This window comes from Lycium ferocissimum, chromosome 7, assembly GCF_029784015.1.
Source record: "Lycium ferocissimum isolate CSIRO_LF1 chromosome 7, AGI_CSIRO_Lferr_CH_V1, whole genome shotgun sequence".
Lineage (NCBI taxonomy): Eukaryota > Viridiplantae > Streptophyta > Magnoliopsida > Solanales > Solanaceae > Lycium > Lycium ferocissimum.
In genome coordinates this window covers 36,330,031-36,468,068 of record NC_081348.1, presented here as the reverse complement: position 1 = coordinate 36,468,068, position 138,038 = coordinate 36,330,031, and the positions used below count along the sequence as shown (strand labels likewise).

At 34.2% G+C, this 138,038-nt stretch overlaps 10 protein-coding genes, 1 non-coding gene and 3 pseudogenes across 13 annotated transcripts; 3 read left to right on the top strand and 11 right to left on the bottom strand.

The window, feature by feature from the left end:
* Positions 1 to 16,853: 16,853 nt before the first annotated feature.
* LOC132062174 (uncharacterized) lies at positions 16,854 to 18,065 on the bottom strand. Its single transcript, XM_059454796.1, has one exon. The coding sequence runs from the start codon at positions 18,063 to 18,065 to the stop codon at positions 16,854 to 16,856; it is 1,212 nt and encodes a 403-aa protein (XP_059310779.1).
* Positions 18,066 to 31,506: 13,441 nt separating this feature from the next.
* LOC132064718 (peptidyl-prolyl cis-trans isomerase FKBP12) lies at positions 31,507 to 34,439 on the top strand. The gene is made up of 5 exons (XM_059457807.1): positions 31,507 to 31,655; positions 32,099 to 32,132; positions 32,216 to 32,277; positions 33,179 to 33,231; positions 34,136 to 34,439. The coding sequence occupies exons 1-5, from the start codon at positions 31,568 to 31,570 to the stop codon at positions 34,235 to 34,237; spliced, it is 339 nt and encodes a 112-aa protein (XP_059313790.1). The 5' UTR covers positions 31,507 to 31,567; the 3' UTR covers positions 34,238 to 34,439.
* Positions 34,440 to 40,447: 6,008 nt separating this feature from the next.
* LOC132064717 (transcription factor bHLH143-like) lies at positions 40,448 to 43,163 on the top strand. Its single transcript, XM_059457806.1, has 3 exons — positions 40,448 to 40,704; positions 40,817 to 40,961; positions 41,056 to 43,163. Exon 3 carries the CDS (start codon positions 41,073 to 41,075, stop codon positions 42,156 to 42,158), a length of 1,086 nt encoding a protein of 361 aa, XP_059313789.1. The 5' UTR covers positions 40,448 to 40,704; positions 40,817 to 40,961; positions 41,056 to 41,072; the 3' UTR covers positions 42,159 to 43,163.
* A 5,731-nt stretch (positions 43,164 to 48,894) lies between these two features.
* On the bottom strand, positions 48,895 to 51,948 carry LOC132064716 (root phototropism protein 3-like). The gene is made up of 4 exons (XM_059457805.1): positions 51,816 to 51,948; positions 51,599 to 51,668; positions 50,213 to 51,496; positions 48,895 to 49,693 (listed from the first exon to the last, which is right to left on the bottom strand). Exons 1-4 carry the CDS (start codon positions 51,926 to 51,928, stop codon positions 49,145 to 49,147), a joined length of 2,016 nt encoding a protein of 671 aa, XP_059313788.1. The 5' UTR covers positions 51,929 to 51,948; the 3' UTR covers positions 48,895 to 49,144.
* Positions 51,949 to 55,046: 3,098 nt separating this feature from the next.
* LOC132064715 (serine/threonine-protein kinase PEPKR2-like) lies at positions 55,047 to 59,866 on the bottom strand. Its single transcript, XM_059457804.1, has 5 exons — positions 59,726 to 59,866; positions 59,355 to 59,458; positions 58,316 to 59,267; positions 56,296 to 56,592; positions 55,047 to 55,782 (listed from the first exon to the last, which is right to left on the bottom strand). Exons 3-5 carry the CDS (start codon positions 59,055 to 59,057, stop codon positions 55,448 to 55,450), a joined length of 1,374 nt encoding a protein of 457 aa, XP_059313787.1. The 5' UTR covers positions 59,058 to 59,267; positions 59,355 to 59,458; positions 59,726 to 59,866; the 3' UTR covers positions 55,047 to 55,447.
* A 1,410-nt stretch (positions 59,867 to 61,276) lies between these two features.
* On the bottom strand, positions 61,277 to 61,360 carry TRNAL-CAA (transfer RNA leucine (anticodon CAA)). Its single transcript has one exon. It is a non-coding gene; the product is annotated as a tRNA-Leu (tRNA).
* Positions 61,361 to 62,614: 1,254 nt separating this feature from the next.
* Positions 62,615 to 66,068, bottom strand: LOC132064714 (2-oxoglutarate-dependent dioxygenase 19-like; annotated as a pseudogene).
* A 134-nt stretch (positions 66,069 to 66,202) lies between these two features.
* LOC132064713 (2-oxoglutarate-dependent dioxygenase 19-like) lies at positions 66,203 to 69,552 on the bottom strand. Of its 2 annotated transcripts, none has more exons than XM_059457802.1 (4): positions 69,167 to 69,552; positions 68,598 to 68,833; positions 67,136 to 67,463; positions 66,203 to 66,619 (listed from the first exon to the last, which is right to left on the bottom strand). In XM_059457802.1, the coding sequence occupies exons 1-4, from the start codon at positions 69,407 to 69,409 to the stop codon at positions 66,371 to 66,373; spliced, it is 1,056 nt and encodes a 351-aa protein (XP_059313785.1). In that variant the 5' UTR covers positions 69,410 to 69,552; the 3' UTR covers positions 66,203 to 66,370. The 2 variants fall into 2 exon arrangements, with proteins under 2 accessions (XP_059313785.1, XP_059313786.1); XM_059457803.1 differs by having other exon boundaries at positions 69,176 to 69,551.
* A 1,209-nt stretch (positions 69,553 to 70,761) lies between these two features.
* On the bottom strand, positions 70,762 to 75,491 carry LOC132062792 (2-oxoglutarate-dependent dioxygenase 19-like). 2 transcript variants are annotated; one of them, XM_059455286.1, is made up of 4 exons: positions 75,202 to 75,491; positions 74,243 to 74,481; positions 72,452 to 72,581; positions 70,762 to 71,254 (listed from the first exon to the last, which is right to left on the bottom strand). In XM_059455286.1, the coding sequence occupies exons 1-4, from the start codon at positions 75,436 to 75,438 to the stop codon at positions 70,994 to 70,996; spliced, it is 867 nt and encodes a 288-aa protein (XP_059311269.1). In that variant the 5' UTR covers positions 75,439 to 75,491; the 3' UTR covers positions 70,762 to 70,993. The 2 variants fall into 2 exon arrangements, with proteins under 2 accessions (XP_059311269.1, XP_059311268.1); XM_059455285.1 differs by having other exon boundaries at positions 72,254 to 72,581; positions 75,202 to 75,490.
* Positions 75,492 to 116,706: 41,215 nt separating this feature from the next.
* Positions 116,707 to 118,029, bottom strand: LOC132062791 (calmodulin-like). The gene is made up of 4 exons (XM_059455284.1): positions 117,760 to 118,029; positions 117,443 to 117,600; positions 117,198 to 117,275; positions 116,707 to 117,027 (listed from the first exon to the last, which is right to left on the bottom strand). The coding sequence occupies exons 1-4, from the start codon at positions 117,833 to 117,835 to the stop codon at positions 116,896 to 116,898; spliced, it is 444 nt and encodes a 147-aa protein (XP_059311267.1). The 5' UTR covers positions 117,836 to 118,029; the 3' UTR covers positions 116,707 to 116,895.
* Positions 118,030 to 120,188: 2,159 nt separating this feature from the next.
* LOC132062172 (RING-H2 finger protein ATL54-like) lies at positions 120,189 to 121,674 on the bottom strand (annotated as a pseudogene).
* Positions 121,675 to 125,543: 3,869 nt separating this feature from the next.
* Positions 125,544 to 126,516, bottom strand: LOC132062171 (RING-H2 finger protein ATL54-like; annotated as a pseudogene).
* A 4,027-nt stretch (positions 126,517 to 130,543) lies between these two features.
* LOC132062170 (RING-H2 finger protein ATL54-like) lies at positions 130,544 to 131,558 on the bottom strand. Its single transcript, XM_059454795.1, has one exon. It carries the CDS (start codon positions 131,129 to 131,131, stop codon positions 130,544 to 130,546), a length of 588 nt encoding a protein of 195 aa, XP_059310778.1. The 5' UTR covers positions 131,132 to 131,558.
* A 751-nt stretch (positions 131,559 to 132,309) lies between these two features.
* LOC132062790 (uncharacterized) lies at positions 132,310 to 135,278 on the top strand. Its single transcript, XM_059455283.1, has 5 exons — positions 132,310 to 132,765; positions 132,873 to 132,941; positions 133,100 to 133,182; positions 134,495 to 134,697; positions 135,089 to 135,278. Exons 1-5 carry the CDS (start codon positions 132,554 to 132,556, stop codon positions 135,179 to 135,181), a joined length of 660 nt encoding a protein of 219 aa, XP_059311266.1. The 5' UTR covers positions 132,310 to 132,553; the 3' UTR covers positions 135,182 to 135,278.
* The last annotated feature ends 2,760 nt before the right edge of the window (positions 135,279 to 138,038 follow it).

Genomic DNA, 138,038 nt, shown 5'->3' with positions numbered 1-138,038 from the left:
AAAAAGAAAATATTTTGAAAGAAATACAAGGCCTAAAAAAAGAAACATACTTATGTTCTCACCTATTTCTTGCTACTTCTCTCTAGTTTTTGAAGTAAAGAAGAAAGTTAAACGTTAAAATTTACTTCACTTAATTTGTCAAAATGGTGGAATTTGTGTTTCTAGTAGCATTCTGGTTATTACAAAATTGTGTAATCACACCCGGTTATCTCATCGTCATGAGAGGCTAGTTTTGAAAATCATTCACTATGAATGTTTGTCAACTCACCTTTTTACAATCCAAATTTCACACTGATGATCGGGTGAAAAGAATGAATGAAAGATCGGAAGACTCGTATTTCGGATCTAATGGGCATCTCAAATTATCTGAAAAAAGATGCCGATACCTCCCGAGTTTCTTGTTCCATTAAAGATTGGTACGCCTCATGACGAACAACTTCTTACCATGGATACTGGTAGTTTCTTACTTTGGGTCCACTGTGGCTATACCATTGGTGGTGAACTCTCGCAAGCTCCATTATACGACAACGCAAAATCTTCAATGTCACGACCTGGGCTACGGGCCGCGACAGAAGTGGTATCAGAGCGGTTCAGTCCTAGGAAGTGTCTACGAGCCGTGTCTAGTAGAGTCTTGTTTATAGTGTGTTGCGCGTCATGCTAATAAACAGAATGCTACAGGGCATTTAGCAAAATGACCATCTTTCTTCATATGAGATCGTGCGATAGAGCCGAATATGAGATTTACTCCTCCCTAATAAGTGTGTTGTGATTTCAGAAATGCCGCCAAAAGGAAAAGCTAAAGCTGCCCAGAAGGGCAAGACTACGACAAAAAGGCGAGCCGAAAGAGAGCTGCCCATGAATATAGATGAGAGAGAGTCACATCATGAGGCTTTATCTAATGCCTCCCGCTCTCACTTTATTACGGAAGAGCAAGAAGGGAACACATTCCGTTCAACTATGCCTCCGTTCCTCCCGCGACTACTTCGGGTCACAAGTGACCGAGGCTGTCAATTTATTGACACGGTTGGTTGCCGCCCGAGCCCCTAGCGGCAAAATGCGGGCCGATCGTTCGGCTAGTACTAGGAGCCCGAGACTTCATGAGTTTAAATCCGCCGGGAATTCTTTGGGTCAAAGCTAGGATGAAGACCAGCGAGAGCTTTATCGATGAAATGTTGAGAACGTTGCGGATTATTCATGCCTCGAGACCGAATCCGTAGAGTTGGCATCATATAGACTCGGACGTGGCGGTTTATGGTATAATAATTGGATAGCATCGAGGCAAAGAGAATGCGCCTCTCTGGAGTGTGGCAAGAATTAGTAGATGCTTTCATTACCATGCATTATTTGCCACCGAGGTTTGACGCTAGGGTGGATAGGTTCTAAATTTGAAGCAAGGGAATATGAGTGCTGAGAATATAGTCTTCAATTTAATTCTTTGGCTAGATATGCCCCGACAATGGTGGCCAACATGGGCGATATGGTGCATAGATTTGTGAGTGCCCTAGGGCCACATTTGTTTAAAGATTGCTTAACGGCTTCACTACAAGATGGGATGGACATATCCCGCATTCAAGCTCATGCCCAAAATTTAGAAGGGCAACAACCTCCGTAAAGGGGTGATCATGATGTTGATAGAGGGCAAGGCAAACGGGCCAGATCTATGGGCACAGGCCGTGATTATAGAGGGGGATCGAGGCAGACATTTTCTAGGCACTCAGGTCAGTCAGCGACGAGTGCACCTCCCCAAGTTGCGAACGAAGATTTGATCGCTCCCAGATTCCGGGGGGACGGAGGCCGGAGTTCAAGGGCCCCGTGGCCACGGTTGGGGAGATTACGGTCGGAGGGAGACCTCTGTGCCGCGATGCGACCGGTGCGGTGATTGTAATCACGGACAATGCCGCCGGAGCTTAGATGCTTGTTATCTTTGTGGTCGGGGTGGGGCATATGATGAGGAATTGCCCGTCGATGAGCGACGAGTATGACCTGACCAACGGGATCGATCGGTCGGTTCTTCATCGATGGTCCCTACGGGGGCGAGGTTCCCAAGATTCCGACGGGCCGAGGTAGGCGGGGAGTATCTGCGGGAGCACACGGCCCCGCTTGTATGCTTTCGCCAGGACGGCAAGATCTTGGTCCTCCCCGGATGTGGTTACGGTACATTGGCTTGTGTTTTCTCGTGATGTGTATGCATTGATAGGTCCAGGGATCTACGTTGTCTTATATTACTCACGTATGTTGCAAATCGTATTGGGGTGAAACTTAGAAACCAATCAAACTTTTGGGGGTATGTCTGCAGGTTAGTGATCCGTAATAGCTAAGCAAGTGTATAAGAAGTGTATAGTTGTGATATGTGATCGCCAAACCAGTGATTTACTTGAGCTAGAAATGCCGGACTTTGATGTTATAATGGGTATGGATTTGTTGGCCTGTATCTTCTAATGTTGATTCTTGGTAAAATTAGTTCGATTCGATTTTGGGAGAGCATACTTGAATGGAAAGGTAATACGGCATCTACGAGGTAGGTTTATTTCTATTAAGGCAAGAAAAATGATAGCTAAAGGGCTATATTTACCATTTAGTACGAGTTCGTGATACGGAAGCAAAATTTCCGACTTTCAATCCGTTCGGTAGTAAATGAGTTCCGGATGTATTTCTAGATGAACTTCCGGGCCTTTCTCGAAAAATTGATTTCGCCATTGATGTGTTCTTTGGATACTAAGCCTATTTCTATTCCTCATTATCGATAAACAAAGCAATTAAAAAAGTTAAAGGCCCGGTTGAAAGATTTGTGAAAAGGGGTTTATTCGACGAGTTCATCACCGTGGGAGCGCGGTCCCTATTGTGAGAAAGAAGGATGGTTATCTACGAATGTGCATTGATTACAGGAAGCTAAATAAGGTGACAATAAAGAATAGGTATCCTATTCCGAGGATTGATGATTTATTTGATCAGCTACAGGGTGCCAAGTGGTTTTCCAAAATAGATTTGAGGTCGGTTTATCATCAAGTGAGAGTTAGAGAGAAAGAAGATATTCAGACAACATTAACGAGATATGGCCATTACGAATTTCGAGTAATGTCGTTTTAACTAATGCCCCGGCGTGTTCATGAATTTAATGAATAATGTATTGGACCTCTCTTGGATCTGTTCGTGATAGTATTTATTGATGATATTCTGGTGTATTCTTGCACAGAATCAGAACATGCAGATTATTTGCGTATTGTCCTTGGAATTCTTCGAACTCGGGAATTGTATGCAAAATTTTCAAAGTGCGAACTTTGGCTAAATTCGGTGACATTCTTGGGGCGTATTATTTTGGATGATGGCATTCGAGTCGGACACTCGAAAAATTGAAGGCTTGTGAAGACTTGGCCAAGGCCTACGACACTACGGAAGTTCGTAGTTTTCGGGGTTGGCGAGGTTATTATAGAAGATTTGTGAGGGCTTTTCATCTGTTACGTACATCACGCCGAACCATGGCACAGGCGAAACACGGCGCTCGGTGCCGTCATCTTGCATGTGTTAGAAGCGAACCCTGGCCTTTGGCAATCATCATGGGAGGCATACGTGAGCGGAAATATAGCATGAACGTGATGAGCTTTTATAAAATATGAGATGTCATAATAATTTAATGAAATACTTGGTTTAAATCATGAATGCGGAAATAACATGAGTTGAAGCCAAAGATGGTGATACATCCTTGCATGTCATAACATAATCGACTTGTTCAGTCTATGAAACCTCTATCATGAATCTGACCGGAAAACCATACTTGGGACAGGACAAGGCCCCCAAAAGATACCTTTAGATGCAAAACTAATTAAAGAATGACAATGTACTAAACCCCGAATGAGATGGGGCTCACCCAGCCTCGATGGGCCGAGGTACGTGCGGATCCCATCGAGGCGTCGTCTGTGTCCGTGCACACGCGTCGTCAGAAATGCGAGTGCCCAGGAACAATAAAAGGGGACGTCGGACATTGAACGTCTTGGTAATAAAAACAGAACGAAAAAATAACATGGACATGGAATAACGTGATAAAAAGAACCGAAAACACGGACATAAACATGAGCATGAGCGTGGATACATATATAGATATAACATACGTAAAAACGTGATAAGTAGGGAGAGCATTTCATAAACCGACCATGTGAAATCACCGCGTGGGTACGTGGGGTACCGGTACCTCGCCGGACCGGCGGAGCCCTACCTTGCCGCAGTATAAGGTAGTAAATAAGGTGGTAACGTGTATGATGGTATCGATGGATCCGTTCAGTGTAAAATTAAGGTATCGTTTTATCAGGGCGGAGCGATCCTTGTCCTACGGTGGCTACGTAGTTTCGAGGTTATACTCGAGCCTTCTGGTAATTTGTGCAACTCCCAAAACATTAACATAATATAGTTGGCTAAGAAAGCCCATGATTTTCGTGAATTAACTTGTACTTGTCTTGTAATCGTGATTTCACGAAAATAACTTGTAAACATGGTTTCATGAAATAACTTGTAAATATGGTTTCATAAAATAACTTGTATTTAGCATGTATGTATCTTGAGTCATGGTATGAACATAGTTATAAAATACAATTGCATGAAAACTTGTAGACATATAGGATATTCATGAAATAAACATTTTTATTCAAAAACATGCATGCAAGAACCCATGGAATACAAGATATGGGTTTTCGCATAGATTACGGACGGATTCTCAATAATCATAAAGAAATATTAAGAACACAATGATGGAATTATAACAATTCATACATAATATAATCACGGACATGGACCTAGGGTTATCATGAGCATGGTATTAAACCCTAGTTTTGTACAAAACCCTAGTTTTGTAAAATCATACTTTATGGATTTGAGGCGTGGGAAGAACAATGATGTTCCCACACGTAGATAGTAACTCTACATACCTTAATTGCTCCAAAACTTGAATTAAATACTTGAGCTTTGAAAAGATTTCCAAAATCTTGAATTCTTGATCCTTGAGATGGGTTTTCTTGAAAACCCTAGTTTTAGAATGATAATTTCTTGTTTAGATTACAAGGATAGATGTTAGAATTGAGTTGGAATAATTAGAATAGGCTTACCTTGGTGTTCTTGATGATGGAGAGGGTAGGAAGTCGTTCTAGGTCTTGAAGGAATGAAAATAATGATTAGAATTGATATGGACGAATATATACTGTTCGGGAAAATAAATTTTTCGCCCAGTTAAATACGCCGTATTTCAAAATACGGGCCGTATTTTGAAATACTGGCCGTATTTTGAAATATGGACAGCACTGCCTCTGTTCAGTAAAATGGCCATAACTTCTTGCACAGATGTCCGTTTGACCCCCGTAAGATACCGTTGGAAAGGTATTTCAATGCTCTACAACTTTCATCAAGGAAGTTTTCCCAAATTCCAAACACGTTTTGAAATACGGGCCGTAAAGTGAAATACGTCCGTATTTAACCATATGACCTCAAAATGTCAAATTCGAATGTTCGAGAAATTCTTGGTTTTAGTTTACGGCACCTTGTTCATGGCGTAAATTGGAATACGACCCTTGTTCATGGGCGTAAACCACCATATCTGGTTGAACGGAAAAATCTCAATTCCCACATTCTTTATCGATTTTCTAAGTCTAGGATCGTGGTTAAAGCTTAGGTCAAAAGATACGGGGTGTTACAATGTGCGGCTCGAATGAGGCATGGTAAGAACAACCGAGGTAAGGCTCGACAAAAGAAAACATGACATGCAAGGTCGCGGGTTCGAAGCTCTGCAGAGACAGTGTGAGCGGCTAAGCACCCTTTCACATACAATGTCCAAGTATGCCAAGTCACGCATGCTCAACGATGGGGCAACCCGACCGAGCAGGGGTCGGATCCTCGCACATAGCATGAAAGTAATTATATAATATAGTTGCATGAAAACTTGTAGACATGTAGGATATTCATGAAATAATCATTTTAGCTAAAACATGCATGCAAGAACCCATGGAATACAAGATATGGGTTTCATGAATTACGATCGATTCTCAATAATCATAAAGAAATATTAAGAACTCAATGATGGAATTACAACAATTCATACGTAATATAATCATGGACATGGACCTAGGGTTATCATGAGAATGGTATAGAAACCTAGTTTTAGTATAGAATCATAATTTATGGATTATGAGGCGTGGGGAAGAAACAATGATGTTCCCACACGTAGATAGTAACTTACATACCTTAGTCGCTCCAAAACTTGAATTAAAGACTTGAGCTTTGAAGAAGATTCCCAAAATCTTGAATTCTTGAACCTTGAGATGGGTTTTCTTGAAAACCCTAGTTTTTGAATGATAATTTCTTGTTTAGATTATAAGGATAGGTGTTAGAATTGATTTGGAATAATTAGAGTAGGCTTACCTTGGTGTTCTTGATGATGGAAGAGGGTAGGAAGTCGTTCTAGGGCTTGAAGGAATGAAAAATAATGATTAGAACTGATATGAACGAATATATACTGTTCTGAAAAAATTAGATTTTTGCCCGGCTTAAATCTGGCCGTATTTTGAAATACGGGCCGTATTTTGACATATGATCGCCTTGCGTCTCTTCGGTAAAATGGCCCTAACTCTTTGCACAGATGTCCGTTTGACCCTATAATATACCGTTGGAAAGGTATTTCAATGCTCTACAACTTTCATCAATGAAGTTTTCCCAAATTCCAAATATATTTTGAAATACGGGTCGTAAAACGAAGTACGGTCCGTATTTAACCATGTGACATCAAAATGTCAAATTCCGGAATGTTCTAAATTCTTGGTTTCGGGCCATTTATTCGATATACGGGCCGTATACTGAAATACGGTCCATATTTAATAATATAACATCCAAGTGTCAAATTACGTAATGTTCGTAAACCCTTGGTACCAGCTTTACGACTTGCTTTACGGACGTATATCCGAAATACGATCCATCGTTCATGGGCGTAAACCCCCATATTATAACTGAACAGGGAAATTTCAATTCTCACATCCTTTATCTGATTTTCTAAGTCTAAGATCAAGGTCAAAGCTTAGGTCAAAGATACGAGGTGTTACACCAAGGCCCAACGAAATATCATCCCCCCCCTCTGTCCGATCAATCCGCAGCAACAAAATTAAAAAAAGGGAACTTTCTGGGCCAAAGCCCAAAAGCCAACAGTGAGGTGCAAAGAATAGCTTCTGCAAAATGGTCGAGCCCATTAATTATATTTTCCTCCCTCTTTTATTTTACTTTGTGTGTTTAACTTGTATTACGCAACTAACATTTTACTTTGTTTTGGTTTTCTTAGCTAGAATGAACCTTAATAGAACTAGTGGCTTAGTGTTAGTATAATGGATAGTTAGTCTAAAAGCTACCAAGAATTAATTCCATAAATTTCATTTTCTTCTTTTATATTAAATTATTTATAATACTCCCAATAGTTATCTTTTAGAACAATTGACTTTTTTTAAATAGCGTAGAATATATCTTTAGGTTAAAAGAATCATGATTCGCTCTTACTATCTTAGGAATTTAAAGCTACTAATACACGAGTATGAACTATCTTATAAACAAATTTTTCAAAGTTATTTGATTATACATATTTTTTAGCCGAAATTGGTTAAATAAAGAAAGAGAAAGAAACTCACCTCTTTGGCATCCTATTTATAAAGATAAGTTTAGATTCTCTACGTCATCATATCCATATGACATAATTTTATCAAAAGGTTCAAATCAAGTCTCTCCCAAAGGCTATTACTTACATGCAAACTATTATATTTTCTACAAGTCTTATTTTAAATAACATTATTATGTTTTATAACTTTAACAACACTTATAAAGTTATTTTCTTTTCTATAACACTATATTTACACTTAGCCTAACTAAGTAATCGGTCGGATTAACCATTATTAATGGAACTTAGAGGATGCCTAATACCTTCCCTCTAGGTTAGTTGAACCCGTACCTAGAATCATTTGGTTGCGTAGATTTTAAATAAAATTAACTTTAGACAATTACTCTAATTACCTTAGGTGCCCTAATTCACCATAAATAATTAGGTGACGACTCCTTAACTCCGGAATTACCCGGATGTTGTAAACTATTTTGACTCCGGTTGAAATAGGGTATGACAGACGGGATATTTGTAGCTAACGGAGCCTGACGGGCTATATCGTCAGGCTCATCTAATGGACCTCTGCCAACCTGACCACCTCTGCCAGCCCAACCACCTCTATCAGCCCTACCATCCTCTGGAACACCCTCTCACAAGCTTCTGATGTGCTCGGAACATCCCATCGACACGATGCCACTCATGTGCCGTTGTCATACCCTATTTTAACCGGGGTCAAAATAGTTTACAACATCCGGGTAATTCGTGGTTAATTAAAGTTAAGAGTCGCCACCTAATTATTTTACGGTGAATTAGAGCACCTAAGGTTAATTAAAGTTATTATCTAAAGTTGATTTGTTTTAAAGTCTACGAAACCAAAATTCGAGTAAGTGGTTCAACTAACCTAGAGGGAAGGTATTAGGCATCCTCTAAGTTCCATTAATAATGGTTAATCCGACCGGACTTATAATTAATTAGGCTAAGTATAACATTTTTAATGTTCTTTGGAAAATATCTTATAAACAATGCTAAAGTTTTAAAATGTGATAAAGTAATAATGTTAGTAAAGATAAGATTTGTAGAAAATATAATGGTTTGTATAAAAGGAGAACTTTAACGAAAATATGACTTACAAAAGTCGTTAGAGTTTGAAGAAAGAATATAATAATGCTGATTAGATAATATTTATAAATATTGTTAAGGTTTTGAATAATAATGCCATTCCAACTAAAATCTGCAAAATATAATGATTTGTATCCAAATAAAAACCTTTAAATAAAAGGCTTAACAAATTTAAATTTAGAATAAAATTATATTATATAAACATAGTGATGTAAAAATTTAGACTTTTTTTTCTCCAAATAGGATATATGACGAGGCGAGTTTTCTTTCTTTGTTATTAACTATATTTGATTAAATATTCATATGTTGGCGATGTTTAAGTTTCTAAGATAGTAATAAAATATAATTCCTTTGATTCAAAGCATACTCTTTAAAGATCAATTATTTTGAAAATACTTATTAAGGCATTATAAATAGCTCTAATATGTAAAAAGAAGAAAATAAAGCTTATTAATTAATTGTTAATTCTTCCTACCCGGAGCTAACCCAACTAAATTCACTAAAGTTCACCTAATCTAAACAAATGAAACAGTAAAATACTAGTCATGTAACTACAAATTAAATGCACAAACAAAATAAAACGGAAGAGTAAATAAGTTAATGGGCTCAGCCCGTTTAAGGATGGCTGCTGCTCATTGTCATTGTTATGCTATTGGGCTTTCGCCCAATAGGTCCTTTTTAATTTTGTTGCTGCGGGCTGATCGGACACGAGAGGAAAAAATTTCGTTGGGCTTTGGCCCAACACCGAATGCGGAAGATGATAAGTCTCGAATTAGGACTCCATTTTTCTCCGATGTGTACATGTAAAGAAAAAGATAAAGATTAGCATAGAGTTCAACGAAAACACCGCAACAAAATGAAGCATCAAGGCAACAGCTTTTAGAAGGGTTAAGTCTAATAACTTAGCGAGACGTTCAACTAATCATTAATGCTCAAATGGTTCACTGTTTTAGTGATTATTCCCTCTAGAGGTGTACCAGCCAAACTTCCGAGATTCACAGTCATATAAGTCCAAAATGGCAACTAAGTAGCAATAAAAAGAAAACTCAAAGTGCAATAAAAGAGCAGCTGTATTCAAGCCCAAAACAGCAGTAGAGACATGGCAGATTGCAGCAGCAAGCTTAACACGCAGCAGTAGTTTTGACCCCAAAATGCAACAGCAAAATAACTAACTTGCACCAACAGTTCCAGAACATCATCAAACATCTAAAAGAATATCTAAATATAGTCTAGACACGGAACGACGTTTTAATCTTACTTAACAACATGACAGAGGTTTGATTCATTAGACTCGCAGCAAAAATTCGACTCAAAATGCAGTGGTCTATGGCCTAAAGTACAACAACAAAAGTGGCTAAACTACGATAGTTTAAGGGAGGGGGGCAGAAGACAGCAATCAATACTCCCCAAAATATTTATTAAAGTATGGCAATCTGTTAACAACTTGGTAACTTTTACTCAAAGGGACCGCCTGTTTAACATGGGCTCCAAACAAAAGAAGAAAACTTCAATGAATGCAGCAGTCCTTTGGTTCGTTTTAAAATCCGGAACAATCATCAAATAACAAACTTCACACGTAGGACAAGACTAAAACAATAAAGAGGAACGATTGTCCCTTCCATTTTAAGAAAAACAGATTTTCAGCCTAGTGATACCAATTTTAGCTCCATCTTAAGTACATATTCAGCACATGCTAGAACACAACATCAAACAAGAATAAGACTATGCTAGATTAACACATGAATACACAATACCATAGGATAAGCTAAACTAACAAAATAGTAATGGATTACAAACTAATAATTCGGAGTCTATATAAATGATATACCTGATACATACTTTGATATACAAATTCTTGTAGATCAAAGATCTACAGTACCCATATACATCTAGTATACCTAGGAATATCTCCCATACTTCTCAAACAGAAAATCAATACTTACCCAAATAAAGACATGTTTAAACATTATTACTACCAGCAAACGTCTTCTGTTATACTAACATACCCGATTACCGCAATCAGGAGAATACACCAAATTACACACAAAACCCCTTGTTAAGACTACTAATTAACATGCTCTAATACCAACTAACACATAATAACTCTAGCAAGACAAATAAATAAACAATACAAAGATGAAATTAAATGAAAGGGCAAACTACACACCTTTTTCCCAAGGAATGGGTATGAATCGGGATCGACACTCGACTTCAAAGTAAAACCGAATTGATAAGAATGAATAATTTACGAGTGTTTTCCGGTATAGTATTAAAGTGTGAATGCTTTTAGAGAAGAAAAGTAAAAAGAATACTCGTCTCCTTCGATTCCTCCCCCCTTCGGCTGAGCCATAACGATGCATATATATAGGAAAAGGTTAGGGTTTTCGATTTGAAATTTTTAGCACCACCCAGAGAGTCACGGGTGTAGAATCGTTTGAAATTTTGAATCAAAATCTGAAAAAAGTATCATTTTGCTCAGATTTCTGATGAAGAACCTTTGTCCTCTTTCGAATTCAACTTTGACTTAGTTGAAAAAGGAGAGGGTGAGAGAGGGTGATATCATTTCTTGCACAAAAACAACAAGGCAAGATCATTTTATGGTGAAAGAGGGACCGAAGTTTGGTTGAAAAGGAAGGGTGATGACGAGGAGAGAGAGTAGAGAGAAAGAGAAAGAGAGAGAAACTCGAAAGTGGTTGAAGAAGAAAGAAGATTAGGTTTTGTTTGGGAAATGTTTCAATTGAAAGAAAAATAATTGGTGTTATTCTTTGGGCTGGTGAGTTAAAAATATCTTGATAACGGGAAAATATGGTACAACAGATTGGTCCGAAACGTGGCCCTCTTCTTCCTTCAATTAATTTATTTTGGGTTTCTAATTTAATATCTAGTACAATATATATACTATGATAATTAGTGATTAATATGTGGAAAGTAAAGGGTTTAATAAAGTAAAATTAATTTAACGAGTACAAATCCCAAAAATGAAACGACGACGAACTATTTAAAATTTGTGATAAAGTAATGAAAGTAACGAGGTTAACAGTAATAAAAATAGTAGTGAAAATAAAGTATTTAGCTCGTTAAAAAGCCCAAGAAAATAAATTGGAATAACGGAGGGACAAAATTGGGTGTCAACACCCGTGTCATACCAGTGTCGGTAAGCTGAACTATCCGTGCTGCATATGCCGCTATCTCGGGGTCGATGGGCTCCGTAAGGGGAATCTTTGTCATGGCGTATCATCAGAGTTATCCGTAACTGCATATATTTGCAATTTTTAAGAATTGAATAAATTCGTAAAGTAATACATAATAAGACGATGGATTAAGTTTAAGACTAATAAAACTTACCAGCGCCTCATACGCTCCTGAGAGTGATGCATATCCTCGGCCATCAGGACGAGGCGTCGAGGGGTTGGCAATCAAGGAGCGAGTGATATGCATGTACCACGTCATGTACTCATGGATCGGAGTGTCATGTCCGACCGCCGCTAGAGTCGTCATCCTCGCGTTCCATGCATCGACTTCCTGCTGCATACGCGCCCGCCATGCCGCATTGTCGATCAAACGCTCGTCCCTAGTATAGTGGGTGTGCTCCCAACGTGTAGCCGTGGGTATGTTCTGTACATGCCCAAACTGCCGTAACACGCGATCGGGCACGTGTTGCTCAATGATGTCCATATGGATCAATGGACATCGTGCTATCCACATGTGCTCACCAGCCCTATAAAACGCCGACAACTGACCCAAAATCTGATCATACGACGTCAATATGAAAGCCTATAAAAAGAATTCAATTAGTTAACAATAAAAGACTAACAAAAATAACAAACTAATGTTAAATCAAAAAAACTTACCTCAGGCGCCGTCATACGGTCTAACTGATCCCTAAATGGGAGAATGACATGGTGCGTCTCCACACCTCTGGTACGGCCTCGTGACCATCCGCGCGTATGGCATATCCTCAGCAACGTAGTCATAGGAAGGGTGAGCAGCTATGGGCTGAAAAGGTCTCAACCTAGTCCACACCCATATCTGTCATAGTCATCAAAAAAATCATTTGTCAGTCGTCGTTTCAAAAAAATATATTTAGTGTTTTATTACACACACTTAAATATATTACCTGAAGAAGAGGGCTAAATGCAGCGACCTCAAGCCTCTCGCCCATAGGGGCTCAATCAAATCCTCTCGTACATGTAAGCCGGAGACGCGGCGCCCAACAAGAACATCCCGGTATGTCAGATCATCAATAAAGGCATACCTCTACGCTCATATATGCACCCGACATGTTCAGGAACATGATGCCCTCGAATATGATGAGAAGATATAAGCGAGCACGTCGGTCAACATTAGCCTGAGGTATCGCCTCGCCAATCGGATGCTGCAGATGTACGAGGCGCAAGTGAGCATGGAGGGAGGATCGGGACAACCGACTCCGTCCACACATATCCCTCTGATGAGGCACGAAACCAATGAGCCTAGTTAACTCCTGAGGATACGACAGTTGCGGAGGCTCTACTCTATACAATGCCTGTCCATCAATATATAGACCATAAATCACCTTGACATCCTACGGGGTGATGGTAGTCTCGCCAGTGCGGAGATGAAATGTATAGGTCTCCGGTCGCCAGCGCTCAATCATGGTCGTCATTAGAGCCCTATCGTGCACAAGCCGACCAACCTCGATGCACCGGTAGATACCGCTCCGACGTAGTATATCTATGACACGAGGATGTGGGGGAATAGCCTCTAGAATATCCCGCCGACTCCGCTCGAACGGGTACGGACCACTCCAGAGGATACCGGCATCCCATACATACTCGGGACCTATGCTCTGCGTCGTAGATAAAGTACGCCTCGTTGTCGAAGGGCCCGTGCTCTCCGCTTTGAGGTGTCCTATCTATTTTAGGAATTTTAAATCAATCATTAATACATGAAGTAAGGATTAAAGTGGTATATTTTTTACACATTTTAAATTAATCATTATTTTTTGGGAGAAGTATTCAAAACACACTCCAACTTTGGCCAAAATTGCTCGTTGTCGAATGAGTCCTATGACCCCCCGGACTATTTTTTTTTTGTGTATTATTGAGGGTATTATTGGGTGACGTGGACTGAGTCTCAATTTGGGTATTAGAGTCCACGTCACCAATAATATCAATAATACACAAAAAATACATGGGGTAAGGACTCCCGCAAAAGTGGAGTGGTTATATTTTTTAGAGTGTGTTTTGAACACTTTTCCCTTATTTTTTTAATTAATCTCTAATACGTAGTATTAGTTATGTAATCTTTTACCGAGAAATTATACAAAGACTTGAATCCTAAACTAAGGATTTTCAATTTCTAGTTAGCAAATAAATAAATTAACAATTAAAGATATAAAGATTAATAATTAACAAATCAAAAAATTAACAATTAGCTAGCAAACTATAAGCATATAATTAATAAATAAACAATTAACTAACTAATCAAACAATTAATAAATTATTAGCATATAATAATAAATAAACAATTAACTAACTAATCAAACAATTAACAAATTATTAGCATATAATTAATAAATAAACAATTAACTAACTAATCAAATAATTACCAAATAAACAATTGGCTTAACAAAAACTAAATAAATGATTAGCTAGTCTAACAATTAACAAATACTAAATAAACAATTAACAAATTAACAACAAATAAACAAATAAAAAAAATTTAAAAAAAAAACAAATAAAAGGGGCCGAAACAATCCCATTTTGCGCACAAAAAAAGTGCGAAAAGTTTTTTTTTGTCCATATCCGCAAATAATACACAATAGTAATGCTTAGGTTAATAATGTAATAGAAAAATCGTAGTAAAATACCTAGATTGAAGCTTTGATCTTGAGTTTTTGAATTGAATTATACGCCATTTTATTGCGAAGAAAAACTTTCTGTACTTCAATATACCAAAAATATTGACTTTTGGGTTGGAAATCAATAAGAAAACGATGTTTTTAATCGTGTGGGGCCTCGAAAATGCACCTTTAATGGCTGTTTTTTTTTTTCTTTTGATCGTGGGGGACCAGTGGTGGGGAAGATGGAGCTGGTATATTTAAGAGCTTTTACGCACGTAACTGCGTGCGTAAAGGACTAAGTGTAAAACTACACTTTGGTCCTTTTACACGTATTCCGTGCGTAAAGCCTATTTTGGTTTTTTTTTTTTTAATGGGTTATTTTGGTTCCAGAAATTTATTTTTGGGTTATAAAAGCCTTGGACCCTGAATTTTATAATACTCATAAGTTGTTACTTGATAGTAAATACTAAATATATAAACTTAAGTAATACATATAACTTAAACATATATATATATATATATATACAAACATAACTTAAGTAATGCATATATATATAGTTATATACTTATAGTAACATAACATATATAAATATGCTTAAGTTAAAAATATACAATCTTGAGTTTCTTAATACTTATAACCTGGATATATATATATATATATATATACACACACACAAAAGCTAATAAACTATAGTGTTAATTTATGTGTAAAAATACGTAATTTAGCAAAAAAACAATAAAATAAAAAAAATAAAAAAACACGTTTTTGGGCTAACCAGTTACCGATTTGGTAAAAGGGTAACGGTTCCGGGCCGGTCAGAGCCAAACCGACTAGCTATCCGGTAATCGTTAGTCTTTACCAGTTCGGAAACCGGTAACCGGTCGGTTGGCTAACCGGTTCCGGGTCAACCGATTGACAGGCTTACTATTTTTCCACTGAATTTTTCTTGAAAAATGTTCAGTGGTTGTTTCCACTGAATGTTGGTGAGATCTAATGCCATATGCTCATGACTCATGATTGATTTAAAACTCTTGCCATTCTAAAATTACTAAGACTATGACAGTCGAGACTAAAGGACAAGTACTACTTTGAAATTTCTACACGTGAAGCTCTAATACATTGGAGTATTACTGTATCTTATGGTCACAAAATTTTCAGGTCGTCCTATTCTGCTCTGTCTTGGCAATTAAAAAAAGGTTGCAAAATCATGTAGTAACATATTCGATCTGATTCTCAATCAGTATGAAGTGTCAATTGGGAGTGCTATTACTGACTGCATTATTGCATATTTGCATGTGCTATTACTGACTGCATTATTGCATTTGTTTTTGTATATGACAAATGATAAGTATCTAGTCGGCTGCAACAGAATTTTGAAATACAAGCCACAAATTTTCTATATTCATTTCTTGATGTGTTTCTCAATTAAATACAGCAGGCCTCGAGAAACAATGTGTAGAAGGAAACCAGGTTGAAGCTTCTAAGTGCAACATACTACTTTGATCCCAGTTTTCTCCTGCTATAAAAATGTTGCGCACAGAGTAGCTGTCGAAAGAAAGAGGAACCATGGAAGAGCAAGTAGTAGGCGAGGAAAATAAGTCGTAATTGTTTCACTTGATCACACTGCTAGAATTTCACTTGCAAAAGTTTGGAACTTCACCATATTGATTTTTTGCTGCATTTTAGCTAGCTAGGAATATTTTTGTCTAAAACTTCTATTTTCACACTAAAAATTTGTTATTCTTCACTTACATTACCCAAGTGAAAAGGTCAACCCACTTTAACCCCTTTTTCCACAGGGCCTACTTTAATCTCGATTATTCTTTAAACATGCATAAATTAAGCACGAGTTTTCTTTTCATTTGAATCATCATTCTATCAGGACTAAGAGATTAAAAAACAGTTGTTATAATTGGTTAAATTACATCAATAGTTCTTATCATCCTATTATATAACTCTAACCTGTTAATCATTCCCTTCCTTTATTCTATTAGACGTAGCAATAGGAACATGAATATTCCAAAGATCCCAAATAGTAACAAGTACCTAAACAGAATCAAAAGAAGGGCAGAAGATGAAAACATTAAATAAATCACACAACAATCTTTATTCCAGCATTGTCAACATACACATACTAAAAGCAAGCAACAATGGGTCAAACAGGAAAGCCCAAGCAACAATGGGTCAAACAGGAAAGCCAAGCCATTGATGACCACATGATAAATGAAATGAAACATGAAATGACTAACAATAACAAGTGATTGAGAAAATACAAAGCTAAACCAAGTGTCTTAGATTCAACTCCACCATTGGTGCACAGCAACCCCTTCATCTATCAACTTCCCATACAATGTCAAACATTGCCAATAAGCCCTCTTCTGGCTTCCATTTTCCTCTTCATCATCATCATCATTATCAACTTCCAATTGGTTTTTGCAGTGCAAGAACAACTCATCCACCAAACATATTGTCTTCTTCTTGATCATCTCCTCCACCACTTCTGCTTCTGCTTTCATTACAACATAGTCCTCTTCCTTCACATTTTTGCTCAACCATTCTGCCGCCCCAAGTAAGGCCACCCCTTTCTCCGATTCATCTGACTCATGGATGTTGACATCCAAGTTGTAAATCTCAAAATCTTGATCATTTGCAGGGTAATTCCTCTTAAACCATTCTGCTACACCATTTTTCTCATCAGAAACGAAAACTCTTCGTGGGTAACTCTCAAGCGAATCACCTAACAACTCAGGAAGAAACTTCATCTTCCTTGAAAACGATTTCAACATTGCCCTTTTTGGTGGCTCCAACAACACATCCTCCAATCCTTTCAATGCAACTTTCTTAGCCTCAGGCGTGGTTCCACAAAGAATGTCCTTTTTTCGCGAATTCAGCTCATCATTTAGTATCCCAATCTTCCTTATTCCCACCATTGTCTTGTCAAATCGTCGAATATACACAATTCTATAGTTTGCTAGAGCTTTAAGCTCAGCTAAAGGATCATTGCTCAATTGAGTTACAACAATGCCACCAATTTTAAGCACGCGATCAACAAACTTACTGTTCCATTCAGTCGATGCAATTACAAAGTCGAACGTCTCATTTGGAATTGAATTCTCATTATCCATATCCGGATCAACCACATTGACATTCAACGAATCCAAATCTTTCACCAAATGATCATTCTCAGAACTCAAAAAGAGCCCTTTGTGGCTCTTTTTAACAAGGCCTTCATCAGCCAAATCGCGAAAAAGATTATGCAACATGTTAAAGTCCCTCTCATCACAATTCACGTCAATTACATCGATTGAGCCTCTTAGTATGGACCCAATTGAAGGCAATATGAGAAGAACCATTGCCAAGAACAACGACCGAGACATAATCCTTAAAGCCCTCGAATCAGGTAACTTAATAATCAAAAGGGCATCTTGATTCAACCCAATTTTAACACCAGGGAAATGATTCCCCTTGTTTTTTCCCCTTTTGGGGCAATACCCACCACCAAAATCCATCACTTGAATTGCTTCTACAACTTTTGAATCTGTAAAAACTGATTGTACTTTGTGCTCCTATAGTTATGCGTCAAGAACTCAACTATAAGAACAAAGAGAGGAAAATCCAACGGCTGAAGAAAAGTGAATTTAGCGTGTACAAAATCTGGAAGCGGTGTGGTTTCCACCCACAAGAGCAACACGGGTAGATTTAATTCTGCTCCATAGGAGCAATAATTCCCTAATTCTAGCTACCTCCATGATGTTTTACGTTTGAGGTACTCAATGAAAGATTAATTTTTTCAAGAAAACCCCATGGAAACAATTGAGTTTCTCTAGGTGTACCAAGAAATGGAATTAGATGATCTGAAACTCAACTAACATCAACAAATGAGGGGGGAAATTTTAACTTTTTTTTGAAGAGAAAAATGGGGAAGATGAGGATGAAGAGGAGATCTTGGAAATGGATGGATTTAATAGGTACTTTTGCATGCGTGTGGGGACCTTGAGGCCGTTGGATTTTATTTCTGCTACTTTTTCGGTTTACCTTAATTCCAATTTTTCATCTTATGCGTAAAACACGGTGTAAAAAGCTTTACACGGATTGTGTAATTTCTGTTGTATATGATCTCTATCACTTCAATGAATTTGATCTTATCATATTAACGTATTCTAATTGAATGCCATTTGATTGACTATAAATTACTTGGCAAGGGGGGAAAGCAGTAAATATACCCCTCAATTTTGCTATATAGAACAAATACACCTCTCGTTAAAAAAAGTAGTGCAAATATTCCTTCGCTGTTATACCATTTTTATTAACAGAGACCTATTTTTCGAATTAAAATTCATTTACTCTTTTTTTTTTTTTTTTTTTTAAAAAAACTATCTTTTTTCTTTAAAAAATTACTGACCCATAACCTTTTAACCTTGACCCGACCCAGACAGAAAATGTAATGACAGGGGTAGCCGAGAAACTGCCGGAAAATAGTATACTCAAAGAAGCAGTTGTAGCAGTGGAACATGCATTTGCTGTGGTTGCTAAAGATGCTCAGCTTACTTCTAATTTCATTCACAACGTCAGCAAAAAGTGGGTTTTATCATAGATCGCTTCCATACTTTTAGTCTATATCATGTGATGTAAATTACTTTTAGTCTATATCATGTGATGTAAATCTCTTCGTCTTAATTTGTATCCACTAAAGATAATTAAAAGGGTATCCATTAAAGATAATGGGTAAGTGATTTTTTAAAGGAAACTGTACATGATATATCTAACTCTAAGAGGTATTCATGGTTAATAACTACTTACTATTAAGTTAATTACATTTCGTAGCTATATGCAGTTGTATATATGTATTTGAATGTATTTGGTTTACGTACTGCAAAAGCTAAATACAATTGTATGTGTATTTATATACATATGTATATGGCTGAATATATATTTTGATTGTATTATGCCTGCATGTTTGCCAAATGAATTGAATTTTTGATTTTATGTGTTGTTTGTTTCATTTATATACGTATGTATATGACTGAGTAGTGTATTTAAATACACACAGAGATATCTAAAACCTAGCTACGAATACAACTGAAAAGTGTATTCAAATACACTCAAATACACGCGGGGATAGCTAAAACCTAGCTATGAATACAACTAAAAAGTGTATTCAAATACACTCAAATACGCCTAAAAACCAGCTACGAAATGTAAATATACAAAACATAGCTAGGTTATCAACAGCTCTAACTATATAGTCATTTCTGTGAGTTTCTCTTTTTTCAAAGGAAAAAAAGTAGTTTTTAATTTTAAAAAAGGAGTAAATGAATTTTAATATGAAAAGTAGGTCTATGTAAATGAAAAGGGTATATATGCACCCTTTGTGTAACAACAAGGATATATTTACATCACTTTTTAAAGGAGGGTATATCTGCTCTATATCGCAAAGTTAAGGGGTATATTTGCCACTTTTCCCTTTCTAAAATAACCATGTTGTTCTGAATGCCGTACTGGTGTACAGGAAACCAATTTATAGTGTGTATAGAGTAGACAATTTATAATGTGAGTAAAATTTACCCCTATCGGCACTTATATTAAATGAAATGCATGTTATGTGTTTGGATTTAAATTCTTATTACTTAATTATGATGTTATGTGTTTGCATTTAATTTTTTATTAATTGATATTGATTAATTAATGTATATTCTTATTTCATTTAATTATTAACAATGATAAGTTAATATGATTTGATGTAAACATCGATGCAGGTAAATAAATACATACAGGGGCGGAGCCGGCTACTGTGTCGAAACATCGATTTTTGTCCGAACCGTATATTTGTATTAGAATTTTTGTCAAATATGTATAAATTATTAATTATACATATAGTGTAGTGTGTGGGAGATTCGATCAACAGAAAATATCGATCCAGTTTTAACGAAGTAGTTGATGGTTTTTTAATGAAAGTATTGGCTCAGGTTTCTTTTTCAAATTCATCCATTGTACATATTTATGACGAGCTTGTTCATTTTCCGTCTCGTGTAGTCGTAAAGATAGAGAAATGAAAAGCACAAGAAATACAAACTTAATATTATTTCCTCTCTTATTTCTCCCGTTGTTTTCTTTCTACCTTTAACTATATAACCCTCTAATTGGACAATGATGATAGGAAAAAGACATAATGTTTGTTCACACTGAACAAAGAGGTTAGTCATAAAACTTGGGAGTCAATTATATTAGGCATGCATGCTAACCAATCAATCAACCCATTCAAGAACCACTCTTGCTTTTACGTTTGGCAGTACTTGAGTTTCTTATTACAAACGTCGCTCCATCCAAAATGGTTTTATTAAAGGTGGGGAATGCTTAATAACATTGAATCTCCCTATCCCTCAATCCCAACAATAATTAATATAAAAATGTGTTATACCCCTCGTATTACGCGCGTGCGCCTATATGACATGGAAAAATAGACCTTGACATGGATACATTAATAAAAATATATGTCGAAAAAAAAATTAATTTAAGAAAAATTAATTTTAAAATCTAATTAAATAATTTTAAAAAATATCATCTTATCCTTAGTATTAAATATTCTTGAAAATCTATTTAAATAATTTAAAAAATGGTGTCGTTTTTTGTCGGAGATTTATTTTAGATTTTGAAGCGGCGGTGACGGGGGCGACGGAAGCTGCGGCAACGGTGGTAAAAGAAATCGTTGAGGATGGGTTGGTTTTTTAATTTTTTTTAATTATTTAAATAGATTTTAAAATAGAGTTTTTGTTAAAATTAATTTTTAATGATTAAAAATTTAAAAAAAAAAAAAAAAAAAAATTTGGTAACTTACGCTCGTTTAATAAAGTTCACGCGTGTGGAATAGAAGGGTTATGAATTTTATCTTAATGTTTATGCCTATTTATGGTCACGTTTCGGTTAAGGGTCTAAATGAAAAAAACAAATTCGGGGTTCATCTACTGAATAAGTTTTTATTAAGGTGAGGAATGCTTAATAACATTGAATCTCCCTATCCCTCAATCCAACAATAATTAATATAACAATATTTATATTATTATTCCCTCCGTCCCATATTTAATTAGCCACGTTATTGAAAATATATGTTTCAAATTACTTATTCATTTATAAAATCAAGATCAAATTAATTAAATCTTTCTATCTTACCCTTAGTATTAAATGTTCGAAAATAGTCAATATTGATTAGAATGTGTTTATTGGAGAGAAATATGAATAAAATTTAGTAAAAATACGTATTTATGATGTACGAGACGTGCAAAAAAAAAAAAAAACGATCAAGTAATATGAGACCGAGGGAGTAAAAGCTATGAATTGTTCAACTATCTTTATGCCTATTTATTCACGGGCAGTCTCTCCACACCTCTCCATGATTGCCATTGTCATTTCAAAGGTTTGTCGTTATCTAAAAGCTTCTAGAACAAAGTGATGGATTCCACTGAAAAAAATGGAGCGGAAGGAAGTAATTTCCTAAATTCAAATTGCATTTTCCGTTAGAAATACATTGCATTAACCAAAATAATTGTTGCCATCCAAATCAAATCAGCAGTGAATAGGGAGTGAGTCTTAAGAGCTCATTTGTTTTGATTAAGATTAAAAATGTAAAAACAGGTATTCGAAGTTTTTTAAATTCTAAAAAATTAGAAATAACAATTCTATATCCAAACATAATTATTATGACCAAATGGGCACTAAAATTAAGACTTCATTAAGTGCAAATAAATGAGGCTCAGTGTCTTACTGACTCTTTGATGAGCACCTTCTTTAACAGTGTCGGTGGATAAAGTGTAGGTATCACATGATTGAGGGAAGGTACAAACAGATGGAGCGTGATAAGATTACTATAATGGGCCCGGGCCCGGAGATAGAGATGCTTCAGCCCGCTTTGTATGCTCCACCTGGCACAGGCCCACTAGGCCCATTTCCATTTGGCATTGTCTTTGCATGAAAATGGAAACTTAGAATATGACAACTTAATCCTCACACTTCAATTATTTCAACCTTGGGTTCTAACTGGGGAAGGAGTGTGCTTCAATTCAAGTCATGCTTGAATTATTTGAAAAAAGAAATACAGGTTTAATTATTTGTTTTGGACGAGTTTTAATCGGCATGGCTGCATGCACGAAAATTAAAGGAAAATATTTCATTGATAAATTTTATGAATCTCTAAACGTTTTCTATAATCTCCACAATCTCTCTTATTTTCTCTTGTTATAAAAGTAGCTAGCAGCATCCCTATTTATAATCATATAAAACCTACTTTAACTCAAAATAGGAAAATCTATTCCTATATTAATTTGACTATAAATCCTAAGTAGACATGGATTAAAATATCAAATCATAACCAATTTTGATTTCCTACAATTTTGAATTATTATTTCCAACATTCTCTCGTAATTTAAAATTGTATATCTAATTCTTGATCCACTTGTCACCATCTTCAAATTGTTTGAGGCACTTGTTTCTAGCCCATCAATTGTTGAAGCCGAAAGGCAATTGTCGTAAATTTTGAATTCGCGTGAACAACGCGGTACATTTCGAAAAACGATATATTATGTATAATTCGAAAAAAAAATATCTAATATTAAAAGAACAATGCGTCCAAAAATAATTTGAGTGGGATTTAATCGGGTAGAGCATGTTTTTGCTATTATTGCATCAATGACTTTCTTTCCTTTATTTCTAATTGTACCAAGTCCCAAAAAGAAAAAAAAAAAAAAAAAAAAAACTCCATGGGATAATCTACAACGAAAAGTCGATGTCACTATAAAATTTTATAGGAATTTTTACGCGTTATAGCAACTTCTAATATCTTTTATTTTAATTACTAATAATAATTAAATACTTTTCTAATTTAACTATTATAGTTGAAAGTACAAGAGGGGGGGGGGGTGAATTGTAAGCCTTTATTAAAAATCTAGTCGACTCTTTGTTTTGGTTCCGTTGGTGATAGCGAGACCGCACAAAATTATTAGTCCTTCGATTTGCACAAGTGTAAACCACAACAAATAGTAAAGGTGCAGAATATAATATGAAAGCAATAAAATAAATGACACCAGGTATACTGGTTCGGAACCAATGTGGTATCCTAATTCAGTCCTCTTGGGTTGCAAGGAGGTTATCTCTTTAAATTCTTAGTAGTTTGAGTTGAGTACAACCTTTATGGTTTTCCTCGTTCACCACCAACGTTCACAAGTTTGGTTTTCACTCGCTCACCAACAACGAACAAGGGTTGGTTTTGACACGCTCACCAACAACGCACAAGGTTGGTTTTTCACTCGCTCACCAACAACGACTCTTTCTTTGGTTTCACTCGCTCACCAAAGAAACGAACAATGACAAAACCTCTCAATACAAAGCCTCACCAACTATACTATATCTCTCCTCTCTTTTTTTGTTTACACGATAGTCACTCGGGATTACGATGCTTTATGAAAAGTAGAGCAAAGAACTTGAGAAGGTTGAGACGAAAGTATAAGTGGCTGCGTGAATTAAATTGTTGCACTTGCTTTGTCTTTTATACTTGGTCTTGAATAGTCTAGCCGTTGAACTGGTCTTCTAATTTTGGAAAAGAATTTCCTTTGCTGTTGACTTGATGTGTGACTTGATTCATGCTTCCAGATTCATTATTGGTAAGGAAAGAAATCCTCATTCCAAAAAGACTTTTCCTTTTGTAGTAAAATGTTAATGCTCCATCAATATAGTAAGTGCTCCCAATTTTAATGCTTCTACACGTGAGGTCCAATCAAAACAGATCCTTTATATTTACTTCCTTGATGGCCTCTTTGCTTCAAACTTCTATTCCATTTAAGTATTAATTCAATCAAAAGTCTTCCTTCCAAATATAAAAATCAATCATCACAACTTCCTTTAAGTCTATATATGAAGATCTCTTATATTACGAAATGAATATTTACATCCCTGGCTGATGCAATAATATTCCTTTCCATTTGTGCCAATCTTCTACATAATAATTTATTCCATAAGTGCTTTCCTTCCATGCATAGATCTTGGAAGTATAATTTATTTCCATAATTTATTTCCATAAAGAAACTTGTAGCAATTTACCAAATAATCTAAATAGTCTTTCCTCAATATTGTAGTAAAATCCATCCACCCTCCTTCCAAGCTTGCGGTAGATATATTCAAATTTGAATATCTTCTTCCCAAAATAACTAATATTCTTCCCATTAGTTTCTCTCGCACTCTTCTTCCGATTTTTATAAATATGAGCTTTTATTTAGGCAACCAAGAGAATTTCAAGATCCTCTTCATTCAACGTGAATCTTGATTAGAATGTAATCACATTCGGCTTCTTGAATTTGGACTTTAATCACTATGAATATGGACTCCTTGTAAACTTGAGACTTCTTGTATATCTTGATACTATATACATTTTGGATCTTCCTTAAGTACCAAATCAATCTTGATCTTTTCCTTTTGTAGAATATTTTCCTTCCATAGGATCGCAATAAATATTCTTCCCATAATTCCTGCACCTTGGTTTGAGTAAGCCTTTCTTCCATAATTCCATCTTGTAATATCTTCTTTTCCATATTTGCTTGTATCTTCACGGGATCCGTCTTCATCAAACAAACCTATACCAAAAATAAATTTACCACAAGTAAATGTTCTTTTATTAAAACTTATGTTGGTTTGTTATCATCAAAATTAATAGGTGAAACCTTGGACCTAACAATAACTACACAGTAACTTTCAATTACCATTTCACAAATACACCTAAAAATTAGCACCCCCAATCCCATATCCCCTTTTAATGGTAACAGTATTAATCACTTAACATACATTACCATTCTCTCTCCTTTCTCATAAATTCTTACCTTTTTAAAAAAGGAAGAATCTGTGAATGCCCAGTTAAATAGTCGTCTTCTTCCTCTCTTCACCCTTCTGCAAAAAATTCACTTCCATTCTCACCAATCAAGAAGATTCGTCGTATTCTTTCCTTTTTTTCAAAAAAAAAAAAAGCTCTTAAATTACTATAGTCGCCATTGATTACTTTACCAAATAGGTGGAAGCACCGTCACACAAATCAGTGACGAAAAAAGTAGTGGCCGATTTTGTGCGAAATAATATAATATATCGATTCGGTATAGCTGAGGCCATCATAACTGATAATGGAGAAAATTTGAATAGCCATTTGACGAAAGATATCTGTGAGCAATTCAAGATCACTCACCGAAACTCAACAGCTTACCGGCCACAGATGAATGGAGCCGTAAAAGTAGCCAACAAGAATATCAAAAGTATATTGAGGAAAGTGACAGACAACTACAAAGGTTGGCACGAGCAATTGCCTTATGCTTTATTGGGATACCGTACCACGGCCAGAACTTCAACAGGAGCAACTCCATATCTACTGGTGTATGGTACTGAAGCGGTCATACCCGCCGAGGTTGAGATACCTTCGCTGAGAATTATCCAAGAAGCAGAATTGGACAATGCGAAATGGGTCCGAGCTCTATATAAGCAGCTCGCTTTATTTGATGAAAAGAGGATGGTTGTTGTATGCCATTATCAATTATACCAACAAAGGATAGTGAGAGCCTTCAACAAACGAGTCAGGACTCGACTTTTCAAATTGGCCAAATGGTGCTCAAAAGAATTTTCGCACACCAGGACGAGTTCAAAGGGAAATTCGCTCCCAACTGGCAAGGCCCTCTGTAGTTCGCAAAGTACTCTCCGAAGGAGCAATAGTACTGGCAGAAATGGACGGACAAGAGTGGCCCAAGCCGATCAACTCAGACGCAATCAAGTGCTACTATGCATAAAAACAAGTTTCTTAGTTTGTAACAGTACCTTTTGCTTGTAATCGTTATGTTATTTTCTTGTATTAGCTATTTCCTTCTACTTGTAATCGTTTTGTAATAAATAGGAAAAATAAAACAACTGTTGTAATATGAACTATCCTACTTAAATAAAGGGTTGGGTTGGGGGGCTGCGCGCAAGTGTAGCCACGCCCATATTTCCCTTCGCGTATAGCGTAACCAATCTATAGTGTGTATAGAGTAGACAATCTATAGTGTGGGTAAAAATTTACCCCTATCAGCACATATATTAAATCAAATGCATGTTATGTGTTTGGATTTAAATTCTTATGACTTCATTATGATGTTATGTGTTTGCATTTAATTTTTTATTAATTAATTTTGATTAATAAATGTATATTCTTATTTCATTTAATTATTTACAATGATAAGTTAATATGATTTGATGTATACATATAATGTGTGGGAGATTCGATCAACAGAAAATATCGATCCAGTTTTAACGAAGTAGTTGATGTTTTTTTAATGAAAGTATTGGCTCAGGTTTCTTTTTCAAATTCTTCCATTGTACATATTTATGCCGAGGTTGTTCATTTTCCGTCTCGTGTTGCCGTAAAGATAGAGAAATGAAATGCACAAGATATACAAACTTAATTTTTTTTTCCTCTCTTTATTTCTCCCGTTGTTTTCTACCTACTATATAACCCTCGAATTGGACAATAATGATAGGAAAAAGACATAAAAGTTTGTTCACACTGAACAAGAGTCAAGAGGTTAGTCATAAAACTTGGGAGTCAATTATAATTAGGCCATGCATGCTAACCAATCAATCAACCCATTCAAGAACCGCTCTTGCTTTTACGTTTGGCAGTATTTGAGTTTCATATTACAAACGTCGCTCCATCCAGAATGGTTTTATTAAGGTGGGGAATGCTTAATAACATTGAATCTCCCTATCCCTCAATCCAACAATAATTAATATAAAAATATTATATTATTACTCCCTCCGTCTTATATTACTAAAAATATATGTCCCAATTTACTTATTCATTTACAAAATCAACAACAACAACATACCCAAATCATGATGTGAATGCGGATTTACACAATCAAGATAAAATTAATTAAATTTTTCTATCTTACCCTTAGTATTAAATGTTCTTAAAAATAGTCAATATTGATTAGAATGTGTTTATTGGAGAGAGATATGAGTAAACTAGTAAAATACATCTATTTATGATTTCTTAAGAGGCGTACAAAAGAGAAAGTGATCAAGTAATATGAAACCGAGGGAGTAGAAGCTATGAATTGTTCAACTAACTTTATGCCTATTTATTCACCGTCAGTCTCTCCACCCCTCTCCAAAATAATTGTTGCCATCCAAATCAAATCAGCAGTGAACGGGGAGTGGGTCTTAAGACATCATTTGTTTTCATTAAGATTAAAAATGTAAAAATAGGCATTTGAAGTTTTTTAAATTCTGAAAAATTATAAGTAACAATTCTATATCCAAACATGATTCTGAAAAAAATTTCCGGGAAAACGTGAAAATTATTATAACCAAACGGGCACTAAAATTAAGACTTCATTAGTGCAGATAAATGAGGCTGAGTGTCTTACTGACTCTTTGATGAGCACCTTCTTTAACAGTGTCGGTGGATAAAATGTAGGTATCGCATGATTGAGGGAAGGTACAAACAGATGGAGCGTGATAAGTTTCCTTACATGACTCTACTATAATGGGCCCGGGCCCCGAGATAGAGATGCTTCAGCCCGTTTTGTATGCTCCACCTGGCACAGGCCCACTAGGCCCATTTCCATTTGGCGTTTGTCTTTGCATGAAAATGGAAACTTAATAGAACATGACAACTTAATCCTCACGCTTCAATTATTTCAACCTTGGATTCTAACTGGGGAAGGAGTGTGCTTCAATTCATGCTTGAATTATTTGAACAAAGAAATACAGGTTTAATTATTTGTTTTAGACGAGTTTTAATCGGCATGGCTGCATGCACGAAAATTAAAGGAAAATATTTTATTAATAAATTTTATGAATCTCTAAACGCTCTCTACAATCTCTCTTATTTTCTCTTGTTATAAAAGTAGCTAACAACATCCTTATTTATAATCATATAAAACTTACTTTAACTCAAAACTGGAAAACCTATTCTTATATTAATTTGACTATAAATCCTAACTAAACATGGATTAAAATATCAAATTCAAAATTGTATATCTAATTCTTGATCCACTTGTCAATAGGGTGTTCGGTTTGGTTAAAAACCGATCTGAACCGGAAACCAAACCAAACCGATAGTTATTTGGGTTTGGTTTCAAATTTTACAAAACCGATAATATTTGGTTTGGTTTTATTAAAAACAAACCGAAGAAAAAATCGAACCTAACCGATAGAATAAGACACACAATTTTATAATTATATATGTATAGTATATTATTTTTTATAAACAATTTTAAATACTTTATTTACTTTTTCGTCAAAATTTTCTTTTACTCTATTAGACTAATGAACTTTACATTTTAAGTGCATTTCTTAAAAGAATAATTCATGAATTCAAACTCATTTCTTAAAAGAAAAAACTATGAGATTTACTTAAAAAAGTTGTATTTCTTATAAACTTTGTTCACTTGATTAAAACTTATAGATCTTAAGACATTCTCTCCATAATCAAAGAAAATTATAACGCCCGCATAAAAGGATAATAACGAATTATAAGTTGAAAAAGGATGAAAAAGTCTTTTCTAATAGTAGAAAAAATGAAAGAGAGAAATGCCATTAGATTTCTTAAAAACCGAAAAACTGAATCACATCGAACCAAACCGACAACAACCAAACCGATGGTTATGTATTATGTTTGGTTTGGTTTGGTTTTAATAATTAAAAAACCGACTAAATTGATTTGATTTTGGTTTTAACCAAAAATCGACCCATGAACACCCCTACTTGTCACCATCTTCAAATTGTTGAGGCACTTGTTTCCAACCCATCAATCACAAGACTTTCTCTTCAACCATCACTCACCATCTTCCAATTTTGTTGAAGCACTTGTCTTCAACCCCGCGTTGATGCACTTGTCTCCAACCCCATTGATGCACTTCTCATCAACATTCAATTTTTGTTGATTCACTTGTAATCAACTTCCATTTTTTTTTTTTGCTCACTTCTGTCCAGCTTATAGAGAAGAATTTCTTCCGGTTGTGCATATTTGTTTGCACCTATTGAAACATGCAATATATTTTTTTCAATCATTCTCAGCATGATTTTTCTTCATGCTATAATATTGGCCCAACGTTTGCCTACATAATTCTTGCCCAGGCGGGTGGCATCTATGAGTTATTGCTGCCCGCCGGCAGCGAAAACTCTTTGATTCTCGACCAGGATCGTAGAAGCTCTGATACCAATTTGAAGCAAAATAATTTATTGATAAATTTTATGAATCTCTAAACGCTCTCTACAATTTCCACAATCTCTTTTGTTTTCTCTTGTTATAAAAATAATAAAGATCCCTATTTATAATAGTATAAAACCTACTTTAACTCAAAACAAGAAAATCTATTCCTATATTAATTTGACTATAAATCCTAACTAGACATGAATTAAAATATCAAATCCTAATCAATTTTGATTTCCTATAATTTTGAATTATTATTTCAAACAAAAATGATGAAAATCCAACATTGTTTGTCTTTGGACAATAATTGAAAATATGTCAAAAGTTTTAGTAAGACTTAAGAGATACTTAATGGAGTATAAAGAAGCACATCATGATTCATGACTCAGTTCATGAAAATAAATAAATTAATGAGACGAATTTATTGATTTTTTTGGGGGTAAATATTGGCAAATTGGTTATGGGTAATATTCACTCGATCACAAATGGGGTTTGGGGAAAGTAGAGTGTGCACGGACCTTAACCCTACCTTGGAAGGTAGGGACGCTGAATCTCAACCTACATATACTTGATGTCAACAATTAAATGCCTTCGTTTCATGTGCCGTCCAAATTCATATCAGACAAGACGTACTTCAAAGAATACGATTTCATCATTTTAGACCGCATATAGTGTAGGGATCTAGACATATAAGAAGAAAATTTCGTAAAATTTGTGGACAAAGAGAAATTCACTTTAATTATATCTAGCGTTACTTGTTTGTTGGTGAGGGTTCAAATGTTGTAATCCCCTTGGAAGATTTTATTTTATGTAATTAAAAAAAAAAAGCTTTAAAAAAAAAGACCGTATATAGCAACAAATAAAATTTGGACATACCACGAAGATAAGAAGAAAATGAAATAGTGTAAAATTGTTAAGAGTTGTGTCAATGACAAAGAGAAAGGTCACTTTAATTAGTTTTTAGCGTTACTCGTTTAGGACACTTGGGTAAAAGATAATCAAAGTAATTGTTTTAAACAATAACAACAATTTCATCGAACCATAAAATGGAATGCCCTATTTTATTTTATTTTGTCTTTAACAGATTTAAAGATAATCCTTATGAATTGATAAATTTTATATTACTGTCAATCTGCCAGAATTCTTCTCCTTTATTCGGGTTTGAATCCACAATGTGAGCAAGTTAAAATATTTATTTTTCAAAAATAAAATTAGTCATTGTTTTAGGTACACACAAATCTTGATACTCCTTGTTTTGAACTACTATGCTCCCTTTTACCTATCCAAATTTTATTTTGCACTTTCTCAAAACATTAATTTAATATTTATTTCATTAAATTAATCTTGTTAATGGTTCAAAATCTGAATTAGACCAATAGCACTAGACAAATAAAAAGAAAAAGTTACTAGATTAGTGATGCTATCCCATCTGTCCCGATTTATATGACACAGTTCAAATTTCGAGACTCAATTTTTTTTATTTTGATCGTAAATTCGATCATATAATCTTTAAGGTTTTTTTTTTTTAAAAAATTACATATTTAAAAACTATATAAAAAGTACTATAGTTAATAATTTAAAATATTTAAAGAAGATATGAATTAATCATGTAAAAGAATTTGTTTGTTTGATCGCCTGAAATTGAATGTGTCAAATTAATTGGGATTTGGGACAAAGGAAATGGTAACAAAATGACATCCTCCCCCTTCACGCGAGAATCACGTGACATTGAACCCTTGAAATTCCCAGGGCACGGCACACTAGCGTTTCAGTCATCAAACCCTAAAACAGTAAAAAATGGGAGTAGAGAAGGAAGTGGTCAGAGCCGGAAATGGACCCAAACCACAACCTGGTCAAACTGTCACCGTCCACTGCACTGGTTACGGTTAGTCTCTATCTTTCATTTTGTTTGATTCTTTATTATACTACACTTTTCACTAGGATCTATGGTAGCTAATCTAGTCAGTTCTATTTTCGAGGGATGAATAAATTTAGTCTGTTTTTTTTTTCTTTTTTTCTTAAGAGATGAGTTGGGAGCTTAAAGGTTGAATCTTTGATTCTTTATTTTTAGTAGGGTTTTGGTTTATATTGTTTTTCTTCTCCAGGGAAAAAAGGGATAATTAAACTCTAATTTATTCAGTTCTGTTTTCAAGGGATGAATCGAAGCGATAAAGGGTTTAGTAAACTCTAATTAGTCTGTTTTTTTTTTCTTAAGAGATGAATTGGAGCTTAAAGGCTAAATCTTTAATTTAGTTTGATTCGTTATTAAGTACTATCAGTTTTTGGTAGGGTTTTGGTTTATATGTTTTTCTTGTTTTATGCCTGCAGGGAAAAATAGAGACCTGAGTCAAAAGTTCTGGAGGTAAGGTTACGTTTTTTTTTTTTCCTAAAGTTTGATGCAGGATTTTTTGTGGTGTATATTTACTGAATTTGTAAGTGTAACAGCACTAAGGATCCAGGCCAGCAGCCTTTCTCTTTCCAGATTGGTCAAGGAAAAGTTATCAAAGGTAGTCCTGATTCCTGTGTATCTCTATTAATAGTGCTTTTTTCTGGTTTATACATTAGAAAATGCTGCCTTTGTTATAAATAAATGCCCGACAATGTTCTTCAATTGGAAAACCTAGTAGTCTTTTACTGACTAACCATGAATGGAACTTATCATAGTGATACCATATTCTTTAAAAATCTCAATCATCATTTCAAATTTTTATCTCTAAATCTTCTTTTTTAGCATGGAAATGGACCAGACTCTTAGCAGATCAGATTTTAGTGCCAGAATATTACATTTTGTATAAAGCAAAGTACAAAGTATCAACTATTCCAGAACATGAAGTATTCTTTCAGGTTCTTGGCTAATATGATGAGGGTTGAGTTTGACATGAGAAACTTTAGAGTATTGTTTTTGTGATTAAAGTGGTGTAAAGGTTTTGTTTCAAGAATTACTTGTTGATTCAAATATGAAAATCTCGTGAGTTTGGTGCTCAAAGAGGTCAATACTCTGTTGGCAAGTATGGGTCCTAAATGTAAGACAGCTGTCTTGCTATTGTACTAAAAAAAGACATCAATGGCAGGAGCAAAGACAGTTTTCCCCTCTGGCAGAAGTATACGCCTAATTCAGCTGATTATTCAGTGTCTAATTCATCAGTTTAATGTTGGATAAACTAACACTTTTTAGCAACTCAAAAGCTCATATCTGATTTACAAAGTGAAATTTTGCCATGAATAAACTTTTGCACTAGCATAATGGTGCACCATATTTGGATCCTTCTTTGTTAGACGTGCATACTTTTTTAGCAAAACCCCTCCTCCTTCTGGGTCTTTAAGGGAGAATCTAGTACCACACTGGACCATTATGACAAAGTTCTCTCCGGTTGCAGTTCTTTTAGTCTTAAATCTCCTCATTTACAGGATGGGATGAAGGAGTACTGGGCATGCAATTGGGAGAAGTTGCTCGATTAACGGTAAATACATTCTCTTTTCTTTTGATTTTTCTCAATTGAGTAAAACGAATTATGGATTTAGTTATCATGTTATGAAGACTTCCATTGAGTTATGGTTTTATAGTCAGAAAACTAAGGGGTAATTGGAAAAGAAGCATCTTGATATCCCCTTGGTGGTTTTAGATGATTGAATTTCAAAATTGAATTTCACTTTACCAATATCCCCATCCTTTCGGCTCACTGGTATATAAGAAGGCATTATGAAGTTTTCTATAATTTCCAATCTAAAACAAATTGCTCGTTTTTAGATCACACCCCCTAAATGTCTTTTTTCAATTTTGGCCTCGTTATTACTGCCCATTTCACGGTCACATCATCTTCATTTTTTTGATGGGATTGGGTGAAAAGCTAAGTTACTCGGACTCGGGTGCGGGTGTCCGATACGGGTGCGGATCTAGATGTCGGATCCCTCATGATCTAAATTTTAAGATTCGGGGATACGGATCCAGTTATGGATACAGGTGCGGGGATTCGTTTAAAAAAAATCAAATAGCTAAAAATAGAGTTATAAAACCTAAATCATGGAATATTATGTGGAAAACTTGAGGAAAAAATATTGATCAAGAGGAGAGTACCCGAAGGGGATAAAAGGAAACAAAGTGACATAGAAATTTTTATATTCAAGGTATTCCATTTTCTTCAATTTCACCTTAGCTTTAGTTTTGATTAAAGAAATCATTGAATCTGTCCAGAATTTCTATGTCGATTTTGGTCAAAGTATCCAAAATCAGTTGACCAGATCGGGTACGGATCCCACACCCACACCCACACCCACACCCACACCCACGTTAAATAAAGTTTCTAGGCTTTATGTATTAAAGATCTTCTATAAGGAGAGGTAAAACTGATGTCTTAAATTTTGCAGTGCACCCCTGATTATGCTTATGGTGCTGGTGGATTTCCAGCATGGGGTATTCAGCCCAACTCAGTTCTGGTTTTTGAGATTGAAGTCCTAGGTGCACAGTGAGCATTTTCCCAACATTTGGGCAATTCTCAGGGAGCTGTTGTACTCTTTGCAGTAGACCGTTTGGTGATTGTTAGAAATAATATTTTGGCACTTGCTATGAGAGCTTGAGGGTATCTTTACTGCCCATGTACTCTTTGCATTATGCAACTTATTGAAACAGGTTGAGGCATTAATAAATGCTTTCTAGCTTTTCTCTGGATAATAGTCATAGTTAGAGACCACTGATTTTTACATTAAAATATAACAGAATGGAATAGATATAAGAGGATTCATATGGTCAACTCCAACTAATATGGGATACTGTTTTCCTCACCTACTTTACATGCTTGTTGCCTTCTGTAAATACTCCCTCTGTCCCAATTTATGTGGCATTATTTCCTTTTTGGTCTGTCTCAAAAAGAATGTCACCTTTCTATATTTAGGAACAATTTAACTTTATGAGATGATTTACAGTCACACATTTATATAAGGTTTGTTTTGGACCACACATTTCAAAATTCAAGTCAAAGGGTGCCACATAAATTGGGACGGAGGGAGTAACTAACATTTCTTCACAGAACTTGACAGCTTAATAGAATTGGTGGGAACTTTCAATTTGGCAAACTAGGAGGAAAAGATGGGAATGGGATAATACGAGTAATGGTCTTTTGTGGTGTACATTTGTGTATCGGCCGAGTTCTTATCTTTTTAAGGGGAACCACCCAGTTCCAGACTCAGATGCTGGGTGGGATCTTATCAAATAAAAATAAACAGTACATTTGGGGAGGGGATAAAACCCTACTCCCAATAAATATGTGAGCTAGACAATCCCAACTCTTATGCATGAGTAGACTGAAATATGTCTACTATTTACAAGTACACCATCCGAAACTGTGAAGTACCTATATGATGAGAGAACTATGTGAGGAAAGGACTCCATTTCTCTATACATTGTAGTGTTGTGTAGCATATAATGGTGCATGAAGTGCATGCCTAATGAAAGAGGACTATCTCATTTTCATTTTATTAGAGATACATAGTCCTCTTTTTATACATTGAAAGTACTAAAGAATGAAAATAGCCTATGTCTAAGCATACCTGCCTTACCACCTGCATCAGGCCTCAAGGAGGTTCAAAGTAGAAACTTGAATCTCTTTTTTAATTTTTTACTCTTAGGGTTGGCATGTTCCATCTGTCAAGATTCAAAAGACTTCTAATTATCTGAGGCAACTCGTGATGTTTATATAAATTGGGGAATTTTCCAGTTTGTAGCTTGTGCTTGTCAACTTGTCTGCCACTTGATTGGCTTCTTGCAGGCAGTGTTTGATGACAATATCATACTGTAATACCAGGTTCTTAATCCAATTCACTGATTGTGTCATCTTCCAAGGAATGTCAGCCTTCCCATTACTTGCATTTACCAGCATCAATGAATATGTTTCAGCTATGATGTTTGTTAGCCCATTGATGACACACCATTCTAGTCTGTATGACATTGCCTGAGCTTTAGCCTAGTTGCTTTCGTCTTTATGCAGTTTCAGGCTGTAAGCTGCAATTGAATGACCTTCAGGTGTCTTTACCATCCCTCTGCCCAACAATTCTCTCCTCTACCGCTACCATAACTATTTAGTTTCACATATGGAGAGAAGGGTTTGAGCCGTTTAACCACATCTATTCTTTCCCTATCACGAGGTTTGGTTAAAAGCGCAGAAATATCATCGTAGTAATAACTGCACTTGATTATTGGCAACTGCTGCTGAATGATTTGAGCAATATGGAATTCTCTCAGAGGGGCCTACCAGAATGACCTCATTAGTCATTACCATGCTTTTGGCCACACCTAGATTTCCAGATCTTCAGGCAATAGGTTGAGGAATAATGTTTCGACAAGTCTAGTGACAGGATTAACTGCTTTAAGAGTCCAACCGTTAATTAATAATTGTTTCCATGGTAGTATATCATAAACTTTGATTTCTAGTGGGGCACGGAAGAAGCCCCCGTCTTTGAGCCATGTGATTGTGGTCAAATAGGTGCTCCACAATCTCATTTGAACATGTTCTACAGCATGAACACCTTAAGGGGCCTACCGCACCAAACATAGCTACCTTATTATCATTCATCAGTAGGTAGACTCACCACAGTAAGAAACTCATCTTGAAAGGTACTTTGTTGTTGTGACATACTTTGCTGTCAAACCAAATACCCTCTTTTTTAGATACTGAGAACTTACCATTTAGAGAGGGTGATCAAATTGGTCTCTCTGGTGAGCCCTCAGTCATGTTAATTTGGTATTGTTCCACTACTCTATTGACAGTGTCAGGTTCAGTGATCTCTGCTTTGTGCCATTGCCAACCTCATTGTTATAAGCATCACAGAGTAGAACCTTGCTAGGTTTGCCTCCTTCATTAAGTAGTCCTACTAATGATCGTTCTCCAATTCAGTTATCATGGCAGAAATGAAATCATTCTGATTTCTTGGTTTACGTGCTTTCGGTATCGACCGTCTCCTAGTTCGGAAGTGGTGGAGACGAGTGAAAAATGTAAGACAAACATTTTACTCTTCTTTTCTTTCCCCCAAGAACTTGCTAGTAATTTTGGATAACCAGAATCTGATTTTGTATTTCATGTGACTAGGTGTAGAATACAATTTCACCCACTACTCCTTGATTGTAATGGTTACGATCCATACTTATAGCCTGTTTGGCTAAGTTTATTTTCCCCCCTAAAAGTACTTATTTTTTCAATAAGTGCTTATTTTTTAAAAAGTGAAGTGTTTGGCTAAGCTTTTGGGAGAAAATAAGTGTCATTGGGAGTAGCAGAAACAGTTTTTCAGAAGCTAAAAAGGACAGCTTTTGCCCAAAAATACTTTTTTGATAAGTATTTTTGAGAAAAATACACTTAGAAGCACTTTTTAAAAATTTGGCCAAACATTAATTCTTTTTCAAAAAATACTTTTTAAATTAATTGGTAAATATAAATTTCACCGAAAAAAGTACTTTTTTTAAAATAATTTTTGAAAAAAATACTTTGTAAAATAAATTGATTTTAGAAAGTTGACTAAATAGGCTATTAAGATAGATTCCAACTTTTTACAGAGTTTTCAACGACATAATTTCAATTTAGGACAATTTGTATGTCCTGAACAAGCTACTTTTCAGGGAGTGGACCTAGCATAAAAGTGGATTTATTAGCTAAAAAAAAATTAAATAAGTACAAATAGTACATTTCGGATCCAGTAAATCAAATTGGTTGTCGTAAAATTTCAACTCGAACGCGTAAAATTCAAATTTCGGACTCCCTTCCTCTGACTGTTTTCATGCTTGAGATGGATGGAAAAAAAGCAAGAAACGATACTAACATGCGGGCTTGGGGTTCAACATAGTAATACGAAGAATTTGCAGTAAGTCATGATGTATAAAAGATTGTAAATTTTTCTGTGGCATTCATTTAGCTCTCTGGTCTTCAACTAGAAATTCAGGCAATACTAAATCAATTATTTTTTTTTTTGAAGAAAAAAAGTTTATTTGAAAGGTCGGTATCAAAAGGGAATACAAAAGTCTAAATATACTCAGCAAGAAACTAACAAATCCCTCCAATTGATTTTAATGGTTGCTTTGTGTCTTGAAAAGTGCAGACCCTAAATATTGGTTTATTTTAGCTAAAGTGCCACGAGTTTACTCTATGATTATTCACTATTTGAAAATTTGTTATTTATATGAAGTGGTTGTCTATTATTATAGAGTATATTGAGTCATATAATATATAATTTATGGTGAGTGGTTGAACCTGCTTTGGTTGAAAGTTCTATTTCAGACCATGGTGTTAATCATTTTATTTTGGAGTCATGTGGAGTAGTAATTGAACTTTTGGAATTACAATGATGGTTTCTGCTCAACTTTCTAATAATGTTTTGGTGGACCTTAAACATCCATTGCCTCCTAAAGGCACGGCGTGAGTGCTTAAAGTTAATTAGTACTATCATGCTCCTCATAAATATCAAAGGCACGAGTGATTAAATTCTCTCACAAGGATTGTATTTTTTCCCCTAATAATTTATTTCATGTGATTTGAGAAATTAAGTTATGCACTGTGTTGAATATAATGATTATTACTAGTTATTCTTGATCGCAAATCATCATTTTTGTTGATTTTGTTGCACGTTTTTTAAGAGGAGTTCAATAACAGTTGCTTTTTAGTACTCAATTCGTTCATTTTATGTGGACAATTGGCTTGGATCTTGAGTTTAAAATATTAATATTTCTTGTATAGGTATTAGATAAAAAGAATAGGAAGAAAGTATTTAAAAAGTTAGCTTGACGAGAAAAATATCATGCCGAAATTTCATTCCAATTAATTGAATTATTTGAATTCTTGAGACTTGAGTAAGTCCTAACTGAAAAGGTCACTCGGTTATTAGTTGGCGCTTCCATAATGTAGAATCTCGGGTTAAAACTTCCCCGCCTACAACAAGAGGATTTGCGCAGGTCGAAGCTCGTCGCACGGAATTCTTACTAATGCGGGTGCGAGTTATCTCTTATGTGTGATTTGCGAAATATGTGTACGCGGGGTTTGCTGTTTACCCCGCGTATTTCAAGAAAGAGTAGTAGCTATGAGTTCCTTGTCCTAAAAAAAAAAAAAAAAAAAAAGTTCTATTAAATGACATAATAATAACGTCAGAGGAAAATATAAAAGAGAAAAAAAGCAAAAAAAGGATAATATTGTACTTATGATTGTGATGAAGGGTAATATTGTCATTGGAATGCATATATAAGACTATCATCCCAAAACAGCAGCACTCCTTTCATCACATATTCTTCTACTATCAAAAAACAATCTGTTCACATTCAGCCTCTTTTCTCTCACTCTCTCTTGACATCATTTGTGAAGCTTTCTGCATATTGCTTTGCTAATCAATTATACTTGCCTTGGATCTCTTTCGCTGTAAGTTTTACACTAGCATTTTACTGAATCTGCTCACTTTTTATGTTTCTTTAGATAATCTTGATACTTTTAAAGGCATTCTAGCTCCTTTGATATATCTGGTTTGCTGAAAGTTATGATCTTTGGGATATTTTTAACTAATTTGGGAAAACCCCTTAAATAAGTTTGTCATGTTTAGATTTTTCTGGATGTTTTTCTGAGTTCTTGTTTTTTTCTCTCTCTGTGTGTGTGTGCTTTGCCTCTGCAAAAGATTTTCAGAAGCGTTTGATTGATGGGTTTTCTTGCAAGATTTGGCCTTTCACTTATCAGTATCATTAGTATAATTCTATTTGCTATCTTATTCTTCAAATTGTATTACTAATCTTGTTTCTTTACTTGGGTTACCCTTGTGATTTTTGTTGTCAGTACTTCTCTTTTCTACAGTATTGTCACCATAGCTTCTACTTTTTTATTGGTCAAACCTGTTTGCATTTGAAAACACTTTTTTTGAGCCGGTGGTCTACTGGAAACAGCCTCTCTACCCCCGCAAGGTAGGGGTAAGGTCTGCGTATACTCCACCCCAGACCCCACCATGAGGGATCATACTGTGTATATTTTTGTTGTGTTGTTGTTGAGAACACCAGCTGTGCTTCTTTTTAATTTACATTTTATAGCATAAAATATGTGGGTTTAGTTCAAATTTTCAGATTGGATTTTGGTGTTTAAGGTCATAAGAACTCAAAAAGAGCTGTACAGTAACGTGATATAGGAGCCTGCCTTGATTAGGTTCTTGAGGTTGATTGTGGCTAGGGACTAGGTTACTGCACATGCCTTCAACTTTTTTTAACCATGTTTTCATTTTCTTTGAATTTTATTCGTATGAAATTAAGAGATGTTCATCGTCCGGTAATTCCACTTTTTTACTCTTAAAAATATTTTGGTGATATTACATTGCAAACTGCTTAGTTGTTCTGGTTATGACTCTGATGCATTTGTTGTCTAATGTTTCAGGTAAACTAAATTCCTATTGACATCATATCACAATTGTGGCAAATACTGTAGTGTAAAGAAGTAACAATATGCGGTGGCTGAGCCTGTCAATTGATGTTTTTTGTTGTGTCATCCCCTTAAACTTATATTGCCGGGTGATCCTTTAAGTCATTTCTCCAATTAAACCATTGTTTTAATCTCACCATTCTCTTCATCTGCCTATCAACTGGAACCAGTTAATTTTTTCTTTTTGCTTGTTAAGGATTAGCTGAAAGATAGACAACCGCGAAGCAAATTAAATCCTCTTAGTCCTGATTTGCTTTTCTCATACTGCAATTTCCTCAAGCAACCTTTCTTGTAATCTCCATTTTCCTCCGAAAGCTAGTATCCTATCTTGGGCTTCAGATATTGTCTTTTGTCATAGATTTGAATTTCATTGGAAGATTGAAAGTAGTTATGGTGTGCCAAGCCGCAAGCCAAACAAGATTTCGGGCCTTAAAGCATGAGAATGGAGTTATGGGGAGAGCAACCATCATAGTTAGGGTTATAGCATGCTTTCAACCATTGCAGAATTGCCAGGTTCGTTGTATATTCTTGCCTCACTTATAGATAATTACAGTAATATTTATCTGTTTGTTTTTCAGTTGTGGGTGAAAAACTGCCAAACTTACAATCTGTTTTTGCTTACCAGGCTGAATACTTCCGTCAGTTGTTGAAGCCTGTGACGTAGATGCTCTGAGTTCACGCCTTTGTTTTAAATCCAGCTTTATAGTATTTTCTTGTTATTTGCGTCCTTAAAATAATTTGAGGTGGAATTTGTTCAATCCATATCACTGGTATGTGTCTGATTCTCTGAGCTACTATCTTTGTTAAACTTCTCTTGATTTTTGTTGTGGATTTCTATCTAAGTCATTACATTATGCATGCTAGGTTTCTTTTCTGTCTAGATGGTTACAACCAGCAAGCTCCAACATTACCAGCAGGATCCTGCATGGACTTCACCGAATTTGAATTACGCCACTACACTCTTACAACCTGGACATCACCTTGGTGTTCCATCTCTGTATACCCCTGCCATATGTGCTGCAAATGCAGTTTCTCCTAGGCATTCATGTTTTGTCCCTTGTTTGCCTAATTCTAAGGCAGCCCATCAGAATGGATTCAATTGGCTGCCAAGCTTAGCTCCCACCAAAAGTGAGTATCCAAGTGATACTGAACGTTTTCTTCCGCACTTGGTTGGATTAGAGTCCCCATCAACTGATCCGTCGATAAATTCTCAGAAAAGGTTCCTCATTTGTGATCAATCTGGGAATCAAACTAGATTCTTCTTTAGTCAAGGTCATCCTCCTGAAAATGAAATTATTACACAGAAAGAACTGTTTGGTGCTTATGGTTTGTATCAAAACGAGAACCTGAATGCTGTAGTAGAGCAAAGATCTCATGTGATGCCCGTTATTGAAGAGAAATTGGATGAAAGTTATGTAAATGGTGAAGAAAGTAATACGTATGAAGAAGACACAGACGAAATCAATGCCTTGCTTTACTCTTCTGATGACATTGATGGGGACGAAGACGAAGACGAAGATGACTATGTTTATGGTGAGGATGATGAAGTAACTAGCACAGATCGCTCTCCTTGTGAGGTTGAACAACATTCTGCGGAACTTACAGAAGAAGTTGCCAGTTCTGATGGCCCTTGCAAAAGGCAAAGATTGCTAGATGGTAGTTACAAGAAATCACCATACACAGAATCTAGATGGCCTAATGATGACAATGATGATGTGGAAGAAAGATGTGTTAGTGGCTCTCTTCCTCCTAGTGCGAAGGATAAGGATTCCGATTTGAGCACTAGGGAAAGGAAAGTTAAAATTCGCGAGACATTGAGAATTCTTGAGAGCTTGATTCCTGGGATAAAGAATAAGGACCCATTGTTGGTTATTGATGAAGCGATCGATTACTTGAAGTCTTTGAGGGGTAAAGCTAAAGCCTTAGGAGTTGAGCCCTCTCAAGAATACCCCCCAGCCTCTTGTTAAAGATCAAAGTATCCAACCCCTACAATAGTAGAATTATGGATTTTAGGGGTATAGTTGATTGGATAGTATAGAAAAGTCATATATCATTATTTGGTTGAAATAGTTAAGTTGTGAGGCATTTGCCATCCTAATCAGTCCTATAGTGCAACAAGTATTATGATCCACCAAAGGAAAGGATTTAGTGGGATGTCTTTTGATCTTTTAGTTGCAAGGGGTAGGAAAAAATTGGCATGTTTATCGTTGACGAGGAATGATTATTTTTAGCTTTTGTGGTTAAGAAAGTAGAATTTCAAAGTTCAAAGGCATGAGTGGTGTAAATGAGGGACCCTTTAAAATCTTGAGAAAACCATGGATTCGATGCATGCTCATTTGGTGATATGGGGTCCCACCATCCACCCCATTATGTTTCTTGAATTGAATTATTGTATGACGGTTTTCTTTTTGTGATTGGTTATGTCAGGGTCAGTTTGTGCGACATTTTACTGGGTAATTGTTATCTCCCACCTGTATAGATCAGAATGACTTGCTATCTCCCACCAAAATAGGCCAGAACGACTTGGTATGAGGTTTTATCTTTTTGTTGATCCCACAAAAGATAGTGATGGCATTGGTGTTGAAGAAGGCGCATGGAAAAAGAGGAGGTGGGGGTGGGGGGGCGCTGCCCTCTAAAGCTAATCATGAAAAGGCTGATAGGGATACATGATCAAATCTTGTCTTAAAGTTTGGTTTGTTTCCACTTGTGAGCTTTGGATGGTGAGTTGTAGTTGGAGACTTGTGAGTCTTTTCAGCGTGGTGTCTTTTTATGAGCCTGATGGACCCTGTGTGTTTCTTGCTATTATTGCTATGTGTGTTGTCTTTATGCTTTTTCAACTTAAAAACTACTAAAAAATTATAGTGTGCTACGATATTTTTATTTCTTTTTCTGTTTTCTTGTGATGTTTTTACCTTTTGTTGAGTACTTGCGTATGTAATTCTAATGGATACCGGTGGCTATGTTGATCATTGTGCTTTTTCGTCTATTTATGTAAACGTTAGAACTACTTGATAAAGAAAGTTCTCAATGGAGAAAAAATTGGGATAATTTGTTGTTTAGAAGTAGAATGAGAGTTTTCACTCAATTGGCCGATGATGCCTATGGGAGAGACCATGAGAGGGAATCTATTTGAAGTTAATCATTACCTACAAAAAAGGTTTACTATCAAAATGGGTTATTATTCCCATGAGATGAGGAGAAAATTTGAAGTTTTAAGAAGTTAACTTCGACACGCGAAAGTAATAAAAAGTTTTTATACCATCGGATTTAACTATATGTATGTAAGTATTCATAATTAAGTGGGTAATGTGAAAGTTAAGTAATTGTGTAATAGGAAGTTAAATTGGATTGATGGCTTAAAAAAATTAGTTTACCATCCGTGAATGTAATTTAAATCCTCGTTGTATTAGCACTACTATGAGAAGGGGCGCCATGTCAACATGCACTTGTTTTTCAAAAAGTCGCCATGGCTCTGCTGGCCATATTCTTTGAAGGTATTCCAAGCTATGATTGAGATTTTGAAATCAATGAAAAGGATGCAAAGTTGTGCAATCGGAAAAAGTATCATTTTCATTTATTACAGGGAAAAGGGTCAAAAATATCCTTCTACTTTGTTTTAATGGCTAAAAAATATCCGTTATAATTTTTCATTTATCTTTGTTATTTAACAAATATCACCCTTTATTTGACGGAAATTTTATTGAAAATATCGATTTCGCAAAAATAACCTCTTATATTTTTTAAGTTTCCTTCTCTCTCATATTTTTGCAACTTGGCTCTCAAGCCCACCGCTCCAGCGAACTATATCTACTATTATGAAAGTCACATACTAACAAATAAACCTTACTAACTTAAATCAATGGTGTTTTTGTTTTGCTTACATACTACTACAAAGCAATAAAAAGCTTGCTAATTGAAATCAATGGTGTTTTTGTTTTGCTTTTTCAAATGGAGATGTTCGAAAGCGGTGGTGGGAAAATAAGTGGTTGGTCCCGAGCGGTGGGCCAGAGCCAAGTTACGGAGTAAAAAGAGAGAGAGAAGACTTGGGCGGGTCGGAGTGGGTCATTTTTTGCGAAATTGGATTTGAATCAATTTAGGAATTTCCGTCAAATAAAGGGTATATTTGTTAACTTTTATAACAACAGGGGCATAAATGACCCAAAATTATAACGGAAGATATTTTTAGCCATTAAAACAAAGTAAAAGGATATTTTTTACCCTTTTCCGTTTATTATAATTCTTTAGAAAGAAAACGAGTGGTATAGTTATTTTCGGACTTGACACCGGATAATTATGCTTAATGCATAGGTTATCGGCTTTTAAATGTACTAATCCGCTAGCCAACCGATAAGATATCAATTGGTTCGGTATCGGGTTAACAATTATCGGGTGGTTATCGGGCGGTGTATCGGCTAAAAATAAGAAAAAATGAAATTTAAGATCACATGAAGTCCAACTTCCACGGTGATTTTGTATTCCGGTGTTCTAAGAATTCAGGATCTACAAATGTTGTAATTAATAAACTGAGGAATTAACGAGAGTTTCCTGCTGAAGAGCACTTTCCTATTCATCAACTTTTCTTTACAAAAGTAAGTATTTCGAAACATAAAGCGAATTTCCGAAACATAACAAATTTATGATTATGAGCAAACTGTAAACATCAAACTAATTTAGGTTGTTTTTGTTTTGTTTACAATACATATTATATATACCTATTACCTTGGGGTAAAAATATAAATATGATAATTTTTAGGGAAAAGGGCCTGATTTACCCCTCTACTATTGGAAATAGTGCATTATCTTTCGGCACAAATTTGCCTACCGTTACCTAAGTAGCAATATTTGCTCCTATTTTTTAACAGGTCATCTGTGGCAATTGTAATATTTTTTTTAAGGGAAAAGGGCCTGATTTACCCCTCTACTATTGGAAATAGTCCACATTTACCCCCCGTTATACTTTCGGCACAAATTTGCCCCTACCGTTACCAATAATAATTACCAACTAATGTAAACTTATCACAAATACAAATTCACGAGAATTCAATAGTTTTTTTTTTATCAAACTTATATTTTTAATTAAAAAAAATCATTGAATAACTAACTTTTTCATCGAGAGACCAATTATTATTGTATGCCATATGAATTTGATGTAACTATAAGAACTCACAAATTCTAAATTAAATATGGTACGGGATAAATAGTTAAAAGGTCATGAATTAGAGAGTAATTTTTATATGTGTGTTATTAGACTTGGCAAGTGGGTTTGGGGAAACTGTGTTATTAGGACAAAGAGTCAAAAGTCAGCGTGAGCATTAAAGAATAAAGCGGCTAACATCTTTACTTTGGTGTGGGAACTTCAGAAAGCACGCCAAAATCGAACTTAAGAGACTAGAAGAGCAGTGTTGTCCGTCGACATGCTTCCTTGTTCACAAAGGGTTATTTTTGGTATTCTGTAATTTAACGCTTTAAGAATATTGTACCATCTTGCTGCATGAATGTCATTTTCCCACAGCTAACTAAGAAAACGGGAATTTGGCACAGTGTATCAACAGAGAAATACAGTTGGCATAGAATAATCATGTTTCAAAATATTGGTATGGAATGGCCTATTCACACATTTTAGGCTATTTTTCTTTGTACCCCACAACCCATAAATCATGCCATTACTATAGCTTCACATACAGTTTGAATTTCATTTTCTGTCCAACCAAATTTCCCCTCTTTTATTTCATCTCCTAAAATATTTCAATTAACAATTGTTTTTTTTTTTTTTTTTTTGTCTGTATCTGAAACCCTTTGCCTTGTAAACTTATATCACCTCCGTATAAAAAATAAAAATACATCTAGTGTATTCATATAATGTATACATCTTCTATAAAGCTATTGATCATTTGTATACATCTATTGTAGTCATATAATGTATACGAATATTTATATACATTTACTATAGTAACATACTGTGTCAATGTGGCTATACACATGTTGATTTGTATACATAGACTGGTGTCGAAATATTCCATAAGTTTCAAATTCTATGTATGCAATACATAAATATTAATTTATTTATTTTTAGATACATGGTGTTTTTTTTTAAATTAATAATGTGTGTTTGATGTATATCAAATATGAAATTTGATTTGGTATACGCATAATGTGTATAAAACTTGTTTGTTGATCATTTGTATACACCTATTGTATTCATATAATGTATATCAAGTGAAAGAAGGGATAAAAAAAAATCATCCCTATTATATAGTTAGGTTAATAGGGATAAGGCATCCCTATTATTTAGCTGCCGCTTACTTAGTTGGTTAAGTTGAGCTCATATTTTTAGGCCTATAATTTGCTAAAACTTTTTAGGTTAAAAGATGCCAATAATATTCGCAAGTATAACGGGGGGTTTGTGCCGAAAGTATAACGGGGGTAAATGTGGACTATTTCCAATAGTATAGGGGTGTCTCTTTTCCCTTAAAAAAAATATTACAATTGCCACGGTATTGTGTTAAAAATAGGGGCAAATATTGCTACTTAGGTAGCAGGGGCAAACCGAAAGTATAATTGCAAAAGGTAAATGTGGACTATTTAAAAGAGAAATCAGGCCCTTTTCCCTAATTTTTAATGGGTTAACTTTTCTTGAGTTGTCAGGCATTAACTACCTGAAAATATCAAAAGCTAATTTTGCGGTTGGGGTAGAGTTGATTTTGAACAGCCCTACTTGACACCAATATCTCCTCCGTCTGTGCATTCTCAGCTTCAATCATTTTTCAACCTACTTTAACTGAAGCTGACGGTTTAAACTCAAGCACCTCCAGCAGGGGCAAACATACTATTCAACCAAAGAATAATTGCAAAAAGGTAAAAAGAAACGTATCTTAAAAAAGATATGCCTGGTCTTTACAGTATTTGTAATTTCAAGCCGAACAGGAAATCTTTTATCTTGAGTTGTCAGGCACTACCCGAAAATATCAAAAGTCTTCCGGTGGTAGAGTCCACCCAGAACTTAGAGAGGCTGTTTCCAGTAGACTCTCGACACAAAAATCTTCCAGTGGCTAGAAATTAAAAAAGTGACTCTTTTGTGAGGTAACAAAAGGGAAGAAAAAAAAAAGAAACGGAGAACATGGTAGTCTTATCATAACACAATGGAATTTTAATATAACAATTCTTGTATTGGACTGGACTGCTTTGTGTTTACTATTCTACATTGTGTCTCATTCTTTTTGCACATTTTGAAATTTCCTCTCGTGTATCCTCATGAGAAGAGTAAAACTCCAAGGATGCGGTTTGTTAGTGAGTAATGAGTTGGTCTTTCGGAGCCATGTTTGTGAAATAATCTGAACGTCCAAATGTAATAGATGGATAATTGAAGATCTTATAAACCCCTTTATATGCTCTTGTATACTTAATTAACAGGGAACTTTATATACCTCATAAGGATCAATCAGGTTTGCATACCTTCAAAAAGTGGTAAGGAGTACATTTAATGAGTAATCATTGGAAATTAAGGAGTACAACATATATATTAATCACCTGTAAATGAACCGCCTTGTTTGTTATCTAATGAGTGTCATGGAGAGAGTAGTTCCCTAGTCGTTGTCCCTAACTTTTCATGTTACATGGATTTTGTACATACAAGGGTGAAGGAGTCAATTCCTAACTACTTCTATTATTCACACATCTGTCTGAAGTTTCAAGTATTGGACAGACAAGTCCACCAAGACGATGTACTTATCTTGTACTGTTGGTCCCTAAAGAGGAAAGTGAAAGAAGGTAAAAGTAGAAGAGACAGAGAGAGAGAGAGCTTCTAAAAAGTTCGTTCCTGCTGTCATGTTTAGCTTGTGGGATTTGGCAAATTATTCTGAGACATGACATAAACTTGTATGTTACTTAAGTCATTCAGCAATCAAAAGCCTTCTAATTGATATTTTGTACTTTGTGTTTGCTTGTTTCTTTATTAGTCCACAATTGTCATTTCAATTTTCATTGGTTGATACTTCCTTTCTTCTGCTTACATGACCATTCATTAGATTTAATATTGCAACCAGAAAGCGTGAAGGTCAATCAAGTAACTGTTTTTTGAAATTCGGTACAATAATGTTGATAAGCATTACTTGACAGCGGTGCTGGTGAGAGGTTGCAGGTACCCAGTGGCTAGTCGAACTGCGCACAAGCTGACTTGGACACCATCGTTATCCAAAGAGTTTACCGTATTAATCAAAGTGATAAAATGCTTTATGTAATGAGTTGAATTTAGACCTCTTATGTTTTGTTTCATAATCTAATTGTTTCACTTGTTTGGAAGTTTTAAAATATCTAATCGACATGTTATGTCGCCTTGTTTATTGTTTTGGTTAAGACGTGGCTTGATGCAAAAAGCTATGTTATGCTTCTGATTTTCAATTTTACCACAATTTTCTAAATTTAGGATCACCTTTGGTGGTAATCAAATATTGCTGCAATTGCTTGAATGGTCTATTCCTTGAAAGTTAACAACCTCACTATGTTTTTTGCTCTGATGAAAGTACTACTATTGAATGACCCGATACAGAGCTGTCGTTTTATCCACTTAATGAGGCTTTTTCGACTTACAATGAGTACTATCGTTAGTTCTGAATCACACTTCAAGTTAGTCTTTATGTTTATGTAATTCTTTACTGATAGTCAGAGAAAATAATAATAAGCTAACCACATGTCGGAGAAACCTGCTTTACTGGACCTTCGAATGCATATCATTCTTAAGATGGTAATATCATTACAGATAAACTAGTCATCAGTAAACGAGAGAATCTATAATAAATTATGCCATTATCTCACATAATTTCTATCTATAACAAAAATGAACATTTTAACTACTCTTATTATAGGACTTCGCTTGATAATTTTGAACAGGAGGAAACACAATGAGTTATTGTGGTAATCTTATAACTGGTAGTCTTCTATCATCGCCTTTTCCTTCTCAAGAAATGGAATTTCTCCACCTTCTAGGTGTCTTTGTGGAAATCTGTTCAGCATTTGGAACCTGACTGTTGATGTCATGTGTTTCTGTGTTTGTCGTCTTGGTAAGCTTGCTTAACTTTTTCCATCCTGAGCTCCATGCTGAGACTTGTTTTGGTTTTGCAATTTTATCGAACTGTCTCTGTAAGTTATCCATGTCATTTTGGAGTTCTAGGTACTTAGCTTTCACAGTCTCTAGTTCAAACTTAAGAGTGTTGATGTCCTTCTTGGCTCCTGTCCACCCCTCTTGAAATGATTGTGGCGTTGCTTCAAGCAATGACTTACGGTTTGATACAAGAGGCTGATAATGAGATTCCGCTGCTTCTTTGAGAGAGATATTGGCTATTGCATTGCTTATCTTCACCTGCTCAGAGAAGAGAACTTGCACCACGACTCGTAGTGGGAGCCTTTCATTCTGAGCAGCGTGCATGCAAGCATCCACAGAGAGTTTCTGGCAATCCATCACCCTGCAGAGCCTCTTTCTTTCGTGTTCTGAGAGCGTGGGATGGGCCTGTCGTGTTGTATATCAATGAGCTTCTGTTATAAGGAAAAACATGTTGGGCTGGAATTCTATAATGCAACAACAGCAACAACATACCCAGTGCAATTCGACAAGTGGGGTCTGGAGAGGGTAGGATGTACGCAGACCTTATCCCTACCTTCGTGGGGTAGAGAGGCTGTTTCCGGTAGACCCTCGACTAAAAAGAGAAGTTTCTGAAGCAGGGTTGCAAGGATTTCTATAATGCTGACAATATAATTTCAAAGGCATGGTATTTGCAGATGATTTACTTCTACATGATCAATTAGATATTTAGCATATATAGCATGTAAGAACTCTGAAGCATATGTCAGTTTTACTTGAGCAGGCTAATATTGTTGATTTTTGAAACATTAAGTAAGAACAGAAAAGAGAATTATATTCATGATTAATCAAGAACTACAAGCTCAAGGCAATATAATCAACGGCAATGGCTTTAAGGATATAAATGATGCACCCAACAATAAAATTGACAGGATTGGATTAAAATACCTTAAGATAGGAATCAATTGCCCGATAAAGTCCATCATCACATGTTCTTGCCGTATCAGGCAAAGCCTCAGCCAAGACCTGAAATTTTGTCAAGGAAAGATTTCTATCTCTGGATACTTCTGTTAGGTAACTGTCTACAAGCCTTGCCACCCTCATCTTAGCATTTAGATTTGTACCCCGTTGACTTCCATCGTGCATATGTTTATCGGAGAATGGATATCTACTAGGACTTGAACCTTCTGTCTGCTCTTGAACTATGAAATGTTCCAAAAGCCTCTGCACAAGATCAATGTCGTACATGGTTTCACTTTTATTGTAACACGGTATGAGAAGATCAGCCAAAGTAGCCTGCTCAAATTGCATTCCTACTCGTTTCTCCAGTTCAGTTATTAAAGCTGAAGCGACTTTCAGCATGTTTGCCATCCTCAATAGTCGAAGAAGGAAGCTACATGAGACACTGTCCTTCTGTTGTGGGAGTATGCTTATTAGGCTTTCAACAATCATCCTTTGATCTTTGGTCTGGACACTCGGTACTTCGTCTCCTGATACTGATACTATCATATGTAGGCCCCCTCTCCAACTAATGCTGCCATTGCTATTACTACTGTTGCTTCCCTCATCTGACAATCCGGAACCTTCTTTGGTTAAACCTGGCAGCCATTTAGCTGCATACTGCATAATGGAAGAACCTATGAGTTCATGTCTCATGCCTTTTACCTTGATAGCAGTAATCACTCTCACAAAGTGATCGATCCTGAGAATCGAAACATCTTCAAACCACCAATCAGGTGGTACTAGCTGGTTTTGACTGGGGCTGGAATCCTTCGTTTGGTTCCAACTGGGGCTGGAAACTTTTGTGGGCTTGCCTGTGTATTGCCATTTTATTCCTTTTGGATTAGCACAAGCTTTCCATGCGATGGACTCGCTACATCTTCGAACGATTTGTAGGTTTTCTGCCCACGGTGATAACTTCTCACAGCTCTTTAGCACCAGTATGGAGTCTCTCCATGAAGATAAAACCACATAGCTGAGAAAAGCTTCAGTCTTGAATATAAGGTTGCCTTCCTCCAAATCCTCAGTCATTTCAAGATACTCTGCTGCACATCTTAGGCCAGAAATATTGGTTGCAGACAGATCAATAGCAATACCATAACAGAACTTTGCTGCTAGCTCAAATGCCTCAGGTCCACCTGGTAACTCATCTAAACATATCCTGCTCAATTCTGCATCTCTTGATTCATATATGATTCTGTTCATTTTTCCACTTCTAGATAGCAAAGGATACTTTTTTGATATGTAAACAAAGAGGAACTAGTTAGTCATCTTATTTTCCACAAGACTAAGATATGAGAAAGAAATTAAATTGTTTTGAGCTCAAGGAATCACCTTGTGTAAATGGAAAGTTACTTCTTGAATTTGAACTAAAAGGTCACTGGGGATATCAGTTGCTACAAACCTATTCAAAGAAACATATAAGCCATTGACTATTTCAGTCATTTACTTTTGAAATAAAATCAGGTATTCCAATATCATGGTATTGACAAAAGCACAAATTACCATATTATTGAACCATTTTAAAGAAATAAAATTAGTTAGTACATACCAAGACTGTCCTTTTTGCTCAAAACTATCAGTCTTGACTCCATGCTTGCTGGTACTTTGAACTCCATTGCCATTATCTCTTCCACTAAAAGACTCAGTTTCTGATTCCCACATGGTCAGAAACTTGAAGACTGAGAGAATTTTCTCAAGAAAGTTATACTAAGTTGAAGGGGGAAGCAGAGAACTAGAGCAAGATTAGAGCAGAACAAGAAGAGAAGCTGGAGTGGTGAATAAAAGAGGAAATATCCCACATGGAAATGCTTGGATTTTTTTATCTTTTTTTTTTGGAATTATCATATACTTGTCGGTTTCTCAAGAATTTTTAAGGCCTCCTACAGGCTGTTCAGTAATGGGCACAGTACTACTGTGTTGTTTTGTGAAACAATTCACTGCTAATTCTTTTTTCTAATCATTGAAATATTAAAATTTCTCAATAGGTGCGAGTCTTGAGGAATAAAAGGGGTTAATCTTCATTTTCTCATTAACCTTTTTTGGTAAAAAGTATTTTAAGCTCTTCCTCACTTCTAAATTTTCTAGTTTGTTTTAACTAGTTGGAAACATTCTTTCTCATGAGAGAAGGACTAATCAAGCTTTTAAAAAATATATATTGAGTAGGTGTAGCATTTCTACAAAATGTAGACATCAAATTTGTTCTCTAATGAAGGAGTATATGGACCACTTTTTTCCTTTCAGTGCATGTGTAAATAATATAGGGTAATGTATTTCTGGTAAGTCTCATTTCTTCCTTTCATTTCTTGTCCTCTTCTTTTGAATGGCCATTTATATATCAAGATAGTTAGGTCTAGGCATAGAAACTTCTAGTGAGGTGGTGAAAGTAACACTCCATGCCTGCCATTACCGACTTAAAATTTATACATAAAAATAATAGATATATAGTGATGCTTCTGCATACTAATTTAAAATTCTGGATTCATCTCTAAATTTTTTTTTTGACGTCGACACTAATATATCAAACACCCCCCCCCCCCCCCCCCATGGAGCCTGTAATTAATCTATTTTACAGGTTTATATTAGATAATTTATGAAAGGTATCTCCTTTATGTTTTTATACTTTTAGTAAAAGTAAATCTAAGAAATTTTGACCGAGAGACCAGGCCTTTTTGCTGAAAAGATAGCTTAGTGCTAAATGTAGCATGTAGTACACTCTTTATTGAATAGTGAGAACAAATGATATGGGTCGGGGTCCTGAATGTTTGATGAATTGTTCTTGTAATGACTGTAACAGTAGAAGCTAGTAGCCAAATTGAATTTTGGAATCATGAATAATTATATCACAGTGAGATTTCGCTAAGGGGGTCATTTTCAGCCACTCAGGTTTATGACCACCCATGTCTCTTTAATTTACTGCAGCTTTTTTAATTTAATACATATACATGATACATATTGTCCGTTAAAGCTTACTTTTTGAAATATTTGTTGTTCCCAGGTATACTCATCATAGTAATTTGAGATATTATTTGATGTAATTACCTATTCAAAAAGATCCTTCTTTTAATTGTTAGGACAAAAAAACAAGTGGTGAATTTTCAGTATTACTTATTTCCTTAATAGGGAGACAAAACATACAAATTGAAATAACAATGATTAAAGAGATACTTAGATTCGCTCATGACATTGTCATTCGAATTATGACATCTTAACTATTAGATTGTTCATTAATTAAGAACTAAATCTCCAATAAATTAATAGTCTTCCCCTCTAACAGTAGGCCAAAAGCCTCATCGTCAGATTGATAAGAAAGATGGTCAAACCAGTAGCTAAAATTATCTTTATTTGTTTAAGGAGTTGAAAAAGAAGACATTTTTCATAATTCAAATATTTCATATAATATAGGTAACACATGAATTATCATTCATACATATGCGTACAAATTCTATAAACTAGTCTAGCCATTCTCAAGCATGTGGTATGTTATTTATCATATCATGGTAGTATCCAGAAACAGACAACTACTATCATATAGCTGGACAAAACCAATACATCCCTCATCATCAAAATTTCAGCGGTCAATACAATTATAGTTTGAAAATTTTGTAAGGAAAAGTATATACCTAACATTTCAATGAGATTTATAGAACAACTCTTGGAATATTGGATAGAAAACATTAACTCCACTTTTACAAAATTAAAGCAATCGAAAAGATGATCGAACAAAATAAAACGCACAAAGTGAATTATAAAACAGTGATTTCTTCTCTTAGAAAACATCCGAAGTTACCTGCAAAGTAACAATAATTTAGTATATATGAAATTTCTGAGTATGGCTAAACAATAAATTAAAAGAAGATCAAACAATGACAAAGTCGCCAACTTTTTTAAGATATTGATCGATCAGCAAACAATAAAACTTATGTCCAGTTGCATCACATTGTTTTGGTCTAGTACTGTGTGGCAAAAAAGAAAATGATATGTGGGGAATGAATTGTGGTGACTGGTGAGAGTGGTGCCACGCTAAACTAGAGTATATATGAACTTATTGAGTGTGCAAAATATACAAACAATTTACTGGAGACTGGTGTGACAAGATATCTTGCGCCAAGTGAGGAGCCATCAAATAATACTTCTATAAATTAAAGATGATAGTGACAGAATTCTAATATTAATTTTTCACTTGCGTAATCGAAAAGGTCTGCTAATAAAAGGGGAAAAAAGACTACTATAATATATTTGGAGTTTTCAAACCTAACTTTCAAAAGAATACGATGAATGCCATGGGTCCAGCTAGGTCTTCCAACATGATAATACACATATTCATTGCCTATACCCCACTTCGTTCCATATTTTCCATTTTATTTGACTTATTTTTCACTTTTATTCATATACGGGGTAAAATTTAATATTCCTATATGCGTAGTAGTGGATCTTGAATAATTTTCATAGTCGGACAACGTAAAATTTAACATAAATCGCTTTTTGATGCTCTTCTTTTCAATTACAGGGTCTATCAAGTTCTAACTAAACCAATTAGACGTTAGGCAATATTTGAGTCGGCAGTTAAAAAAGAACAAAAAGAGAATTGATAATGAACTTCAATTAGTATTATTTCTTTGTGAGAATTGAATATTTTTAAGTGACAACCAAGATTTCACTTAAAAACAATTTACAATGTTTCATTCACATTTGAATATTAATCACCTCAGTATTTCCTCAGCATTTGCCTATTTGGGACTACCAAAGTTCATTATTTCAAATACTGAAATAATATTTCAGGTAACAGCTTAAACCTTTGATGAGGTTACACAAGATTGATTCAAAATGTATCTCTTATCACCATCGAAGATGGTTTTTACAATGGGCTTAATAGAAATCAGTCATAAAACACACCTTATTTACACAATAAACACACACACACACTCTCTCTAACTTACATGTTAGATATGTAAATTCACATGACAGAAGCAACTCCAAACTAGTCCAGTATTGTCGGACAGGCTTGTTTATTAATGATTTATTCTACAGCCACAGGTCAAATGAAATTGGTTTTGCCAGTTACCACTTCATGTAGTTGAGAAGTCAATCAATGGTTGATGCAACATGCTGTGCTCCGCCTTTTCTTCAAAGTGATACCACCTTTACAAGGGGAACAGTACATGGTGCTGCAGGTCATAGACGTCAGAATGCTGTACAGAGGTGGTTAGCTTGTATATTAGAGGAACATTCTTGGTCGATTGTTCTGGCCGGGCTGCATATTCTGCTTCTCTTTGGCTCCGATATATTCATGTGGGAGACGGCTACTGTGAGAGCATCGATAAAACCTGAGTCATTACCTTCAGGCATCTTAGACGAACTACCAGATGTTAAAGTTGAACCAAAGTCATCACTGAGAGAGCTAAAGGTTAAGTTTCTTCTCTCCCGTTCTATCCTAGTAGTAGCAGTCAGCTGGCTTTTAATTGGCCTTGCATAGTTCTTCAATGTGGGTTCTGTGTAAAATAAAATCCATGGATGCCCTGTAAGAAAAGCCCGACATCACAAAGATGTAATTAGTGAAATGTGATCATTCTGGACATGCAATTCCATCACCACAGCTTATAGCTTGTTCACATGGGATAAAATTAATAGACCTATTCCAATTCGTGAGATGAGGCTAGTTGTCTTCAGCTGAAGATTCATACATTTATAGATTCTATAGTGTTTGTGGCGCTTAAGCACAAATCTGCCCCAAGGTGGGCTGAGGCATAGGCATAGACTTGCTAAAGAAAATATTCAGCTTCGTCATTTAACAGAGTAGACGATCAATCAGTCATCTTTCATATTCTACTTGAAAGGCAACAGACAGATAGCCTAAAAAATGCTCCAGAGGTAGATCCAAACTATTTCATTCAATCTTGGTTTTCTCTGATGAATACATTTCATTCAAAAAAATAAGAGAAATAAAAAAAAAAGATAGAAGATTATAAGCTTAAAGTCAACAGTCATCAAAGCAACAGCTGAGAAAGGGAAGAGATCTGAAGGCTACTCACTTAGTACTTCATCGGCACTGTACCTTGCTGAAACATCCCTTGTCATCATACAAGAAAGCAGATCACGGGCTGGTTGTGATACAGATTCCCAGGCTCCACCACTGAAATCAAGGTTCTCCTCCTTAATCGAACTGAATATAGATTCCAAAGAATCACCTTGAAATGGGAGCAAGCCCACCAAAAGTGCATGTAGGAGGACACCTACACTCCATATGTCCACTTTCTCCGTGTAATCACCTAGCAGAACCTCAGGAGCAACATAAGCTGGACTTCCAACTACACCAGTCAAGCTCTGACCTACGAGCACAATAAAGAATGAAGCATTTCAGATACATCATTGATGTACAAAAGAAACACACACACACTCTGCTTCACCCAGTTTGGAGCAATGAATTCTCCAAGAAAAACTAAAATGACTAGAAATAGATATCTAATGATGGGCTCACACGAGACATCATGAACAAAGTTAACATCCTATGTGAGTTGAGACTTCCATGAGAAAACTCATCATTCAACATTGCATTAGATTTCAAGATGTTCAATTCTAGTCATTCATGTGCATACACTCGGGTAAAAACCACCGAAATTACACTCGTAAGTTAACCAAGCAAGGTAGGGATTAGGTCAAAGTCAAGGGTTTAAGATAAGAAACTATCCTTTTTCTAAAGTTGAGAAGTCGTTTGATTATATACCTGATTGGCCACGGAGCAAAACGTGAAGATATACATGAATTTTTCATGGATTAGTACATTTTTGTGACAGGTAAAGTTTAAATTCTAGCAAAAACGGGATAACCTCGCATACAAGGAGTATACTGGAAAAGACAAAGCTCTACATACATATATATTATTCAGCAAAAAATTCATCCACTCATTAGTAAACTAATGCTATCTGACATTCATATCATTCCACTAAGAATTTTAACTTCTCACAGGTTTTTATGCAGTTTCTTTCTAGTGCTTGATTTTTGTATAACGGAATTAATCTTTCTACAGATATATGCGGTATTGTCTGCCTGTTGACTGCTTACACATAAATATAATATGTGCCAAAGCAGTGATAAATAACGTATGATAGGTGCAAAAATACATTTATGAATTGGCAAGGATAGAAAGGATGAAATATGTCATTGTCTGAGCTGTAATACTGAAACGCATGTGCTACGTTATTTTTTCCATTTTCTTTATTCTGTATAGAGAAAGCCCTCGGGTACCATTTTGGCACTTTTATAACTTACCTATGCGGTTTCAGCAGTAACTTTGCATGGTTGTCTTTGAGCAAGTTAGAGCTCAGTTTAATATGTCCCGTTGCACAACAAATAAGTCAGATGACATCCAAATGGATCCCATCTGCGCCTCAACACTGACCAGTCGCGTAACAATATCTTGGTATCTACTGTTGTCAGTGGTTACTATAAACTAGCTTTGCACCACATGCAGTCAGCTCAACTTTACTTATGATAGCACCAAAAGTAACTATACATCAGGATCATTAGTAAACCAGGGGAATATGAAGGAAATCATTGAACTGAATTATCATAGACTGAGGGCTATGAGACTCTCCCTCCTCCCAAAAAGAACCTAATTCAAAGTCCAAAGATCAGAAAAATCAGTTTTCATTCTCAACTTGGTAGTGATCAATCTATTTCTGCAAATAAGATTCAGCGACTTGGAAAATAACAAGTGATTTCAATTTTCTGTAAGAACATACTTGAATTGAAAAATAAAAGCAAATAATTGAAAATAACGGCGGTCAAACAAAGATGTTTCTGAATCCACATAGGGGTCATCTTTGTTGGGCGCAAGGAGTGATGTAGATCACTAAGAAGCAGCTAACTTGAGAAGGACAAATTTAAAAATTTCAGCTTTATATTACAATCAGCATGTCAGACAACAACTTGTAAATATGTAGACACATAAAAAGGAGGGTGTGTCTTCAGGTTTACGCACACTAAACATAATTAAATTAACAGTACCACTCCGGTGAATCAAATTCAAATGAGGGAGGCATCTTGAATTACCATCTGAAATTCTCACAGCTAGCCCAAAGTCTGAAACCTTAACTTGTCCAGAGGTTGTAAGGAGGACATTTTCGGGCTTTATGTCCCTGTGCACAACGCCCATCTCATGGCAATATCTGATAACCAACATGAGATCTTTGATCACATTAGCAGCTTGTTGCTCAGGATACCGCCCAACCCTAGCCATTTGGTCAAGCAACCTTCCTCCCGAGCAAAGTTCCATAACAAGATAAAAAGATTCAGCATCCTCATACACAGCCTTTAATGTCACAACACCTGGATGCCCAGAGAGATGCTGCATTATCTCCACTTCCCGGTGAATGATCTCTTCTCCCTTATGCAGAGTCTTGCAAGCATGTTTTTCCCCGCTCAACTTTCTCCGACATAATAACACAGACCCAAATTTCCCTCGTCCAATAACTTCTCCCATCTCGTAATCCTGCTCAATCTTCTTCTTCCGCCCCAATCGAGTGGCTGAATCAAGGCAACCTATTTTCCTTTTAAGACCTCGTCCAGGTGAGCGTGAACGTGCAGTCCCACAAGGCGGGGCAGTAGCTACTCCAGTGATAACATTCTTCCTACAAAAGTCTGCATCTTTAACCACAATTTCCCTAGATTTCTTTTTCCTTCGAGAATAATCCTCCAACGATAAATGTGACCTGACTACTGTCAATTCACTCGCGTCTTTTTGACAAATCACTGAAATATCTACCCCTTTTCTCTTCTTACCCAAGTTCTCCATGTCAAAGATTAAAGTAACTAAGCTTCCTATAAATCATAAGCGGTACTCCAAACTATATCTAACCAAAAGGCACATAAATTGTCAAATTCACTATCTTGTCAAAACTATAAATTCACTACTTTAGTTCTAACAGCCCAACCAGATACAAGATCTAACGTCCATATGATGACAAAAACCGGTGCATAAAAAGTTCCAACTTTTTGTTACATTCTGCAATTTCAGTAAAAGGGTATTAAACAAAACCCACAAAAATCATCACAATAACAAAACAAACAAGAAAAGGAAAGGGCTAAAAACCTCTTAATGCGAAATGCCTCTTACTCCTTTTCCTGCGACCCATTTGAGCATACAGTTCCAAGGTAAAACACATAGTTATGCTCCTTTCACAGTAAATAATCAATCTGAAAGGGTAAAAACTAAACACCAGTTATGCTATCATCAACAAGTTCAAGGGCGTCTCAATAAAATTAGTAGTCTAAGGCCAAATTTTAATATGAGGTCTTAAATATATGCACATGCATCTAAATTGACAAGCAAAAACAAACATATCAACATTGAAACCCTAAATCCCTAAAAATAGTTCGATTAACAGGGCATATAGCCTAAAAATCAGGGAAACAGGGATGATAGACGTAAAAGAGAGAAATATTCTAAGTGGATTATTTTACCTTCATACAGAACAAATGTAGTGATGTGAGGAAGGAGTGAATAAGGGCTTTTGGTGAGACGAAAAAAAGGTGAACACTTTCGGGTACAGACACACGTGATTTCTGAAACTGCCACTTCACTATTCGCGCCGATCTGCCTTTTTTTTTTTTGACGTGCCATGTAACGCCACGTCAGTGATCTGACGGTGGAGATAAATTCAATGTGGGTTCCACTATGAAAGTTGCCACTAAAGTTGTACTACTGTGATACTCCCTCAGTGCCAAAAAAATTATTTTCTTTTCTTTTTAATTCGTCTTAAACGGGTTGTTCTTTTTCTATATTTAGAAATATTTTAATTTTATGAATTGATTTACAGCCACATAAATATTTAAGGCTTATTTTAAATCACACATTTTAAAAAAAATTCTTTATTTTTTAAACTTTATGCTAAGTCAGGACAATCTTTTTTAGACGGAGGGAGTACTTATTTTTCAGGGTGGTAAATAATTAAAATGAAAGTTGTTATTGTTTTGGTAAATAAATACTAATTAAGTTTAGTTCATCAATTCTCCTCTCAGCACTTCTTTTTTTCCACTTTATGAAAAGAAGTTTGGGGTCAAATGATGTCTTTTCTCAAGATTTAACTATATCTTTCAACCAATAGTCCGCATATACCTTCTTTTTTCTTTTACCCATTTTTTTTTCTCTCTTCAATGGGAGGGATAAGAATTAATAATTTTACAATTAGTGTTTTAAAAGGCGGAGATAAAATGTAAGTTCTGAGACATGGATCTTTAAAATTTTAATTTATAAATTAATTAATTGCGCAATGACACAAAAATATATAGAAAATACATTAAAAATTTAAGAAAATTAAAGAAATTTAGAGAAACAAAATATCAAACATGTTTTATCAATACAAACAATACAAGAGTGCTGAAAGATGTTATCAAACTACATATTTTTCTCCCTAAATTAAATAAACAATAAAAAAGATTCTTGTTATTTGTTATGGCTCGTTATTTGAGTTGCTCTCAACCTTCATATTTCTACAGATGAATAGAACTTTTATCATTCATTTGTTGAAGAATTTTGAAGGTCAACAGTGCTAATTGAGAAATCAACACCTAATTTTCGTAAGAATTGTTGGGCGGTACCGAACGCTGAGCGTTAGGCAAGCCTGTTTAGGACGTATAATCGGACATTTGAAGCGTAAGCCTCACACGTGAGACTCAGGATGTTCTGCAAATGTCCCACCCAAGGCGAACCCGGGCAAATCTAAAAAAAAAAAAAAAAAATACTTTTCAAATACTGCAATGAACAACTTTAACTTTGTGGAAGCACGAAAGATTAGATGAGAAGCAAAAAAAAGGAAGGGTTGTTCTAAAAGGAAAGGCCTATTCATCATCATATAGTGGCGTGAGGAAGTGGTATTGCAGCAATCATCATTAGATGTTAGCTGCCTTCTTTAACGTCACAAATACTTTTGAAGTTTTTAACTTTCTACTCAGATGGGCAGAGAGAGGGGGGGAAAAAAACGAAAAGAAACAGGCTGTGTTATTCGAAAAAATTGTCAGAAGTGGGATTTGAACCCACGCCCTCTCACGAGGACCAGAACTTGAGTCTGGCGCCTTAGACCACTCGGCCATCCTGACTTGTTTGATGAGACCGGCTAGCCACATATTCTAATTACTTCTTAATCGTAACTAGAATACTCTGTCCAATTTAGGTGCCGTTTGGCCATAAATACCAAAAACAACTTCACTTTTTTTGGAATTTTTGAAGTTGGAGTTGTGTTTGACCATAGTTTTTGAAATTGTAGTTTTTGGTGAAATATAGTTGTAAAAAAGTGATTTTTTTTTTTAAAAACAAGTTTTTTGAGTTTTTGGTATTCTGAAGTTGTATTCGGAATATTTATGGCCAAACGCCCAAAAGTGAAAAAAAATTCAGGAAAAAAGTAAATAATTTTTATGGCCAAACGGCACCTTAAACTTCAATGTTTGATGGCAATTGGCAAAGTAGAAATGGCAATTGAATGCAAGATATCTCTCCTTTATATACACATTATTATCACTTAATTATGATTAAATGACATTCATTCTCATTTTAAGTTTTTAATTGCTAAGTTTAAATTATTTGGTTTAATATAAATATTAGGAGCAGGTAAGTATTTACCAAGACCACTATCATACCTTTTTTGAAAAATTGTGACGCAAAGTATGGATATCATTTCTTTTATTGATTTCCTACATGCCAAACTAAATTGCAGTCTTAATACTCCCTCCGTTCGATAATAAGTGGTGTTTTAGGTTTTTCATTTTGTTTCAAAATAATGGTATTTTAGAATTTCAAGAAAAAATTGATCTTGTTGTTTCAAACTTACCCTTATTTATCATCAAGAATTATTAAGTAGTTTTTTTTTTCTAGGCATTAATTAGGGGTATGTTAGTAAAAAAACTTATAATTTTTTAGGAGTCATGACAATTTCTTAAGAGGTGTGCATAAATTAAAAACACCACTTATTATGGAACGGAGGGAGTACTTTTCAAGGTAATATTATGAGTACTATAACTATAACAAAATATGGCCCAAAATATTAGAAACTAAGTTTGTTGAAAAAAACATTACATCATGGAGCGGATTTTTTTTATTTTTTTTTATTTTTAAAAGTAACTTCCCGACTTATTGCTACTAGTTTCCGACTTATCAAAATTAAATGGAGTGGATTTTATGTTTTTCAATTACTAATTCTTCTATTGATCGAGTTAAGAATCTAAGTAAGATTTATTTGAATATAGAGATAACAGCGCGTCTTTGAATTGAATGACGACAAGTACTCCTTTTGTTCAAATTGATGTGAAATACTTTTTTCGTCCACCTAAAAAAGAATGACATATTTTTAAATTTGAAAACAATTAACTTTACACTTCCCATTACACAATTAATGAAAAACTTTTTTAACCACACAAATGTCATGACATGTTTAAGGCCACAAATTTCGAAAGTCTTCATTTTTTTCTTAAATAACGTGTGGTTCAAATTATATCACATAAATTGGAACGGAATGAAGGGACTTGAAGACCCCAAATTGTGATATATCACAAACACTCGGAAAAAAAAAAAAAAAAAAGAGAGACAAGAAACACTCAGTTCTTTGTAATTTTGATTCTTTCCAGGCAGGATTTTCCATCAAGTTGGTTACTCTGGTGCAATTCCAAGTAATCCCTGTACTTCATTGGACCATAAGCTGCTGGGCTGTTGTCACCATCAAGCAGTGGAGAAGCTGGGCTCACAATTGTTTCCAGTAATGGCCCATGAAAGGTAACAATTGATATCCTTGTTATTTTGTTGTTCACCACTGCTCTATGTACATTGCTCTTGTACTTTCCATTGCTAAAAATCTTATGTAAAAGAAAAATAAACCACATCAATAATATATTATTAGCAAGTTATTATTGCAAAACAATTCCACCATCCAAAATTTGAGCCTTCAAATAAAGGTGATTGTATACATTTTAATGTGTTAATCACTATGTATACTCCTGACTAACCTACACACATTACATGTGTTAAGCTGCCCCTATTGATTTCGACTTGAACTATGTATGCATATGTAAAAAGTTGAAACAGTGTACGTGTAACATAGCATAAGGTGAGCAATCGGATGATTATTCAGAAAATTTACCTCTAGATGATCGGCGGTGTTAACCAAGAGAGAGTTGGGAAGGCCATTGACATGAATCCATTTGCCCTGATGCTGAAGTTGGAGACCTTCAACTTGGTTATTGATGAGAATGGTTAAAAGGCCTTGATCTGAATGGGCTGGCAACCCCATTGCTAGTTCAGGCTGAGGACAACGTGGATAGTAATTTGCAACAAAAGTTTGAAGGCCCAATTTCAAGTCCAAGGCTTTGTCCAAGAAACTTTCTTCAAGTCCTAGACTTTCTGATATGCCTGCTAGTAACTTTCTTGCCACATTTCGGCTCCTCTCACAATACTTCGACACTATATCACTATTAAAAATGAGATTAAGTTATATACGATGATAGTGTAAATTAGTTTTTTATATGACTGCACTTGTATATAAGTTAAATATCATATGGACGGATTACCTGTAGGCTTGGGGTTTGTTGGGAATGTGAAAATTAGGATGGACAAGGACCTTGAGATAGTCCCTCCAGCAGTAAACATTTTCTTTAGAGGCATTGAAGCTTGTTCCACATCTTATAGGATCTAATACATGCTTCCCAGCAAACTCCCTTTTTACTTCCATCTGTTAAGTTGAAAAATTCATGGGTTCCATCAATCACTGCCTTTATCAAACTTTTTGATATGCCATGGTTCACTACCTGCATTTTGCACTCCAATTTGATATTTTCTTGGAAGAATATTACAATGGTGGATATAGAATTTTCTTCAAGCGGGTTCAAATAAATATTGAAATTACAATGGTAGTTGACAGTAGGGATTACTATGTTTTTGTATATTTCCGTAATACCCCTGAAAAATATTGTATTGAGGTGTCATTATTTCTAAAAGTAAATACTACTGGTATAAAACCACAAATTTCCGTCAAAATTTACTCATCGAAAACATTTTCAACAAACTTTTCATCGAAAATCCCAAATATCGAGGGGAGAATTCGTTGAAAATTCGCGTTCTTTTAGTAGTAAAATAAATAGTTAGATCAATTAAACAACAGTATTTTGTACTATATAAATTCCATATATACGTTACACGCATACACACACATACAAAATTTTTAAATATCTATATATCAGACTCAAATTTTCTCTTCAATTTAAATTTCTATGTTTTACTCTTATAACTAGTTAATAACAAAAACAATATAGAAATGTTGAAAAGACCATAAGAAGATAAACACGCAATTAACTAAAACAGTAAAGATATAAAAATAAACTAACCTAACCTTCATGGATGTCGAAGAAGAAGAACAAAGATGTAACTTCATGTATTACAGAAGCATTAAACTAAATGAAATAAGAAGTAGTATTATTTACATGAAGTTAATTCTCAAATATTAAATTTAAAAGAAAAACAATAAATGGAAGAAACTAGTAATAAGTTAAACAGAACATTATGGGGATATACTAGAATTGTGTAATGAGTAATATTTGACCAAAAAAAAAGACTAATGAGCAATGAATTAATGGACCCTTGATGACTTAAAAAAACTAAAAGCAAATAATGTGAATTCACTGCTATGGCAATTCTAGATCTCAGAACTATCTGCAACAAAATGAACCCGCTGAACCATTGAGCTGCGTTTCATGTTTGTGTCAAGTGGATTCGTCTATATTATATACAACAGTTTCTTGAATAATTTATATATGAATTTTTTTCCGACAAAGCGGGTTCAATTGAATCCTCTTGCACCAATGTAGGGCCGCCCCCGAAGAATAATATAAGGATGACATGATCGGTGGATATCGGTTCAGCACAACCTCGATAAACACCTAGATCTTATATTTGTATTAAGAAATATATTAAATATGTATAAAAATTAAATTCAAAATCCATTTACTAGCTTATAATTTAGAACCTATAAAATTAAATCTTGAATTTGCCTCTTTAACACGATTCAATTGTACTATCATACTACGCACCATGAATAAGCCCCAATCTTGACAAGCTTTGTTGAGGTCGTGGATGGTTTTGGCACGTTGATGAGGATCATCGGAGATGAGTAGAGAAAAATCAACGATGGGGATTGACTTTGAGTCATCAAGGTCCGTGGTAGACGAATTGTTATAAGAAGAATGAACATAAGTAGAAGGTATGAAGTGAAGATCAGGCGATTCAGCTAGTTTTTTCACATTGACTAGTTGAATTGGACTTGTCATGGAGATCTTATAGAAATAAAAACAAAAACAGGCCTTTGTGGTAGTGATGATTGTTATTCAATCGGTTTATTGAAAATCCTTGCAATTGAAGGACAATGTATGCTCGCAATTCGTTGTAATCTATTGATATAAAAAGACCACTAACTCATATCGAGTCAAATAAAGATTCTTTTAGGAGCTATAATATTAAAGTGAACCAAAGGCAACTTGCTACAAGAATCTGCATTATGTATTACATTTTGTTCGACTACAACAAAAATATAGTAGTACATTAAACAGGCTACAATATTTCTGAGATAATAGCTAACCATTATGAGTCATCAACATGGACACATATGAGAACATGGAGATATGGTATGGTCCACTTTACTAGCATCAGTCCTATCCGATAATGACTTTTGGACATATATTCATTTTGGTTATCAAACACGTAGCAAAGCCCCCGTCTTTTTTATATAAAATCTCATCAAAAGTGGTAAGACTGATTGATTTATAGTTTATAGTCAACATGGGTGTACATATTTAATTTGTTACGTACTTATATATAGTCCGAGTTGAAAGCCATAAAAGCCATATATTCAGTTCGAGTCCGCTGCCAACAAATTAATGTATCCACCCCGCTAAAACGTTCACTGATTAAAAGATCACAATTTAAACTATAGTACATCAGTTTGAATTTATAACATTATTGTTCCATTATACCACCTCTGTTCTCCATAATCAATATGAGAAAATAATCTCATCTTTTACGTGGAAAGAAGAGGTCAGTTCCCAGGAAAAGAAAGGGTAAAAAAAGAACACTCAATTATTTGGAATCTTGACTCTTTCCAAAGAGGACTTCCCATCAAGTATGTTGCTCTGTTGGAGCTCCAAGTAATCCCTGTACTTCATTGGAATATAAGCTGCTGGGTCTTTATCTACCAGTGGGGAAGCTGGGCTCACAACTGTTTCCAGTGATGGACCATGGGTTGTAACTATTGATATCCTTGTTTCTTTGTTGTTCACCACTGCTCTATGTACATTGCTCTTGTACTTCCCATTACTGAATATCTACCATATGACCAAAGAAACATGTTAAACCATACCATTAACGGTAAGGTACTTGTTATTTTATACCACTATAAATTCTCTTGACTAGCCTAGACATTGACAAACCATAAATAGTACTCCCTCCGTTCCATATTAGTTGTTCTGTTTCGCTTTCCGAGAGTCAAGTCGAATAATCTTCTGAACTAAATTTGATTAGATTAGTTCAATATTTTAAAATTATAATTTAGATATTCAAAAACTACATGAAAAGTACTACAAGTTGCAAGTGAACAAATAGATCTCAAAATATAGGTCAAAGTTTTTATAGTTTGACTTTTAAAAAAAGGAAAGTGCACAAGTAATATGGTACGGAGGGAGTAGTATTAGTAAAATATATTCTTAAACTAAGTGGTGTTGTACACTTAATTTTCTAGGCTTGTAGTTCAATTGATCAAAGCACCGCCTTAACAATGCGGAAGCTGCACAGATTTAATAAATATATCAATTCATCTCTCAGGGAAGGAATCATGAATTTACCTCAAGATGGTCGCCGGTGTTAACCAAGAGAGAGTTGGGAAGGGCTTTAACATGAAGCCATTTGCCTTGATGCTGAAGTTGGAGACCTTCAACTTGGTTATTGATGAGAATGGTTAAAAGGCCATGATCTGAATGGGCTGGCAACCCCATTGTAAGTTCAGGTTGAGGGCAACCTGGATAGTAATTTCCAACAAATATTTGAAGGCCTGATTCCAAATCTGGTGCTCTGTCCAGGAAACTTTCTTCAAGCCCTAAACTTTCAGATATACCTGATAGTAACTTTCTTGCCACTTCCCGGATTTTCTGAGTATATTCCGATGTAATATCCCTATTCAGTTAACATTATTGAGTCACTAACAAATAACTAAAGTAGGTAGATTACAATAGACCATTGTGGTCCGGCCCTTTCCCGAACTCCGCGCATAGCAGGAGCATAGTGCACCGGACTGCCCTTTTTAACAAATAACTAAAGTAATAGTCCATAAATAGTTGAATTAGTAACCGGTAAATTAGGTAGATTACTTGCTACACTACACTAATAACAGTGTATACTTTTTAGTTGTCTATTTATATAAGTTAAATTTGATTGACAAACACTATTAAGAGCCCGTTTGGGTTATTTGTAAATAGTTGATAAGCACTCCTGAGTGCTGAAATTGATTTTATAAATAAGAACCTGTTTGAATAGAAGTGTTAAAACTGATAATAAACAGTTGAAGTGTTTGGTGAAAAAAATGTTGATAAACAGTTTTTTTAATAAAATGAGTAAAATATGCTTCTTCTTTTTTTAATAAAATGTTATAAATTTAAAAAGTATTTTTGTAAGAAAAGGAATAAACACCAAATATGGAATGGAAAGGAAGTTAGTGATTTTGTTTTATAAAAGATATTTTGGGAATTAGAAAAAATCTTAATGATAAAATAGTAATTTTCTTTTTTATCAGTGCTTAAAACCAACTTATGATTTTTTTGGCTGATTTTGGTGTATAAATACTTCACTTATAAACACTTTAAATATTTACCACACATATTGAAAGATCAAAATGTGTTGATTTATAAGGTTAATCAAACACTTAGCTTCCAGATAAGGTAAGAGCCTCTAGCATTATACTCCCTCCGTCCCATATTAGGTGTCCACATTATTATAAATATTCGTTCCAAAATACTTATCCAATTACAAAAATCAAGATAGAATTAATTAAGTTTTTTCTACTCTGCCCTTAACATTAATTATTTTTTAAAGTAACCAATATTGCTTAGAGTGCAATTAACTAGCGAGAGATAAGAATAATATAATAAAAATACACTTTTATTTATGAATTCTTAAAGGGCGTGTTGGAGAAAGTGGACAAATAATATGGGATGGAGGGAGTATTCTCTTTTATTATAACTTTGGGCAATTCAAAAAGCAATCTCTGATTTTTGAAAACTCCACACAGATGATTAGCAATAGACGAATTACCTGTAGCCTTGGGGTTTGGTAGGGGAGTGAAAATGAGGATGAACAAAGACCTTGAGATAGTCTCTCCAGAAGAAGACAATTTCTTTAGAAGCATTAAAGCTAGTCCCATATCTTATTGGATCCAACACATGCTTCCCAGCAAACTCCTGTTTTTCTTCCTCAGGCAAGTTGAAAAATTCATGAGTGCAATCAATCACTGCCTTCATCAATTTTTCTGGTATGCCATGGTTCACTACCTGCACTAAATTAAATATTAGTAATTCTTTCTCTTTGCACAAAACAAATCAAAAAACACTAAGTACACAAGTTATACCCTGTTTGACCAAACTTTTGGGGGCGAAAAGAACTTGTTTTAAAAAAGTGAAGTGTTTGGCTAAGCTTTTAAGAGAAAATAAGTGTTTTCGGCTAGTAGAAAAAATAGGTGTATTTTGTATAGAAGCACCTTCCTAAAGCTTGACGAATGCTTAAAAGTGCCTTTTAAATTGATTAGTCAAACACAAACTGCTTTGTCGCCAAAAATATTTTTGAAAAATTTAAAAGCTTGACCAAACAGGCTATAATCTCTTAACTGATACAACCATGAAGAAGCCCCAATCTTGGCAAGCTTTGCCGAGTTGGTGGATGGCTGTGGAGCGTTGATGAGGATCATGGGAAGTGAGTAGAGAAAAATCAACGATGGGGATTGAGTTTGAAACATCATCAGGGTCAGTGGCAGAGGAATTGTTGTTATAAGAAGAGTGAACATAGTTAGAAGGAATTAAAGGAAATTCAGAAAGTTGTTTGATATTGGCTGGTTGAACTATGTTCTCCATCTCTGTTACTGAAGCTTGAAACCGGTGTTTGATAATTTGTGCTGTTCTTATCTTTGATTGACATTTATCGAGAAACTTTGTTATGTTTCAAGTACAGCTAGCAACAAAACTTATGCCAGATATTTTATTGAATGACAAGTGCATTTGTGGATTTCATTATTTAAATAGAGAAAGCTATCATATTTTATATAAACAGAACTGAATTTACAAATTCAAATGTCAAACAAATAAAATGTTTTCACGTGTACTTAAAGGATGTAGTTCAATGATCAATAAGGTAGGCTGAAAATTATGGGAGATAAAAATTGGAGTGAATCCCACTTTACTCCCCTAATATTTAAGGGTTGGGAAATAATATCTCCTTCACATATTAAATGAGAACGATAACCCCTTTATGTAATACTTTCCGGTAAGAGTTTTCTTTTTTTGAATAAAGATCTTTTTTTTCTTTCTAGAATTAAAATATAAAAACGGAAAAGGGTCAAATATTACCCTGTATATCAGAAAAGGGTCAAATATCCCTCGTTATACTTTCGGTCCAAATATATCCCTGTCATTATACTTTCGGTCCAAATATACCCCTCCCATTACACTTTGACACAAATTTGATTTGAATTTTAACGGAAAGACACTTGTCAAGTTCATAATCAAATTAATAACCCACCTTAATTTTAAATACCCGATTTCTTTAGAAAACCAAACGTTTAACCGACCCAACCCATTTATCTTTTTATTTTTTGAAGTTTTTCTTCATTTTAAAATAATGTGCTATATACAAAAAAATAAAAAATCCACTCTCTTAATTCTCTTAATTACACCTCTTAATTACACTTTTTCCTCTCCTCTATAACTGTTGGCTATTTTCATTGAGATTTAACAAGACATTGTTCAAAGGCTGGATTGTGCATTTTCTTTCGTTTTGGGTTGTCTGAATTTGTCCTCCTTATTATTTTTCGTCACTAGCCCTTAAAACATTTTCTACTTTCCTTGTTCATGAAATCTTATTAGTTCCTTATAGATATTTCTTAGAATTTCTCAAGATGTGTTGAGTGATATTTTTATTAAGTACACATTCTGCACATCCTCTTGTAATTTTTATGAAGTACAAAAGAGGGTGTATAACTAATATTTACATAGTTATACATAGGTTAAAAAAGTGTAGCAAACAAGAAATTAGTAATATCAAAAACTAATACATGTATTATTTTCTCTAATCCATCCTACCCGACGACCCCTTAATCATAAGCTTGAAACGGGCTTTTCCCAATTACAGTAACTTAAATAAGAAAGTCAGCCTAGCCTCATTGAAAGACCCAAAGTTATTTAAAAAAAAAAAAAAAAAAAAAAACAGAAGGTTTCAGAGATTGCTTACACCTCAATACTTTTTTTTTAATTGCAACATCGGTATTAAATGACGATTAAATTTAAAGAGTACATATTTCTAGAGACAAGTTTAGTGAACTTGGTCCCTATTGAGCTTTCGTACTAAATGTAATAAAAAATTCAGATTTCGACCACCCTATAAACACTTTATGTGTTAAACTAAATGAAATAACTAATGTGTGGTCGACAAGGTCTTATTTTTCAGGTTTGTTTTAATTTAATCTTGATTTCATCCAAGCTGGACTTTCCGTCTAGTGGCTTAGTTTGTTGCATCTCCACATATTCACTGAATTTCATGGGAAGATAGAGTGGTGGCAACCTTTCATTTTGGATCAAAGGTGAAGCAGCTGGTCTCACTGTGGCATTCATAGCTGGACAATTAGCAATGCCTATTGATATCCTTGGCACCTTTTTCACTACTGCTCTGTGCAAAACGCTCTTGTATTTCCCATTGGTAAATATCTGTCAAGAAAAAAGAAGATATCACATTGCACATAGTAAATGAAGGCATGTTTAACATTTCTAGATAAGCGGCTAAAAAAGTTTTACCCGCCTAGCCGTAATAGTTTGTAGCTGTAGCCAGTGTATAATAAACTGGCTAAAAAAATTTCACCCACCTAGCCGTAATAGTTTGTAGTTGTAGCCGGTATACTCAGTGTATAACAAGGTGTATAATCAACTGGCTAAAAAAAATTCACCCGCCTAGTTGTAATAGTTTGTAAAGGTGGCCAGTACAAACTCAGTGTATAACAAATGTGTAATCATTATGTACAGTGGATGTTCATTTTTAGACAGCCAGCTAAAAAAATTAACCCACCTAGCTGTAATAGTTTGTAGTCATTGTCGGTGCATATTCAATGTATAACAAGGACAACAAGTGTATAATTCCATGATTATCATTAATTATAGATTGCATACCGATTAAAATTGTTAAAAATAAAGATTCAGGTTATTTTCTTATGTGGGCTTTGTTGGGCCACTATGTAGTGTAAAAATGGGCAATTTGCAGGATTGTCCTTCGCTGGGGGTGGTCTTTAATTTATGTCCCTCAAATTCGTGGTCTTTAACTTTTGCCCTTCGCTAAATTTTTTTTGATTTCGGGTTCGAACCCCCAGCTCAGTCAAAAATTTTAAAAAAATTCGCAAGACAGAATTTGCAAATTCTGCCTTAAGGCCTAGACAGAATTTGCATGGGCAGAATTTTACCTTAAGGCCTTGCGAAATTCTGACTTGCGATTTTTTATTTTTATTTTTTTTGGGGGGTTCGAACCCACAATCTCGGGGTATTACGCGAAGGGCAAAACTTAAAGACCACCGATTTGAAGGACCAAAATTAAAGACCACCCCAAAGGAAGGCCAATCCGCGCAAAAAAAAAAAAAGTGTAAAAATCACTAAAATATAATACTAAGTAATACTGCAGTATAAAAGAAATAATTCTCTTTTTTTTCCTTCTTATTATACCTCGAGGTGATCAGCAGTATTAATCAAAATAGAGTTGGGAATGGGATTGATGTTGATCCATTTTCCATTGTGTTGTATTTGTAATCCTCCAACTTCGTTTTGAATGAGTAAGGTCAAAAGCCCAAAATCTGAATGGGGTGGAAGGCCCATTACAAGTTCGGGCTGTGGACATGCTGGATAGTAATTTGCAACAAATACCTCGAAACCCGAGTCCAGATCCAGGGATTTTCTCATCAGCTCTTCTTCCAATCCTAAGCTTTCTGATATTCCTGAGAGTAACATTTTTGTCACTTTTCTGCACTTCTCACAATACTCCCATACAAGTTCTCTGTAAAATTAAACGACAAAATGAATATCTAATGTAATGAGATCTTGATTGGGAAAAATATTTTTTGCCGAACCTAAGGGGTCGTTTGGTTGCTGGCTAGCCAGCTAAGTTATTCATGTATTAAATTCGGCATAAGTAATACTGTCTGTAGATTTAAGTGATACGACTTTCTTTTTAATGTTGTTTTAAAAAGAATGATACATTTCTATATTTAGAAATAGTTTAACTTGAAACTTCCTCTTTTACCTTTAATTTAATGAAATGATTTAGAGTTACACAAGTATCTACGGCTTGTTTTAGACCACAAATTTCAAAAGTATTCCTTTCTTTCGTAAACTTAGTGCCTAGTTAAACTATATCACATAAATTGAGACGGATGGAGTACCATGTTTGGTAGCATTCTTTTACTATGTATAAAATTCAACACACCTAATATGATATTTGGTTTGCATCCGCACAGCAAATAAGTGTATAAGTTATGAGGAAATTTATGTATTACTTTATACAGTAATACGTGATAGAAAATAGAATGATTAATACATGACAACTGATATATAAATAACTAAACCCTACCTAACTAATTGCTAGTTTCCACATAAATTCACTCATAATTAATTCTTGTATTACTAATCCTGCGTAACTCTAACTAACAGCCAACAACCCCTGAATGTGTAACTTTCCCATCTTGATTTGGGAAGGAACAAAATGGTCGCTGTCGCACGGGCCCAACACCAGACATGAGTGACCCATTGACAGATGAATTCACTAAGCCCACCTTAGACTTAGACATTACCTCGATCAATAATTTCTGTTATATTTGATTTGTGGTCTATGCATCATCTCCAATGTTTTTATCTTTTTATTTTATTTTAAAATAACTGATATTCCACAAAATTAAGAAAGCATTGATTTTTATCTTTCACTTTTACCATTATTGAATAAACGAAGTTTTAAATAACTAAAACACAATTAAAAAACTGCTTCTTTTTCAAGACATTTGATTAAGAATAAATTAGTAAAATCACTTTTTACTTCTTAGGAGTGAATAATTTTCTCAAAGAGTTCACTTGCTGTAGGGAGTATTGTCTATCCCAACTTTACATAGATAAAGACGCATGGACTATTTAAGGAAACAAGTGTATATATCCACTCTGAGCCTGTTTGAATTGGCATATAAGTTGGTCAAACCAGCTTATAAGTCATTTTTAATTTATTTGAGTGTTTGACAAAAATAGAAAACAATTTAAATTAAGTTAAAAAGTGCTTAAAATAAGCCAAAAATAGAAGTTCTTTCGTACCTTAAATTTTGTTTTTTTTTGGCAAAAGCGTTTTGGTTTAACCAACAACTTTTCTTTATCCTTATATTTTCTGTTAATTCCAATACTACCCTTCTAAAAATCCTTTAAGCACTTTTATCCAAACACGTAATTGGTTATTTATAAAATAACTTTTAGCACTTATGCTTAAAAGCCACTTTTTTTTTGCAGCTAATCCAAACGTGCTCTCTGTCATTGAACTTTAGGTTGATTTTTTAAACCTCGTAATCTATCTGTCCATCGGTCAGTGATTGCATGGAATATATCAGATGGACCCCTTATGATATTCATAAAATCTTGTCGATACAAACGTGAAATTTATGAGAAGCAGATAACAAAGATTACCTGAAATTCTTGGGTTGGTGAGGGGAGTGAAAGGCAGGATGAACAGAGAGTTTAAGGTAGTCTCTCCAGTAAAATGTTGTCTCCTTTGAAGTATAATTAAAGCTGGTGCCATACTTTATGGGATCAAACACTTGTTGGCCTTTGTAGCGCCACTTGTCCTCCTCTGGCATCAAGAAGAACTCATTTGCCACGCCAATCAACTCCTTCATCAAACTTTCTGCTATTCCATGGTTCACCACCTGCACTCACACAATTATCAGACAAAATTATAGTACTATATACTGTCTTAGTTTACATGACACTATTTTCTTTTTAGTATCTTCTAAAAAGAATGGCATATTTTGATAGTTCGAACAATCAACTCTAAACTTTTATTCTTACCCTTAATTGATACTTTTATAGCACACATAATTACTATGGCATACTTGAGATTCAAAATTCAGGTGTGCCCCTAGTTGAATTTATAAACCATGTCATGGTCTATTGGAACAATATAACTCTAAACGTTTAATTTTACCTTTAATTGAAACTTTTATAGCACATATAATTACTATGGCATACTTAAGAACAAATTTTTCAAAAACTCAAGCATGCCCCTGGTTGAAATTATAAACCAAGCACGTGTTAAGGCTCGGACCTTGAATTGTTTGTTTACTCTAAGTTGTATTATCGACGTGACGCGTTGCTATTAGGAAAACACTTTAAATACAAAAGGAGCTCCATCCGGCTATACTCTAGCTGACCAGTCTTAGTTTATCTTGAGAAGTCAAGGAGGCGCAGAGACTAATTGGGGGCAAGCTCCCATAAAAGCCTTCTAAAGAAGAAAACTTCATGGTCAAATTTGCCATTGAATTTATTCATCAGGCATGTGCAACTAATACAATAGCAACAAAAAGTTATGAGCCCAAGTAACTTAAATAACCTATGCTAGTTAGTATTAGTAATATATATAGACGTACCATGAAAAATCCCCAGTGTTCACAAGCTCTTCCAAGGTCCTGAATGGCTTTGGAGTGTTGATGAGGATCTTCTGAGGAAAGGAGGGAAAAATCAACGACGGGTAATGAATCATCAATACTGTCTATGGCTGGTGATGAGTTATGATGGTGATCGACAGAGTAATTAGAAGGCACTGCTTTGAGATTGGGCAACTCAGCTACTACTTTCACGCTTTTCATTTTGTTTTCACAAGCCATTAATTATATATTTCTGATGTCTTGTAGTATGTGTTAGGAGTAGTAGCTGCAAAGCGGAAGCTATATATAGGTGTTCAATCTTTTATGGTCATACAATTAGTTATATATCACACAATTCGTGGAGTGGTAAGTAGGGGTGTACATGGACCGGGTTGGTTTGGATTTTTTAAACGCCAAACCAAACCAATTGCGTCAGGTTTTTAAATTTATACACCAAACCAAACCAATAAAATTTGGGTTTTTCAACCTCGGGTTTTCTCGGATTATTCGGTTTTCTCGGTTTTTTGGGTTTTTTTCGGAATAGTCTTGATACAAAACATATAACTTTTACTTCAAATATTTCTTTAGTTCTAGTAAGATACAATTATATAATTAAGGTGTTTCTTAAGAAAATAACACAAAATGTGAGAAGAGTGATGACATTGTATTAAAATATTCAACAAAAGCTAATAAATTCGGTCAAAATAAATATTGCTAATTAACAAGCCATAAAGAAAATGACCATAATCTAAAAATACTAAGTCATGCTAAAATAAGTAGGGCTAATAAGTATTAATCACATGACAAAGAAATAAAACTTAAGTTATGTTTTTTCACTCTCTAAATAGATTATGCAAAACTGAAGAATAGATATCCAAAATTATTATCATTCCTAGTGGTAAATTGAATTTCTTTTGTTAGTATTAGTATTGAGTTAGTTTTGGTTTGGATTTTATTTGAGTTGGACTTTATTTGAGTTACTAACATCCATAGGATATAAAACTTATTGACATTCAAAACTCGAAGTTCAAGCTTGAATAATATGATAATAGTTAAAGAACTACAAAAAAATTTAAGAAATATTTATAAATTACATTACAAATAAATATTTTTATGTATAAAATATTTTAAAATTTGAATACATGTAATGTCGGGTTGGTTTGGTTCGGTTTGACTTTTTTTAGTTAAAACCAAATCAAACCAATTATGGTCGGGTTTTTTTTCCAACACCAAACCAAGTCAAACCAAACCACTAGTCGGGTTTTTTTCTCGGTTTGACTCGGTTTATCGGTTTGGTGCGGTTTATCGGTTTACTTTGTACACCCCTAGTGGTAAGTACTCCTTCATCCTTAATCGGAGGTCTTGTGTTGCTCCCAATTGATCCTCTGTTCACATTAATAGCCACTAATCATTGGCAATAATGACCAAAACATTAAGCCACTATTCCCTGTCTCCCTTCTTTCTTTCTTTTCTTTTTCTTTCCACTTTAATTTAATCTTGCTCCAAATCTCTTCATCTTCACGCCACTTTAATCCTACATGGTAAAAATATAATATTAGCCCAAATCACTATAATTAATACTCAAAAAACGATTAAAAGTACTAGAATGTGAGGCAACAATGACTAAATATAATGCATTTTTGGCCGAACATCACCACCCCACACTTAAACTCTTGCTCGTCTTCGAGTAAGTACTAAAACCACTCTCAATAAATCAAGCCTAGGAACACCATCACTTTGGTTGATACCAACAATTAGGCCCTCTAGCAACTCAAACCATCAAATATCTACTTCCTGATCATCATGCTAGATTTACAAGTCAACAAACAAACAACAAACTTCTAACCTCCTAATCTCAGAGATAGACTCTAACTCATCAAATTTAAGCTTGCTTACCTACTCTGTCAAAGAAATCTAATAACATCACCTATCTATCATGAAACAAGTGCCCTCACAAGAATAAATAGTCCACACACTCAAATCAAAGAACCGAATGTGAATTAAGGACTTAGCATCAAAGCACAACTCTCGCACTCACAAAGAATTTCACATTTATGCACAAAGAACCATAGGCTTGCCCATTATGTACATCTCCACTAATTAAGCGTGCTCGAATAGAATCAAATAGGACTTTAACGGGTTGTAATGTTAGCTAGGGGACGGGTAGGAAACCTATAGAATACTGACTTACACTTCCCTAGGCACTTTGCACTTTTAGACTTCATCTCTCATTATTTCACCTCTTCACTTTATTTTTCAGTCCTCTCTTCATCAATTATTTCACAAGTATTTCCCTCACATCAAGAACGTTTCAATCATTTTGTTTTTCAAGCAATTTTTTTTCCTTCTTTTTTCTTCTTTTCATTCATGTCACATTCTTTTTAAGAGGGCCTTTTCATCACTTTGCAGCTATCATTGGTCACCATTTTTCACTTGACCATCCCTTTTCTTCAGATTTCACAATTATATCACAGTCTAAGCTACAGTGCTCAAGTAAAGCAGGGTGCAAAAACTAGGGATTCAATAAAAAGATCAAGGCAAAAATACAGCTAACTGCAAAAGGCTACAGGCTCAAAGGGCTAACTAGTGGTGACAATTTCTGAAATGGTTAAAAATTTACAAGACATATCAAAGAAAGCCTAGCTATAATCATCTTCTAAACAGAGCAACACTTTTTATTTCGCTTCAATAACATGCAGGGCAAGTTCTAGACTAAGATGCAAAACATGAAATATATGCAAGAAATCCTCACCACACATGGCACAAGTATCAATCAAGATGGATCAATTCTATTCTAAGACAGATAGGATCATGATGAACTACCAAATAAGAATAAGCTATACACAAAGTCACAACCTTGAGCTAGGTGTCAGAAAGTATGCTATCTTTTTCATTACTCAAGCACTCACAGGAAAGTATTACTCAAGCTCAGGCCCAAATGTGCTAGTATCAAACGAGTCAAAACGGGTCTTTCTTCTCTCTCCTTTACTGCTCCTAAAAAATTAATCCTAAAAATAAAAAATTACCCAGTTCAAAGGCCCCCCTCGGGAAAGAACCGAGGCCATAAGAAAACCCAAGGGTGAATGATCTATGCCGCTAATGAGAGAAAAAAAAGTTATAAAAGAAAAATACAAGAACGAACAAAAAAAAACTTTTTGAAGTATTATTAGTTTTTATTTTTATTTTTAATATATGTAACGCTAAGGAATAAAAAACATCCTATGGCATAATCATCCTTGACCTCAACAGTAAGTACCCCACCCACACTTAAAAATATGTATTGTCCTCGATGCATGTATAATAGAGGAAAAATTAAAGCAAGGGTGAGAAATACTCCCTGAGACCCTCTAGGGCCTCGCTAGCAGTATAATCCTCAACATCAAGGGGCGAATGACCCCACACTTAAAAGTCTGGCATGCTCGCCTTTCAACTTCGGGTACTCAGACTTCTCCTAATCTGCAAAACAAAAACAAAACAAAACGTGACACTATAAAAAATAAAATAAAATACAAGCTGGGTTACCTCCCAACAAGTGCTTGATTTAACGTCGCGGCACGACGTAAATCAGCTTTTTCCTCCACCTCGAACTTCTGAATTTCACGCCTAATTTTGCATCAAATTTTCTACCACGCTTCTGAGGCAGTGATGTAAAAATAAAGGAACCAAGCAATAGGTGTCGCATTTTGCGTTTCTTGGCCCTTAAGCGAGGAATGTCATTTTGCCTTTTCGGTGTGGCAAATTTCAGGATGTAAGGCTCTTGTTCCTCTTCTAAACAATTCTTCATTGGCGTGGAGGGCTCAATTTCCATGTCGTCAACCAAACATAATGTAGAAAAATATTTAGAATGAGGACCAATACGCCCTAACACTAAAACTGCATTATTTTTGACATCTTCACTTTTGTCCACTTCCTCAACATTGGCATCCTCAACAAAGATCTGATCGAATGGTTGGAATTCCTCTATCTGCTCCACATGCTAGCCACTATCCACGATAATAGGTAGTTGGGCATCAAACGCCTCAACCTTTTTATTTAATTGAGCCTGCAGGTCATGAATATCTGAGCTAAATTAGTCTATCTCTTGTCCGAGCTTTGTTCTTTTTTCCATGAAGTATGCCATGTCACCTGTAATTTCATCAAGATAATCCTCCCATACCTCTAATCGGTGAGGTCGAACCAATAGCCAAGTATCACTTACAACATCCACCTTGTGAAAATCACTTGAGAGACTAGACAACAGTTAGGACACTCATTCCACCGACCACCACACCATTTACAAAAGTTCCAATCATAGAATTTAGAAGGGTCACACATGACATCCCGTATGATCCAAATTTTAGAACAATTTTCCCATAAGTGGGGTCCTCCACAAAGTATCACTTACAACATCCACCTTGTGAAAATCACTTGAGAGAATAGAACAACAGTTAGGACACTCATTCCACCGACCACCACACCATTTACAAAAGTTCCAATCATAGAATTTAGAAGGGTCACACATGACATCCCGTATGATCCAAATTTTAGAACAATTTTCCCATAAGTGGGGTCCTCCACAAAGTATCACTTACAACATCCACCTTGTGAAAATCACTTGAGAGAATAGAACAACAGTTAGGACACTCATTCCACTGGCCACCACACCATTTACAAAAGTTCCAATCATGGAATTTAGAAGGGTCACACATCACATCCCGTATGATCCAAATTTTAGAACAATTTAAGTGGGATCCTCCACAAAGTTCACACAAATCATTTAAACATGAAGACCCAACATTCGATAAATATTCGTTCCAAGATGCCATGTCAAGAAGAATACCAGAATATTAAACAAAAAAAATAAAATAAAAAATAAAACTTGAATAGACAAAAAGAAAAGTCTAATCTAGATAAACAAATAATTTCTAAGTCCCCGGCAACGGCGCCAAAAACTTGTTGCTCCCAATTGATCCTCTGGTCACATTAATATCCACTAACCATTGGCAATAATGACCAAAACATTAAGCCACTATTCTTTGTCTCCCTTCTTTCTTTCTTTTCTTTTTCTTTCCACTTTAATTTAATTTTGCTCCAAATCTCTTCATCTTCACACCGCTTTATTCTTACATAGTAAAAATATAATATTAGCCCAAATCACTATAATTAATACTCAAAAGACGATTAAAAGTACTAGAATGTGAGGCAATAATGACTAAATATGATGCATTTTTGGCTGAACAGCATCTTGGGTTCGAGCCCTATTGGGTACAAAATCGTCTTTGTTAGAGAGCCCTCTACCCCTAATGTGGGACTTCCGGCGCAAATTCATATTTCGTTTGGCTCCAATATGACCGAACACGAGGTAAGAAACTAAAATATTAGGCGAAATGTTGTTAATTAAATTGACTACCTTTTAATCAAGTTTTCAAAATCCACTTATTTTAATAAGTGTTTATGCTTTTGCAGAGTAGCATTATGCGTTTGACACATCAATTGAAAAAACACTTTTGCCTTTCTAAAACAAATATTTTTTTTAACAAAAAAAATAAAACACTTTTCAATTCTGATTTTTTTTGGCAAACAGGCTAGAAATCAAAAATGAAAAGAAAACCAAGGCCATCGCCTAATTTTGACAAGGGAATATCAAAGTCCCTACCAACTTTAACCTAAAAGCTTTTATACTATAATCCAAACCACAAAAAAGATTATGTATTGTCCCCATCCATGCTTGGCCATTTTCCTGCATGCTTTAATGGGTTGATGATTGACTGATCATCACGTCCCTCCATCAAGTGAATTTCATGTAAAACGTTTGATTAAATAGAGTATTTACATGAGTATCATTTTCTGCGGTAATTTGTGTCTCAAAACATTTACGAAAACTTAATTAACCACAGATTCGAGCAAAGTTTCTTAGAAACCTTTCCTAAATTATCGAACTGGTGAAAGCTGTCTACTCCTATCTATTTTGAAAAATTGTTGGATGTTGTTTTTCTAGAATAATTAGTTGTTTAATAGAAAGAATATAATATTTAATTTCATAGAGATAAATGAAGAGTCTAATATTTTAATTGTAGGAGGAGTCTATTATTTTATTTATGCAGCTATATAGTTAAAGCTCTTTGGATAGTGAAACTTATGTGACAACATATTTTAATCTTGTTGTCGCTTGCATCGATCTTTTCGAGAAATCTTAACGGAAAGAACCAGCTACTCTTTAGTTGCAACTAGTTTTTAGACACGTGCGCTACACGTGCATGCCTAGTCATGCAATATACTTTTTTATAAAATCAAATCAGTATGGTTGCAAATGTTTCGAGTCTTAAAGTTTTTGTCTTGTTTTTAAGAAACTTTAGCTTCTTTGTTACCGCTGCATACATATTAAGAAGTAGTTGTCGAATAGTTCTAATGTGTAAAAACAGTAATATCACCCAATTATGTGATCTAGTAATTCAAGTAACTTGTTTATTATTGCTGTAATATTAATATATAAATTTCAAATGAAAGTTCATTTCAAATCAACACCAAACTTTATAAATGACTATTAACTTAAGCCAAATAAAAACTATGGCCGACTAAAACCTCCTCATATAAAGAATGTTGATTAGTAACAAACTAATTTTTTTTTAAAAAAACGATTGCAAATATTTCATGACAAAATGATTCATTTCTCAGTAGTGCTATATCACTTGAATATTTCAATTATATATATTAATGTCTTTTAGAATATGAGTTCTTAAATTTTTACTCCCTCGGAATACTGAGTCCGGAGCCAAAATGGCTTGTTTTTGGAGCTAATAGCCCAAAATAGAATGCTTTTTTACCAAAATGGGTATTTCGTTGGTTATCCAACGAAATACCCATGACATCGTTCCGGAAAGTTGCATTTCGCTACATACGTAGCGAAATGTAACAAATAATATATATATATATATATATATATATATATATATTTTGTATTTCGTTGGTAGTCCAACGAAATAGGATAAAACATTTTTTTTTTTTTTGTATTTCGTTTATATAAAAACGAAATAGGAAATATATATATATATATATATATATATATATATATATATATATATATATATATATATATTTGTATTTCATTCATATACCAATGAAATTGGATAAATATTTTTTTGTATTTCGTTTATATAAAAACGAAATAGGAAGCATATATATATATATATATATATATATATATATATATATATATATATATATATATATATATATATATATATTTCATTCATAAACCAATGAAATTGGATAAATATTTTTTTTTTTATATTTCATTTATATAAAAACGAAATAGGAAAATAATTTATTTTTTTTTCGTTTATATACCAACGAAATGTTTTGTTCCATTTTTGGTATATAACGAAAAACCCCGCCCCACCCCCGTGGTTTTTTTTTTTTTTTTTTTTTTTACCGATTTTCTCGCTCTCCATATCGCTATGGTTTTAATTTTATTGTTTTGTTCATTTCTCTTGGTTCAATCAGTTTAAAAGCACTTTTTTCGAACTTTTAAAAAGAGATAAACACATTGAATAGTTGTCAAAATAATATCTTTTACATTTCGTGACTTAATTTACGAAATTTTTTACTTTTCTCCGTTTATAAATATTGTCCTATCTTTACCTATGATATATCCTTCGTCTTTCAATTTTCTTTTATCCATCTCATATCTTTCATATTGTTTTTCTCTTATTTCATATCCTTCAACTTTTATTTTTTCTCTCATATATTTCATAAAAGATGACGGAAACTCATGTTAAAGTGTATTTATTTTGGGGCGGTAAAGTTGTGTATGAAGCAGGTTCGGTTAGATACAGCTGTGGTCCTGAAATAGGGCAAAGGTTTCCAATTTCCCTAAAATATGATCGTCTGCAACGCGTCTTAAGGAGTAAAATGTTCGTAAATGATCCTGAACTATCGGTGGTTATAACCGGACGATGTCCAAGTTCATTTACAGCCGATGGTTCACCAATTTATGGTGAGATGCCAATTACGGACGATGAATCTTTATCGTCATTTTTTCGTTGTCCTGAGATTTTTAAAAATCACATATGCATAGCGGCGCTTGACATGTATGCTACGATTCAACGCTCTACCCAGTCGAAGTACCGACCGACAATGAGTTCGATTTTGGAGGTACTACCTATCTCCCAAGTTTGAATATTGGTTTTTCAAGGGTGTAGTTCAACAACAAACAATTGTAGGATTTGGTAGTCGGTTAAATGATACAACTAATTATAGTACACAAGATGATGGTATGGCTTCAACGCACGATCATAACTTTGATTGGAGTGGACAGAATCGTGAGACGGATGGACCAAGTAATGCTACTACGTAGTTGCATAATTTGAATTGTAATGTACAACACCCTTCACATCCTGGTCCAAGTGAATTGGACAGTGATAGGTAAATATAATCATATTTTATTCACTTTATTCATAGATTGTATAATTGTGTTTGACTTGTAAATTCTATGAATTTTTCTTATTTATAGGCATAACGATTTTGAAGATAACCCCACATTGACTCAGCTCACACAAATTGTGAGCAATAACGATTTAGTTAATGATATAATAAATGAGTCGGATAACGATAGTCCATTAGATCATGAAAGGACGGACGATGATCAAACTGTTATGACGATATCGATGAAGATGTTGCGGCCCCCATAATCTTAGTGTCAATTATCATTCAAATGTGATCCCATATTTGGATAATACGGAAAAGTTCCTAGGAAGATTTTGCATACATGAGAGATAATGGGTCTGTTCGGGCTGCACTTTGAAATTCCAGTAATCCTAAAGTTATCAAATCAGGTTAGTTTGGTGTGACTAATTTTTTTAATAATATATTATTTTGCAATTTTGTGATTTTAATCGGTGTAATTAGGAGTTGATATTTTTTCTTGCACATGCAAATAGGTGTGTTATTTCACAGCAAGAAGCAAATGAAAGGTGCAGTGAGACTCTATAATATAACCCACAAAAAAGAATTTAAAACAGATCAAGCCAAAGGTACATTTTGGAAGGTTATTTGCAAGCGGCATGAGGAAGGTTGTAGTTGGATGATCCATTTTTCGTTGATCGGAAGTGGTATGTGGAAAGAAGGAAAAATGATTGAGCCACATAATTGTGACACGGATGATTATACAGAGGATCATTTCAATTTGAATAGCAACATGATTGCTACTTCGTTGATACCATATGTTATGATCAATGCACAAATCAGTATTAAGTTTGTTCAGGAAACTATAAAAGGCATCCATCACTATACTCCTAGTTATAGAAAAGCGCAAAAAAGGGCGTAAGAAAGCTTTTGAGATGGTGTATGGTGATTTCGAAGGTTCTTTTAGGGCATTGCCTCGATACATGGTTGCCCTAGAACATTTCAATCCGGCACTATTGTTGAGTGGACACACGAGTCAACTACAATGCAAGGCGAACACATCTTCAAGTATCTTTTCCGGGCCTTTAAACCAAGTATCGGTGGATTCAAAAGTTGCAGGCCGGTCATCTCAATAGATGGCACCCATGTCTATGGTAAGTATGAGATGAAATTGTTGATTATTGTTGTCATTGATGCAAACGGACATATTTTTCCACTTTCATATGCTATAGTTGCACGTGGGAGCTATGAGTTATGGACTTGGTTTCTTAGTTTATTATGGAGACATGTTGTTTCTGATAGAAAAGGAATTGGACTAATTTCTAACCGTCATCAAGGGATCTTGCAATGTGTAATGACACATGAATGGTTACGACCCACCCACCACACATCATAGATTTTGTGTTCGACATTTAAAAAGCAACTTTAGTAAAAAGTTTCTTAACTCGATCTTGAGAAGCTAATGTGGTTGGTCGCTACGAGCACCGAGAAGAAGAAATACCAAATGAGGATGCAACAAATCAAAACTTTGTCACTGCGGCGCATATGTGGTTAAGCGAGCATTCGAAGGAAAAATGGACATTGTATAAGGACGGTGGTTATAGGTGGGGGCTATGACGACAAATGTCTCGAGTCTTACAACGGTTTATTGAAGAAAGAGAGTGGATTGCACATCGCCATGGTTCGCTTGACCTTTAAAAATCTTGTTGATCATTTTGTTAAAAGAAGCGCCCTTGCTGCTTTGATAATAGTAAATAAGAAGACTTGGCCGCCCGGTGTTGATAAGAAATTCCATGAATATTGGGATAGGGCCGCCATGCACACTGATATGATGAACTACAACATTGTGACTGGGTCTTCGAGATTCTGACATTTGCACACGAAGGTAAGGGTGGAAATGTTCATAAAGTCTCTGACAATGGAAAAAAATGTTCGTGTGGGAAGTGGAAAAACTACCACATACCATGTTCCCATGCAATTAAATTCGTCGGATCCGTAAAATTCGGCCTAAGGACTATGTTAGCAAGTACTAAAATTGTAGGTATTACAAGCAAACATACGGTGGAAAGTTTTCTCCCTTGGGTGATGAGGCATATTGGCACTGCAAGTCCCTTACGTTTAATTGCAAACCGCGTACGAGCGAACACGGAGCCCGAGAGAACAACTAGAAGGAGGAATGAAATGGATATTGCTCACTGCTCGCATGGCTAGGAGGTGTGGAACTTGCGAGCAAATAGTCATAACAAAAATCGTTGCCCCAATTGTACTCAGTAGTTGTTGTTGCTTGTTTACTGTTAAGTTTTTTCATGAGTTCTATGTTATTGTTATTTTATGTAATCTTCAATAATATGTTGTCGTCCTTACTTTAAAATATAAACGGTTCGTATTGTAGAGTTTAATTTTGTCTTTAATTTAACGATTATTGTTGGATAGAACTTACACAACACTTTATTGAATGAACATTAAATTACATTATAATTGAAAATTAAAACACATAACACATAGTTGGTCTAAGGCGTTCGTTAGGCATGTCATCATCCGATTTGTAAAGTTCGTGTGCTAAAACACTTGCTCTTTCATGTTCTCGTTAGCGTGCGATTTGTTGCTTAAGCAACTTGTTCTTGACAAGCTTAAGGATATAGTACCTACAACGTCTCACCAACATCCTATTATTCTCCTTTCGAATTTGTTTCACGACTACCTCGTATTCTACCATATCCCCGCGTTCCATCCACACGGAGAATCGATGTGGCTTGGGTGCCCCCGTTGCTCAAGCTCATTCATGAGCATATTTGACTCATGGTACCTATGCTCCCATTCACGGCGTAATCCGTAGTACTCACATGGATCGATTTTTTCGGCATCCGAAAATCATCCTCTCGTTCGTCAAGCACGTGCGGGTTGTACATGTCCATCTCAAAATCAAATGGATCCCATGTTTCCCAGTCGCTGTTGGGTGACTCTGAACTTGAGCTATCATTCCTGTTTTCCGGGAATGCCCAAGCAAAAGGTGAGGAAGAGCTTCCAGGAGTGTTCTCTTTATTCTTCGACATTTTTTGGATAGTAAATGGATTGTAAATGCTCGGATCGAAAGATTTGGAAAGCTTTTGGATAATTTGCGAAATGCAAAATAAAAAAAAAAATGGCTCTTTTGTAAACGCTCACCAAACTAAAGATAAAAGGTTAGAGTTCTTTATAATGTAAATTTTGTTGCATTTCGTTGCATATGCACCGAAATGTAAAATAAAATTTGGAGTAATCCAAGTTTATAAATAGCTTTTCGTCATGGACTTGTCAAATATAAGTTTTTTATATTTTGTTGCTGACCTTGCGAAATGCAAAGATAAAAAATTGTCAGAAGCTAGTCAATAGCTTTCAATTTTTTTTTTTGACTTGGAAACGGATTCCTTTTCTTTTTACATGGACAAGTCAAATCCAATTTTTTTTTAAGAATCTTGTCAGTAGCATTCATTTTTTTTTTTTTGACTAGGAAACGGATTCCATTGTTTATTTTTTTATAGGGACAATAGCTTTCAATTTTTTTTAAGAATCTTGTCAGAAGCATTGTTGCAGTTATCCTTTCCAAGTCAGAAGCTAGTCAATAGCTTTTAATTTTTTTTAAGAATCTTGTCAGAAGTATTGTTGTACTTTTATATTTCGTTGCATACTTTGCGAAATGCAAAGCTAAAAAATTGGTGGAAACGGATTCCTTTTCTTTATACAGGGACAGTTGAGTTTCAATTCGTCATGGACTTGTCAAATCTAAATTTTTTATATTTTGTTGCTGACCTTGCGAAATGCAAAGATAAAAAATTGTCAGAAGCTAGTCAATAGCTTTCAATTTTTTTTTGACTTGGAAACGGATTCCTTTTCTTTTTACATGGACAAGTCAGAAGCTAAAAAAGAAGCTAGTCAATAGGTTTCCTTTTCTTTTATATTTCGTTGCATACTTTGCGAAATGCAGGGACAAGTCAAATCCATTTTTTTAGCATGGACAAGTCAAATCCCAATTTTTTTTACATGGATTCCTTGGTGTAAAAGTTTTTTGTTGAAAGAGCTAACATTTTCTTACAATTGCATTCATCCAATTTATAAATAATCGGACTACTTCAACCAAAAAAATATAAACTTTCAACCAATATTCATCGTATTCGATTATCTAAATCTCAAACTAACTAACTTCATTAATGTCTAAAAAACCTTTTTTCAACGGATGGTTTTAAAAAAAACATAAAGGAGAGGGGAGTTGGACTACGACGCTGTGAACTGTGGGGCTTGGACTACGACGCTCTCGGATGGGAGGGGGGAAATCGCTCACTCGATAATGAAGATGGACGAGATGGAGAGGAAGATGAAGATGAAGATGAATACGATAGCATTAGCGTCGTTCCTGAGACTGACGAAGATTAGAATATTTACATTAATAAGATATCTTTTATATTTTTAATGAAGTCGGATTTATTTACTTGAAATTCAAATTGAAATAACATTGAAAAATGAAAAAGGTACAAATACAACACTTAACTAGCCGACATAACAACAGAAAATGCTTATGGAAAATCATCTTCATCGGACATTTCGCGATCGAGTTCCAATCGGGGGTAACATATAACCCCAATCGTGTCCCTCCAAACGCAACCATCGCAAATGCATCTTATTATTTTCTTCGCGAATGCGGTTCAAAGCAAGATTCAGTTCTTGGGGTGATGTGAGCGGCATGCCTATTGCACGGCATTTTGGACGATGTAGGCCACGATTTCTTAAATCGGTCTCAATATTATGAGCTTCATCCAGGCGGTAGTTCCATTCTCTCCTTATCTTGCTAATGTATTGTCTATTGTAGCACACACTCGGATTAAGCGAGTACTCAAATTCACGTTTCAAAACCCATTTCCTACCCATTGACTCAAAAATGTCACCTGGGTGATATGTCATTGGGCCGCGTTGCCAGAAGAATGGATTCCACGATGACATTTTGAAAGAGTTTGTTTTAGCGTGGTGAGATGAATGAGGTATTATGGAAGACTATTTATAGAAAAATACATGGTGCAGAAAGGTCTAAACCCCACATGCAATTTTCGTATTTATTAAAAAAACAATTCATATAGAAGTCTAATTAGTCAGAAAAACACCATAATTCATATTGACGGAATATATGTCGCTATAATAAGTCATATATAAGTCTAAATAGTCATAGATACACAATAAATTTTCAAAATAAGTTGTTAAAGCTCCTCATGCATCCCTACGTGTGCATCCTTTCCTCCCACCATGCCACATTGTGTTGGCCGGCGATCCTACGAGATCACGCGGAGGAATCCCCTCATGCATCCCTTCCGCACCCTATAAATATCATACAAAATAAAAGTTACTTTTTAATGCGACACTTAAATTATATACATAAAAATTTAAATTCAAAACGAACCTGTGCCTCTAAGTCCCGAACATCTAGCGTAGGTGCATATGCATCATTAAAACTGAGCCTCCTTCCATCACAAGGAAAATTACCTAGAGGTCGGGATGAGATACTAGTCTGAGAAACTTGAAAAAGGAGGTTGTCCAAAGCCTGTTGGCTCCAAGGTTGTGAGGAATTGCTAAATGGGGTGAAACCTTTTAATTGTGATGATGCTTGTGGAGTGACCATATTAGACGAGTTATATGGAGCCTCAGACCGAATCATAGATGGGCCAGATATATCCATGGTCGGATAGTGGGAGCTATGTATATCCATAGATGAGTGACATGGAGCTTCTGGGGCAGTCATAGATGGGTCGGAAAATTCCATCGACGGATAATATGGGCTAGGTAAATTCGTATGTGGGTAATGTGGACTAGATGGGTGATATGGGGTGGGTAAATTCGTAGGTGGATGATACGAAGCAGTCATAGATGGGCCGGAAAAATCAAATGAATGATCCGTACCTGGGCGGGGCTCTAGATCACAACTTGATCGTCATCAACAAGCTGGTGCGCCACCTGACCTCGACCCCGTGGGTTACCAGCACGACGTACATTTGCACGATCCCGACGACCAGTTGGCAACTTAGGCGGTGCCACATAAACTGCTGGTGGTATATAATCGGGATCAAATGTCAACCTCGTCCCCATTGCAGCAGCATTCAGAGACTCAGTCGACATGTTAATAAACCTTTGCATCAATGCATTCATACCCTGAGAATCTGAAGGCCACTCTGACGGATCTTCCTGAACACTGTAAGCCAAATGTCTAACTCCATGAATTCCACGCGCCTACAAAAAAATATATAACAAACAGTGACGTAAGAAAGCCATTGATTGGCAAAAAGAAATTAATGTGTATCATATACATATAGTTATTAATATTACTATAATATTTAATACATATGATACACATGTATTTGTATGTAAATCGGTTCCAAATCCTTTATATGATGATTTAGTTAGAAAATATAATTAAATTACTTTCATAATCATGGTCAATGTATTATTATACATTCTTTTTGCTAAATAACGAAAGAGATAAAGTATAAAAATTGAAGCACCTAGGTTAAGAGAATCATGGTAAATTTTCCTGAATAATGGCATTGGATGAGATTTGTAGTAAGTCAAATTCTTAGACTATTTTTCAAGATATATTAATTAGTACTAGCAGTAATTTTATTTCTACTCAAATGTTAGAAAACTATATAGTACATCATTAACTATCTATTTAACTTGACATGCACCAAAAGTTACGTACCAATGCTTCGTGCCTCCCTGTGAGGTGTTGGTATCCCCTATCCACGGTACGTTCTGAATTTCCTATCAAAGTGCGGGAGTACCTCCGGTACCATTTAAAATATTCAGAATCCGGTCCGGGAGCTACAGTAGCATGTGGTGCTTCAACTATTAGTTCCCGACGGCGTTCCCACAAATATTCAGCTTCCTCAAATTTTTCCCCCATCTCCTGACTTATCGTAAATCGCTTGTCCAGTGAAAAATAAAATGATCTATGTGGGGGGAGTGGTCCGGGAACAGACTGCTCCCTACAAATTATCGATTGACCCAACCCACCATGTGCCACTCTCGGTAGATCCCACAAATGAGTGGCAACTGCGCCATCCAAATGTCTTGACCACGTTGGCACCACTCCGGAAGTCCATCATTGATGGCCTCTGTATAAGGCTCCCACACAAACTATGATAGCAAAAATATTATACGGTCATTTATAATTTATAAGACAAATTATACATTTTCTCATTACAACAAACATCCATTATGCATTTTCGGTTAAGTAAAGATTAGAACATTCAAGCAATTTCCTTCCTTCTAAATACACAAAATTTCATCATTTCCAAACCGTGCAAATGAAGAATCAAAAATACTCAATAGTAGAAAGCGTATCATGACCAAATCCTTGCTAGGAGCACTTTCTTTTTATTCGGTTCCAAAGCATAACAAGAACATGCTAACTTGAAAATTCCATAATGGATTTTGATGGAAATAAAAACAAAATAAAATAGTTTAGTAATCTTCTAGCCATTAAAACAAACCTAGACAAAATACTAATTATGCTAAAAGAAGAAAAGCTAATAAAAAATATCACAACAAGTAGCAAGTTGTAGCAAATTAGCTATAACAAATTAAAACAAAATCAACCCATTATCACAGTACGAGTTAGCAAAAAATGAACAAATCTATAAAAACTCTATTGTTGTTATATTTTTCACATTTCTTATCAAAAAAAATTTTAAAGGAAAAATACCTGATCATCAGTTAGGTTGTCTAAAACATCCCTACAAACTACTAGCACAGCTCGTGCCTCGCTTTCACGAACTCCACGACGAGTCCACTTACGCGCAAATACAATATCTCGTTTGTTTACTCTTGGAGGACGAAGTAATGGCTGCATCGGGATTATTCGCTCCCAAGCCCAAACTGTATAAGTAAATTTAAATATATAAATATTTTTTGAATTAAATAAAATACGAAAATACACATGAAAATTGTGTTGTTATGGTTGGGTTCCGATAATGCGCTAATATTGTCGTGCAAGCCATTCAACAATATTATAATTTTTAATGATTTATTATACAAATTATAACACTAGGAAATCTAAAATATTATTTAAAAGATAGCAAAGAAGTTGACTATTTAAACGTGTATCAGCAATACTTTTAAATTGTTAGCGTGATAACTCAAGGAAATATGGTTAGCTGACATTAACATATATACACAAATATTAATAATCCAGATTGCATTATATATAGTGGTACATTTAGTGTTTATAATAAAGCTCAACTTTCGGTTCCTAATTTCATTTTTCAATATTTGGGTAATGGTGGTTATAAGAATCTTTGCTTGATCTCTTATTTCTACCGAAGTAGAGCAATATAATATTGAAATTCACGTACTGTAACAAAGAAATAAATCCACAAACATCACGGCTATTAATCCACGGCAAACATCAAGTATGATAACGGCTATTAGCTTATTGCATCAAGTTCTATTATTTCAAGCAAAAAGTGTAAACTAAGCTTTGAACCAGAATTATCAAGGTCTATTATTTCAAGCAAAAAGTGTAAACTAAGCTTTGAACCAGAATTATCAGGGAATATAGTGCCACCAATCAACCAAAGGGTCAACGACCTCTTTTGTACCTCGGCCTCATCGGTGTGTTTATCAATAATATCATTCCTGGCAATCAAGGTTTCCAAATGATTAGATAATTGTGTTATTACCAACAAGCTATTACCTATAATTGCTTCATCAAGGTCTATTGATTTAGTTATATTTTTAACAAGCAAAAAGAATGCCATATAACACCTCGACATGGTGTGACCGATCCGCATATGAAATGTATCAACGATATATAAGTGCGGTGATGATTCCTTCATCATACCGCACACTGCTAAAACTCCCCAAATCCACACCTCTCAAAGTAATTAAGGATGCGATTATGTAAAGGGTATTGCTTCACGTGATTCCAGAATTCATGATTCGCATGACGTATAGTTAAACACACGTTCTATCCAGTCAATTTTTCCATCCCACACAGCCTGGGATCGATGCTGTTGCTGGAGTGTTAATAAATCATAGTTTTCTGGACCTGGATTACAGTGACTTTGAGGCGATCCATAGCTATAACATTGCAACACCAAGCCACTGCTATTAGAATAATTGACAACACATTACACAGTTGTTTACTATATATTCAATAGGAAAGTCAACAAAGGTCAAACTATAAGATATATTATCACGTGAGAAAAGAAAAAAAATTAATAAGAGTACAAATGTCAAAAAATAATGGCAGTTCCCTATGTTGTCAACGAAATGCAATTAAACTTTTGGTTAAGCTCATAATTAATTGCCATAATAGTATTCATCTTACATATAACTACTTCTTTTCTATTTAAAACAAACCATATGACTGGAGAGGGGATGCAAGGACAGTTAATTTTTTTTTTACCGGATCGGAACAGTATTTCGTTAGTTATCCAACGAAATACCCATTTTGGTATTAAAAAAAAAAAAGGTCATGCTATTTTTGTCTATTAGCTTCAAAAACAAGTCCAACTTCCTCACAGTTTCTTAATCTTATACTTTTAATTTGAAAAGTAAAAATTCTTCATGCTTATCAACAAAAAATAATCTCCAACGACTAGTCACAATTTGAACATAAAAAATGACCCAACAAATGATACAAATATCTTTATGTTATATTTAACAATCTTACTTTCCTCACAATTTCTTCATCTTTTTTTCAACTGTTGTTCTATGAAAATGACTAACTAAAAGAACATTTTATAATATATATATATATATATATATATATATATATTGACCAATAAATCTACTAACATTTTTATAATTAGCAACGAAATAAATTAAAAAATTAATTAAACTTGTAACTTTTGTTTTCTTTATTATAGTCTACTACACTAAGTATAAATATAAATAGATCAAAAAAAAAATGTGAACTAATTTAAAAACTAAATCAAAAAATATATTAAAAACTTTAAAATTAATAAATTACAATTTGAAAAGAAAAAAAAAAAATTTGTTGGTAGTCCCACGAAATACAAAAAAAAAAAAATTAGAATCCTTGTGATACAAAAAAAAAAGAAAAAGAAATTAGAAAGAATGAAGAACGAAATTAAAAAAAATAGAGGAAGAATTCGTTTTTTAGAGGGAAGAAGGAGAATAGGATAAAAAATAATTAGGGTAAAAGTTTCATTATAGTGAACGAAATAAAAAAAAAAAAAAATTCATATTTCGTTGGAATATTTGTATGCAAAAAAAAAAAAAAAAAAAAAAAAAAAAATATTTTCCTATTTCGTTTTTATATAAACGAAATAATAATAATAAAAAAATTTATCCTATTTCGTTGGTAGTCCAACGAAATACAAAAAAATAATAATTATATTTTTCAAATATATATATATATATATATATATATATATATATATATATATATATATATATATATATTATTTGTTACATTTCGCTACAGATGTAGCGAAATGCAACCGGACCGGAACAGTGTCATGGGTATTTCGTTGGATAACCAACGAAATACCCATTTTGGTATAAAAAAAAAAGGCATTCTATTTTGGGCTATTAGCTCCAAAAACAAGCCATTTTGGCTCCGGACTCTCGGAATACTAATGATTTCAAACGGGAACATATTATGTATTTCCTTTACAATTTTGTGCATATGGTTAATTCATTTGTCTATTTATAGGTTACTCAATATTTTGAGTTATTCATGTGCCATTTTTTCAGCAAATTGACTATTTCAATAAATTGATCGTCCATTATTTAATTTGTTACCATCAAATAACTTATTCAAAAAAAACATTCATAAACCCAAGTCGAACTAAGTCGACTTTGAGGAATAATTCATGTAAAAAGGACAAATGGAAAAAGAAATTCAAAGAAGCAATATAATCATCAAATGAATTGGACAAAGATAAACATAGATTAAAAAATATAAAAGTATTCTGAAACCTAGAAGCTAGAACCCAACAATCTAAAAATGATTAAATGAAAGAAGAAAATGTAACGTTAAAGTGAATGCATGATTATTTTGAAGCATTGATTTCAACTACCAATCATAGCTACAGTGATGCAATCACTTACCCAAGTGTGTTTTGAGGCTTTTAATTCAATTACGAACCATTGTCCAGTTATGTGACATTTAAATATAAAAGTATTCTGAAACGTAGAACCCAACAATCTAAAAATGATTACATGAAAGAAGAAAATGTAACGTTAAAGTGAATGCATGATTATTTTGAAGCATTGATTTCAACTACCAATCATAGCTACAGTGATGCAATCACTTACCCAAGTGTGTTTTGAAGCTTTTACTTCAATTACGAACCATTGTCCAGTTATGTGATATTTCTAATCTATTGGTACCTTCGTCCAGGAAAAAACCACAAAAAAGAGAATTTGTAGGAGTATGTTTTAAGTAGGGTATTAATTAGGTTATTTAGAAGGGTATTTGGAATAGAGTTTAAAGACTTGAGCAGAAAAAATTCAGTTTTTATATTGAAAGTAATACGGTGACATATGAAGTAGTTAAAACTATGATTAGGTTATAAAATAAGAAGTGAGAAAGCACAAAAACTACTCAGAATTGCTTTTCCAAGTAACTATGGATCTAACTGCAGGAAACTTAAGGTAACAATCCAAGTTCTGAATATTCTAACTCATTTCTATTGCCAATACATAATATTAAAAGCAACTATCTTCGCAGAAAACAACTGAAAATTACAAGCCCTTCAAACAATTGAATATTCTTTCATTCACCGGATATGCTATTTCTTACAAACACAATGTAACCTGATCATAATAGCAGGTAGCTGCTAATTAATGATAAAAAATGCAGTAGATGAACTTGTATCTGTTATATTAGAATTTCTTAGGATGAAATTTCATGTTGTATTAAAGATGATTAGCAAAATTAGTTCCCCCAGAACGTCATAGAGCAATTTATGATGTATCTTTCTGTGTATATGTGGGTCACTGGAGAACCTTTAATCCAACGGAAAGAAGACATTGCCGAGGTTGTCAGATCAAGGCTTCATGGATTTCACTAATAAACTGAATTCATATGTTTTTCCCAAAGTTGTCTAAAAAATATTTATCCCTCAAATAGACGTTGTTGAGCACATGTTACGTAAACCTTATGAAGTATCTCTTAACCAACACCAATTGAAAAATATAATAATAGTTGTTTTAATTTATGATTGAAAGACTTATCCACTTTATTGTTTTCAACTAATGCATCATTTTTTTGGGCTTCATTGCGAGTAACGTGTATTATGTTAATTATCACGTGCTAATAAACCCCTTTTTTGCGTGCTTTTTAATTTTGTTCCTGGCTAACGCATAAGCTAACTTTTCATGATGCCTCTATATTCTGAAACACGGCATCTAGAAGAAGGCATCACACTCAGACGTAGGGAAGGTTAACAAAGAAGATCACGTGGATAGTGACATTGGAGATTTGATTTTTAAGAGAAGGCAGGAAAACGTTGGCAAATGTTTGAATGGCAACTTATTAGAAGTACAGCTCTCTTCAAAATAGGGTGTAAAGTCTTGTGGCAACTCTTCGTACAGCAAGAAGCCTTTGAGTCCATCAGTAGTTTTTTTTATTTTTATAGTTCATAATAGCAATTAATTAAATACGAAATTTAGTTAAATAAAAAGGATACTTACGTAATTTAATTTTCAAGTTAGGGAGCTTATGCTTTTAATATAATATAGATAGATAAATTAAAAATGACAAGGTTCAGAATATGTTGATTTTTTTTTTTTTTTTTTTTTTTTTGGTTTATCCCAATTGTCAGGTATTATTATTGGAGACTATATCCAAAATCTTTTGGGTAAATCAATATATCTAATGAAGGTTCCGTATGAAATCGGACACCAAGTTCGTAAATTTTGTGGAGTGTATTCCCAATAACTATACTTTAATAAAATAAAGTACTACATAAATGTCTTATAAAGTCCTATTATTTGGCCTACGAAAAGCAGAATATTCCGACCCTCCGGCCCCCGCTTCACAATTTCCACGTGTTACAAATACTTACAATTATTATTAATTGAAAGATGGTACTGGATGATGATTGATGTTAATACCTTTTTCATGAAATGAAATAATATAGTAATTGATAAGCCCATCACTACACAGAGTATAATTGGAACAAGAAAGTGTATAAGTGTCGTAACCACTTCAAAATTCACATACACGTGTTAGGATATATAAGAGACACGTTTTTTTCACAGTGTAAAATTAATGTTGTGAAAAGAACGTGTTACAAATACTTACAATTATTAATTGAAAAATGGTACTGGATGATGATTGATGTTAAAACCTTTTCATGAAATGAAATAATATAGTACTTGATAATTCCCATCACTACGCAGAGTATAATTGGAAGAAGAAAATATATAAGTGTTGTAACCACTTCAAAATTCACATACACGTATTAGGATATTTAAGAGACACGTTCTTTTCACATTATAAAATTAATGACTTATAATAATCGACAATTTTACATATCAATAATACTATGATAACCTAAAAAATGGAGTAATTTAAATCTTCTCTTTTTCTTATTAATGGCTATGAGCCCGTTTGGATTGAATAAGTTGATAAATAATTGTTTTTAACTTTTTTGAGTGATAATGTTTGTCCTCAAAAAAAAATAATTGGACCCATTTAACTTAGTTTATCTAAAGCGGTTTATAAATAATTATAAAGCGAAAAAAAATAAGTTTCTTTTTTCTTGTATAAAAAAAGCCAATCCAAACGGGCTCTATATATTACTACAACTAGCGGGCAGTTGCCCAGTGTTATACTCTCTGTAAATAAATTGATTATCTTAAATTTTTTTAAATATTTAATATTTAATATTTAAAATATATGAAACGCAGAATAAGTTATTATCATAGAATACTTAACTCCCAAACAATAATTCTATGTAAACATAGAATTCTTAACTCATAAACAAACATACTCGTACTAAACGTAAAATACTACTTTGGTTGCAATATTTTATCAATTTATATGATAATTATTTAACGAACTTTGTAATGTACAATTATTCTTAATTATCATACATTATCGTAGTATTGTAGGAGATTTTTTTTTCCTGAGCTCCCCCTTTATAAGATTTTTTTTGAGTAAATAAGGAAGCACAATAAATAGATTTACTCTTTATTTGGGTATAAAAAGAAACAAATAAACTTAATTATTTATTTCGATGTAGTTTCCAACCCTTTAAATGGGATGGCGCTTCTCTCCATTTTCCCCAAGTTCTTACTTGGATGAGAGACATGTGCCATGATTAAAAACTAGTGGTTGAGATTTAATTAACCACAGAGTCCTAATCATGGTTAGGATAATACATATATATATATTTCCTTGTCAATTTTTGTAATTTTTGGTAATTTCTCTTTTAAAAATTTCAGAACTTCAATTAATTAGTTTTTATATGTCAAGTAATCTTTACTCAGTTATTTGTTGTGTTCCCTTTCTCTTTAATTTGTTTGGTATTTCTTTTCTTTTTTGTTTTTAACAATTGACGAGTCAATAAGTCAATTAATATTATGAAATTTTAAAATTGTACAAATTACTTTTATTATACAAATATTATTCTTTATTCTTTTTAATTTGTTGATTTAATACATTGATTAATTGACCATCTTACTGAATTTACTCCCATTAAGCGTTTGATGTCCACTATTTTCTCAATTATATTCCCATCTGTTCAAAGAAATAGAAAAGTACTATTCAAAAAAACAAAACTCATAACAAAGCTGGAAAAAGAGAGAAAAATATTTAATATATATATGGATGAAAATCTGTAGCTAAAGTTATGGGATTTTCAAAAAAAAAGTTGAAGCAGATATATGGTATATTTATTATCCTAATCATGATTAGGACTTTGATTTGATTAATTAAATTTCAATCATTAATTTTTAACCATGACGCATAAGAATATGGAGAAATGGAGAGGAGCCCGTCTCTTTAAATGCAAATGATTTACACGCAGTAGTAGAGAGTTAGATGGGACCCACATTTCTAGAAAAACTTGGGGTGATGTATGATGAGATAAGCAAGGGGAAATTTGGGCAACTCACTCAAATATCTTACATTGCAGCTACAGTAAGATACCTTTTTTTCAGCCAACCACTTTGCTCCATTTGGACTGAAAAGACCGAAATGCCAAGCAGGCATGTTGACATCCTGGGTGCTCTCACTTTTGATTAGATAGTAGAATCTATGTAGTTTCCAACCCTTTAAAATGCAAATGATTTACACGCAGTACTCATTACAAACAGAGAGTCAGATGGGACCCACGTTTCTAAAAAATCTTTTCAAGTATTGTGGTGATGTATGATGAGATAAGCAAGGGGTAATTTGGGCAGCTCGTTCAAATATCTTATAATGCAGCTATAATAAGACACCTTTTCAGCCAACCACTTTGCTCCATTTGAACTGAAAAGACCGAAATGCCCCCAAAATTCCAAGCAGGCAGGTTGACATCCTGTGTGCTTATCCCCTTTTATTAGATAGTAGAAACTAAACTCTATACTTTTATCTTGCAAAATAAACGAAGAATCAACTAGTATAACATTTTAAACCATCTTTTCTTCTATGTTTTGCCTAAAATTTTATGTTGCCGTCTTAAAATAAATATTTTTTTAATTCCTTATTAATTTAATTGTTCTTCAATTTTAAGTAACAAATTGCAGTTGTTCACATAAAAGAAGAGAAGGTTTGACTTTCTAAATTGTATATTTCTAATAAAGAAATGGAGGATGGTTGGATATGTAAGATTCGCCATCCAACAAAACAAGATAATCTTTGACTATTTTATTTAATTTTTTTATCATATCAAGTTATGAGGTTTAGTGCTTATCGTGTGGGTTTTAAGCGTTTAAATATTTATAAAAAAAAAAGAATAATTGTGTCTGATTTTGTTCCAAAAGTTGGCCAAATTGACTTTTAAACTGAGAGCCAATCAGGGCAAATGATCAGTAAATCTAAAGTTGGAAGAATGTTGGCCCGTTTATGTTTCTCTAGGATATGTATTGAGAGTTAAAAACGTAACTACAAAAACACACATCAGATGTATGAATAAATGGTATACCTAGGTAAATGTAACTCCATTTAATGTTTCTTAAGAAAATAGACTATAAAATAATTTTATTCTACGCATTATCTATTCTTTTTGGCGTTCAAGTTATCTATGTTATTACTTCGTATTATGCATGTATTAGTGAATATATCCGCGCCTCGCGTGGTTGAAAAGAAAAATTACTCATATATATAATCTATGTAATGAATCAACTTTAATTAGAAAAAAGTTTTTCTTTCGATAAGATTCTTATTACACAAAGTGGTGAGTACCACTACTTTTTTTCTTGGCAACATACGCTGATCATTAATTAAATAAGCAGTCTAATCGAAAAAATATACTAATTTGTAAATCTATGGTCTTCTCAACATGTAAAAGCAATACTTTCTAGCAATCAAAAACTATAAATAGTAGAGCTACCTTAATTCTTATGAAAAATATCGAAGTTATATTTAACTTCTTAACTCTCCCACTTTCATAGACAAACAAAGTGATAAAGAATATCGAGAAAAAGAGAAGATCATGCAAATAATGATTCAGGTGAATCCGCACATTCCATGGCAAAGTGAAGATACATGTATTTGTAAGCTAATTGAATTACATCTTAAATTGTCTACATATTTAAATGTAAAGTATTAAGCAAGTAAAAATGAATAAGGGGATAATTGAAAATATAACCCTATAAAATGCCAAAAGTTATTATAACAACAACAACAACAACCCAGTGAAATCATGGCAACGGGAAATGCAGGAGAGGTAGAGTGTATCTTGACAGACTTGGCTAAAGGTAGGACGGTATTTTTAGAAAGACATCGGCTCCCAAAAGTCACTATAAGCGGATGGCAAATATAACCCTATAAAAATAGGGGGACTATATCACGAAAAAGCTATTATTATGAAAAGTATAATTGTTTAAACATCTAAAAATGGTTAGTTTAGCAAGTTAGATTTATATAAAATACGATGTGGAAATTTGAATAATTAAAATGAGAAAGTTGTTTAAGTCACTGATAATATAAAACGGAATTCAACTCCATATACTTTTTTTGTCACCTTATCTTTTCATTTCTTTTTCTAAACTCAAAAGATAATTATTACTTAATAACTAAAGAAGAAATTCATGAAATTGATCAATATAATTTTCATTAGATAATATAGAATAAAATAATAATACAACGGTATACTAGGTTGTAACATTTGTAGTAGATGGAATTGAGTTAATCTCATATTCCTTTTTAATCTTATGGAATAATCTTTTGATTTGATCAGAGGTTACATTGCTCTTCCTATAAACTCCATACTGTTACTGCTTGAAAAAATGTTTGCTGATATGAAAATACACCAAAATAAAATAATGAAGATATAAAGATAAAAAGCACCTCAAACTTTTAAGCTCTTGGTTTCCCAACTCAAAATTAAACAGAATCGAAATCCAATTTCATTGCTTGTCTCTTTCATTGTCATTGAAAGATATTTTACGGTAACTCAAAAAAGACAAAAAAAATGTTTGGTGGTAGAATTTCCTACCTTCATCTCCTTCATCCCCCTCTCTCTATTTTATATTGAAAGTCGTTAGCACAAAAACATAATTGATTAGTATCCATAATCAAGTTTTACATACATCTCGAGAGCTTCTAAGGAGGGTCATGATATAACCTTTGAAACACCAATAAGTGAAGCTCTGCTTTATAAGAATGGGTGGTCAAAACTTGAAGAGCGACTCTATCTACCTTGTGAATAATCATGCAGTTGACCCAATAATATTACAGAGTGTCGGTATACAATTTACCAATATCTTCAAATTAAAACCAAAATAATCCAAGTCCAGCAAATTTAATAGATTATTTACTATAATTATTTTTTGCTTTTACATAGGCTTTTAAATATAGTTAATGAGAAGAATAATGCAAGAAATTATCAAAAAGAGGAGAAAAAAGATAAATAGCAATGATTATATACATACACACTAATATTTCTTACTGGGAAAAAATAACACATGATGAGAAAGAAAAGTAAAGCAAATTATAAAAAAATGTCATCAACTAATCCAAAATTTGTGGTGTTGATTAGCGTTACACTGTTATTGCCTATACTTGTCTACAATAACATTCCATTAATATTTGTTCCTCAAAAGGCATCAAATTATTATTTTCATTAATTTCACTCATGTCTTACTAAACCCGTAAAACTCATCAATTATGCACTCCTTTGGTGTTGCAAATGGAAATAAATTTCATTTTTCTAGCCCTAATATATTGCGGAAAATAGTGCCCACTCTAATTTTTTTCCAGGATCAGATAATATGGTTACTACATTTAGCTATCCATTTCTAAGAGTGAATATGTGGTTAATTTTGTTCTTTCACTCTTTTGGTATTGCCATAGAAAATATCAACTCGAATAACCAACCTGTTTACAAAATAAAAAGAGATTGTGCATTGAGATACCTCTATTTTTATTAATTGACAAAGATCACTTTGGCCGAAATAATAGCTCACCCTTAGAGAAACTCTCTAATTAAAAGGCTGACATAAATATCCATATTTGAGCATTTCATAAATTTAATTTGGAATTGAATATGAAACGGTACAAGAATATAATTCAAGGAAGACTTTTTGGCTTCTATTTCAGTGAAATGCAAAAGTATCAATAAAATTAACGTGTAATTATCCATATCTAAGCATTTCATAAAGTTTGTCTGGATTGTATCTTTTCCTTAAATGCCCGTAGACACATTATTTACACATTAATAGTGAGGACTTTTATCTTTTGCACCAAATTCTAAAACAAACTAAATCCTTCTCCCACATCTGCACATGCCGTTTACTTTTCTCCTTCTCCGGCGGCTTTCCTTTTACTCATCTGCCTCTTTATTTTTCTTCTCCCTTCTCGCGAGTATCACAATGAGGAGCAACTGACTTGCTTTAAACTTTTTACTTTTGTTTTCTTACTTTATTGCTTCTATGTTTCTAACATTAACTGATTGGTAGTTTGTGTAAGTATTATTAAATTACAAAATGTCGTGACTTTTTTATGACTTGAATACGAAGACCGTAGGGATGATTTTTTCTTAAATATGGAACTTGAAAAGTTGCAACGGTCTATAATTAATGGAATATGAAACGTTATAAGACAACAACCATCCTTGTTGAGACTGTTCTTTTATTAAAGTGTGAATATTACCTAGTGTCAAAATTAACAGCTCAAGAGAAAGGAAAACTTTTCAAAACCTTTTGGCCAACATGGCCTAATTTGAACTAAGGTAAGCTCATATCTTGTAATGTCATTCCTAACTTTGTCTTCATATTTGCTCAGAAAAATATCTCCTATATTACCAACCTTGTGATCATGGTGGCGTTCTCTGCTTGTCCTGAAAGATTCAATAATTCCTTCCTTGTCCTATGTTTTAAACAGTCCATCCACTGTTACTGTAGATTTCAGCATTTGCAGACTTCCCATATTGCAGTTAGCGACAGTCCATACCAGTTCTGAGGAAATTCAGGAAAAATTCTAGAAAAATAAACAATCAAGAAGAGGAAAAGTGCGAGAGGTATCGTTGATTTTCACTATACATGCATATAAATCATCAATAGAAGGTTTAAAAGTATCAGCTCAATTCAAACACAAGATAAGGAGGAATAATTTCTCGGGATTTTCTGTGGGTTCGAAAAAAAATTTGGTCTGTAGTGTAGCTACAACAAGTAAATCACACCATTCGAGAATAACCAATGTCGTATGTTGTGAGGAGAATGCCTTTGTCCTGCATAAATGGAAAAAAAAAAAAAAACAAGTAGGGCAAATTTAACCATAGATTAGATCTATCATACCATAAAAGTGGGGTTACTGTTACTCTTTTGCTAGAAAAAAGAAGAAGCAAATTTGACTTAAAAAGAACAAACGTGGGGTTACTCTCTTGCTGGAAAAACAAAAGAAGTAAATTTGAATTAAAAAACATGTGAGTCCAGATTATCTATGTAAATCTGGACAAAACTACTTTAGTTCCCCCTCTTTGCCATTGAACTATCATTTAGTTTGGTTCCAACTGAAAATAGCTATATTTGACTATAATTTTCAATATAATAATAGGACCTACGTTAGCGGATGTGGGTTAAAAGAACCAATTAATGGTCTTTTGAAGTCATTCATGTGTTGTTGAAAAGCACCGATTAACAACTGGATAAAGTTTTAACTTCTAATTTAAGCAGATTTAATAGTAAAATCCAGCTCTTTCCTTTCCCAAAACATGATGCAGCCTCAAGAAAAGTAAAGATAGAACTTGCACTTGGCTATATTGGGTAGAAGCGAAACCACCATCGATAAAAAACTAAAATAATGACCAAGCAGCAAAATATTCATTTATTCAACGCCTCTTTCACATTCATTTTCAAAATATTGGCACAATGGCAGAATGCAAACTGATACTACAAGGAAAATTATGAAACTTTTCAGTAAAGTTCATAGCACATCCTATAATGCAGCAGTAAAAGAGGTGGAAACACGGGCAGATTCAAAAAGATGGGATACGAAGAGAGAAGGAAAGAATTAAGGTGCATCACTGGTTATATAATTTCCTTGAGGAAAACTAAAAATACAGAAAAGAGAGTATCGCGAGGGAGAGTGCTTAGCACCCATGGACCTAGAGAGTTCAAGAAATCCATAGGCCTCACCTTTTTGTTGTTTCTACTGTTAATAGATTGCATTCAAAAAATATCCTAATCATGAATAATACAACGACGACGACAAACTAAAATTAGAAGGCGACAAAGCATTTTATCAAATAAAATAGTAGTTCAATATCTTAAAGGGCAATAAAAAATCATGAACAACGACAAATCTCTTGCTTTAGAAGAAATGCCTCGAAAGAAGGAAACAATGGGAAGAAATTCCAGTTCGTTGGGATTTTGCCCGAAAAATCAGGACTACTTGGGAGGTCATGAAAGTGGATATTGGCTATGTCGAAGGATTTAAATATCAGTTTGCTTAAACAGAGAGAGACCATATGAGGAAATTAGACAGACAAATTGGAGAAGCCTACTGAAATGGCCTTGAGCTTCAGCGGGACAATCTATAACTACTTCATGATCGTGTTTCAAACTCCTACAGATTAGTCCATTGTTTGCAAGATTTTCACTGTTAATATCCATCGACCAAAAGGGGTTTGAGGATTTAATCTTTTTAAGGTAATGAAGTGAAGTCTATGAGATTTGATGAACTAAACATATGATTCCCATTAAACATAATCTGTTCACATGTTTCTAATAGACTAACATAGTTTTTATCATATTAATGGAGTTTAACATGTTTGACATAATCAATCATTAAACAAATTTAAGATGTCTGGAGACACAACGAAAATGGTAACGTATTAACCGTGTAAAACAAAAATTTCAGAGGAAGAAAATGAGAAATTGGGTCCTAATAGTTGTAATTCTTCGGCTAACCTAAAATTCACTACATATATATATTTGAATCATAGATGTTTTGTACAAATATTAAGAGGAAGAAAATAGAAATCCTGCCCAAATAAGATTTTACCAAAAACTTTGAAGGAGAGCATGGTTCACCATCTCCTATTAGGAGTCGGAAAAAGATAGTATATGAATATATTCATGGAAACAGGGAGGATAAATGTATATCCTTGCAAGCGAAAACTTTAATTAGAAGATGACGAAGCATTTTATCAAATAAAATAGTAGTTGTAATTCTTCAAAGCATACCTGATACACTACTAAAGTCTAAATGTATCATGTACAAATATAAATCAATCTAGTTTTAACTATGGAAAAGCTTTTCTTTGCTCCTCTAAATTCACTAATTTTTTGGAGACCCAGAATATAGTTTTTGAGAACACAAGCAATATATCATGTACTATGTGGCGTTCAAATCAAAAACACTGAAATATGTACCAGAAACTCTAGAACCTCCTTCGTATGCATAGTAGAAATTGTCAATATCTTAAAGGAATGGCAGTAGAAGGTTAGAAACAGATTTAACCCGTTAAAAGGGTGCGATGATGGGGTTATGAACATCGGAAGACATGATTTTTGGGCTGCATAAAATAAATCAAATAAACGCAAAAATATGACAAAGAAAAACAATAAAGGAAAGTTATATATCAATTCAAATGGCAAATATTCAGAGGAAGAAAATGAGATGGTTTTTGTCCAATAAATATTTGAAGGAGAGCATGGTTCAATATCTGCTATTATGGGAAAAGAACATTATTTTATCAGTAATCACACCTTAAGAGAGGGCAAGTGTGTGTGTGTGTGTGTGTGTGTGTGGATATAAAGCGAAAAGGCAAATTTCAAAATCGATAACCTTGAAAAGCTAAAAGGATGCACTTTTCCTTACGAATTTGCAAAGAACAATTTATCCAACAGACATGAAATCTTAAAGTTCTTGTGAGTTCAAATTTTTTCTCTATTCAAAACATACAGAGTCGAACTATAAGTAAATGAAAGGAGTCATAGAAAATCTACCTGATAATTGATGTGGCAGTAGTAAAAGAAAGTGGTTGACAATGGAAAAATAGCCTACCTGGGCGGCCCGGAGGGATTTTCTGCGCTGTGACGAAGAATGTCAAAGTCTTTTGAAGAAGAATTAAATATGGGAGTCTAATTGTAAGAACAAAAGAAAAAAGTCGGAGGAAATCTGGAAATATTTGATGCGGTAGAACTAAAACAAAGTGTTTTAGAATGGAAAAGCACCATACATGGGCGACCTGGAGGGACAAGCGAAGAAGAATTTCAAAGAATTCAAATTTCTCTGCAGAATGATGTTGGCAAACAGGGAGAATAGGAAGAGAGAATAGGGTGATGATAATGAAAGAAGGCAGATTTGGTAAAGCGTTGTTTTTTATATCGCGGCTTTTGCGAATCGGGGAAGAGGTGTTTTAGTTTCACTGCCTAAATGTTTGCCCTTGAAAAATGGAATTAATTGTCAAAAATTTGCAAAAATAGATAAATCACTTGGATTTTAGTTCGTCATCAGCCTTTTGTCTTGCTTTTATATATATATATATGATTCGGCGGGAATGACTTATGAGTGTTGATATTTTCTTTATTGCTACAACTAATAGCATTTAGTCATCTCATTAGAGTTACAAATGGATGATATTATTTTTTGCACCGACTTTTCACTTGCCATAGGATTTGAGCTAAGTAAGCACTCTCTTTATTCCAACAATAGTAGTGGAGTTACACTGGGTATGTTGTTGTTGTAGTAGTGGCAGTCATTTTTCTTATGCTTAGCTTGGTTATTTAGTCTAGAATAAATCGTGTATTAATTAAGCAAATGAATGCTTGACCTTGGTAGAAATAACCATGACCATGCTGGCAGTGATTTCATCATCAGAATCATAACTGCTCCTAGCACTTAGATTGGTGTAATTTCTCATTTTCTCTACCTCTTGGGCTGTAGTAGCTACTGATACTTCGTTATCCTATTGCGTTTTATCTTTTTGTTATTGCAGTTTTTGCACTTTGTTGTGGTAGCTCTCAATTTATGCGGTTTTGTAGCGTTTCAATTAAAAGGTACTTAATTTTTTCTGTATTATCTAATTGTTTCAACTAGATTATCTATGTAAGTTTTCACTATGGTTTCTTTTCATTTTGGTTCGTCTAAAAATATATGTCAGGTCTTTTGAACTGTAGAACTAATTAATGGTCTTTTGATATCTGACAGAATAATTTAACAACTTATACCTTTCCTGTATATGTTTGATTCAAATCATGTCGCCATCCTGGTATGACATGCATAATAGAGAGATAGAGAATACCACAACAAAAATAGAGAATTCAGTCATTTTCACAGGAATAGTAGGTTTGGATCAACTCCAGCAAAATTTTCTCATATCCTCCTTTGCCCCTGAGAAATGTCTCATCAACAAATTGTTGTCGATTAATTTGGAGATGTTTGCTTCCCCAAAGTAGTGTCTAGAAGAGAACAAGGTCTACTACACTTGAATGTACATGTTATAAAATTGTTTTTGTGTTTCTATGTTAAAATTGATATGAAATTGTGCATCACTGATGTGTTAGTAAATTCATAGGAACTCTTCCAAAGAATTTATTGTTATTTGTATGCTATCTCTGTGGATGTAATATGAAGGAGGAGAAAAATTCGCTGTTATTGAAAAACCAAGTAAAGAGCAGCCACATTAAATATCAGATTTCCAAATGGCTATACTTATGTAGTTACTATCAATTAGTGCTTGGCAGATCATTAGAACTAAGTTTCCTAAAATAAATTTCATCAACCAGGTTAACATAAAAAGTTCCCCTTCAAGATATCTTTCCTTTCATGGTGGTTTTGGAAGGAGATTTCTTTTTGATGACATATTATGTAAATTTGGAAAACAACCATTTAGTCAATTATTACCTAATTGTAAATGCTGTACTAACCCCAATTGTGAAACTTTAGAACATGTTTTGTACAGGAATAGATAGCAATGCAGATTTAGAAATTCTTTAATCGGATCTTCTTTAGGCATCAAAATCACAAGTCAAAACTCAAGAAGCACAATGCAAGCATGGTAGAAGATTAAAGGACAATGCAAGCATGAAATTCACAAGCTGCTACTACAAATCACCGCTATAGTGATCAGCTGGGAACTATGGAAAAGCTTTTGCTCCTGTATATATGGAGACCCAAATAAGATTTTCAAGAGCAACATTATATATCAGGCATGCTGGATCTCACATGAGCCATTGCATATGCCTTCTTGAGTGTCATTTGTCAATTCAATGGACTCATATCGATCTGTTCTACAGTGGAGAGAATGAAGCCTATAGCCACATGGAAACAAGTTATATAGAAGAAGCCTACTCGTGGATGGGTAAAGATCAATACTGATGGAAGTTATTTTGCTCAATCTGGGAAAAGAGGTGTGATTAAGGATGTTCTTAGATCCTTAATACTTGCTTCCTCTGCACCAACATGTTGTGGGAGTAATAATTTAGCATAAGCTGATTTTGCACTGTTTGGTGTACAGTGGTGTCTAGCAAATGGCTACTCCCAGTTAACTCTTGAGCTAGACTCTCTTTTGATTGTTAATATGATTGAACAAAAGAACAACATGAACATCAAACTCAGGGAGGTCCTAAGTACCATGTATCCACCATTCGAACAAGCTAATTAACATGTCACTCGCTGCTGTAGAGAGGCCAATCACGTGGCAGATAGACTAGCTAAATAGGGAGCTGATCTAAATATCCCCTTGTTAGTCACTGACTACAGTTTTTGCCTAGGATCATTTAAGGTGCTTATCACTTGGATCGTCATCAGTATTTCAAAATTAGCTACGACAAAATCAATTCTTTGCCAGTTAACTCCTTTTTGCTACCAGTTTTAGGGAATAATACATCCCAATAACAGTGTAAGATTCTTTCAAACTGTTTAGAGGTGAAGCCTAGTCCCCCTCTTTTTTTCTTTTGTAATATTCTTATACGAATATAACCAAGTACATAGACCCTTTGTGATTTTTTTTTTTAAAAGTACTAGTGCAATACCAAACATGTAGTACGAGGATAACGTCATTCACATGTGGATTTTTTTGCTAAATAATGCTTGATTTTCTCACGTGAAGAAATGAGTGTAATACTCCTGTTCCTTCATGTCCATTTTTAATGGTCGTCAATTCAGCCAATGTCCTAAAATATTGACCACCCATTCAGAAATTAACGAGATAATTTTACACAACTACCTCGATGCTCATCAAGTCTTATCGTGATTAATAGGTAAAGCTATAATGTCATTGAGAGAGAGTTATAACTTTTTCGGCTCCTACAGTTGGATTTTGGCAGGTAGTGCTAATTAAAAACTCATTTTAGTTAGTTAATTAAAACTCCCCATTTTGGCCAAAGTGTGATTCTTCTCCAAAAGAAATAAAAAAGAAAAGCTATTATTATCAACGGCTCCCCCTCCGGTGGCAATCTTCTCCAGTTCCCATGAGTGATAATTATTATCCACATTATTAGTACAGCAGTCGTATCCCCTCCGTTTCCTCCGATGGCCCTTTTCTTTCAAATCTCAAGGAAAAAACCAATCTTCTCCAGTTCCCACAGTACTGCTATCTTAATTTTTTTTTTACACGTGTCCACTTATTAATACAATGGACTAGATTTATTTACCAATTGAAACATCTTAACCGTGTAAAAAAAATTAAGAAAGCACTGCGAGAACCGGAGAAGATTGCCAACGGAAGGGATTCAACTTTTTTTTTTCCCCAAAAATTCTCTGTATGTATAGTAGATGTTGAATTTCATTAAACAACCATTTCTTAATGGTCCAATAAATTTGCCACCCAATTAAAAGATCCCACCCGAATCTAACACCCAAACCCTTCGCACTCTTGTGTTTAATTATTTGTAGTTTGAATCATGGTTAAAATTATTTTTTATGTATGTATGTAAAATTGAACCCCTTTCTTCTTCGTTTAGTTATTCGTAGTTTGAATCCCCTTAGTGAAAATTCTGGCTCCGCCACTGCTCACATGGTGATATCGTGTTGAACAAAAAAGGAATAGCCTAATTGCGTGACTGTATACCTGTGTGAGGATTATATGTTTCTCAGCACTGAATTCGAATTTGTTTATTTGATAAAATAGTTAATTGCATCTATAAAAATCTTTCAAATTATTTGCAAAGGGATGCATTAAGTATGTTAGTGTAAGTAATAAATCTCTCTAAGGAAGTTAATACGGGGGAGAATTGGTACAACTTTTAAGTTTTTGTTTAATATTTTAAATGCATATATTATAGTTATGGAGTAGGACCAAAACTGCCACTAACCTATTGAATTTGGGTAAAAGATATCTTTCTTTTCTCTATTGAATAAAAATATCCTCAATGTTATTTTTGGCCTAAAATGTCTCTAAAATTAACAGTTAACTAGTTAACTATGAGAGGCCTTATAAAAATAATCCACCGGCAGAGTATGATTAGTCCAGGTGTATTAAATTACCTAACATGTGTATTGATCTGGCACACACACGTAATTAAAACCAAACTCATGATTATTAACCTCTGTCCCAATTCTTTTATTCTTCCCCTCATATATTCCTGCAATATTATCGTGTCTTTTAACTAGACTCTAACCGTGTTGGTCACATTATGGCTTTGAGTTTTTTTTAAGGGGGTCTAAATTGGATTTAGTAAGAACATATTCTTAATTTGGGATGTCTACGGTTGTCAATTGGATTCTTTGTACCAAATCCAAACTTAAACTAATCGAGAATTTTAAAGGTTAATGGTGATTTTTTCTTCAATTTTTAGTCGTATATGTCTTCTCTGCAATATAAAAAATGAATAATCTAAACTGTACTAAAAACACACACTAGATGGCTTGACAGGGAAACTGATGAGAATAAAAATAAATTTGAAGTGCTAAATATTGAAAGAGTTTAGAAAAGGAGAGAGAGACTTTAGGGTAAAGAGGAACTCTGGTGGAATCCAAACGGAGAAGCATGAGGAATATATGAGGAAGAAAAAGGAATGTTAATGGGGGTTAATAATCAGAAATTTTGGTTTAATTATATGGATGGGTCGGATTAATAGATATGAACTAGTTAGTCGGATTAATAGATATGAACTAGTTAATTTGTCCGCACTTTGCGCGGTTAGAATAGATGATATATATAGTGAATTTAGAAATATTATTCTTATAACTTTAGTCAAGATAAAAAGAGAGATGAAATTTTACCAAGTATAAAATTAAGGCACAATACATAAACAAGCCCTCAAACTTGGCTTCCGCTGGCAAGTATGCCCTCCAGCTTTGGGTGTGCACAAGTAGGCACCTCAATTTGTCTCCACTTTGTCAGTTGAACACTCTAACTTAAAAAATGATCATTTAGCAACCTCAATTTGTATAAAGTACACCTCCAAAAGTTATGTGCCACGTCAGTTCCACGTAAGCATTTGTGTTTACATGTTCAACTTTACACAAGTTGAGGTGTCTACTTGTGCGCACCCAAAGTTGAAGGGCATACTTGCTAGCTGAGGCCAAGTTTGAGGGCTTCTTTATCCAGTACGCCTAAAATTAACTATATATATAAATTGATAATATACGCGTATATAAATACTTTAATTAGAATTAGAACATAGAAGAACTATTATTAGAATACAACTGAGCATTGAAGAATTTTTTTAAACCTTTGTTAACTGCAATAATTTCTTTGTTGCTTTGGATTTCACATATAGTGTTGTTAATCCATCGTATATCACAACCAATTACCGAAAGCACTTGTTGAAAAAATTAGAATATAACAAATTATAGTTCATTTATCTTCCTTTAATTATAAAATTAAGATCTGTTTGGATAGAGATTAATTTAGATTAAATTCTGAATTATCTTTAACATTTACTTTTGCTAATGCCCATAGTGTGGCTACCTAATATTTCTTTACGTGGATAAGTGTCATGTATTGTTCACTTTGGTCAACAGACGTCACGAAATTTTGGATTTGTCCCTTGGACTACGTTTTCATCGATCTAAAAGCGCGAGTAAATAATATTCACTTCTTCAGAAGCTTTAGCCTAGAAGTCTACTAGTGCTTCTCTTTTTCCGGTCTTCCATCACAAGCATCACAATAAGCTAGAAGATAATCAAACATATAGTTTTCTGCCTGCATAGGGGAACACAAATTGAAGAAATTGAATTCTATGATGTAATTTTCTACCTCTTTTCTTGGACTGTTGTCACCAAATATTAGGAGTCAAATGTTTGATATTCCAAACATTCATATGCATCTATGCTATATATTCCATTTAAGCTTGGAGGAATAGTATTCAAAGTGGTGCAATTTTTTGATAACAAAAATTGCTATGATGGAATATATTACCGCTAACTGTTAAGTGAAAGTAGCAGTGCGGTAGTGCCGTCTCTTCTCAATCGCAAGGTCTTGAAGTTAGCCATTGATCCCTGTTCATATCAACTAAAAGAGGCATCATTACTCCAAAAACCTGACCTATCAAAAGAATGAATTGAAAGAAAAAAAAAAAAAAAAAGTCAACATATAATAGCTATGTATTAGAGGGCATGGAAATGATGAAATAAAATTCATAGAATTCCTAAAATTAACTTTCGCATTATATTTAAGATCGTGGAACATCACTTTGAAAATGAAGAACAAAAGTTAATGAATCTTCTTAAAGGTGTGATAATATCCAAGAACTTACCTCAAATATTCTTTATCACTACTATCATATTTTTGTCTTTATAGAAAGTACCTAAAAGAAGCAAAGTAGAAGAATTATGTTATTTCAAAAGATGAAGATCCTTAGTAAAATGTTGTTCTGTTTATATGTAAAGATAGTAAATTGGGGCAGATGAATGATCATCTAACCTCCCTGCGTTACCTTTCGTTTTTAAAACGTCAGAATTCTTATTAACCGAAGTAATCTATATATAATATATAGCTAATTAAGCGTAAAGCAGGTGATGTGGCACCTCTCTGTACAAAGATTTGTATTTATCTTTTTTCTACTTTTTTTGGTTTTTTTACTCTTTTTTTCTGGTCAATAATATTATATAATACACACATGGATTAAAGAAATATTAATCCCAATAAGGGTTGTTACAAAGTTACGACCTTTTATGTTCCGTAGTAATTAATCATTACAGCCTTTCATCAACGGATCCGGTTAATTGTGTAAGTGTCTTTTCCTCTTTTGTCTTGATTAAATTCTCCATTTGAAATCTAAAGAGCCTAGCACTAAATAAAAATTTGAAACGATTTTTCCTCATTAAACTGTCACCGCCACTATCTTCGTTCTTCACACACTCAGTATAAAGTGCATCTCCTCTACATGGTTATCAAATATTAGGTCTTCTCATAAAATTAAAAGTTTCAAGACAGTGAAAAGCTATATGCTATGTGCTGCATGGAGTTATAATTTTGTCCTTTTGTTTATCATTTCGGTGAAATATCAAGGATTAACGATTGTATTAGATGTTGGCTAAATTTAATCTTGGAGTTTCTATGTACGCTTATGTGTATTGTCCTCAGTAATCTTTTCAATTTAATATGTTACCGTGCTATGCTTGAGTTAATTGTATCAATCCTTAAGTGACTAACTTTCTCTTTTCTAATAATCTACTATTACCATGTTATGAAATAATTTAGCTTTATCAAATTTTAGGTTAGGTTAGATTTTTCTTTTGTTTGTTGTATCAATTTTTAAGTTAGATGAGATTTTTCTTTTGCTTGATCTTAACAACAGGTACTATTCTCAGTGATCTTTTTTGTTTAATCTTTTACTGTTGTATCAATTCTTAAAGTTATCCCAGTAAATTAAATAAGATATTTCTTTTGGTTTCGGAATCACTGCATTGTTTTCGTTCATTTGTAGTCTATGTGAAATAAAATCGCATTTCAATTTTTTATTAGCGATGCTGCATCTATTGCTTTTTAGATTTTTAAGATAGTGATAATGTCATGCTCAGTGGTGGAGCCATCCTTGGTCATTGCACATTTTCGTCGGCTTATCAATTTTTATATACAATGTATATACTATATGTTGAATCCCCTAGATTTCTTTGTGTATTATTTTTTTTATATTTTGACTCTCCTTCGTAAAGTCATTTTTTACATGTGATTATATCATAGGGAATTATATATATATTATATTCTATTTGTTAACTATTTTTTATATTTTAAGCTTTTAGATTTCCCATTTCAGAATAGATAGATTATATACGATTATACACAAGATTTTTTATACATTAATTATTATTCATATATTATATATATGCATTTTAAAAACTATTTATAGTTATATTTTTATGTGTTTTAGCATTCATATCTAATCACTCTTTTAGATTTCCCATTTCACTGAGCATTTAAGCTGAAGTCGATTAATTAAGCGAATCAAAATGTGCTTGAAACTAAACTTTTAAAATTATATATTTTTGTGACAGATCTGATTTTTTGGTTCAATTTAATTATTATTCTTGACAACTCATACAATATCGCTTATTTAGAGCACTGTGAACAAGTGCAAGTAGCTTTCCAATACTTAAATTAGTTTTTGAAGTACGCACTTAAAAGTTTAATTTATATTTGCAGGTGAGTTATAATTATGTCCTGCTAATAGATGATATTACAACTCTCTTGGACCAGCTCCAATCTATTTTTCTCTTTAAAATCTTTTACTACTTTTTACCGTTTTTATTTCAATATGCTCAATAAATCTTAACAATTTTGGTAAAAGAAAAAAATAGGATCAAAATGTAATTTTAATATCCACTAGATTTAACGAAAATGTAACTTTTGAATATCCACTAGATGGAATTCCCAACGTTGCCAGTCTTTTCATTCTATTTTTTTTCTTTCTGCTTTTACTTTATTTATTTTTCGTTTTACATTTTTTTTTTATTGAATAGAAGATAGACAATAAAAGTTTTACTATTTAAAGAAACAAAAAACTCAAATGCCTATATATTTGTATTTGATATATAGCAAACTAAGAGAATCGTGTATTAAAACCACCCAACACACACTTCTATATACATATATATAAAAGTGAAGATGTTTTATCTAAGCTCTAATTGTTATAAAGTATTGATTAGAGCTATAAAAACATTACAGTCCTTTACGACCGCGCGAAGTGCGGACTGATACACTAGTTACAAAAGAAAATAAGTAGAAACGAAATTAATGAGACTAATTAAGAATTGAAATTAATGAGACTTATTTAGGAAAAAGCACATATCCTCTGAATTGTTGCCGTAGCCAAACTTCTTTCTTTCTAATGCTCATTACATACAAATTAAGTAGCCTAAAAAATGAGTAGAGGAAGTAACCTTCTCTGTAATTATGGTAATTTAATGTAAGTTATGAATATTATTAACTAATTAAGAGGAGAAGTTATGAGGATGAGGAGGTGTGAGTTATGGAGATGACTTTTGAAATAAAATAATTTAGAAAATTGAAGAAAAAGGAAAAAAAAGATAAATAGGAAAAAAAAAGTAAGTGCATTTCACATCACTTTTCTTTTGCCTAGCTTTATATTATACAGTCAAACCTCTCTATAACAGCCTTGTTGGGTCCGAAATTTTTTTGCTGTTATACACCTATAACATTATAACATTTAATATATTTTGCTGTTATAGGCAAAAAAGATGTATGAAACCTAATTTTTCATTTTAAATTCCCAAATTCTAAGCTTAATCACACTTTGTATAACGAAGGAATTTTTTTTAATGATGAAAGGAATATAAATGTGATATTTTTTGTCATAAATAGTGTATTAAAGGATCAAATATTTGGTCAAAATCTCTACACTTATTATTGGTAATCATAGATATTCTATTTTTATAAAAATAGTTAATTATCATATTACCAAGAGAAATGAAGATAACTGTTCTAGGGAGGGTAATTTTACAAAGAGCGTACTGTTATAAAGTTGGTTGTTGCTGTTATAGGTGAAATGCTGTTAATAGAGAAGTAAATTATAACATAAAAAATCGGTTTCAAAAAAAAAACTTGACTATTATAGAGAGGTGCTGTTATATGCGGATATCGTTATAGAGAGGTTTAACTGTATATAGATATGATTAGTAATTTACTCCTATTGGATTAACACTTGGACCAATCATACTCTGCCATGTTTATTTTTTATTTTTTTATTTTTAATAAAGTCCCACATAATCAACTTGTCAATCGTTAATCTAAGAGATATTTTTAAGTCAAAAAATAAAGTTATAGAGTATTTTGGTCCAAGACGTAGAAATAATATTTTTGAGCCAGTTTCAATAAATTAGGGACATTTTAAACCTTTTCTGTTCTAGTTAAACGTAAAGCCGAATGGTATTATTTGCCTATCTGTTCAAAGGTCTCTGTTTTGCCAGTTGACTCTAGATAATGAAGAAAGAAAAAAGGAAGAGTAAATAAACAATTATTAAGGGGACAAGACATAAGTGCATTGCAAGAGGTGATTTTAGGATTAAAATGCTTAGTGAACGATGAGAATGAACAAGGTACTGGAACCACATCACATTTCGAATTTGATGAAATAGGATGAATTAAAAAGTTATTCTATGAATACATATAATTATCTTAAATATAGCATTAATTATTATTTTTAATTTTTCTCTCGTCAAAAAGGACAAAAGACGATAGTAGAAAGCTATTTATCTGTAAGTAGTCCTAAAGAATATAAGAGAAGAATTATACAAAAAAGAAAAAAAAATCATTAAATTGTCATGATTTTAACAAATTCCTCATAGCTAACGAGACCATCTCCATCAAGATCTGCCTCTCTGATCATCTGTTGGGCTTCTTCATCTGTCAATCTTTCTCCCAAATTCATCATCACATTTCTTAACTGCATTCACGCACATCCAAAAATTTCACCATTAGAATGTGTTTCCACAGCGGGTTAAAGTCAAAAATCTTAGTCAACATTTTTATTTTTGAGACTTAGAAAGTTAAGGTCTTTGATCAAGAGTTACTAATGAGGAAAAAAATCGAATGAAATAAGAGTATAGTTAAAACCTCATTAGCAGAAATAAATCCATCTTGATCTCGATCAAATACTTTGAATGCTTCTTTTAACTCCTCCGATACGTTGTCCTGCGCAATATATAAGTGTATGAGTAATTAATATATAAGTGTATGAGTAATTAACATCTATACATAGTCATTGTAAATTCTTTTACACTATCAGGTTACCTAAAAATATCTACAGTCGATCACCTGATATGGATTAATATATATATATATATATTCACTTTAATTACCTTGAGCTTTCTAGCCATGATATTCAAGAAATCTTCAAAATCAATAGTGCCATCACCATCAGGATCCACTTCGTTTACCATTTCTTGTATCTCTTCCTTGGTTGGATGTTCATTTAAAGATTGGATTACTGCCGCAAGTTCCTCCATTCTTATCACCCCTTCATTTCCATTCAAACAATACAAAGATTTCAAAATTGGACAAAATAAAGATCCATTTTCTGGAGTTTTTTTTACTATTGTTAACAAAGACCAGTTTATATATAGTCCATTATAGGAAGGAAGAAACGAGAATTAAACCAGAAGATTTACTGGCTTACCATCGCAATCCTTGTCGATAACCCAGAAGGCTTCACGAAACTCAGAAATTTGGTCTTCTGACAATGCATCAGCCATGCCTAATTAATTGCTCTAAATCTTTGATGCAAAATATAGAAAAATTAACTCTTAGAAGTAAGAGAATGGTACTTGGACATGACAAGCAACTTCGCGGTACTTTAAAAAGGGAGTAGATACGACATTTTCCACAAAATTAAATTGAGGAAAGTCAGACACACGCCTGATATTTGGAATTAAAATTTCTAGTCAACATTCTAGGATTGAAGCTTCTTTTAAGATGGAGTCCAAAATTTCCATAGTCAAGAGTTGAATATTAAATTGCAAGAACACTATCAAAGACTTGACACTTTTAACATTTTTTGGAGCAAATTAGCTGAGTGGGGGCTCACCCTTAATTTCATTTTCTTCAATTGAAGCTTGACTTTGGTTTTGATTGTGAGAGATAGTTATGAGTAATTATCACTCAATAAATAAGAACTAGCTACTCCATTTTTATTCAGTCAAACTATTGATTAGACTTTGGAAATACACCGAACGCTGCACAGTAGAAAACACTTCACTAGGAAATGATCGTCCACTTTTTGATTAAGTCATCCGCATGCACTTAGGAAAAATTGAAAGTTCAACATGCAAAATCGTTATTAATATATTAACTTTCTTCCATGAGAGAGTCAATATTTCCTTTTTCCTTTCTAGAAATGCCAACAAAAAAAGGTGTCTAAAAAGATTATGGATTTATAATATTGTGTTTTTGACTAGGGCGTTTTATTCGATCGGTTATAACCTGCTTCATTGTGATACAATTTTACAGACTTCAATTATATTCAGTAATTTTATATATTATATTATACGATCGACGTAGTTTCATATGTTATAGGCTGCTATTTGCGTTACTTTAATTTCAAAGTGACTCATCCACATTTTCGGTTGACATTTATTATAGTTATCTCTGTTAAAGTACCTAATAGCTAGGGTAGTAGTAAAAATTATTCTACAAGCGTATAAAAGTTCCAATATCTTGGTAATATAGCGTGAGGTATTTTTTGGTACACAAACTTGAACTCGCAGAATATTAAATACTTCATCTTACGTTAAAATAGAAATAATATAAACTAAAGAACGAATGGCAGCTGTATGACTTTTGACTGCGGAACTAGAACCCAATAAACACAAAACTACCCTTTTTGAATTTCAGCCTGTCTGTTAGTGACTAATTAGAGACAAGGCATCAAATGCGTTGATTGACTTCTAACTAAAGACAAGGCATCAAATGCGTTGATTGACTTCGAAGAAAAAAGGGGCAGCACAACACAACTGCACAAGGGCCTTCAAAGTCTTACTATCCTTTTGAGGTTGGTTCACACACCTATCATTCTCCTCACTTATTTCAATTTTATGTTCAAATTCTTCATCCTCATTTGCTATCAATGTTCTTTCCCCAAAATCAGATTGAACCTCCTGTTTATGCTGCTTAGCTTCGGATATTAAATTTGGCTTTGCCAAAGCTTAACTTTAGGTCTGAAAAGTCAAAGTTCAATCAAGACATATTGGTTTGAAGCTGGGCTTTGACCGAGCCTAACTTTAGACCCTCAATTTAAACTTTAGACCTGCATGATTGAAGTTAATTTTGAAACGGCTAAATTTTAATTTTATTTATTTATTTATTTATTTATTTATTTTTAAAAGCTATTATTTGTATAGGTGTCCTAAAACAGGCTATTTCTGCACCTCCCCTGATTTGGTGGTTATACCTTGTGGGTTAAATTTGATACTTCTAAAAGTACCCGAAAAGATTATGTGAAGTCTTAGGTGTATTTTAGTAAGGTGCAAAACTGCAAGGACCCAACTGCAAATGAATGAATACTCAGTTGAATACAATAAACAGAAATTTTTCCTATCACAGTCTCCTTTAATTCTTACAAATTCATCGCTTTGTTTACACTACATAGATGTTTGACCAAATTGGAAAATGATCTTATTGTGGAGCCTATATCATATTATACGAATAATAGAGGCAACACACAACAATACAAAAATATTAGTTACGGTTGTGTTTGTTTGCGAGTAAGCAATACCTTAATTGCCAAGTGAGTTTGGGGCATGAACACAGTAGTCAAAGCTTGTAATCCCAGCCAAAAAGCAACAAAAAAAAAAAAAAAAAAAAAAAGGACAACAATTATACTTCATACAAACAGATTTGTTTTTGATAACCTTTGCCAGAAGCCTTTGGCATTGACAATATAAGAGAGATTTTTTTCTCTCTGGCTGATCTCCATTTTTCATCAGCATAATACTTTTTATATACACTACTACTACACTTATTACAACTAACATTATCTCATCGAAGGAGAGCAGCACTCTGGCTTCTTCTGATCAATACCTTTGTACTGCAAGAAAGAGACCTCATTTGTCATAAAGAAGTACCCGTCTCTGATACATTTACCTCAATTGATTTCTCACTCGAATTTTGATCAGCCCATTGTTCTCTTGAAGAATTTGCAATGGTAGAAACACGAGTTAATATTGAAGCTGTAGATAAAGATTCCAAAGAAGCTGATCTTCTTGATGCACAAAATTCACTTGTCAGCTCCTTCATTACCATTCACATCTTCTTTGGAATTTCCACCGATATCCATACTACTTAGTTCAACTGACTCACCTTCATTTTCAATCTCAATCCTTAATTCCGTGGTATTCTCTGAAATTATAGCCGGACGTGTTTCTTCTTCGTGTCTTAGCCCTGAATTCTGCATTATAAACATAATTAAGTAAATAAAAACGTGTTCTTTTTAATGGTTTTGGTTTTTTAAAATGAAATTATCACACACTTAAACATGGTATCCGAGCAATTAAATTACCTGTGCTCGAGTCATACGGTCAATAATTACCAAAATAATTTTCATGTGCTTGATGATCCAGGAAAAAAAAAAATCAAAGTTGCATTTAAGAGTATAACAGATTAAACTTTTAGATGTGATGATCACCGGAAGAATACATGTTCAAGCGACGATGAGGCGGCTGGGGAGATGACAATGCCGGCACGACACATGGGGCAATTGGTGTGTGATCTAAGCCAAGTATCAATACAAGGTATGTGAAAAGCATGGTTACACTTAGGCAAAATCCTAAGAGTTTCATCTTCTTGAAACTCACTCAAGCAAACAGAGCACTCTGTTCCTTCAATTATTCCTTCCCCTCTTTTATACTTGCAAATGGTGATAGCGCTAATAACTGATGGCTGAAGACCCACTGTTCTAATATACCATATAGGATGATCCACCATAGGTCCATGAATATCTTCATCAACAATATCATTAAACTCCTCTTCTTCTTCAACTCGCTGCGACGCTTGTGACAAAATTCTTGCTTTTCGTATTCTGTAAGCCACGAAGCAACAAAATATGAAGAAAGAAGTGGCTAAAACAGAAAATAGAATAATCAAGAAGATGGAAATAATGTGTTTATGTGTAGACTGAGGAATAGGAACTTTGGGGGTGAAAAAATTTGGTGGTAATGGTGGTTGGATTTCATTAAACAGGGGAAAAGTACAAATTGGATAGCAAATATATAGGCATGAAATTGGACAAATTCCAGAAGGGTTTTCTTTTGTGTTGCAATAATAGCTGTTACAAGTTTTGCCTGTGGAATTATCAAGTGATTCAAATATGAGTTTTCGATCATGGAAGGCCATGGTTTCTGCTACTTGTTTAACGAAATATGTGAAGAAAACATATGAGCATCTTAGGAAATTGTATGTAGCAGCCTAGTTTCTAACGAAACCATGATGAATGCAAATTGTATTTTTCTTTCTTCTATCTTTCTGTTTTTCATTTCTATATTTGTTCTTATTTGACTTTTAGGAAGTTTACTAGACAAGGCGGCTAATTATTAAGACTGATTTACACAAGCTACCATTTTTTTCCTGCTTGTCCCACCCAACCTAAACTGGCTTATGGCAAATTGGACATTTATTGCTTTAATTAAGACCTCATGGTGGAAAACGAAATAGTCAACTGCACAGCATATTATATTGACTTAATTTCCCATATGGTGTCATTGCATTTATTCACTATTACATTCTGTTACAAAATTATTTTGTCGCACTAAAGTAATTGAAATTTATCCATTGTAACAATGAGGTCACAAAAATATTTTTATCATATTTAAATAACTAAATCATATCTCAACTGTCTATTTAAATAAATGACCAAGGAGACAAATTTTCAATTCAGAAAATGCAAATGACAGAAGTGGTTTTCTGCCTTTTTGACGGTGAGTAGAGGGGAAGAGAAAACGAGACTAGCCACAGCCAATATTAGACCTTTCGGTCATTATATATTTGAGCAATTCACACCTAATTCAGTTAATTTAATGTGATAAATTCATTGGCGATAAGTGTTATACCTTTATTATATGTTCGCTAATTTGCAGTCATTAAAAGTTGGAATCTTCTCTACTGGCGGATCGTGATTTTCATTTAGGGTATTCGGAAAAAAGAAGAAGCTAAATATACACTGTAATTTTTTGCCGAGAGTGTTCAAAAGTTAATATATGCACAAAAACACAGAAAATTTACCCTATATATACACTGTAATTTTTTGCCGAGGGTGTTCGAACACCCTGACCCCCAAGTAGATCCGCCCCTGCTCTACTGTACCCCGATTATTTAAACAAATATTTTTCACTCCACAATGAACTATATGTTAGCATAAAATAAATAATTTTGATTGTTTGAGAGTTGAGACCAAAGTGAATCAATCTATTTTCTTTTTGGGCACAAGCGTATTGGAAAGTAGGGTTTTATCTTAAATTCGAACAAGTAACTGTGAATCACCAATCGAAGTCGCTAGAATTGAGTCTCACAAGAGAAAACCTATATACTGTGATTGCTGTAAGCCTTTAACAAAATAGGGTGTGTCTGTATAGGCGATTAAAAATTTAATCGAGGAATTGCCCGTTCTTAGATTTTCCTAACGAATTAATTACTTTCTTAATCACATAGGATTTACGTGTTGCTATAAATTGCTTAGAAGTTTGTATATTCTTGAGGAAGTAGGAGACAGTAGGTCAACAGAAAGGGGCTTGTAATTCTTATCACTAGGCTGTTAATTTCAATATCTGCAATTTCCCTTTCATTTAAACCTAGAAAAATAGGGTGGGGGAATATTTTTTTACTAAATAAAGAGATGGTATCAATTTCTAACCGTCTTTTTTTTTTCCTTCAGAAAAGGGCCAAAAATACCCTCGAACTATTCGAAATAGATCACATATATCCTCCGTTTGCATTTGGTACCAAATATACCCTCGCTGTCACACCAAGGGACCTCATATACCCCTCTCGTTAACGGATTGCCACAAATGCTGACTGGGCAGTCCGATGTGGAAAAAAAGCCCACATGGCAGTCCACGTGGCTAAAACACCCCTTCCCCTTTAAATCAATGTTTTTTCTCTAACTTAGAACCCTAATTTCAGAAAAAAGTTTTCTTCCCCACTAAATTCAATTGGAAATCTTGAACAATGTTGTAGAAATTTTTATAAGTTTTATCTCGAACAACCACAAGGCAATGGATTGGAAATCTTAGTAATAATACTTCTCAAAATAGTAAGAAGCAAATTGCAAAGCAGTATTATTATAAGTGAGTTTTCAATCTGCAATTTTCAAATTTGTGATTTAAGAATTTTTCATAATTTTTATGTATTTGGGTTTTCGAAGGAGTGGATAAAATTTTTGGGAAAGAAGATGATGGTGCTCATATCATCAACATATCACGTGTAGTACATCAATATTTTCTTAATCTTTTTCAAATTTACTCTAAATTAATTTTTTAGTGTTTTTATTTAATTCATTTCATCTTTCTTTTAACATAAGAATTTCTTTTTCTTTCTTTTAAGTCCAACATTGTAGTATCGTTCACGTGGGTATTATAAATATCCCAATTTTCAAGTTTTAGTCACATTATTAAACCTAATTGGAAATTTAGTGGGGAAGAAAGCTTTTTTCTGAAATTAGGGTTCTAATTTAGAGAAAAAACATTGATTTAAAGGGAAAGGTGGGTTTTAGCCACGTGGACTGCCCAGGTGGACTGCCATGTGAGAGTTTTTTTTCCACGTCGGACTGCCCAGTTAGCATTTGTGGCAGTCCGTTAACGAGAGGGGTATATGAGGTCCCTTGGTGTGACGGCGAGGGTATATTTGGTACCAAATGCAAACGGAGGGTATATGTGATCTATTTTGAATAGTTCGAGGGTATTTTTGGCCCTTTTCCTTTTTTTTTTTTTGGGTTAGCATAAACCATTCCGTGCAGTTGAAACAAGAAAAGAAAAAGAGATGTTTTCTACTCTCAACTTTACCCCCTGTTTGGATGGTTGTTTCCCGTGGTTCATTAATGTATGGTTTTCAAGGAAATCATGTTTGTATCTATTGTTCTTAAAATTATGTGGTATGGTGTTGTAAACCCATTGTAATTCTGTGGTTATATAACCATGAAAATGCTTAATTTTTGTAGCTACGAATTTGGTGATTTTTGCGTGGCTACGTATTTTATTTCTCCATTATACCCCCACCATCCACCGCTCACCCCACCCCACCCTACCACCTACCACCCCCATTACCCCTCACCACCGCCCAACCCCACCCCCACCCTACCACTCACTACCCCACCCTCATACCACAACCACCATCTCACACCACCCATCCTTCCACCATCTCCTCCCACTACCCCTCACCACCACCCAACCCCACCACCACAGCCACTCACCCCCACCCTACCACCCACTACCCCCACCCTCATCTCACAACCACCCACCCTTCCACCATGCCCACCACCCACCAAATGACCACCCCCGCCCACCAGCTACTTATTTTTTAAAGTTTCTATTTTATCCTTTACCTGAGTTTTATTAATATATATAAGCTAATTTCTAATTAAGAGTTAAGGGTATTTTAGTAAACTTACAAGTAATTATACAATACCGTACAATCAAACCAAACAATACAAATGTTATTAAACCACAACAAACGATACAGTCTATCCAAACATTGTGTTCATTAATACAGTACAGTACAATACAATATAACACCATACTGTACATTAATGAACCACGGGAAACAACCATCCAAACAGAGTGTAAGTTGTGCATAATCTTTTGGGAGTTAGCACTTAGCATAAACCACATTAACCTTCCCCTAACAAAGAACATAACTTACAGTTTTGCAAGATCGCGGATAAAACATGTTCATGGGATTATCACATGCTTCAAGAAGTATTCCTCTATTTACATTTGGATACATTTGTAATATGTATGTTGTTTATCTTAAATGCAAGATTCTGGCTATTTGCTTCCGCTGTTTATGCATATCTTCCATCATGAACCTTATTTAACTCTCCTTCAGGAGCATTTGCCACATCTTCCTTTCAACTTACACCGATACCCCCAAGTACTTAGATTCTGTGATTCGCCTTCATTTCGAATGTCAATTCTTAATTCCTTGGCATTTTCTGAAATTCTTTAACGAGTTTCCCCTTCAAGTTTCAGCGCTAAATTTTACAAAATAGAGATAACTAAGAAAATAAAATTGTACTTTGTCTAATAACTTAGTTTTTAAATACAATAGTCACACATTTCATTAGTATGTTATAAAACTAGGCAAAGGATCCTGAGTTTGAATCTCATTGCCTGAATATAAGCTAAGAGGCGCGTTGATGTCATAATTATGTAATTAAAAATGTAGTCTTCCAAAAATTTAAGCTTTTAGATGAGATGGTCACACGTTTCGCTCAGTAAAAGCTACAGTGGCGGGTATTGTGATGACAATGCCAGCACGGCACATAGGACAATTGGTGTGTGATCTGAGCCAAGTGTCAATGCAAGGTATGTGAAAAGCGTGGTTACACTTTGGCAAAATCCTAAGAGTTTCATCATCTTGAAATTCATTCAAGCAAACAGAGCACTCTGTTCATTCAATTAGTCCTTCCCCTTTTTTATACTTGCAAATCATGATGGCGCTGATGACTGATGGCTGAACACCCACTGTTCTAATATCACTAAACACTTCTTCTTCTTCTTCTTGTTCTACTACGACTACTTGCTGCTCCTGCTGTGAAGAAGTTCTTGACTTGCGGAATTTGTGAATGACGAAGGAACAAAATATGTAAAAAGCAATGCCTAAGAATGAAAATAGAAGGATCAAGAAGATGGAAACATTGTGTTTATGTGAAGACTGCGAAAGAGGAACTTCGGTTGTGATATTTTGTGGTGTTAGTGGTGGTCTGATATCTGGAAGCAGACAAATACTCGGGCAACTATAACGACATTGCGGTGGACAAATCCCAGCATAATACTCCTTCCGGTTGCAATAATAGTCACAAGCATTGTCAGTGGAATTATCAAGAGATTCAAACATCAGCTTTCGATCAATATGGAAGGCCATGGTTGCAGCTAATTCCTTAACGAGAAATGTGAAGAAACGTACATATAAATGCTGCCTTGTTTCAAATTCTGTGTGCAAGAGAATATAGAGCATTTTACAGCCTAGTTCCCAACGAACTTATAACATGACGATGAATGCCTTGTGTTTTTTGTTTCTTTCCTTTTTTTGTTTTTCTTCTGGTTTTCATTTATGTGTTTCTTCTTATTGGACTTTTGTGAAGTTTAGTACATTGGGCGGCTGATTAAGACCGATTTACACAAGCTACGATTATTTCTTCTTATTGGACGTTTGTGAATTCGTGATTGACAAAGATCTGATTCTGTAAGAAGAAACCTGTAAGTCTTCTAAACTAGTTTTTACTTGGAATTGATCGTTGTTGTTGTTAATGCATTGTACTGTAAGAAAGAGATCTCTTCAACTCTCAATGTGTTACTCTTCAACTTTCCTGTTGAGTTCTCATCACATCTTAAAACTCCTTGCTACAGAATCCATCTCTGATTCATTTACTTCAATTGATTACTCACCCAGTGTTCTTTTGAAGAATTTGCGATGGCAGAAGCACGAGCCCTTGAAGTAGTAGCTTCTTAAGGCATGAACCTCATTTAACTTCCCTCCACGACCATTCACCACATCTTCCTTGGAATTTCTACTAATATCCATATTTCAAGCCATAAAAATTAAATTCTGAATTCGCCAATCCCCTGACCCGCCTTCATTTTGAATTTCAATCCCTAGGGTTTGTTTAGTATGAGGGAAAATGACTCCCAAAAAAATGCTTCCCATGAGAAAACCATTTTCTAGTGTTTCGTAAGATGAAAGTCATTTTCCATACAAAAGATTTTCTCCCCAAAAACGGAAACACTTATTGCCGGAAGTCATTTTCCTACAACTTCTTAAACTTTTAACTTCATATTATTTGTTTAAACTCACACTTATATATATATATATGAACATAAGGTCCAAAATAGCTTAGTATTATGACGTTTTTCCTTATCATAGAACAATGAGAGAGATTTATTAAAATTTTATGATATTTCTTTGGCTTTATTATTTAAATTTCATTATTGTATTTTTAAGAAATATCATAAAATTTTAATAAATCTCTCTCATTGTTAGGGAAAACGTCATAATACTAAGCTATTTTGGACCTTATTCATTAATATATATATATATATATATATATATATATATATATATATATTGGAAAATATTTTCCACTCACCAACAAAACACTAGAAGATATTTTTCATGAAAAATGAGCTCCATCATACCAACACACCCTTAATTCGTGGCATTTTCAAAAGTTCCAGAATGAGTTTCATTTTAAGTCTCAGCCTTGAATTTTTCAATATGGAGTTAATTAAGACAATAGAAGTGTGTTTTCTCTAGCAATTTAACATTTCATTAGTGTTACACCTAGGAAATTTCCCCTTAGCGTACAGTGAATGGACTAACGAAGGGCATGACGTATACGAGGTTTGGACAAGTAAGAAATAGTCTTTGTGGTCCTAATTAAGATTTCCAAAGACATTCGGGTTAAGGCATGAAAGTTGTTGAGGAAAGCGAGTTATAAGTTGTGTGTGTCGGGCAAAATTACGAGTATCTAGTTAATGATGTTTTAATGATGTTTTGGAGAAGAGTTATAACGTCCCTTAGATTGCGAATGAAGTGATAAACAAGTGTTAAGAAGGTTCCATAAGGATTGGAGATCAAACGAGACGACGGGAACAACTTCGGTGAAACTGTGAGTTTCACGACCATGTTCCACGGACCATAGAATGTTCCACGGACCGTGGACGGGTCCGTGGAACTACCAGCAGAGATAGTGGCTGGCTGGTCATGAACCACGACCAGAACGATGGCCAACACAAGGTTCCATGGACCGTGGAAGAGTCCGTGGAACTCCCGACGGCTGAAATGTTCCAAGTCTTTAAATGTAATCCCAACTTCATTTATTTCATTTTCCACACACTTCTTCAACCTCTCAAGACCTCTAGAACATTCCATATATTTCATCCACAAGAAAACAAAGGAAATCAAAGATCAATAATAAGAATTGAAGTGAATCAAGTATATGAAACCTCATTAAAGTCATCCAAACCAAGAAATTCCAAGAGAGATGAAATAGGGTTTTGGTGCTAGAAGAGCATTTCCATTCAAGACTTGTTCCTACGCTATCTAAGGTAAGTTTCATGGTATTTTCATGATGTTTGAAGTATTAATAAGTGGAAACACTTGGATTGTAGAAGAGCATAGAAAGTGGGTCATGAATGGGGGAAATATTGCTATTGTTGAGTAGTAGTTTGGAATGAATCATGATTATTGATATATTGAGATTGTAAATACGTTATGAATGACATTTAGAACATGAAACAAGTATTATATGTGAAAGAGAACGATAGGGGACTTTGGTTATGATTATGGAGAATTTGAAGTGAAATTGCTAAATGTGGATAATGCAAGTGAATGACGCTTGTTGTTTATGATATTGTAATTGTTGTTATGAATGTTTGGGAGTTGATATGGAATATGGAGGAAGTCATATAAACAGAAGAAATGCTGCCCAATTTTCTCTAGCCTAAGTAAGTACGTTCTTATGATTGTTTAGCTAATGTCTATACGAATTCCCTTGAAGGTATAAACGAGTGCATTAAAGGAGAACGAGCAAGCGATAGAATAGTTAAACGACAAAGGTATGTAAGGCTCAACCTTTCTTCCTAAGGCATGAATCCTATGCATGATTTTCCTCCTCTTTCATGAATTTCTTATATTCTGGAAGACTAAGAGTCTATGTTCATGAATAGCCAAATGAGATGAGAGATACATTACGAACACAATAATGCTAATGATAAACTTAAGCCTAAAGATCCTAGAGATCACGATATGATGTACCTATAAAGTTAATGATGTTGACTACGATTCATTGATGTTTTCCTCATGTATACTCACCTTAAAATGTAGTCCCCCCAAGGTGAGATATAACGCTTATGATCACTCCATAACATGATCGGGGGTTCACGACCTTATGTCACCCCGACATAGCTATAGTCAGCTTCAAGTCCTAATGTATGGTTGATGATATATATATATGTATTGATGCTAAGGCATGATAAGGCCATGATACGCCTGTAAGATAATTAATAATGATAAGCCTATGATATGTATGATGATGAGTATATGACGATGTGATTCCACCGCGCCTAATTGGCCGGACATGTCACCGCTAAGGCGGGCTGCTTGTGATTGCACCGTGCCTTCATGGCCGGACATGTCACCGCTATGGCGGGCTGCTATGATTCCACCGCGCCTAGAAGGCCGGACACAATCACCACTAGTGGGCTGCATATGAGGGTTACCCGGACACGGGTTAACAATGATGATGTATGAATGATATGATGATATATGAATGGCATGATGATGTATATATATGATTTGATGATGTATACGCTATGGTAGATCACATGATATGCTACGTATGATATATGTATAAAATGTATTCATCCAAAGAGTACGCAGTTTAAGTATTCATCTTATGCCTTATGATTTTTCTACTATGTTCATTTCATTCATGCCTTACATACTCAGTACAATGTTCGTACTGACGTCGGTTTTCTTTTGACGTTGTGTTCATGCCCACAGGTAGACAGGGAGACGGTGTAGATCCATAGGAGCTATCAGCCGATCTACAGGAGCCCTCCTTTATTCCGGAGGTGCTATTTTGAGACAATATTTTTGTGTACATATACTTTGGGTACGACGGGGTCCTGTCCCGTCCATATGTTCAGTATTCTAGTAGAGGCTCGTAGATGCACAGTTGTGGGTAGTATGGTCTCATAGTCTTTCATGTATATGCATGTATATATATTATTTTAATAGCCGAAGGGCTTATGTTTATAAAAGTAAATATGTTTCCAATGATAATAGTTTCCTATGATTATGAGCATAAGATATGAATGAAAACAGATGAGTAACAGAATGAGTGGTGTTCGGTGGTTAGCCTCGGATACCCGTCATGGGCCGTAGTCGGGTCGTGACAATTAGTGTACTCGTACAGTCATTAGTATGTTTATAGGAGCGGGCATAAAGCAGGGGTTTGAGTCTCATCGTTATCCATTAGAAAAATTCACGTATTTAGCCTGTGAGAAAGAATTAAGTCCGAATACGAGAATTAAGTCCGAATACGAGCTTGGTGACGTGCATATTAAGAAAATAAGAGTATAATCTTTTTAATAACATTATAATTAAGAAATCAAAAGAATAATCTTCAACACTTTAAGCTTTTAAACGAGTTAGTTACACAGTTCGTCGTTATACAGAAAGCAAGACGGCAATGGCTAGGGTGATGACAATGGCGGCACGACACATGGGCAATTGGTGTGTGATCTAAGCCAAGTGTCAATACAAGATATGTGAAAAGCATGGTTACACTTGGGCAAAATCCTGAGAGTTTCATCTTTTTGAAACTCACCCAAGCAAACAGAGCACTCTGTTCCTTCAATTAGTCCTTCCCCTCTTTTGTACTTGCAAATTGTGATGGCACTAATGACTGATGGCTTAAGACCCATTGTTTTAATATCACTAAACTGTTCTTGTTCTTCTACTACTTGCTGCTCCGGTTGTGAACAAGTTCTTGAGTTGCGGAATTTGTGAATGATGTAGACACAAAATATGTAGACAGCAATGACTAAGAATGAAAGTAGAATGATCAAGAAGACGGGAATAGTTGATTTATGTGGAGAATGCGAAAGAGGAACTTCGGTTGGTGGTGGTGGTTCGACTACACAAATACTCGGGCAAATATAAAGACATTGCTGGGGACAAATCATAAAAAAATACTCAGCCTGCTTGCAATAATAGTCGCAAATTTTGCCAATGGAATTATCAAGAGATTCAAACATCAGCTTTCGATCATGGAAGGCCATGGCTGCAGCTAATTGTTTAACGAGAGATGAGAAGAAACGTATATATAGCTACTGCCTTCTGCTTGGTGCAAGAGAATGTAGAGCAATTTTACAGCCTAGTTCCCAACGAAATTGCAACATGATGAATGCCTTTTTTGTTTTTCTTCTGTTTTTTCATTTATGTGTTTCTTCTTATTGGACTTTTGTGAAGTCTAGTATACTGGGCGGCTGATTAAGACCGATTTACACAGGCCTACCATTTTTTTTCCTCCTTGTTCCGCTCAATCTAAGCTGGTTCATGGCAGATTTGACATTCAATATTGTTCAAAGAAACTAAGCTACATGAATTGATAGTTCAAAGCTCTCGGCTTTTCCAAGTTAAGCGTCACCTTAGATGTATTTTCAATGAAATATTGTATCTTTCATTCTAGTGTGTACAAGTTAAGCTTCACCCTCAATGTGCGTGTTCCAGTAAAATGTTGTATCTTATATTCATGTTGCTGATAATTGTAAATTGTAATACAATGTTACTTATCCTGATCAGATTTAATCTAAAGAAAGGCAAGAAGAAAAGAATTTTTCATTCCTTCAATTTAACTGTTTTCAGATGATTTAGCGCAAGGAATTAGAGGTCCAAATGTATGTATGACGTTCATGTTCAGACTTGTCTTTCTCAATCAGAGCCATGTGAAGCTTTAACAGGTAATAATGGCTTTGTATTATCCAGACCTTGAAATTTAATGATAAGAAACAAAAGTTAACATTATGAAGAGAATATACAATATATTGTTAAGGAAAAAATAAAGCAGTTTACTATATGAAATGATTATTAATTGTCTATGTTAATGTTTTCAAGAGTGACTTTTGAGCCAAATTGGGTCATGATCCGAAGTCTAATCCATATCAAGATGACAACATCCTAGTCCTGCAATATGTTCTCGTTTTTCCTTTTTCCCTTATTCATATAAATCAGAGTACCACATTTTAATTTTTGCATAAAGAATGAAGAGTTCCATAATGGTTTTAGCTTGTAAGGAACAGGTGACTTGCCAAGCAATTTTGAACGTTACTTTTAGCTTAAAGTCACAAAATTACATAAAATAAGCAAAGAAAACCCAATTCCTTCATTTCTTGGCGTGTTAGGATCTTCTTCATCACATGTTAAGCACTAGTTTGGCCTTTACACACTCCTCCTCCTCTGGCCTAAATTTCCTTAAAAGAAAGCACTTTTACTTCTCATATACTTGGCCAACCTTGTTTTTTCAGAAATTAGTTACTGAAATCTCTTCTAAAGTTATTGCTTCCGTTATAAAGTTACTACATATATATGTTCTGAAGTTACTACTCAACCGTTCAAATACAGCAATTCATTATTCGAAATTACTAAATCTAATTTCTGGTCTTTCCTCTCACAAAAATCGGGCTTTTATTTTGTTGGTGATCATGGCTGCAAATTCTTCATCTTCGTACAAAATCCGAAGTCTTGTTACGTTGCTTCACCAATACTATAGAGTTCGCTTTAATGCTACATCCTCACAGTTACAGGGCATCCATGGCATTGTTCCAACTACTAGGATCGGTTATGGTGGCTCAGTAAGTCCAGGGTTACGACTTATCAGTTCTGGAGAGTATCAAATACCCAATAAGACGGATCAGTAATTAATTCTTCTCTATATAGCTTTCGTTCGAAAAAACTGAAAAAAGAAATTTTCAATTCTATCAAGAAAATTGAATCTTGGTTTCTTTATTGCATCTATATAAGGGTAAAGAATGAAGCAAACAAAGTTCCTCCAGAAGAGCCAGCTCCTTCTAAGCCCAATTTATTTGCTTGGTAAGCAGTTAATTATTGTCATTGATCATACAGTATCAATTTGATTGCCATGCACAGAAAAAGGAACTTTAAAGAAGAGAGGAAAAAAGAGAGAGTGAGTTTCCGCTCACAGCTAAAGAGTACAAATCATCAATGAAACCTTCTAATTAAATGTGCAGGGCAAAATGGCTTTTAGGTTCCATAATATCAATATTCCTCCCCTTTTGGAAGGAAAAATGGGACAGCTTTCGAAGAATTGAAGGTACTACTATATATTTTTGTATTTTAAATGCATATTAACAAATTAATTCCAACACTATATAGTCAAAGGTAAAAAACGCTCTTCAAGCTCAGAACCCGAAACGTCTAAATTAATTGTAATAAGCTCATATTAAGCTCATAAAACACTCATATTTTAAGATGCTCAGAGATGATGATCACATGAACGTTACAAGAACAAATTAAACTCAAACAATTATAATCTTTCAACTTAAACGTATAACTCAAAAGGATGTCCAATGCTTGTAACTGAAACAAGAAAAGTTGACTTCAATTTCTTTAATGGAAAAAACAAGGGAAAAGGGTCAAATATCTTCGCCATAACTTTGGTTACTTTGCCCTCCGTTAGCCAAAGTAGTCAAAGATACCCCTCCGTCACAGGTTGGGGCCAAATATCCCTACCGTTAACAAAGTTTCAAAATACCTCATTTTAACATATTTCCACCTAAGCAAATCTAGTCATTGAAATTGAGTGACATCAACGCCACATGGCATTTAACTTATTCTATGTGGTGCCTATGTGGCAATTTTTTTAAAAACAATCTGCAAAAATTGATTTATCTAAAAACAAATCTATTAAAAATGGTTTTTATTAAAAATCCGATTTTTTTTTTTTTTTTACTTTATAAAACCTGCTTCTTAAAAAAACATATTTTGGAAAATTGGATTTTTTAATTAAAAAATTTGGAAAATGATTTTTTTTTTTTTTTAAATCAGTTTTTCAGATTTTTCAAAATTAATCCAGATTTTAAAAAAAAATTAGGACACTTTTTTTTTTTTTTTAAAATACTTTACAGTTTTCCAAATTTAACTAAAATATCCAATCGAGAATATATTTTAAAAAAACGGGTTTTATTAAAACAAAAAAGTTTCAAATTTTTAATAAAAGCCGTTTTTTTTCCAGATTTGTTTTAAAAAAATCAATTTTCTAGATTGTTTTTTAAAAAAGAATTAATTACATCACGTGGATCGGAGAAGACCACTTTTGTAGAATAAGTTAAATGCATGTGGCGTTCATGTCACCCAATTAATGATTAGACTTGCTTACGTGGGAATATATTAGAAATGAGGGTACTTTTAAAACTTGCTAACATATACGTGCATATGGTAGGTATGTTATTTCCCAACTTGTAACTGAAAAGGGGATATTTTTTACTTTAACTAACGGAGGGCAAAGTTAGCCAATAAATTAAAGTAGAATACCCTTTTCCCAAAAAACAAAGATTTTCTTATAATAAAAACTGTTCTCTCTGAAAGATCACAAAAAAGCCTAAAACATGGAATTGATGTTTCAGGAGAGGTAGAGAAGGTGGCTGAAGAGGTGGAAGAAGCAGCAGATATAGTAGCAGCGTTAGCGACTAAAACGGAAAATGTAATGGAAGGGGTTGCTGGGACGCTGCCTGAAAATAGCATACTCAAAGAAGCAGCTATAGCAGTGGAAAATGCGTCAGCTGTAGTTGCTAAAGATGCTCAGCTTACTTCTAATTTCATTCACAAGGTCAGCATACCAAATTGGTTTTATCATAGATCGCTTACATACTTCTAGTCTACACCATGTGTTGTATATATCGTCGTCTTAACGCTACTAGAAATAGAGGTTTTTTTCACCGACATTCAGTGGGAAATTTGTGTTATAAAATATGATTTTTACACCTCATTCCCACCAAACCAGCTCGCTGGGAAGACGCATGGTTGGAAATAGGCTCCCGTAGAAATCGGGAAACTTCCTAATTTTTTCGTGTAAAAACACTACTACTCACTATTTATGTTTTTTTCCACCGATATTTTAATAGAAATATAGTGATTGTTTAGTAGTGTAATTTTTATCCATTATTATTATTTTCTGGTTTAGTAGAAAAAATATTGTTTTCTGATAACACTGCTGACAGGTTGAAGATGTGGAGCAAGACTTGAAAGACCTGGAGAAAATGGTTGAACCCATTATTGAAAAAGTCGAAGAATGGGAATGTGACAAAAAGTAGTACACTACATATTTTATTTATTCTTTTTGTGCCTCAAAAATCATAAAAGCAGAGGGTATATTCTTCATTTGTAGAGACGATTCAGAACATTGTGATTGGGAATAATAAAATAATACTATAGAAAATATTCAATTTCTAACTCTGAAGAGAATAAAATGAAGCCATCGCTTAATCACTCCTATACTTTGAATAACTCTTGCCAGAGTCAACCAAAAAAGAAAAAAAGAAAAAAGAAGAAGAAAGTAAATCTAACTATTGTTTGCAAGTTCATCTCTTGAGTTAGGCACAAAAACTAAGTTTGATGAAGAGAATTTAATGCAGGCAGCTTTTTGAGACATTTTTGGCTTATTGTTATCAAGACATAAGGAGGACATTAGTCGGAATTTATGTTTATGGGTGGTTGCCTGAGTGGGTTATAGCCTGTTAGGCCAAGTTTTTGAGAGGTCATTACTTCTTTTAATTTACTAACGACTCCTTTAATCTATTGACCTTTGTCTTAACCAAAAAATCCTCATTTGAGATTACTCAAAAGTTGATGCACTGTGAGGGGCGACAAAATTGGCCCATGAAAATATGATCCACCCAACTCGTTTAAGTTGACCCCTATTTATTAGCTCAGTCCATTTCAGCTCAATCCATTTCAGCCCATCAAAAGTTACTTTGATTGAAATGCGTTGGCTTAAATAAAAAAATAGTAGGTACTTTAATAATATAAAAGAACAAACAAAGAAATTAAAACCTAGTAGAATTAACCGGGTTGAGTTATGATTCGCTTTTTAACCCAACCCATTTCAATCAAAGTAACTTTTGATCGGTCCAATTATTAGTCACCCCATCTTAACCCGTTCAAATTCAGCCCAACCCGCCCATTTGACACCCCTAATTGGGACGTTTGAAAATCCACATATAATTTTTCAAAATAACTCAAGAAACCAACAAATTCAACTCCAAATTAAAGCACCTTCAAAGCTGCAAAATAGTTTCTAAGTAAAATAACTTGGAGGAAAATAAGTGAGTGTCTTACTTATTTTTTTGTATTTGATACGTAAGCAAATAATGTTATCATAAATGTGTATTTGCATATAATCTAGACAAATACTATGAGAGGTGCAGGTAGGGGTAAGGGTGGTGGGTATGAGGCAGGGGCGGAGCTAGGTTGGGCGGAGGGGGTTCATCTGAAATCTCTTCGGTGAAAAATTACACTGTATATATAAGGTTAATTTTTTTTTTTTTAATGTATATATAGTAGATGTTGAATCCCTTTACCTTGTTCATATGTTTATTTCTTTATATTTTTAAACCCCTTTAGTAAAAATCTTGCCTTCGCCACTGGTATGAGGAGTACGAGATGGGGGCGAACATAGATGAGGTGTGTTGGAGGGTGGAGAAAACACAATCAATATGGAATGCCACTTGTGGAATTTGTTTTTCCTACTTGCATTAGAAAAACTATTTTTCTCATTTTAAAGGATCTTGTTTTCCTAGGGAAAATATAATTTAAAAAATTTGATCAATCCAACATGAAAAAATTAGAAAACTTATTTTCCTCCGTACCAAACAAATATTCTTTGACCATCACACATTTAAAACCCTTCTCTACAGCCGGCCCATGGAGAAGAGATGGCCGTACATACATTAATGGGTGTGTTTGGTAATGTTCTTCAATTTTCCTGTAAAAAATATTCCATGAAAAATAAACCTTTTTTTACATTTCTTTTTTCAGTATTTGATTGATGAGTAAAACAATTTTCTCGTGAAACTTTTTTATATAATTTGGTTATTAGGAGAAATGAAAACTCTGTTGGAAATATAGTTTGGAAATTTACATTTCTATTTTACACGTGCTTATGCAAAATTCCTAATCACTAGAATTACTTCTTTCCAAGAAAATGACAAAATGAATATGAGATGAGATGACTAGATTCTGGGTTCGATCCCCACCAGAGTCGTTAAATTGTTTATAAGAAAAAAAAAGATGAGATGGCTAGAACTTGATATTCATTACAATAGGGCGTCAATGGTACGATTCGGTTGGTTATTTTATAAAATATATACCATATTAATTTTTCGGTTATTTCATTTTGTAGAACCAAAATTAGACTTTTCGAAACTGTCCCTTAATCTCGGTTTCTCTTCGTTATAGGTACGATTCGGTTAATTTTCGGTACCTTTTTTTTTAAAAAAAAAAATATATGTTATAGACTTATAGTCACTAGTAAAAGTTAAAACACGATATCATGCATACTTTATATGACTTTGGCAAAAACTCGTTAGACATTTTTACTGTTGAAAAGGTGATGAATCAAGAAAACGTGAAAGACGACAAGAATAAAGATTGATCCCACTATTTTACGACAATGTAAAACAATATTAAGCAATGACAAACTATTATAATTTAGATCGCGCGAGAAGGCAAAAATCAATCAAGATGTGACTCAAGAACTGAGTCTACTAAGATTAAGTATCCAATAAGAGAAATTTAAAATCATACTAGAGGAAAGATATCTAATACTTTGTATCTTTTTATCCGAGATCGTTTGAATACCTTGGAACTTACTAACTAGTTACTAGATGCTAGTAACTAATTTAATTTCAATAGGAGTAGTATAATTGATTTTAGAGTTGGAACTTTAATTGTTAATTATGTTGCCGTCTTGTGGTCGTTTTCATCATCCTGAACCCAAGGCAAAAAAATTAATTTAATTTAATTATATCTAAATTTAATATATAGAATATATTTTACATATATAAACTTATTCGGTACGGTTCGGTATTTTTTTTGTTTATTTTTATAAAATTAAAAACCTACCTAATTATTCGGTACGATTATAAATTTATATAAAAACAGTCGGTTTAA

Coding starts and splice junctions, on each gene's coding strand:
- LOC132062174 (XM_059454796.1), bottom strand. CDS start 18,065: ATGGATTTTGGTGGTGGGTATTGCCCCAAAAGGGGAAAAAACAAGGGG.
- LOC132064718 (XM_059457807.1), top strand. CDS start 31,568: ATGGGAGTAGAGAAGGAAGTGGTCAGAGCCGGAAATGGACCCAAACCA. Junction 32,278..33,178: donor TCAAGGAAAAGTTATCAAAG/GTAGTCCTGATT, acceptor CCTCATTTACAG/GATGGGATGAAGGAGTACTG. Junction 33,232..34,135: donor GAGAAGTTGCTCGATTAACG/GTAAATACATTC, acceptor TAAATTTTGCAG/TGCACCCCTGATTATGCTTA.
- LOC132064717 (XM_059457806.1), top strand. CDS start 41,073: ATGGTTACAACCAGCAAGCTCCAACATTACCAGCAGGATCCTGCATGG.
- LOC132064716 (XM_059457805.1), bottom strand. CDS start 51,928: ATGTGGGAATCAGAAACTGAGTCTTTTAGTGGAAGAGATAATGGCAAT. Junction 51,669..51,815: donor GAGCAAAAAGGACAGTCTTG/GTATGTACTAAC, acceptor TTCTTTGAATAG/GTTTGTAGCAACTGATATCC. Junction 49,694..50,212: donor CAATTGATTCCTATCTTAAG/GTATTTTAATCC, acceptor ACAACACGACAG/GCCCATCCCACGCTCTCAGA.
- LOC132064715 (XM_059457804.1), bottom strand. CDS start 59,057: ATGGAGAACTTGGGTAAGAAGAGAAAAGGGGTAGATATTTCAGTGATT. Junction 56,593..58,315: donor AGCTGTGAGAATTTCAGATG/GTAATTCAAGAT, acceptor TTGTGCTCGTAG/GTCAGAGCTTGACTGGTGTA. Junction 55,783..56,295: donor CAGTGCCGATGAAGTACTAA/GTGAGTAGCCTT, acceptor CTTTTCTTACAG/GGCATCCATGGATTTTATTT.
- LOC132064713 (XM_059457802.1), bottom strand. CDS start 69,409: ATGGAGAACATAGTTCAACCAGCCAATATCAAACAACTTTCTGAATTT. Junction 68,834..69,166: donor GCTTCTTCATGGTTGTATCA/GTTAAGAGATTA, acceptor AATTTAGTGCAG/GTAGTGAACCATGGCATACC. Junction 66,620..67,135: donor ACACCGGCGACCATCTTGAG/GTAAATTCATGA, acceptor GTCATATGGTAG/ATATTCAGTAATGGGAAGTA.
- LOC132062792 (XM_059455285.1), bottom strand. CDS start 75,438: ATGGCTTGTGAAAACAAAATGAAAAGCGTGAAAGTAGTAGCTGAGTTG. Junction 74,482..75,201: donor AACACTGGGGATTTTTCATG/GTACGTCTATAT, acceptor GTGTGAGTGCAG/GTGGTGAACCATGGAATAGC. Junction 71,255..72,253: donor ATACTGCTGATCACCTCGAG/GTATAATAAGAA, acceptor TTTTCTTGACAG/ATATTTACCAATGGGAAATA.
- LOC132062791 (XM_059455284.1), bottom strand. CDS start 117,835: ATGGCTGATGCATTGTCAGAAGACCAAATTTCTGAGTTTCGTGAAGCC. Junction 117,601..117,759: donor TATCGACAAGGATTGCGATG/GTAAGCCAGTAA, acceptor ATGGAAATGAAG/GGGTGATAAGAATGGAGGAA. Junction 117,028..117,197: donor GATTTATTTCTGCTAATGAG/GTTTTAACTATA, acceptor GCGTGAATGCAG/TTAAGAAATGTGATGATGAA.
- LOC132062170 (XM_059454795.1), bottom strand. CDS start 131,131: ATGGCCTTCCATGATCGAAAGCTGATGTTTGAATCTCTTGATAATTCC.
- LOC132062790 (XM_059455283.1), top strand. CDS start 132,554: ATGGCTGCAAATTCTTCATCTTCGTACAAAATCCGAAGTCTTGTTACG. Junction 132,766..132,872: donor ATACCCAATAAGACGGATCA/GTAATTAATTCT, acceptor CATCTATATAAG/GGTAAAGAATGAAGCAAACA. Junction 134,698..135,088: donor CTTCTAATTTCATTCACAAG/GTCAGCATACCA, acceptor CACTGCTGACAG/GTTGAAGATGTGGAGCAAGA.